We start from the raw sequence: 144,179 nt of genomic DNA, 5'->3' as shown, positions 1-144,179 counted from the left end.
TTTGTTTGTTTTCTCAAATGTTTGCTTTTAAAAAATGATACAGGCCAGATGCAGTGGCTCATGCCTGTAATCCCAGCACTTTGGGAAGCCAAGTTAGGTGAATCACCTGAGGTCAGGAGTTCCAGACCAGCCTGGCCAACAAGGTGAATTCGTGTCTTTACTAAAAATACAAAAGCCAGCTGTGGTGGCACATGCCTGTAATCCCAGCTACTCAGGAGGTTGAGGCAGGAGAATAGCTTGAAACCAAGATTACAGTGAGCCAAGATTGTGCCACTGCACTCTAGCCTGGGTAAAAGAGTGAGACTCCATCTCAAAAAAAAAAAAAAAAAAAAATAGAGAATACAATTCAGGTGCGGAGGCTCACCCCTGTAATCCCAACAGTTTGGGAGACCAAGATGGGCAGATCATCTGTGGTCAGGAGTTCGAGACCAGCCTGACCAACATGGAGAAACCCTGTCTCTACTAAAAATACAAAATTAGTTGGTCGTGATGGCGGGCACCTGTAATCCCAGCTACTCTGGAGGCTGAGGCAGAAGAATTACTTGAACCAGGGAGGCTGAGGTTGCACTGAGCTGAGATCGCAATCATTGCACTCCAGCCTGGGTGACAGAATGAAACTTCATCTCAGAAAAAAAAAACCAAAATGCTGGGCGTGATCGGCTCACGCCTGTAATTCAAGCACTTTGGAAGGTTGAGGCAGGTGGATCACAAGGTCAGGAGATCGAGACCATCCTGGCCAACATGGTGAAAACCCATCTCTACCCGGGCATGGTGACATGCAACTGTAGTCCCATCTACTCGGGAGGCTACTGTGGCAGGGGAATCACTTGAACCTGGAGGTGGAGGTTTCAGTGAACAGAGATTGCACCACTGCACTCCAGCCTGTGACAGAGCAAGCCTCCATCTCAAAAAAATAAAAAATAAGAAAAGAGATAGTATGGTGAATTTTGAAATGTTCTATTCAATCTATGTGTAAATGTAATTTGTTTTAATAAATGAAACTAAAAGTTTTTTTATATTTTTAAACATTGTTGTGTACTGAATAACATGTTACTCTACAAAATATTAACCTATTCACCTTGCTCAAAATCTTAAATAGTATATGGCAATGATGAATACTGGACAATGTAGGTTAGTACTGAGAGTGACAGGAGGCAGCCAAATGCCAAGGCGTTTGATTTTATCATACACAGTTTATATTACATGTATTGCTTTTTAAGATCTCCAACAAAATAAAGTATTAAAAAACCCAAATTTTAATTTCTGAAAGCTTTTCCATTAAAATTTGTAAAGTCAGAGGAGAAAATTTAAAACCTGGGTGTTCTTTATTTATTTGCATTATTGGTCTACTTTATTAAAATACAATCTTCAAAAGGCATTGTAGCCAGCTCTGCAGGCTGCTAGCTTTTTTCCAAGGTAAAGAATAGCATATAAGACTACCATAATAGCCGGGACATATTTTTCATACATGCCCTCAACATGACACATCTAAATATTGAAGAATTGTAAAAATTGGTACACATTGTCACTGCAACAAGAATTTTTTAAAACTTTGTACTGACTGTAGAGAATTGTTAATAGTTTTTTTCTTTCTTTTTTTTTTCTGAATCAAAGATTTAATAAAATAACTGGCTTATGAACTCTAAGAGGAGAGCACATATTTAGCCATAGATACCAGCTTCTCATGAAAAAGATTTCATCCTTCTCATTGAAATTTCTCTGAGGGTAGTTTACTGATTTCAGGTAGAATTTAACATTCTTCCTAAAAGCAGAAACAAACAAGACTAAACTGAACAAAACTAATAAAAGTGAACTCAAATTTACTGACAAAATCATGGGTACATCTAAATAGTTAGACTCTACCAGCTTTATGTAAATGAGCAAAAAGTATTACTACAAAGAAGTCTTTACTCTTAGGGAAATAAAAAGCCACTTTTGATCAATTGTTCCCACATACACTCACCCAGGTCCCCCAAGCACCCACCAGAAGGGTCCTGTCCCAGAGTGAAGCTATTGTGGCCTGGGCGGGGTGGGGCCGGGTTTCTGCAACCGCAGGGCCCTGTTGGGTGGCAGCCTGCACTGCGGGTTTCCCAGCCAAGGCCGGGGTGGGTACTGGGCTGGCGGGCATCAAGCCGGGAACCTGCAGCACAAGGTCAGAGATCGGAGAATGGTGAGGCGCACGGAGAGGCGGGGTGTCCGCCACCGGGATTCAGAGCGGTCGGTGCAGTGGGGCAGGGGCGGGTCTCTGGCTTCCCGCTCTGGGAACTTTGCCCTTGCTGCTCAGTCAGGAAGGGACAGCGGCGAGCAGGACGCCACAGCACCACGCTGGCCTGGAGCTCTGTAGCGCAGGCAGGGCAGCTCGAAGTCAGAGAATTCGGGGCGCAGAAGCCGGGCCGCGGCCACTTCCGCACTGAGCGCCCAGGTCAGGAGCCGCCGCCTCCTCCCGCATACTCAGGAGCCGCCACCTTCTCAGGGCGGTGCAGGAGGCAGACTAGGGGTCGCATGAAGACTCCCGGGCCCCGCCCTAGTCCTCAGCCTGGCCTTGGCCTCCTTGGAGCCCGCACTGCCACAGACCCGCCACCGCCGCCCCACCCTGCTTTTAAGCCTGGTGGACTAAGGGATCCAGCTGTCCCTACAGGTGCACATTCAAGGCCAGGCAGATGAGCTGGCAGGTGTGCCGGGGGTGTAGGGCCGCTGGTGGTCAACATCCTGCAAGAGAGAGTGTTCTGGGAGGGGGCCCGAGGCTAGAGAAGGGAAGGGTGCGCCGGGCCACCTTGCAAAGGCACCACGACCCGGAGGTGCAGCACCTGCGGTTTCCAGCCAAGTCTCCAAGCGCTCTGGGTGCTGCCCTCCCCTCACACGGGCTGCCAGACTCCTGGCAGCTACCAGAGCCGGTCTGCCTGGTGGTCGGCTGACAAGAGTTTGCTCCCTGAGAACAGGCAATTGCGATCCTGGACGAGGTGGGCACAAACTCCGCCATCCCCAGCCTGGCAGCATGCACACAGAGGCCTTCATCAGTGGGTGAGCAGGAAGGCTCGGGGAAGACAGGTGGCCCCGCGGGCCTGAGTGATTTACAAGCAAATGAGCTGGGAGTGGAGCCGCCTGGGGCGGGGTGAAGGGGGTTGCCCAGCCAGCCTCCAGGTGTCTTCCTGGAAAGTCAGTTTCCTCACCTATACCAGAGAACAAATATGTCATGGCTGTTTGAAAGATCAGGCCAGATTATTATGGTAAAAGTTTTTCACCTTGCCTAGTCTTCTGGATTTTTTTTTTTTATACTTTAAGATAATTTGCTGCCCAGTGTCTTTTTCCCAAGAGTGAGTTGAGGAGGCAGAAAGGCAGGACTGTCACCCTCCACTTCAGAGTCCCTTCTGGGTGCCCCCTCCCCTTAGGCTCAATTAAAGCACAAAGCTGACAAGAAATCCCTTACCCAAAACCGCTGCAGAGTCTAAAACCAGAAGGTTTTGTTTCCTGCCAGAGGTGGATGACAGTGTCTGTGCTCCTCCCCTCCCATGCTGAGAGTTGCCTGTTCTTGGGGCCTTGTCTCACCCCCAAATCCAAATTCCTTGGGGTGGTCAGCTTCAGACAGAAGTTTAAATTTGATTCTTGTTCTTTGGGATCGACCCAAGACTCTCATGATGGAGCACTGCTCCACCTCCATCCCACCTCTGTCCCTCCCCCAATGTATTGAGGGTCCTCAACTCTAGTGGCCTGGGATTGGAAACAAGGTTCCCCAGACAGGGGATGTGGCCCTTCCCATCAGGCTGGCCTGACTGTTGCCTGATGAACATCAGTCTTAGGGCAAGGAATCCAGGGCAGGGAATCTCTCACCCCTCACATTCACAAGCTGCAGCCATTTAATGAGGTGTAGTGGCCTCTCTTGGACCTCTGACCTGCAGGATGGGATTTTTACCTTGTGCCACAGTGTGGGAAACAAGGAACAGGGTCACAAAATAACAAAGTGAGAAAATCTCTGTGATGGAGAAACATCCCCCAGGCCCAACAAGATTCCTACAGTATTCAGCACCATTTGGGTTGTGCCAGGAATGTGTTTTTGGCATGTGGCACTCTATCCTCATTGACATCCATCAGGTGAGAGTGGGGCTCTGGCAGAAGGTGCTGTGGGAAACCTTGCCCCCTTTCTTTGACATTGAGAACAGTAAGAGTTTTGTTCTTTGGGCCAGGCATGGTGGCTCATACCTGTAATCTCAGCACTTTGGAAGGCCAAGGTGGTTGGATCTCTTGAGGTCAGGAGGTCAGGACCAGCGTGGTGCACATGGTAAGATCCCATCTATACTAAAAATACAAAAATTAGCCGGGCAGTGGTCTTGTGTGCCTGTAATACCAACTACTTGGGAAGCTGAGGCAGGAGAATGGCTTGAATCTGGGAGGTGGAGGTTGCAGTGAGCCCAGATCATGCCAATGTGCTCCAGTCTGGGTGACAGTGAGACCCTGTCTCAAAAACAACCTTTCTGTCGTATATGTGAGGAACAGTTCCCAATGCCTGCATGTGTGGAAGTGGGGTCCCTCTTTTCTTGATTAAGAACTTTTTCTGGGGCTGGTTGGGGGATTTTGGGCCATGTGTGTCTGACAGGTGAGTGGAGCATCTGGGGGCTTAGGTGGCTTGTGCCCCAATGCCCCTCCCCAGGGAGAGCCAGACCCTTCTCTCTTACTGCCCACTCATGCCCAGTGTCACATTGTTTCTCACTCAGGATCCCTCTGCATGACCCTTTTAATTCAGGTTCTGCTGAATCTCCCTGGGGACCCTCTGAGCCCTGGGATAAAACTGCAGAAGGTGGCAACTCTGCTGCCAACTTCTGCCTGAAGTCGGGGTCCCTGGACTATGCTGGCACCTAGTGAACAGGGTGGCTGACCTGATCAATCATTATCTCTTAGCCTAGCTTAGGGCCCTTTCCCACTCCCGGCCTTACACTGGTGGAGGCCTCAGTCATGGCTGGTGTGGGGAGGACTCTGTGTTTCCTCCCAGATTCCAGGGGAAGAGCAGATCCTGAAGAACAATCTAAATTGTTTAGCTCAGCTGACCCCTTGTTCCCTGCTGTTGAACACACACTTTGGTTTTTATGCCCTGAGTCCCTTGATTACCTCTGCTTACCTGGACATACCAGACAGGTGAGTTGTGTTTCTGTCCCAGGTGTGCTTGGACTGTGCTTGAGGGTCACTGGCAGGTACCATGTGGCAGTGGGTAGCATTAGGTCATGGTGCTCTCCCAATTCTAGAAAACAGCCCCTGAATAAATGAACTGTGGTACATTCATACGATAGAATTCTAGTGTGTGAACGAAGAGAAACAAACTACATCACACTATGGATGAGTCAGAAATGCATTTCTCTAAGTGAAGAAAGTCAGATCTAAAGGGCTACATATTATACACTGCAATTGAATGGCATAATAGAAAAAGAAAGTTATAGTGATAGACGAAGAAGAAGGAGGAGAAGGAGGAAGAGAAGGAAGAGTAGGAAGAAGGGGAGGAGGAGAAATGTAGTAGCAAATCAGTGCTGTATGATACAGTGAGGATGAGTATATGAATCTCAACAGTTGTTAAAACCAGTGGAACTATACATTAAAAGAATACATTTTCCTTCTGCATATTTATAAAGCCTAATTTTGAAGAAATTCAGATAAAGAGCAGGCAGTACAAAAAGAGTTTATGCTTACTAGAAATAGATTGCCTAATTCTACTGAAGAAGGTGAGGGCACAAGATTTTGGTGTTAATCACTTTGAAAAAATGGTGTTTTCAATAAATACTGTAAAATTCAAGAACTGAACACTGTGTTCTGGTTAGTGTTGTTTGTCCATAAGACTGTGGATTAGCAATTTTTAAAATTCTATTTGTTAGTATCTATCTAGATAGATACACAGAGGTAGAGATGGGTAATAAGAGAGAGAGAAAGAGAGGGAGGGAGGGAGAGAGAAGATAATTCATGCCTGTTTGTCACTGAAGTTGAAAAAAGAAAATTAAAGGCAGAATTCCAGAATAAGCCCTGTGGTACTGGACTGAAGTTGAAAATATTTGGATAAAGGCATGCCTCTTATATCCATCAATACAAAAAGAGACAAAGAGGGAAATAGAGACTGAAAGAGAGAAATGTGTGCATACATGAGTCTATATTTATACATGCATTTCTAAACTTTGCTGAGAGGGCTCAGAAGTAGTATATACTGATACTCCAGTATTAATGAGCACACCTATCTTTTATGTCATGGGTTCTAAGTACTATTCTACAATAAAAGAGAATGATTCTTCATAAAAATAGATTATTCTGGGACTGAACTGAAAAATACAACTTATGGAAGAGTATCTTGTGGAGCCAGAAAGTTAAAAAGTGCTTTACAAACATCAGAAGATGCCAGGAGTGGCGGTTCATGCTCGTAATCCCAGTACTTTTGGGAGGCTGAGGTGGGCAGATGACCTGATGTTGGGAATTTGAGACCAGCCTGACCAACATGAAGAAACCCTGTCTCTACTAAAAATTCAAAATTAGGCCAGGCGTGGTGGCTCAAGCCTGTAATCCCAGCACTTTGGGAGGCCGAGGCGGATAGATCACGAGGTCAAGAGATCTAGACCATCCTGGTCAACGTGGTGAAACCCCGTCTCTACTAAATATACAAAAAATTATCTGGGCGTGGTGGCACCTGCCTGTAATCCCAGCTGCTCAGGAGGCTGAGGCAGAAGAATTGCCTAAACCCAGGAGGCGGAGGTTGCAGTGAGCCAAGATCGCGCCATTGCACTCCAGCCTGGGTAACAAGAGCGAAACTCTGTCTCAAAAAAAAAAATTCAAAATTAGCCAGGCATGGTGGCACATGCCTGTAATCCCAGCTCTTCAGGAGGCTGAGGCAGGAGAATTACTTGAACCCAGGAGGCAGAGATTTCATTGAGCCGAGATTGTGCCATTGCACTCCAGCCTAGGTAACAAGCAAAACTCCATCTCAAGAAAAAAGAGAAGACATGGCAAAGGAAGTCAACCTCTAAGACCTCCCAGCAGTCAAAGCTGAACCAATGTGAGAAACAAAATAAATAATAACATTGAAGTATAACCCAGAGAATACAAGAAATATCTGAATTTATACAGATATAGAAAAGATTAAATAGGCTGGGTGCAGTGGCTCACTCCTGTAATCACAGCACTTTGGGAGGCCAAGGCAGGTGGATCACGAGGTCAGGAGTTTAAGACCAACCTGGCCAACATAGTAAAGCATCGTCTCTACTAAAAATACAAAAATTATCGAGGTGTAGTGGTGCACACCTGTAATCCCAGCTACCCAGGAGGCTGAGGAAGAAAAACCACTTGAAGCCAGGAGGTGGAGGTTGCAGTGAACAGAGATTCCGCCATAGAATTCCAGCCTGGGTGACAGAGCGAAACTCTGTCTCAAAAACAAAAAAAAAAAAAGAAAGAAAGAAAGAAAAGAAAAGATTAAATAAATAAGAAACAAACAAACAAACAAAAAACAGAGAAAGGAAATCTTATTTATGGAATTCCAAGTACTAATCAATGCAGATGGATAATGCAAAATAGAAAATTACATTAGAACATCACATTAAAAATTACTGTAGACAAGAATGTAGTAAGGAATGTAAAAATTGTGGGTGAAATTTAAAGAAAAAACCGGATATTCACATGGCCCCAAAGTACCTGCCTCCAAATAGTTAAAAATAGCATTTTTTCCCCCCTTTTCTTGTCTGCACTGGAGTGCAGTGGTGTAATCTCAGCTCACTGCAACTTCTATCTCCTGGGCTCAAGTGATTCCCCTGCCTCAGCCTCCCAAGTAACTGGGATTACAGGCACCTGCCACCACGCTTGGCTAATTTTTGTATTTTTTAGTAGACATGGGGTTTTACTATGTTGGCCAGGCTGGTTTTGAACTCCTGACCTTAGGAGATCCATCTATCTTAGCCTCCCAAATTGCTAGGATTACAGGCATAAGCCATCATGTCTGGCCCTATAAATAGCACTTTCTTTTAATTTCTCTATTACTTACAACTATTCTAAAGAAAGATTATACAGTATTGTGACATATGTAATCCTTAGATGTAAAATATATGAGTACCATAAAGAATAGAAAGGGGTAATTAAAACTTCACAGCAACCCCCACACCAGGTGATTTTTACAGGCAGACTGGCATGAAAACAATTGGATAAAGGTGAAGAATGCATTTGCTGTCTGATTTCCACGCGTGCTGCTGAGATTTTTTTCATGGCAGCTTCTGACTTTGGAAGTTAAAAATCAAAACACAACTTCTAGTGTACTCAGCTATTTTGCTAAATTGCAGCAGAAGAAAATGTTTTCTCTGCAGATCTAAATATGTCAGTTATTTTCAAGGTAAGAAGTTATGTTAGGAACAGTGTTTTAGTCAGTGTTGAAAATTATAAATAGCCTACAAATGTCATAAAGGGATGAAAAGTGTTTGCAGACATATGAAATATGTTTTGTTAAATTAAGTTGAGCCTAAATCTGCCTCCATGGTTTAAATTCAGCCTAAAGATTTGTTCATACATGGTAAACTGAAACCTAACTGGAGGTATAAACAGACTAACCTCCTTTTGTGCAAATAACTGAGATCTGGCCAATCAAAGGTGGCCAACTGTTACCCCCATGTTTAAATAAGAAAAATGTCAAGCTGTACTTACTCTAGCTGTTTGTGTACCTCACTTCTGCTCTCTGTACTTCACTTTTCTTTTTCAATACATAAATATTCTTTCATTATGTTGTTACCAGAAAAGGGTCCCAATCTGGACCTCAAAAGAGGGTTCTTGCATCTCACATAAGAATAGTTCAGGGTGACAGGCCAGGCACCGTGGCTCAGGCCTGGAATCTCAGCACTTTGGGAGGCCAAGGCAGGCGGATCACCCGAGGTCAGGAATTTGAGACCAGCCTGGCCAACATGGTGAAACTCCATCTCTACTAAAAATACAAAATTAGCCCAGTGTGGTGGCAGGCACCTGTAATCTCAGTTACTTGAGAGGCTGAGGTGGGATCACTTGAACCTGGGAGGCAGAGGTTGGAGTCAGCCAAGATTGCACCACTGCACTCCAGCCTGGGAGACAGAGCAAGACTCTGTCTCAAATGATAATAATAATAATAATAAATCAGGGTGATTCCATAAAGTAAAAGCAAGTGTATTAAGATAGTAAAAGAATTGGTGGGGCACAATGGCTCAAGCCTCTAATCCCAGAATTTTGGGAGGCTGAGGTGCACAGATCATGAGGTCAAGAGACCAAGACCAGCCTGGTCAACGTGATGAAACCCCATCTCTAATAAAAATACAAATATTAGCTGGGTGCTGTGGTGCACACCTGCAGTCCCAGGTACTCAGGAAGCTGAAGCAGGAGAATTGTTTGAACCCCAGAGGTGGAAGTCACGGTGAGCCAGGATTGGACCACTGCGCTCCAGCCTGGCAACAGAATGAGACCACATCTCAAAAAAAAAAAAAAAAAGCGAGAATGAATAAAGGAATTAAAGAAAGGATACTCTCTAGCCCAGCCCAGCAGCTCATGCCTGTAATCCCAAAACTTTCAGAGGTCGAGGCACGTGGATCATGAGGTCAGAAGTATGAGATCAGATTGACCAACATAGTGAACCATCGTCTCTACTGAACATAGAAAAATTTGCTGGGTGTGGTGGTGTGGGCCTGTAATCTCAGCTACTCAGGAGGCTGGGACAGGAGAATTGCTTGAACCCGGAGGTGGACCCAGGAGAATTGCTTAAACCCAGTGAGCCGAGATTGTGCCACTGTACTCCAGCCTGGTCAACATAGTGAGACTCTGTGAAAACAAAACGAAGGAAGGAAAAAAGAAAGGAAGGAAGAATGGAAGGAAGGAAGGGAAAAAGGAAGGAAAGAAGGAAGGAAGGAGGGAGGGAAGGATGGAGGGAGAAAGGGAGGGAGAATAGGAAGGGAGGGAGGGAGGAAGAAAAGGAAGGGAGGGAGGGAGGGAGGGAGGGAGTGAGGGAAGGAAGGAAGGAAGGAAGGAAGGAAGGAAGGAAGGAAGGAAGAAAGGAAGGAAGGAAGCAAAGAAAGAAAGGAAAAACAGAGCTACTCTTTGGACTGCTTGGGTGCATATACTTCTTTCTTAATTTCATGCTGATAAAAAAAGGATTATTCATGAGTTTTCCAGAAATGGGTAGGCAATTTTTGGGACTGTGGTTTTTCTCTGCCTTTTAGACTATATAAGGTAACTTCAGGACATTGTCCTGGCATTTGTAAACTGTCATGGTGCTCTGGGGAGTGTCTTTTTTCTTGCTTCTGCATTATAATTACCATATAATGTGCAGTGAAGATGACCAGAAGTCACTTTTATTGTCATCTTAGTTTTGAGGGATTTTGGACAGCCTCTTTACTACATTTTGTTTTATCAGCAGAGTCCTTATGCTCTGTATTGTGTAATATCGGTCCTGCCAACCTCTTATTTTTTCCTGTGATTGGGAATGCCTAACCTCCTGGGAATGCAACCCAGCAGGCCTCAGCCTTATTTTACCTCACCCGTATTCAAGATGGAGTTGCTCTGGTTTGGACATCTTTGTCAAAGTAGTTGCTTGAGAGTCTCTCTGACCCTATTCTGGCTCAAGAGACTGCCCTATTTTTTAATCACTCTTTGCTCAATTAAACACTGTTAAATTTAATTTGTCTAAGGTTTTCTAAAACTTTTTTTTCTTATTTTGAGACAGAGTCTTACTCTGCTACCCGGGCTGGAGTGCAGTAGCAAGATCTTGGCTCACTGCAACCTCCTCCTCCCAGGTTCAAGAGATTCTCCTGCTTCACAGACACCTGCCACCACACCCAGCTAGTTTGATTCTTGGCCTCCCAAGTGCTGGGGTTACAGGCATAAGCCATTGTGCCCAGCAGATTTTCTAGATTTTAACAGACTGCGTCAACAGTGGAATCTGAGATAGGGCCTCCAGTGACCACCACCAGGTGACTGAGCAATAACCTATTGTTTTCATGGCTCTTTTGCAGTACCTGGGAATTTTGGTAAGTTTCCTCTTGGATTCCCAAGTGTCACAAAATTTTGTTTTGAGCTCTCTGAGTTAGTGTAAGCAAGTTTCCAATTCAAACTTGATTTGAATGTTGGGACAAAACCTGGACTGGCTCCAGGATCAGATTGGATCTAATAATTAACTGATTGGAATCCAGTTAGAGGTCTCTCATTTTTTTAATCCAAAGTGTGTTTATTGAAACGGTTTTGCACCATCTTGATTCAGAGTGCTTTTAGTGCTCCTTCCCCCTGAAAGAACATCCTTCCGTAAGCCTTGTTTTTCCTCCTGTAGGCTGGTGGAGGACAGTGGAGCAGTCAACAAACAAAACTACTGTTTGTGCATGGCTAAAGACTGTGGTGATTTGATAGCAGCCTGGTCATTTCACGTTCATGAAGTAGGAATTGGGGCTCTGCACCAGGCATTTCTTTTTGTGTTTTCCCTTCTCCTCTTCTGGAGAAGGATGAAGGCATGTTCTCATGAGTAAGTCATCACTGCCAGAAAGGCCAGTTAGAAGTCTCTTATGTCTCACTGGGTCAGGCAGAAATCAGCTGTGATGTAACTATGCAATGGGTTCACCTTGTCCACTGACTACAGACAGCCAATTCATCGAGACAGGGAAATTACAATAGAGAAAGAGTAATTCATCCAGAGTCAGCTGTATGGGAGTCCAGAGTTTTATTATTACTCTAATCAATCTTCCCAGGCATTTGGGAATCTGAGTTCTTAAAGATAATTTGGTGCATAGGGGAAGGCCAGTGAGTGCTGAGCCGTTGGGTCAGAAATAAAATAATAGAAACTCAAAGCTGTTTCCTTGAACGGAGTCAGTTGCTGGGTGGGGGCCACAGATCAGTCGATCCAGTTTATCAATCTGGGTGATGCCAGCTGATCTATCAAGTTCAGAGTCTTAGAAATATTCCAAGCACTAATCTTAGATTTTACAACAGTGACGTTATCCCCAGGAGGAATTAGTGTAGGATCTGAATCTTGTAGCCTCCAGCTGCATGACTCCTAAACCATAATTTCTAATCTTGCGGCTAATTTGTTAGTCTTGCACAGGCAGTCTTGTCTCCGACAAAGAGGGAAGTTTGTGTTGGGAAAGGGCTGCTATTGTCTTCATTTTCAACTATGAACTATAAACTAAGTTTCTCCCACAGTTAGTTCAGCCTACACCCAGGAGTAAACAAGAACATCTTAAAAGGTAGAAGGAAGATGGAGTTGGTTACATTAGATTTATTTCCCCAACTCAAGTATAACTGTAATGGTGTGTGGGTAACCCTTCATAGGAAGGAGAACTAACCAAGGAAGGAGAACTAAGCAGAACCCTGGCACAATTAAGGCCTGAAGAATATCTCAGTTTATAGTGTCATTACTCAGTTATTTCCTTTTATATAATCCTTTATATAATCACATACAAGTTTATAGAATTAGGGCTTGAAGAATATCTCAGTTTATAGCATTACTGCTCAGTTATTTCCTTTTACATAATCCTTTATACAATCATATATTGGTTTACAGAATTAGGGCTTGAAGAATCCCTTTACATAATCCTCTATATATAATTATATAATAGTTCATAGTATGAGTGCCTAAAGAATATTTCCCTACATATATATATATAATTATATCTTAGTTCATAAGAGGAGGAATGCCTAGAGTAGACACAGTATAAAGCATGAATTAAGAAATAAGCAGCTTATAATGGGAGGAATGCCTAGAGCAGACACAGTGCAGAGCATGAATTAAGGAAAAAACAGTTATACCAGGACAAGAATCCATGGCCCAGGCAGCAGCGTTCAGTATCGTAAAGGTATCTGCTGCGTAGCAGGCTTGGGGCAAGAGCTACCCCTCCTGATAAAGGAGTTGTAGGACCTTGCTCCAGTTCTTGTGGAAGGCTGCCCAGACTGGCAATCGCACCTTGGTGACTGTGAACTTTATCAGCTCTTGCTACTGTGCTGCTCAAAAAGCATCTTCCTCTAGAACTCATTGGAAGCTGCCAGCAGGTGGCGGTAACCATGACAGCTCTGTCACTACAGTGTAACTTCAAGCATCATCCCCTCATAAATCTTAGAAGTAGTTTGCCCATAGATAGAGGTATTGCACACTGTACCCTCTTCACTGCGCACAGCCCATTTCCATGCCTCGGTGACCTAATGGGGGTGGACCCCCTTACTGCACACGGCCCTTGCCTTGATAGGAATGGGCCCCTTGCTGCACACTGTCCACCTCCTAGCTTAGGTGACCTAATGGGGGTGGACCCCTTGTTTTATTGCTCACGATCCTATCACTATCCTTAAAGATGATTTCACTCACTGACCTGCCCCCTAACTTATACACAATAAATACTCACTCATCTGGACATCCGAGGCCTCGCCTGACTCCGCTCATAGGTGGCGTGGCCCCTTGAGCCCAGCTGTGTTTTCCTTGTACTTCTGTGTCCTGTCTCTTTATTTCTCAGATCCTGTGCCTCAGCACAGCATAAGGGTTACCCCGCGTCCCTATGGGGCCATCAGTCCTCCAATGGTGGTTTCATAAACGGCAGTATTTGGAGGGATGTAAACACTGGCTTCTGAAAACGTGCAGGAATTTTTGTTTGTATTTTTTTTGTTTTTCCCTTCTTTGTTTCTTATTTTTGTTCTTTTAGGCAGAGAAACCTTATTGGCTAAGCTGATTAGAAAGATCTGAGTCAAAGCCAAGGTTCTAAAATTACCAATGCAAAAATCATATTAGTGAGAACAATTATAACAGGAAGCTGAGCTAACTCACCTCCATCTCAACTTTCCCTTAAGTATTCCTGGGCTATTGGGCCCAGCTAACTGGTGAAAACATTCAGGGTATCATTTAAATGATAATAGGCATTGGCCACAAATCCAACTTTTGTAAAGCTAATGGAAAGCCTTCAGGCTTGGTTGGGGAGAGGGAAGCTTGAGTCCTGCCAAAGTGCAGAACTGAAGGAAGCCAGCCATTATCCTGGAGGTTATAAAATTTGCAACATCTCCAATTGCTACTGCAACATTGTCACTGCTGTAGAACCTAGAATTGACCTTTTGAGATATTTCTACAAGTTTTACGCATGTCTTATCCCTATTTGAGATATTTCTACAAGTTTTATGCATGTCTTATCCCTATGGCTCCACCTGGACCTGATGCTTTCTCCTAGACTAACCAACCCAGCTCCTGTGGCCCCACACACAAGCTCTTCAACCTACAGAAAGGCAGCTTTGACTCCTTGTAATTTTTTTTTAACCTCCTATAATTTTATCTCCACTCCAACTAAAGAGCAGCCAGCTCCTGTTACCTGACCAACTCACTCCTTATCAAAACTGCCTTTGAAAGGCCCCTCATGGCCAGGCTCAGGCCTCTAATTCCAACATTTTGGGAGGCCAAGGTAGGTCAATCCCCTGAGGTCAGGAGTTGGAGAACAGCCTGGTCAACATGTGAAACTCTGTGTCTACGCAAAATAAAAAATCGGCCGGGCATGGTGGTAGGCACCTGTAATCCCAGCTACTCAGAAGGCTAAGGCAGGAAAATCACTTTAACCCAGGAGGTGAAGGTTCCAGTGAGCCGAGATCGCACCATTGCATTTCAGACTGGGAGTTATGAATGAAACTTTGTCTCCAAAGAGAGAGAGAGAGAGAGAGAGAGAGAGAGAGAGAGAGAGAGAGTGAGAGAGAGAGAGAGAGAGAGAGAAAGTGCAACAACCATCTCAACTCACTGCAACCCCACCTCCTGGGCTAAAGAGATTCTCCTGCCTTAGCCTTTCATTTAGCTGGGATTATAGGCAACAAAAACCACACCCATTTGATTTTTGTATTTTTAGTAGAGATGGGGTTTCCTCATGTGGGCCCAGCTGGTCTCGAACTCCTGACCTCAGGTGATCCACCCCCAAAGTTCTGGGATTACAGGTGTGAGACACCGCGCCCAGCCTCGATGAGATGATTTAAGTACAAAGTCTATCTCCCATGTAGGCTGGCTGCCTGGTGTCTAGTGAGCACTTTCTCTACTACAATCCAGTGGTCTTTATGAAGTAGGCAGAAAGAATCCCTTGGGCAGTTGCAATTCAAGGTAAAACAAAATTTTTAATTTTTCAAGAAGTGAGTAATTTACCTTTCAGCTATGACTACATTTACATGTATAACTATTAGGCCCTGGAAGATTTCCCAGACCGAACAGGGGTCTGGCTGTTTGTTCTCATGGTTAAACAATGAGATCCAAAAAAACTGAGAAAGAAGAGAGTTTATTTCTGCAACTGGCTACAGGGACACAGTCAGAATAACTCACTAGGCCCACTAGAAGTTGCAGGCTTCGTCGCCGGTGCTTATATACATTCAAACCATATGGCTACATGCAGGAGTGCACCTACAAGCTAAAGTGTTTCACTCTTTCTAATTTTTAAGTAGGATCTGGTCTGGAAAATGACTTCAGAGCCTAGAAACAATTACTTAACTTAAACTGGGTCCTGGTACAAGGTGTGCAAGAATGCCTCCATTATTTTAATTAATTATTAATAGACTTGTTTTTCATTCTAGTCTTTGAACTGAGGCACCCATTTCTCCAGTTATTTAATGCTTAACTCATGCATTCATCAGAGTTACAGTAAGGTGTTGGTGAAGGCTGACTGTTCTGGCTTTAGCAATCTGGAGACCTGGCCTGCCACAGAAGCAGCAAACATTTATAGAAATGGCACAGTCTTTCTAAAGGTAATTTAAAGTTTCAATGAAGTGTTCCACATAAACAACATTGTCCTGTAAGGAGTGCATTTAAAAATAAGGACTTTAAAATGATTAACCGTCGATGTGTGAAAGCTTGTAAAAATTTCAATAGTGTTATTGTTTTTCATTGTTTTTTTTTTGAGACGAAGTCTCACTCTGTTACTCAGGCTGGAGTGAGGTGGTACGATCTTGGTTGATATATTTATTTATAAGGTTTTATTAAAATTAGCTTTGGTACTGACAATACATTAATAGTACTGATAATACATTAACATAAAAGTAAAATTTGATTTTCTCTTCAACAAAATTTTATGTAGTATTAATAAACACCATAACATTTTTGTTCACCTATTGAGTAAATTTAAAGAATGAGAAAGTAGAGAGGATATATAATTTTACTCATGATTTCTTAGGCCTTTTGACTAGAAATCTAAGTCTTTTTTATACAAGAGTAAAAGAATTTTGTTTTAACAATTTTTGTAAATTATTACTTTGGCTAAGTGAATGACTTCCTCAGCTTCCAGTGCAGGTGGGATTACAGGCATGTGCCACCATTCCGGCAATTTTTGAATTTTTAGTAAAGACAGAGTTTCTCCATGTTGGTCAGGCTGTTCTCGAACTCCCAACCTGAGGTGATGGGCCCACCTCAGGCCTCCAAAAGTTCTGGGATTACAGGCGTGAGCCACCTCGTCGGGATGTGAACGACTATTATTTCATGATTACCCGTGATCCTATTTTGGTCAATTGTTGTAAACCTTTAGTTTTTGTTTGTTTATTTGTTTTTGCGACAGACTTGCTTTGTCACCCAGGCTGGAGTGCAGTGGCATGATCTTGGGTCACTGCAACCTCTGCCTTTTGGGTTCAAGTGATTCTCCTGTCTCAGCCTCTGGAGGAGTTGGGAGTACAGGCGTGCACCACCATGCCCAGTGATTTTTTGTATTTTTAGTAGAGACAGGGTTTTACCATGTTGGCCAGGCTGGTCTTGAGCTCCTGATCTCAGGTGATCTGCCCACCTCAGCCTCCCAAAGTGCTGGGATTACAGGTGTAAACCACTGCACCTGGCCCCACATTTGACATATTTGACAGGCTTCCCAAAATCCAAATTTTAGCTTCGAAATTGTGATTTTTGACAACAGAGGGTTCCTGAAACATCCAAGAGAGATAAACAAGATGATTTAATATGTTAAATTACATGGGTAAAATTGTCAAATAAAAAATAATGTTTTATGTTCTTTAACTTATATGATAACAAATAATTTATATATGTTTCAAAATTACATGAGATTTATAAAATTCTAATACATCTGAGTATGTGCTATTAATCATAACTATTATTATTTTTTTTTTTTTGGACACAGAATTTTTGTCTGTTTCCCAGGCTGGCAGCACGATCTCAGCTCACTGCCACCTCCGCCTGCCAGAGTCAAGCGATTCACCTGCCTCAGTCTCCTAAGTAGCTGGGATTGCAGGCATTCACTACCACACCCAGCTAATTTTTATATTTTTAGTAGAGACAAAGTTTTGCCATGTTGGTCAGCCTGGTCTCAAGCTCCTGACCTCAGGTGATCCATCAGGCTGGGTTCTCTCAAAGTGCTGGGATTACAGGCAGAAGCCACTGCACCAGACCCATAATTATAATTTTTATGATAAATTATTGTAGGCTGTAGTTATAAACTTTTTTTGTCGATTGTGCCTTTATAACCATTTTAAGACATTTCCACAGTTAATGCTTCATAAGCACACAAAATCCTGGAGTATTGTGTCTCAAAGGAGGTTCAAGAAAAGGATGAAAAGTGCCCAGACAAGTTGCATGCAGGTTTCTGATCATTTTAGAATTATATTGTTTGGACTGGGTGAGAATTCTCAGAAACTTAATGAAGCGACTGACTCTTATAAAACTGCTAGCCCAGGAGAAACAGAAATTAACTAAAGGCCAAAAAAGTACTTTGCCATATTTTTATGCTAAATCAACCAGTACTGAAATTCTTCAGATGTGCAATTTGAATAATCTGTATAGTCCAAGTATAATTACCTATGTACGATAACCCATTAGTTATTAGGGCTGTGCACCTAAATTGAAGAAACAAAGTTAATATGTAAGAGGACCGAAATTCTGGCCTGGTAAGGTGTTTCACACATGCAATTTCAGCACTTTTGGAGGCTAAGGCAGGGAAATCACTTGAGATCAGGAGTTTAAGACCAGCCTGACCAACATGGTGAAACCCCATCTCTTCTAAAAATACAAACATTAGCTGGGCATGATGGCTCAGGCCTGTAATCTAAGCTACTCCAGAGGCTGAGGCAGGAGAATGGCTTTAACCCAGAAAGCAGAAATTGCAGTGAGCTGAGATTGTGCCACTACACTTTACAGAGTAAAGACTGGGCCATAGAGTAAGACTCCATCTCAATCAATCAATCAATTAATTAATCAATCAAAGAAGAAATAAATCCAATGTTAAGTGTGGGCTCATGTAAAACCTAGAGAGTCACTTGGTCTTTCCTGAGTTCTTATAGCTTTCATTATTAAAAGCTCTACATTTTATTACTCAACACAGAAGAGAGAAAATAATCTAAATTAAATGTAAATTAAGTGTGTGTGTATATGTGTGTGTGTGTGTGTGTGTGTGTGTATGTGGTGACTATCTAAATTACCAAAGTATTTTATGACCAATGTTTTGTTTGCCAAACATCTAATCCTGAGAAGACAGTCAAAGCTTCAGGTACGTATACTACCTGATAGGTAGCATAAGCATTTATGCAGAAATTTTATTCAATTGTCATTTTAACATAAGTTTTCTAGCTGTATAAATGCTTTCTCATGCAAGAAGGCTGATGTTATGAAAGTAGCTAAAAAGATATTAGAAAATATGTTTTTCTAACGGGACATTTCTGTAAAAATCTCCAATGATAAAAATTCTTATTTTACTAGAGAAGTTTTAAAACTGTTAAGTAAGTTATCACAGGTACAATAGTACTAAGCAAATCTAATCAAATTGATTGGATGGCTGTTCCAATTTCAGATTAATGACAATCAGATCCACTTAGAGTAAAAAAAAAAAAAAAATGTCATTGGGAGGCCTATGCACGTAATAATAGAACCGCATGTATCTTCGGGTACCAAAATCTAATATGACTAAATGCAGCAAGACTTTAATGCATTATACCAAAGCTCATTTTTACCAAGTATAAAAATCTGTTGCTGATCCACTGACTGAGGACAATTAAACATTTTACTGTCTAGAAACCACCAATTGATCCCTCCCTTGCCATATGCCCTGAAGCAAGACTTCAGGACCTTGAACCCCGGATTTATAATTTCTCAACTCAGAAGTGTGCCTCCAAACTTTTGGAACTTTATAGCCATTGGAGAACTTAAGGCAAAGGCAAAGCCAACCAGGAAAGTTTCCCCTCAGAAGCAAATGGTAATCTTGACGTGGACAGCTTTTTTCACTAGATAAAAGATCAAGATATCTCTGCTTCTATGACACTCCTAGCTTACAGTTATTTTCTTCCTTATGGCTCTATAAAAATAGAAATAGAAAAGGGTTATCTTGTATTAATTCAGGGGGTATACTTGTATATTTAGAGCATTTTTGCAGCCAACCTTATATATGGATAAACTTATGTTTTGATAAATAAAAGATAAAGAAAAAAATGTGAAGGAGAAATTTTAATGGGATATTCATTGTCTCATAATATAAGAAACAGAACATTGGCCCACTGTTCTTAAACTACTTTATAAAGTAAGGAGAATTTTTTAAACAGCATTGCCAGAAGGCTTTGACTCTTCTGAGTGGGCATGACTTGCTAGGTCTCTTTTCTCATGGTTTAGAGTAAATTAGACAATAATTAGAATTTTATTTCCCATATTAGGCTCTATAGCACATTCTACAGTAAAGGCTGTGGATACAAAATGAATTTAAATTCTCTCTCTCTCTTTTTTTTTTTTGAGACCGAATCTCACTCTGTCACCAAGACTGGAGTGCAATGGTGTGATCCTGGCTCACTGAAAAGTCTGTTTCCTGGGTTCAAGCAATTTTCCTGCCTCAGCCTCCCCAATAGCTGGGAATACAGGCACCTGCCACTATGCCTGGCTAAGTTTTTTGTATTTTTAGTAAAGAAGGGGTTTTGCCATGTTGGCCAGGCTGGTCTCGAACTTCTGACCTCATGATCTGCCCATCTTGGCCTCCCAGAGTGCTGGGATTACAGGCATGATCCACTGCACCCAGAAAATTTAAATCCCCTAATAAAATTGTGCTAAATAATTTAATTTCTTTAGATTATTTATTGGATAAAGAAAAGTATCTGTTTAGTTGCTAACAATTTCTGTAATGTATCAGGTATTACAGATATTCTGTTGTAGGTTAATGAGCAGGCTGCTTGATTGAAATGAACAAACCATTTATCCAGGTAATTACTGTGATCTATTTTATTTTAGTTGGTTTGGTTCATGGGGGCCCTGGTTAAAAAGTATACTGCAACCAGGCCTGGTGGCTCATGCCTGTAATCCCAGTCTCCCAGTCTGGGAGGCTGAGGCAGGCAGATCACTTGAGGTCAGGAGTTTGAGACCGGCCTGGCCAACATGATGAAACTACGTCTCTACTAAAAATACAAAAATAAATTAGCGGGGCTTGGTGGCATGCACCTGTAATCACAGCTGCTGGGGAGGCTAAGGCAGGAGAAACACTTGAACCCAGAAGGCAGAGGTTGCAGTGACCCGAGATTGCACCACTGCACTCCAGCCTGGGGAAGAGAGAAAAACTGTGCCTTCTAAACAAAATAAAATAAAAGCATACTCCAAACTCTTGGTATTATCTTCCTGATAGTGAAAATAATGGTCCTGCTGGTTCAATAGATTCTCTCAAAAGTTATAAATGTTTGCAGACAGCAATCTCTAGAATTTCAAATTTTTCTTCTTTAACTGAAATGACAAAACTCAAAGACTTGAGACAGAGTCGCAATCTATCTCCCTGGCTAGAGTTCAGTGGTGTGACTTCTGCTCATCACAACCTCTGCCTCCCAGGTTCAAGAGATTCTCCTGTCTCAGCCTTTGAAGTCGCTGGAATTACAGGCATGCACCACTATACAAGGATAATTTTTGTATATTTACTAGAGACAAAATTTCACCATGTTGGCCAGGCGGGTCTAGAACTCCTGACCTCAACTGATCTGCCCCGCTAAGCCTCCCAAAGTGCTGGAATTACAGGCATGAGCCACGGTGCCTGGCCAATAGAATTATTTTTTTATTTTTTTAAAGATGGGGTTTCGCCATAATGGTCAGGCTGGTCTCGAACTTCTGACCTCAGGTGATCCACCTGCTTCAGCCTCCCAAAGTGCTGGGATTATAGGTGTGAGCCACCTCACCCAGCTAGAATAATTTTTTTTTTTTTTTTGTAGGTCACTCAAATTGTTTATTCACAGGGACAGTTAAAAAGGCTCAGTTCCAGGGGACAAATGTGTCACAAAGTCCTTGCTTACAAACTGCTAACTGAAGCTGCCTTGGGAAAGATCTGGGCAGTGCCATGTGACTACACTGGAGGTGCTTATTTTCAACTTCAATGTCTCTTGTAGCCAATGGCAGGCTGATGTTTCATCTTCCTCAGCAACCCTGAATCGTAACAGCCTTTAAGCTGTATGTTGCATGTCCCTCCTGATCTTTGTGAATTTACTGAAAGATGTGACTCTGAAGGCAAAATGAAGCCCACACCAATGACTGTGTAACTCAGAGGCTGGCAGTCGTGACTATTTAACTGTTCTTGGTTCTTTAAGACCTCAATTACGTAAACCAAGATACTTCCTGATTTTCAAGCCCTCCTAACCACAATAATAATGATGATGGCTGATTCCTTTAGGCCCTGGGGCTGCTAATTTTTCCAACTTCCTGCTATCCTCCCCTCCCCGCCACCAATCTCTAGGGCTCTCTAGTTTGCTCCTGTTTTTCAGAATTTCCAGAGTTTGAAAACTAATACCCCCATAAACATGACTGCCTTCACGGAACACCCAGATAAAGGAGTACTGACTGACATAAACATTATAGGCTACACCCCAGCAGCTGGGGCAATGGATCTATGTGAGTGGAGCTACAAATTCAAGTCCCAAGTTTTCCTGCTCCAGCAGGTTGACCTTCAAGGGCTGCATCAGTCTTCAGAAACAGGAGCTGCCAGCCTCAAGCTGTTTGTTGCCTGGGAAGGAAGGTGGGCCACTTTACACAAATGTTAAGGATTGGACACTTTTCTGCCGTTCTTTGTGTAACTGCTTGGCTTGAATTTTTAGCACCTCAGCCTTGGCCTCATCCTTTTCGATGCCATCCCCCAGCTTGTACATGTGACTGGCATTGGCACAGGCCCAGAAATGACCCAGGCCACAGGCTTTCATGGAATATTTACATTCCAGGTCCATGTCCTTGGGAAAGCCAGGGGCACCCTGCAGGAACATGGCACTGAGGTTGAAGCAGCTGGAGGCATAACCAGCATCACAGGCCCTTATGTAGTAGTCCCTGGCCTTCCCCAGGTCAGGCTGGCCATCCTCATTAACCCATCCATCATGTGCCAGGCAAGCAACGTTGTGACATGCTGCTAAAGACTTCTTTCTGGGCTTCTCACACACTATCAAAAAGCAACTGGCAGCAGCTTTCAGGTCCTGGGTCAGACCACCTTTTCCAGTCACATAGTAGGCCCCCAGTTTGTAGCAGCTATTGCTGTGCTGGTTGTCTTCACAGTTAAACTTCAACACCTTGGCAACCTCATCAAAATTCTTCTGGATCCCTTCCAAATAGTCCACCAGCCGATTGCAACTGTCCGGATCCTTCTCATGGTAGCAATGGTAGTTGCACTCCACCTCCATGTTCTCCAAAAAGGACTTCACCTCTTCCTCATTCTGGAAATCCACCAAGCCAGCCATGGTTCGCGCTGGCCCAGAGATGGTTACGTGAGCCGGTGGCTAGAATACTTTTTAAACAAAATTACCGAAAGCCATTATTTTGAACTGAGCTTGTACATTAGGCACAATGTACAACAGAGCAGACAAAACAAAACAAAACGGCCAGGCACGGTGACTCACGCCTGTAATACCAGCACTTTGGGAGGTCAAGGCAGGCAGATCAGAAGGTCAAAAGATCAAGACCATCCTGCCCAACGTGATGAAACCCCGCCTCTACTAAAAATACAAATACAAGGTGGGTTTGGTGGCATGTGCCTGTAGTCCCAGCTACTCTCTGGAGGCTGAGGCAAAAGAATTGCTTGAACCCGGGAGGCGAAGGGTGAAGTCAGCTGAAATTGCGCCACTGCACTCCAGCCTGGTGACAGAGCAAGACATCATCTCAAAAAACAAAAACAAAAACAAAGAGTCACTCGTGCTAAATGTGCCGTAATCGAACTGAAAATTTGAGAAAATAGGTAGATTCTAAAAACAACCAGGTTTTTTCCTTTTTTTTTTTTTCCTTTGGTAAACAGCAGATTTTAACACAAAAAGGTCTTCTCTGCTCTAATTTTTATTTCTTTAAAAATAACCTGAAGTTCTTTCATCTGTTTTTACAAAACCCACAGTTCTGCTGTTTCCCAGTGGAATTTGAGATGGAACAAGTACATTTATCCTAGTTATGGTCTGATATCGATGTCTAAAATTTTGGTCTATGTCAGACATGGATACTTTAGGATGACTGAAATAGGAAAATTGTTAAATTAAGTTTGGCCTAAGCTACCTCGTTTTAAGTTTAATTACTGTTAGTACTTTTTGTACACGGTAAACTGAAACCTAAATGGATGTGTAAACAGACTATAAACATTCTTGTTCTAATCATTTTTTGCCAGTCAGATGAATTCAACTATTCAAACTATATTCAAATAAAATAAAAACTCTGAGCTGTCATCAATCTGGCTGTTTCTGTGCTTCACCCCAGTTTCTGTATGTCACTTTGCTTTTTCTGTCCATACACCTTCCAACGTGTGGCCATACTGGAGTCTCTTTGAGCCTACTCTGGATTCAAAAGCTTCTAGATTGGCTAGTTACTCTTTGCTGAATTAAACTCTGCTAAATTTAATTTCTCTAACTTTTTAAATAAAAAAATAAAATAAAATAAATCTGAGCTGCCATCAATCTGGCTGTATAGTTTCTCTTTTTTAATAAAAAAATAAAATCTGAGCTGCCATCAATCTGGCTGTTTAGTTTCTCTAACCTTTTAAGTAAATAAAATAAAAAAAAAATCTCTGAGCTGTCATCAATCTGGCTGTTTCTGTGCTTCATCCCAGTTTCTGTATGTCACTTTGCTTTTTCTGTCCATACATCTTCCAACCTGTGGCCATGCTGGAGTCTCTTTGAGCCTACTCTGGATTCAAAAGCTGCTAGGTTAGCAAATTACTCTTTGGTCAATTAAACTCTGCTAAATTTAATTTCTCTCTCTCTCTTGTTCTTTAACAGTTTTAAATTATTTTATGATAAAAAATAAATAACATGTTGTTGGGCTTTGACTTTATAAACTCAGCCCCCAGCCATTTCCCCACATTATTTCATGTGCTTCCAAAATGCTTCTGCAATCTTTTTAAAGACAGGGTTTCACTCTATCACCCAGGCTAAAGTGCAGCAATATGATTGATCCCAGCTCGCTGCGGCCTCAACCTCTTGAACTCAAGTAATCTTTCGGTCTCACCTTGAGAAGCTGGGATTACAGGAATGTGCTGCCATGCCCAGCTGATTTATTTATTTATTGTGTGTGTGTGTGTGTGTGTGTGTGTGTGTGTATGTGTGTGTGTGTGTGTAAACAGTGTCTCATCATGTTGTACAGGTTACTCTTGAACTCTTCAGGTCAAGTGATTCCCTTGTCTCTGCCTTCCAAAGTGCCAGGATTACAGGTGTGAAGCACTTCCTGTCTCTTCTCTCCTTCTCCTTCTTCTTTTTTCTTTTTTCTTTTTGAGAGAGAGTCTCACTCTGTCTTCCAGGCTGGAGTGCAGTGTGACTATCTCAGCTCACTGCAACCTCTGCCTCCGGGTTTCCAGCAATTTTCCCACCTCAGCCTCCTAAGTGGCTGGAATTACAGGCATGCACCACTACAGCCAGCTAATTTTTTGTATGTTTAGTAGAGATGGGGTTTTACCATGTTGGCCAGGCTGGTCTCAATCTCTTCACTTCAAGTTATCTGCTGCCTCAGACTCCCAGGCTTACAGGTGTGAGCCACCACGCCCGGCCTGCTTCTGTGATTTTTAAAGGGAAATACTTTCAAGGCTAAATGGTACTATATAGTCCCAAATCTAGAAGGAATCTAATTTCTATTGTAAACGTGTCACTTTCCAAGACATCAGAGTTCTATGGCAGCTAATTGAGTGGTGCAATCATGAAGGTATGTGAGCTATAAAGTAAAAGAGAGATGATACTGAGTCTCAGGCTTCTCGTTGCAGAGAGCCTATAAACAGATGTGTAATAGAGAGGTTTATTACCTGGATTCCTTTCCAAGGAAAGGCATATTGATTACAGCCCTGGAAGGGGAATGCGACCCTTATGGAAAGCCTGTAAATGGACGCATGAGGGGTGTCTGTCTCTGTGGTTGAAATAAGGTTGTAAAAGTCTTTCTTCTCCCACTGCTCCTCCAGGCCTGCATGGAGGCCCCCACCTCTTGCAATTTTTGTGACCAGGCTGGTTGTTCTGTATCATATCCTGTTCCCTCTGTAGCTGTGAGCCCATTATGTTTTTGCTGATAATCACAAACTTATGATTAACCTACTATCTTGCTAAGGTGTATGATTTCTATGCTGACACACAGAAAGTTATCTTTACATTGTTCTGCTTTTATAATGCCACATTGTGATTTTTGTGCATCAGTTTTTGCAAATGTATTCTTTGTGTGTGTGTGTGTGTGTGTATGTGTATATATATATATATATATATATATATATATATATAAATAGAGATGGGGTTTCACCATGTTGGTCAGGAGGCTGGTCTCAAACTCCTGACCTCGTGATCCACCTGCCTCTGCCTCCCAAAGTGTCGAGATTACAGGCATGAGCCACAGTGTGGGGCTGGCTGCCCACTTCGATTAGTCTGTCTTCACAGTGCTATAAAAACTACCTGAGAATAGGTAATTTATTTAAAGAAATGTTTAATTAACTCTCAGTTCTGCATGGCTGAGGAGGCTTCAAGATACTTCCAATCATGGCAGAAGGTAAAGAGGAAGCAAGGCACATCTTACATGGTGATGTAAGAGAGAACGAGGGCAGAAGTGTCACACTTTTAAACCATTAGATCTCATGGGAACTTACTATCACAAGAACAGAATGAAGAAAATTTACCTGTATGGTACAGGTTTCTTCAATGACAAATGGGAATTACAATTCCAGATTCATTTTGGTTGGGAACACAGAGACAAACCATATCACCACTTAAAGGATCCACAGCCAGAAAGGTCAAAAAATTGAAAATTTAGAAGTAATTGTCATTGGCTGGGCACAGTGGCTAACGCCTTCAATCGCAGAACTTTGGGAGGCCAAGGTGGGCGGATCGCCCGCCATCCTGGCGAAACCTCATCTCTACTAAAAACAGCAACAACAAAAATTAGCCAAGCATTGTGGCAGGTGAATTCAGCTACTCGAAAGGCTGAAGCAGGAGAATTGCTTGCACCTGGGAGGCTGAGGTTGCAGTGAGCAGAGATTGTGCCACTGCACTCCAGCCTGGGTGACAGAGCAAGACTCCATCTCAGAAAAACAAAAACAAAAACAAACAAACAAATGAACAAACAAAAAAAAAACAGGAAAAAGTACAAAGTATAATATAATTAAAAATCTCAAAGTTTAGGCAAACAAAAACCTTCATTTACAAGAACAGTAAAGGTGATTAGAAAGAAGGTGGGAGAAGAATGATAAAATAGAGGGGTGCAAATTTAGATTCTAGATCAGAGAATGTTTTACCCTGAAGTCAGCATGTTCTTAAGAGAGACAGAAAATGGTGTTGTATGTTGGCTCAGACTGAGGGTAGCTCAAAGTTCAGGAGCCCTGAGGAAAGAGAGAAAATTAAGAAAAGTTTAGTTAAGAAATATTTAGTTTTGGGGCCGGGTGTGGTGACTTACATCTGTAATCCCTGGACTTTGGGAGGCTGAGGCAGGCAGATCATGAGGCAAAGAGATTGAGACCATCCTGTCTTATATGGTGAAACCCTGCCTCTACTAAAAATACAAAAATGAGCTGGGTGTGGTGGCACACACCTGTAGCCCCAACTACTCGGGAGGCTTAGCAGGGAGAATAACTTAAACCCGGGAGGCGGCAGTGGTTGCAGTGAGTTGAGATTGCACCACTGCACTCCAGCCTGGGCAACAAAGCAAGACTCCATTTCTAAAAAAAAAAAAAAAGAAGAAGGAGAAGAAGAAGTATTTGGTTTCGACCAATGAAGACAAATTATTCAGCTGATGTTTTGGAAAACAGAAATTTTTAGAGTCAGTGTCTGGCTGTGTGATAAGAAAATAGAGTATGTCTAAGACATAATGAGAAGTGTTTCTTTCCATTACGCTCTTCCTGGAGAACTCAAGGGATGGAGAATCTTGTTAATCACAGCTATTTAACAGAATTTTATCTATGTGCTCTATCTTTTTTCACCTTTTTCCTTTGTCCTATTCATCTCTTGCATTTGACTGTTTCTGGGTTGTATGTTTTATAATAAACTGTCCCCCCAGCCCACTTTCTGTTTCTATGAGTGTGACTACTTAATATAGTTCATATAACTGGAGTTCAATAGTATCCATCATTTTGTTACCAGCATATTTCAACAGGCATGATATTCTCATAGTTTGTCTTAGAATGTCACAAGACTTCTAAAAGCTGAGTAATATTTTTTTGTCTGTGTATGTCACATTTTTTTGATATATTCATTAATCAAGAAACATCTTGGCAACAAAAGCCAAAAGAGAAAACTGGGACCTAATCAAACTCCACAGCTTCTGCACAGCAAAAGAAACAGTCTTTAGGGTGAATCGGCAACCAACAGAAGGAGAAAACATTTTTGCAATCTACCCATCTGACAAACGGCTTATCAGGCGTTCTAACAAAAGAAGATATACATGAGGCCAACAAACATATGAAGAAATGCTCATCATCACTGGTCATTAGAGAAATGCAAATCAAAACTACATTGAGATACCACCTCACGCAAGTTAGAATGGCGATCATTAAAAAATCTGGAGCCAACAGATGCTGGAGAGGATGTGGAGAAACAGGAACACTTTTACACTGTTGGTGCGAGTGTATATTAGTTCAACCACTGTGGAAGACAGTGTGGCGATTCCTCAAGGACCTAGAAATAGAAATTCCATTTGACCCAGCAATCCCATTACTGGATCTATACCCAAAGGATTATAAATCATTCTACTACAAGGACACATGCACACGAATGTTCACTGCAGCACTGTTTACAATAGCAAAGACCTGGAACCAACCCAAATGCCCATCGATGATAGACTGGACAGGGAAAATGTGGCACATATACACCATGGAATACTACGCAGTCATAAAAAACGATGAGTTTGTGTCCTTTGTAGGGACATGGATGAACCTGGAAACCATCATTCTCAGCAAACTGACACAAGAACAGAAAATGAAATACCGCATGTTCTCACTCGTAGGTGGGAGTTGAACAATGAGAACACATGGACACAGGGAGGGGAGCATCACACACTGGGGTCTGGCAGGGGGGAAATAGGGGAGGGACAGTGGGCGGTGGGGAGTTGGGGAGAGATAGCATGGGGAGAAGTGCCAGATACAAGCGATGGGGTGGAAGGCAGCACATCACACTGCATGTGTGTACCTATGCAACAATCTTGCATGTTCTTCACATGTACCCCAAAACCTAAAATGCAATAAAAATATTTAAGAAAAAAAAAATAAGAGTAATAAATGATAGCCTCCCCGGCCCCCCAAAAAAGAAACATCTCCATTGGTTCAGCCATTTGGCTTTTGTGAGTATTGCTACAACAAATATATATGTTCAAATTTGTTTTCTGGGTTCTGCGTTGTATAATTTGGAGATAGATTGATAAATGGAATTGCTGTATTATGTGATAATTTTATTTTTAATTATTCAACAAACAATATTTTTCAATGTAGCTGCATGCTTTTTTTCTATTAACAATTTACATAGGTTTTAATATATTTACATCATCAATAAATTTTGTGTTGCTAAAAAAATACAGACTTTTAGTTTGTGTAAGGTAGTTTAGTTTTGAATTGTGATTTTGTTTTGCATTTTTCTACACATAAATAAGTTTGTGCAAACTTTCAAATGCTTTTTTCCATTTGCATATATAAAAATACATATATAGTGTGTGTATACACACACACACACACACACACACACACAAACACACACACACAATATCTCTTGCTCTGTCACCAGGCTGGGGTGCAATGTCTCTATCTTGGCTCACTGCAACCTCTGCCTCCAGGTTCAAGGGATTCTTTCTGCCTCAGCCTCCTGAGTAGTTGGGACTACAGGTGTGTTCCATCATGCTCAGCTAATATTTGTAGTTTTTGTTTGTTTTTCTTGAGAAGGAGTTTCACTCTTGTTGCCCAGACTACAGTGTAATGGCATGATCTCAACTCACCTCAACCTCCGCCTCCTGGGTTCAAGTGATTCTCCTGCCTAAGCCTCTCGAGTAGCTGGGATTACAAGCATGTACACCACGCCTGGATATAATATTTGTATTTTTAGTAGAGACAGGGTTTCATTATGTTGGCCAGAATGATCTCCATCTCTTGATCTCATAGATCCACCCCCTAGGTCTCCCAAAGCGCTGGGATTACAGGCGTGAGCCACAGTGCCCAATCTGTATATCTTTTGATGAAGATTCAGTTTCATCATTTGCTCATTTCTGAATCGAGTTATGGAATTATTGCTGTCCAGTTCTAGAAGTTGTTTGTGTATTCTCAATATTAACTCAACACATGTGATTTTCAAAATCATCATTCAGTTATTGGGGGGCATTGTCCCTCTAATAAATGTTTTTTTAGATGTGCAAAATACTTGAATTTCAGTGTAGTTAAATTTTTTTGTTCTTCTTTTGGTTGCTCATGCATTCAATGCTATGTCTGAGAAAGCTGTCGTAAACGTTTATTAGATATATTTTTTATGGCTAAGTATTTTATTTAAAATATTTTTTGCATATGGTGCAGGAAAATTATCCAGCTTCGTTTTTTCAGTGTAGATATTCAATTTTCAACATCATTTGATTAAGAGATAATATTTTCTTCATTGTGGGCTCATGGCAACCTTGTGAGAGATTATTTGCTTATACAGAGAAGGGCCCATTTCTCACCGCTCTATTCTGTTGCTTCATCCCTTTATCTGTCTGTTTCAGTACCACATAGTTTTTGTTACTGTAGCATTTTATTATATTTTGAAACCACATAGTATGTTCTTTCTCATTCATGTTTGGCCATAGTTCATGATAAAATTTGAAAATTTTAAATATTTTAGTTAAAACGTACCTTTAAAATATAATACAAATCATATTAAATTTGTTCACTACTCTGGTTATCGTCATCTTGACGAAATTAAATTATTTTACTTTTGAGCAAAAATATGTTGGAGAATGTGTTTATTTCCTTATATTGTTTTATTTGCCAGTTCTACTTTTGCTTTTTATTTTTAGTTTCATTCAGTTTTGATCAGAAAACATACAGTGAGGTCGGGCACGGTGGGTGTCTGCACTTTGGGAGGTGGAGGCAGCTGGATCACCTAAGGTTAAGAGTTTGACACCAGCCTGACCAACATGGAGAAACCCCACCTCTACTAAAAATACAAAATTAGCCAGGTATGGTGGCATACACCTGTAATCCCAGATACTCAGGAGGCTGAGGGAGGAGGATCACTTGAATGGAGAGAGATGTTGCAGTGAGCTGATATCATGCCATTGCACTCCAGCCTTGGCAACAAGAGAGAAACTCCATCTCCAAAAAAAAAAAAAAAGAAAAGAAAAAAAAAAAAGGTAAAGAAAACATGCACTGTATAATTTTGCTTTTCTTAAATTTATTTTTGTTTGTTTTATTTCAAGACAGGGTCTTAGAGCAGTGACACAGTTTTGACTCATTGCTGCCTTAAGCTTGTGGCCTCAAGTGATCCTTTCATCTTAGCTTCCTGAGTAGCCGGCACTACAGACATGCCCCACCATGCCCAGTTAAGTTTTAGTTATTTGTGTAGACAAGATCTCAATATGATGGACAGGCTTGTATCAAACTCCATACTCTAAATGAATCTGTGACCTTCACCATCTGAAGAGTCGAATAAACAGGTGTAAACCACTGCACCTAACTGGTCTTTTAAACATAATACTACTTGCTTTGTATTCCAACAGAATACACCAGATGCAAATAATAGTATTATATATCGTTTTGCTTTTGACTGGACAATTCTGTACACGTCTTTACAGGCGACTTGGTTTATGATATGGTGTAGGTGTTTGTGCCCTCCAAATCTCATGTTGAAATTTGATCTCCAGTGTTGGATATGGGGATGAGAGGTGTTTGAATCATGGGGACAGATCTCTCATGAATGACTTGGCATTATTACCTCGGTAATTGTAGAGTTCCTACTCTGTCAATTCACATGAGTGCTGATTGTTTAGAAGAACCAGGATTCTCTAATTCTCACTTGCTTCATCTCCCACCATGTGATATGTCTGGTTTTTCCTTTCCTTCCACTATGATTGTAAGCTTCCTGATATGCTCACTAGAAGCAGATGCTGGCATGTATGTCTTGTACAGTCCACTGAAGTGTAATCCAAATCAATCTTTTTCTTTATAAAATACCCTATCTCAGATTTTTTAAATAGCAGTGCAAAATGATTCTCTACAGTCCATAATGTTATTAAGGTTTTGTATTTTTCTTGATCTTTTATCTTCATTTTATTGTTCATTACTGAAAGTGAGATCCTGATGTCTACAATTTTATGTTTCTATGTTCTTTCTTTCTTTATTTCTATTAATATTTGCTTTACATATTTTGCAGCCCTGATATTATATATGCATACACATATAGATTTATATAATAGTTACAGATTCCTAGTGAACAGGCTCATTTTCACAGTACATAATATCAATCTTTGTCTTGTGCTGGTAGTTGACTCATTTGTGTGTGTGCATCTATACAGCTCTTTCCTTGTTCTGCATTGGAGATTTCATTAAACATCTTAATTAACTTCAGTGGCATACAAACATTTATTCTCATTATATCTATCCTCAACTTTTAATTGATGTTGCTTACTGCACCTTTTTATGTGGTATATTTATTAACAGATGTTTATGAATATTTTTGTTTTATTTTTTATTTTTTGAGACATCGCCTCACTCTGTTGCCCAGACTGGAGTGCAATGGTTTGATCTCCACTCACTGCAACCTTTGCCTTCTGGGTTCAAGCAATTCTCCTGCCTCAGCCTCCTGAGCAGCTGGGACCCCAGGCACTCATGCCCACCACTACACTGGGCTAATTTTTGTATTTTTGTAGAGATGGGTTTTCACCATGTTGGCCAGGTTGGTCTCAAACTTCTGACCTCAGGCGATCCACCCACCTTCACCTCCCAGTGTGCTGGGATTACAGATGTGAGCTACTGAGCCTGGCTCATTTATGCTTTTATCTTTCCATTTTTTTTCTTTTCTTTTTTTCTTTTTTTGAAAAGGAGCCTTACTCTGTTGCCCAGGATGAAGTGCAGTGGCACAATATTGGCTCTCTGCAACCTCTGCCTCCTGGGTTCAAGCAGTTCTTCTGTCTCAGCCTCCCAAGTAGCTGGGATTCGAAGCACACTCTACCACACCCGGCTAATTGTTCTGTATTTTTAGTAGAGATGGCATTTTATTACGTTGGCCAGGCTGGTTTTAGTTTTAAACTCCTGACCTCAGATGATCTTCGAAATCCCAAATTAGAGCAACTTCATTCTTTTCTACTAGCCTGTGGTCCCAATTCCAATGAATACCCTTCCCCTGGCGAAGAAAAGAGAAGGGGCTTTTGAGATGGTTTCACCTCCCAGTGTCAAGCAAGCACCTCCCCTAAGCAAGCACCATCGCTGGGGTCTCATCTCGCCTCATCTCTGGCACTCTGCTGGGACCTCCTGAAATGGAGCAGGGTCTAGATCCAACCAGTGGCCTGGCAACTGCCTCCCTATCCAGGCAAGCCCCCAACCCCTTGAAGTCTCAGCTTTGTGCCAGCCCAAAACTCTTTGGGAAAGAAAGAAATTCTGTTGATGAAAGTGACACTGCTGCATCTCTTATTGGTGATTAATAAGGGAAAACTTGGTGCTGTCTGCGTAATGAGCCCTTGATGGGTACTGGGGTCTCCAACTCAGCCAGGAATCAAGAAAGAAGAGAGACGTGGGGAAGTTTGATAGACATAAGTGAAAAAGACACACAAGAAATAGAAAAGAGGGGGTTCGACCTGGGGTGAAGAAAGAGGCAAGAAAACCAGAAAGAGACAGGCAGAAAAGGCAGACATATGAGAGACAAGGACAAAAAACAAAGAAATAGAAAAGGGGCAGAGGAGGGGCAGAAATCAGAGGGGCGGAGTAGCCAGGCAGGGGAAAGAGAAGAGAGCTCTGACTTACAAGCACCTGGGAGGCTTTCTGCTGACCTCCCTCTCTGCGCTGAGCCTTCAAGACCTGAAGGCCAGCAGAGCCTCAGAGTAGTACTGCTCTGAGTTTGGGAAAGGCTCCAACAAGGCCTTGGAGCGAGCTCAATCTCATGAGGTTCTTTTTTGACTCCCACCAGCCCTGCTTCAGTTCTGACCAGGGTCCTCTTCTTCCCAGACAATGTTCAATGTCACCATGCCCGCAGGGCCCCAGGCCACCCTGAGCTGGGAGCACTGGAAAGAGAGGTGGGTAAAGTTGGGCCCCAGGACAGGGTTGGGTGGAGGTCAGTCCAGGGCCAGCCATCCCAAGGAGAGTAGGAACACACACTGGTCCTGGTGTCCACAGAGTCCACACAGGCTCCACACCTTGCAGCTCCAGTGTCTGGAATTGCAACAGGAAGTGGAGAGGATCCCACCACACTCCAGGGCTCAAGATTGGAGCTAAGAGACCATGAGGACCCGAAGTTTTCATCTCTTCTCTTGTCTCTGGAGAAAAAACACCGCCCCCCCCCCCACACACACACCTGTGCCCCTGCCCTCGCCAGGCCACCTTATTGTGTGGGTTAGTTCTGCCACAGTGGAAAGGAGCTCCCCAGTTTCAGATTTTGCAAAGCGTGACAGATCAGGCCACTGGCTCTTCCCAAGGGCAGGAGACTTACTGTAGGGAAGGTTCTGAGCGCCAGGCTCCCCTTGCCTTTGCGCCTTAAACATTCCCTGCAGCCCACCTTCTCCACTTGTGTGCATCGCCATGCCTGGAGGCCCTTGCAGACCCCAAGGTTGTTTCTCTCTACCCCGTGCCTCATCCTTGCCCTCTGCTTACCGCCCATTGGTTTGAGCCTGAATCATCTCCCCAGGGGCTAGTCAGCGCTAGGAGCCCTGTGTTCTGACTCTATGGGTTTATTTAGTGCATGTCCATGCCACCGATGCCCAGTGGCTTCTGTCTTGGAGCTGGTGGTGCACGAGGACCAAGGAGAGACACCTGCTAGCTCTGACCATTCCTGCAGGTGATGCCTCGTTAGGGCTGCTGTGTGGTGGGTTCTCCACTTGTGTCCACCTGGCAACCCCGCAAACTGATCGTGCGCCCATTTGTCCCCTGGACCGTGGATGCTCCACCTTGGGTCAGCCTCATGCCACCAGCTGGCCTACCTGGTTGATCTTGCAGAGGTCTGCCCACATACTGGTGCTGTCACAGACCTCTTCAAACTTGAGCACCGCTTAACATTCGTGTGGGATTTCTTGAAGCTGGGGTAGAAGACGATGCGCAGCACCGTGATGCAGGTGGCCTTGCTGGTGGCGTCGCTACCCTCGCGTCCGCAGCCGCTGAGGGTCCGGCTTCCCTGACTTACCCTTCTTTATGAGCAGCCCCAAAGGACTGGGAGGACCGGGTCCCTGAAAGGTCGAAGCTGGGGAATCATTTTGTCGGTGAAGCCCGCCTTCCCCTGGGTGGGTGGGGGGGGGGGGGAGGGGGCCGCACCAGCGTGGAGGGCGGCGGCGCATTGCTCTGCTTGCTCAGCGCATCTGGCCACCCGCTGGCGACCGGCCCTGCACCCGGTAGGGGTCGCACACCACGCGGCAGGCGGCCCGCATCTCCTGGTGCGAAATCCTGGGGTGAAATGAAGGACTGCTGGGGCGCCCAGTAAAGCCTGCCTACTGAGAGCAGCCGTTTCCGCCTTTCTTGCTCTCGCGGTTTCAGAGACCCACCTTCCCCGAGGACGGGCGGGACCTTCGACCCCTTCACACCTCTGCCCCTTTCTCACGGAGCTCCCGGCAGGCTGCATTCTCCTGGGGCTCTTTTCCTCCACCTCCCTCTGATCCAGCCCCTTATCTCTGCCTCTAGACCAGGGAGAAACGGGGATCCTAATAAAGTGGGCAACATCGCGTTTTTTCTCCATGCTGACAGGTACAAATATGTCCCTGGATCCTGGTCCCCTTCTCCAGCCTCCAGGAGGAAGGGTGGATCTCATCCGGCCCCTCAGCTCCTTCTTCCTCATCCCTCAGACTCCTCAGCAGCCCCCTAACTCTTCTTTCCATCAGGCTGTGGGAGGATCTCCCTTTCCCCGGGTTCGGTAGAGTCTATAGGCTGCATAAACCGAAGCGTGCGTGCTTCCATCAAAGTATTTGTCGCATAATCTAAAGCCCAGCTCATGCTGCTCCACTGCTCCTCCTTCACCCTTTTTTATCCAGCCCACCAGGGAGCACTCTGCCATGGGAGACCTCTGGGTGACTGCTAAAGATGACACCCGAGCATGCCTTGGTGGCGCTCGCCTGTAATCCCAGCACTTTGGGAGGCCAAGACGAGAGGATTGCTTCATCCCAGGAGTTTGAGACCAGTCTGGGCAACATAGTGAGACCCCCTTCTCTACATAATATGAAAAAGTTGGTCAGATGTGGGGATATGTGCCTACAGTCCCAGCTACTCTGAAGCTGGGGTGGGAAGATTGCTTGAGCTCGGGAGGTCGAGACTGCAGTGAGCCGTGGTTGCTCCAATGCACTCCAGTCTGGGTGACAGAGCAAGACCCTGCATCCAAAACAGAATGACACCCAACCTCTCTTCTCCTGAAAAGCCCACCTCGGGGTCACGCTCACTCCCTATTGACCCATCAGGACGGTCCAAATGAAGCTCTGGCCTTCCACATGCAAGGCTGTGCACTTTGGGAGGCTGAGATGGGAGGATCCCTTGTACCCAGGAGTTCAAGTTCAGCCTGGGCAACAGCAGGAGGCCTTTGCTCTACAGAGTAATAGCCCATCGTGGTGGCACAGGCCTATAGTTCCACCTACTGGGGAGGCTGAAGTGGGAGGATCAATTGTGCTCAGCTCTAGGCTGCAGTGAGCTGTGATCACACCACTGCATTCCAGCCTGGAAAAAAGAGAAAGACTGTGTCGCTAAATAAATAAATAAAAATAAAGACCCTGCTTGCCAATTCTAACTGGTGGTTTTAGGTAAACTGCCTACCCTCAGAGCCTTGAGTACCCGACTGTGGGAAAAGCGTGGTTATGAGCATTAAGTGAGTTAAAATACATGCAAAGCTATGGGTTCAGTATTCAACCATTATTATGCACCTTGTGAATAGTAGCTGCTATACCTACACGAACACGATCCACTGGAGGGTTTGAGGCTCCCATGCATAACTCCAATCCATCATTGAGATTATGATTTGCACAGTTGGACCCAACCCACAGCAGGGCTTTACTCTCATACCTCGTGTTGGAGCATGTGCAGGATCGTGCATCTCATCCCGTGCTTCCTCAAGGGTATGATTGTGACATACACTTTGGCCGAATACCTGAGAAATTTTATTTCCCTGAATGGGCACAGACCACAAATGGGACTGTGAAATATACTTGGGCAAAATACCTCGGTGATGCCATGCTCCTTGCTTGGCTCTGCCCTCGGAGTGGATTATGACATATTTTCACCAATTACCTAGTTGGTGTGACCATCCTCTACTGCTTGGATCCTGCTTAAAGGGAGAACATATGTAATATATCTATGAGCCAATAAGTTGGACCCTGCTTAAAGGGAGAATATATGTGATATATCTATGAGCCAATAAGATTCAATAACATGAATCTCCTCTCCTACCTGGGTCCTGCTTCCAGGAAAGATTCTTACATATTGCTGGGCCCTGCACCCAAATGATGTGACTCCCCAGCTAAAGCCCTGCCCACAGAGGGCACTGTAACATATCTCTGGGCCCACCATTTAGGTGATGTGACTATTCTCTTTTGTCTGGACACTGCCCACATGGGTCATTGTGATGTATCATTAAGCACAGCACCCAGTTATGTGACTTTCCTGCCAGGGCCCTGCTGAAAAGATGGATGTTGGCATATCCTTTGCCCAGAGCCCAGGTGATGTGGCTCTCCTGCCTGGTCCCTGCCAACAGGTGAGATTTTACCATATACCTAAGCCCAGCTCACAGGTATAATAATTACTCTTGCACATGGACTCAGTAATAGAAGAGATTTGGACTCTTATAGATAGGCTTAGGACAACGGGTAAGGTCCTGTGTCTCCGACTTGTAGAAAAGTCACAGAAGATTATGACACTCATGCATGCAGTATAAAGCCCCTGAGTGACATAGTGTCATGACAGGCCCAGCACACAGATGAGATGGTGACTCTCATAAGCACATGCAGCTGACAATTAGAATTGTCACCCTCCCATATGTGCTCCGCCCACTTTTGAGGTTCTGAATCTCACACCCTGAGGCATTCAAAAGTTTACATTGCGAGTCTCATATGTGAAACTGAACCCAAGGTAGGGTGGTGAATCTCAAAACAAAATTCATCACACCTTTGATGCTGTGATTACTTACTGCCACGCTATTCACAAAAGCAGTGGCACTCTCATGCGTGGATCCTGTCCACCGCTGGGATTGTAATCTGAGGACGTGGAGGCAACTCACTTGAGGTGTTGACTTTTACTTTCCTGGAGCCAGGAAATATGCGGGATTATGGATCTCATCCCTGGACCGCTTTGCAAGTTTGATTGTTACGTATAATTCTGTCTAGCCACCTGATTGATTTTACTCTCTTGCCTGGGCCCAGTGAATTGTTGCTGTTGTGCCATCTATCTGAGCCAGGAAACTAGATCATGTGATATATCTGCCTGGGCCCTGCCCGCAGGGCACATTGGGCATATCAGTTGGCTCATCACCTAGGTGATGTGGACTTTCCAGCCCTGGCCCTGCCACCTGTGGGGATTGTGATATATCACTGGTCCATCATCTTGGTTACATGACGCTCCTCTCCTCCCTGGGCCTTGCCGCTATTTGGTATTGTGATGTATCCCTGAGCCCAGCACCCAGGCACAGTCTCCCTTGCTGCCTGGGCCTTGCCTACAGTGGGCATTGTGAGGCATCACTGGGCCTAGCATCCAGATGATGTGACTCTCCTTTAAGAACCCTGCTAGCAGAAGAAATCATGATATGTTTTAGACCTGACACCCATGTGATGTGACTCTACTGCCTGGTGCAGGCCCACAGGTGGGATTGTGACATTTAACTAATCACAACTTACGGGTATGCTGATGACTCTCACACATGAACCCAGCCAATGAAGGAGATTTTGACCTCCTAGACAAGCTTAGAAAAAACAGGTAATGTCCTCAGTAATGTGACTATGCTCTTCTTTCTCACCCATTGCCAGCCAACGGGATTGGGTCCATTTGCACAGTTGGACCCGACCCACAGCAGGAGTTTACTCTCATACCTCGTGTCATTATGACATTTCTTTGGGCCAGTTCCCTAGGTGATGTGACTCTCTTCTCCTGCCTAGGTTCATCCTCTTGGATGAATTTTACCATATCACTGAGTCACAAACCCAGGCGATATGGCTCTTCTGCCTGGGGCCTGCTTACAGAGGGCATTGTGACATATTTCTGAGGCCATTAACTACGTGATGCGACCCTCCTCTTTTGCGTTGGCCGTGTCCACAGAAAGAATTGTGACATACTGCTGAGGCCTGCACACAGGTTATTCGATTTTACTGTCAGGGTCCTGCCCACATAGAAGTTATTGACATTTTCCTGACCCAGCATTAATGTGATTTGACTCTTGCCTGGTTCCTGCCCACGGGTGACGTATACTTAGGCGCAGCTCAACTTATAATGGCTACCATACATGGACCAAACTAATAGGAAAGATTTTGACTCTGACCTAGGCTAAGGCAATGGGTAAAGTTCTAAGTCTCTTGCTGGTAAAAAGGTCAAATAGGATTAAGATACTTATACATATCATATGAATCCCTTGGGTAATACAGAGAATATAATAATGAAGACAAGCTCACAAGTAAAATTGTGATTGTATAGGAACACACAGCTGATAATTAACATTGTCACCCTCACACGTAGACAGAGCCCACTGTTGAGGTCCTGAATCTCAAATGCATATGCAGTCCACAGTTGGAATTGTGACTATCATACGTAAATCCAGGCACAGATGGGACGGTTACTCATTTCCAGACCAAGCTTACGGGCACCCTGATGACCCTGTACCTAGCCAATAGGAGAGATATTGGCTCTCATACCTAGGCCAAGATATTGGGTCTATATCAGCATGAAAGTCTCAGAGCAGACTGCGACTCTCACGCATACTGTATGAAGCTTCCAAGTGGTACAGAGAGTGTCATAACAGGGCCCAAGATTCAAGATTGCCAGGACACTGCTCACAGGTAGAGTTGAAGCTCTCATGCACGGATCCGGTCCAGCATTGAGTCACAGACTCGAACTCAACTTACAGAAAGAGTGGACTCATATGTGCAGCTGGAATGTGTACGGGAGTGTGAATCTCATTCCAGAACCACCCCCAGGGTGGTTAGGACTGTGACATATACCTGGACCAAGCACTTAGGTGATATGACTGTCTTTCTTGAGCCCTGCCCATAAGGGGGATTATGACATACCTCTGGGATAATCAATTAGGAATGAAGTTTACCTTTTCTTCCTGGGACATATCCACAGGCAGCATTGTAACATATTTTTGGGCCTTTCATGTGGGTAATGTGACTCTCCCTTTCTCTTTTTGCTGTGCCCCAAGTGGGAATTGTGACATATCACTGGGCCCATTATCTAGATGATAGAACTCTTTCCTCCTGACTGGGCTCTGCTTACACGGGGGACTGTGACAAACTGCTGGGCCCAGCACCCAGGTGATGTAACTCTCTCTTCCTGCTTGGGCCTTGCCCACAGAAAAGATTCAGACATATCAATGGGCCAAGCACCCACGTGATGCTACTCACCTGCCTGTGTTCTGCCTACAGTGGACGTGGAGACAAGACATAGCCCTGGTCCAGAACCAAGATGATGTGACTCACCTTCCTGCCTCCTGCCCACCGGTGGGATGGTCACATATACTTAGGCTCAGCTCCCAGGCATAATGGTAACTCTCATATGGGAACCCAGCCAACAAGAGAGATTTTTACTCTTGCAGTTAGGCTTATAACAACAGATACACTTCTGTTTATCCTGCTAGTAGAGAAGTCACAGAAAATTAGGGAACTCATGCATATCCTATAAAGCCCTGGGGTGGTACAGAGATGTTGTAACAGGCCAGGACACACGTGAGATTGTGACTCTCATAGCACACTCAGCCAACAGCTAGGACGGTTACCCTCACACATGAAGACAGCCCACTCCTGAGGTTCTGAATCTCATTCCTGGTGGCAGTCAAAAGTTGGAATGGTGATTCTGATACATGGATTTGATTGACAAGTAAAATAATAACTCCTGGACAAAACTTCAGCACTCCTGATAGGCTGCGACTGTGCTACCAAAACACTGTGTTCAGGTGGAGCTGAGGCTGTCATGTATGGATCCTGTCCACTGTTGAGATTGCGAGTTGCATGCACAGATGCTGCTCACAGGAGGTGTTGAGTCCCATATCTGAAGCTGGGACACGTGCAGGATTAGAGATTTTATTCCAGGATCTTCCTGCAGGTGCAATTTTGACATATACTTTTGTCTAGCATGTTACTAATTTTACTTTCCTGCCTGGGTCCAGTCTGCCATTGGGATTGTGACATATACTTGGGGTGAGTCCATAGGTGATGCAGTGCTTCTGCCTGGGCCCTGCTTACAGGAAAGATTGTGATATTTGGCTGGACTCATCATCTAGGTAACATGACTCTCCTTTTCTTCCTGTGCCCTGTCCCCAGTGAAGATTGTGACAAATCTCTGAGCCAGTCAGCTGTGTAATATGACTCTTCTTTCTTCTTTCTTTTTTGGCCCTGCTAACAGGGAACCAAGTATTCAGATGATGTGACTCCTGCCTGTCCCCTGCCTGCAGTGGGCATTGTGACATTTCACTGGGCCTAGCACCCAGGTGATGTTACTTCTGTCTTACCTCTGCTCACAGGTGAAACTGTGATACATAGCTAGGCCCAGCACACAGGAAAAATCGATGACTCTCATATCTAGCCACAGCCAGCAGGAGATATTTTGACTCTCATGGCCAGGCTTAGGGCAACGGGTAACATCCTGGACCTCCTAATTTTATAAAGTTTGCAAAACTCAGGCCTATTGTATAAAGCTCTAGAGTGATACAGAAAGTTTTATAACAAAGCCCAACTAACAGGTGAGATTGTGACACTCGTAGGCAGACTCAGCTGACATAATCTCTATTCTTACACACAACACAGCCTACTAATGAGTTACTAAGTCTCACACATAAGAACAGTTGCAAGTTGGAATTGTTACTCTCATATGCAGAACTGGTCTACAGGTGGCTTGGTGACTCTTGAACCATGAGTCAGCAGACCTGTGAGGCTGTGACTCCCCTACTGGAACACAATCTGCAGGTGGGATTGGGGTTCTTATGCACAGACCTCACCCATTGTTGAGACTGCGACTCCTGTACTTGAACCCAGCTCACAATAGGAGTTGCCTGTCACACCTAAGTCTGGAGCTTGTGTGGGTCTGTGAATCTCATTCCTGTACATTCCAAATTGTTTGATGGAGACATATACCTTTATCCAGAACCTGAGCGATTTGACTCTCTTTCCTAGGCCCAACCCACAGATAAAATGTGACATAGACCTGGACATCACCTAAGTAATGCGAAGCTCCTTCCTGGGCTGTCTACCAAGGGAATTTTTACATATTACTGGAATCAGCATCCACTGAGGTGACATGAGTCTACTCTGCCTGAGCCCTGCCTATAAAGGACACTGTGACTTTCTCTGGGTCTATCAAATAGGTGATGTGACTTTCTTCTACTGCCTTGACCCTGCACTTTCAGTACATTATGATGTATAACTGGCTAAGTACTATACCCAGGAATGTGACTCTCCTTCCTGATTCTTCCTACAGGAAGTATTGTAACATATCACTTAGCCCAGCACCTAGGTGATGTGATTCTCCTTGCTTGGTTGGTCCCTTTCTGCTGAGGAGATTGTGACCCATTGCTGGGTCCAGCACCAAGGTGATGATACCCTGTTGCCATGTTGAGGCCATTGTGACATATACCTAGGCCAATCACCTAGGTGAAGTGAGTCTCCTCTCCTGCCTGAGCTCTGCCTTCCAAGGGGATTTTGAGGTATCACTGGACCCAGCGTCCAGGTGATGTGACTCTTCAGCCAGGGTTCTATTCAGAAGAAGGATTGTGACATGTCCCTGGGCCAGCAACCAGGTGATGCACCTTTACTCTCCTCTCTCTGCCCACAGGTGGTATTGTGTCATTTACCCAGGACCAAATCATAGACACAATGATGACTCCTGTAACTGGAGCCAAGACATGTGTGGGATGGTGACTCTTATCACTTGTCCTTTCCACAAGTGTCATTGTGAAATATACCTTTGTCCAACATGTGAGCGATTTGACTCTCCAGACTTGACCCAGTTCACAAATAAAATTGTGACATACGGCTGGGCCAAGAACCCAGGAGATATAACTTGATGTCTAGGCCCTGCTCTCAAAAGGATGGTGATATCACACTGAACTCAGCACCTAGGGGATGCTATTTTCCTTTCCTACACGGGTCCTGCTTACAGTGGGACTTGTGACATATCGATAGGCTTAGCACCAAGGTGATGTGACTGTTTTTTTTTTTGCCTGGGCCCTGACCACATGGGTAATTGTGACACATCGCTGGCCCCAACACTCAGGTAATGTGACTCTCCTGTCTGGGATCTGCCAACAGAGGGCAATGTGACATATTTGTAAGCCCAGCACCCAAGTGCTGTAAGTCTCCTGACCGGGCTCTGCTGACAGGGAGAACTGTGATGTATTCCTGGGCTCAATATCTAGGTTATGTACTCTCCTTTTCACCTAGGCCAGCCTACAAGGGTAATTGTGACATATCACCAAGCCCAGCATCAAGGTGATGTTACTCTTCTGCATAGGCCCTGCCAACGGGGGAAGAAAAAAAAAAATTGACATATCCCTAGTTTGGCATCCAGGTGATGTAACATGTCTTTTGGTCCACACCCACAGGTGTGATTTTCACCTATGCATTTTCCTAGTGATTTGCCCCTTTAGCTTGGGAGAATCCCACAGACAGAATTGTAACATATACTTGGCACAAGCACCTAAGTGATGTAACTCTTCTGCCTTGGTGCTGTCTTCAAAGGGGATTGTAATATATCACTGGGCCAGCACCTAGTGATGTGACCCATCTCTTTTTCCTGGGCCCTGCCCCCAGTGGGGATTGTACATATCCCTGGGTCCTGGACCCACAAGCTGTTACCCTCCTACCTGGGCCCTGCCCACAGAAGACATTGTGACATATTTCTGGGCCCATCCGTCAGATGGTGTAACTCTCTTCTTGTGCCCAGGTGCTGCCCACGGGAGGCATTGTGACATAGGTCTGGACCAAGCACCTGAACGATGTGACACTCCTGACTGAGCCCTGCCACCCTAAGGGGAAAATTTTACATATTGTTGACCTCAGGCACCATGATGAAGTGTCTCTCCTATCTAAACTTTTTCCACAGTGGGTATTGTTACATATTCCTGACCCAGCACCCCGGCGATGTGAGTCTCTTATCTTGTCACTGCTCACAGGTGTGTTTGCACTCAGTTCACTGGCACAGTAATGACTCTCATACCTGGACCTAGCCACTTAAAAACTGTTGACTCTTGTGCCTCTAAATGGGAAAATCAGGTCAGATCATGCGTCCATGTAAGAATTAAAGTCTCAGAGCTGACTGCAACTGTCATGCAAATTATATAAAAACTTCCAGTGTTACAGAGAGTGTCATAACAGGACCCAGCACACAGGTGTGATTGTGACCCTCATATTTACACCCAGCTGACAATAAGGATTGTCACCTTTCCACATGTTCACAGCCCACTTTTGACGCTCTGAATCTCCAAACTGGAGACAGTCAAAACTTAGAATTGTGATTCTCATATGTGAATACAGTCCACATGTTGAATGGTGGTCCTCAGACCAGGATGAAGCACACCTGTTAGGCTGTGATTTTTCTACCAAGACACACCGTGTAGGTTGACTGGGCTCTCATATACAAATCAAGTCCACTGTTAAGACCGTGACGCATGTATTTGAGCTAAACTCACAGGAGATGTTGACTTTCATACCTGGAGCTGAGACGTGTGCTGGATTGTGAATCTCACTTTTGGATTTTCCCAAAGGTTTGATTGAGACACATACCTTGCCTAACATGTGAGTGATTTCACTCTCATGTGTGAGCCTAGCATACGTGCAGACAGGATTGCTACATCTCCCTGGGCCAGTCAGTTAGGTGATGTGACATTTCTGATAGGGTGAGGCCCTCCTCTGAGAAAGGATTTTTAACACACTGCTGGACTCAGCACTTAGGTGATGTGGCCCTTCTTCCTGGGTCCTGCCAAGAGTTCAAATTGTAACACATATCTGGGCCCAAAACACAGGTAAGGCAATGACTCTCATGCTTGGAACAAGACAAGAAGAGAGATATTTACTCTCGTAGCTCAGCCTAGAACAGCGGGTAAGTCCAGGGCCTTTTATGTGTACAAAATTTGGAGAAGATCATGACACTCACAGATATCACATGAAATGCTTGGGTTGTACAGGGAGTGTCATAACAGAACCCAACACAGAGATGAGATTATTACTCTCCTATGCACACCCAGCTGACAGAATTGTCACCTTCACACATGGACACACCTCACTGATGAGATCTTGAATCTCATTTGTAGGCACAGTCTACAGTTGGAATTTTGCTTATTATATGTAGACTCAGCCACGAATAAGATGGAGACTTGTTTATGAACCCAGCTTACAGGCAAGGTGAGGCTTTCATACCTGGACCCAGCCAATAGGAGAAATATTGACTCTTGTGCCTGGGCTTAAGGCAATGGGTAATATCATGCAATTATACCACCACAAAATCCTCCCAGCGGATTGCAACTCTCACAAATAACCTATTAACGTTTCTGCGGTGCAAAGAGTGTAATAACAGGGCCCAGCACAAAGGTGAGATTGTTATGCTTGTATGTACACTCAGCCAACCGTAAGGATTGGTGCCCTTTTACATAAACACCGTCCACTGCTGAGGTCCTGAATTTCACATCTGAAGGAAGTTGGAATGGGGAATTGTGACTCTCATTTGTGGATCTGGTCTGCAGGTAAGGATGGTAGCTATCAAACCCAGATTTAGTACAATTGTTGAGAATATGGCTGCCCTACTAGGACACTGTTCACAGGTGCAGTTGAGGCTCTTATTTATGGATCTTGTACACCATTACGATTCTGTCTCATGTACTTGGGTACAAATCACAGAAGGTTGTGACTCTCATACCTGAAGCCTGGAAGTGTGTGAGATTATGAATCCCATTCTTAGACCTTCCTGCAGGTGTAATAGTGACATATACTTTCACTCATTGAAAGTATATGATTTTACCCTCTTGTGGAAGCCTAACCAACAATTGGTAGTTGAGATTCTGAAATATACCTGGGCCAAGCCCTTGGGTGATGTGACTCTCCTGCCTGGGCTCTGCCCACAGGAGACATTGTGACATGTCTCTGGGCCCATCACTGAAGTGATGTGACTCTACTTTCCTGCCTATGACCTGCCTCCATTGGGGATTTTGACATATCACTGACCCGCTAGTGTGTGATATGACCCTCCTCTATTGACTACACCCTACTAACCAAAAACAATTGTCACATACAGTGGAACCCATCATCTAGGTAATGCAACTCACTTATGCTGCCTGTGCCCTCCCTACATATGGGACTGTGACATACTATAAGCCAAGCACCCAGGTGATGTGACTCTCCTGCTTGTGCCCTCCTACACTGGGCATTATGACATATCACCGAGCCTAGCACCCAGGTGATATAACTCCTTTTTTTGGACCTGTCAACAGGCGGGATTGGGATATATCTCTGACCCATCACGCAGGTGATGTGACTGTCTTGCCTTCTGTTTACCCACAGGTAGGATTGTGACCTCTGCCTAGGCCTAGCACAAGGCATCATGATGTCTCTCAGATATGGAACTACCCAATAGAAGAGATTTTGGCTCTCATAGATAGATTTAGGGAGAAGGGTAAGGTCCTGAGTCTCTTACTTGTAAAAAGTTACAGAAGATTCTGACACACACACACACACACACACACGCACACACACACACCACACACACACACAAACACACACATTATGAAGTCTTTGAATGGTACAGAGCTTTATAATACGAAGCAGAACACAGGTGATATTCTGACTCTCATAAGCACACCCTGCTGAAAATTAGAATTGCCACCCTTATACATGGGCAGAGCACACTGGTGAGCTCCTGAATCTCACATGCAGATGAAGTCCACAGTTGGAATTGTGATTGTTATATGCAAATCTGGCCACAGGTGGGGTGGTGGCTCATTTCTGGACCCAGCTTACAGGTCTAGTAATGACTCTAATAGCTGGACCTAGCCAATAAAATAGAAGTTTGCCTTAGTAACTAGGCTTAGGACAACAGGTAATGTCCTGGGTTTCCTACTTGTACAAAAGTCACAGAGCCCTACAACACTTGAGCATATCATACAATGCCCTCAGGTAGTAAAGAGAGTTTTATTTCACACAAATGAAATTATGACTCTTATCTGCACACTCAGCTAACAGTAAGGATAATCATCCACCTACATGGGAACAGCCCATTGCTGAGTTTCTGAATCTCACACCTGGAGCAATTTAAAGTTAGAAATGTGACCCTCATACATGGCTGCAGACCACAGGTAAGATGCTGACTTTGGGTTCAAGATTAAACACCTAGTGAGGCTGTGTCTCCTCTATTAGAACACTGTTTTCAGATGAGGTTTTAGCTCTCATGCACAGATACAGTCCGTTGTTGACTTTGTGACTCATGTTCTTGGACAGAACTCACAAAAGGTGTTGACTTCCGCTGGTTTTGTCTAAACACGGGATTATGACCTATGCCTAGGCCAAGCACATAGATGATATGACTCTCCTGCATGGGCTGTGCTCTCAGAGGAGATATTGAAATATTTATACGCCCATCGTCTAGGTGAGGTGACTCTCCTTTCGGGACTGCACTCAGCCCCCAAGGGGCATTGTGACATATAACTGGTTCCATCACCTAGGTGATGTGACTCTCCTCTCCTGCCTAGGCCATACCCCCATTTGGAATTCTGACATATCCCTGGGCCCATCACTTAGTTGCTATGAATCTCCTCTCTTGCCTTGGCCTGCTTACCTGGGGAATTGTGATGTATTACTGGGCCCAGCACCAAGTATGTTGTGTTCTTTTATTTTTTTGCCTGGACTATTACTACAGAAGGGAGTGTGACAAATCAATGAACAAGCACCCAGGTGATGTGGCTCTCCTGTCTAAGCAATGGCTATATTTGGAATTATGAAATATACCTGGGCCATATTTTCTAGGTGATGTAACTCTTCTGCCTGAGCCCTTCCTCAAAGGGCATTGTGAAATATCTCTGCACCCATCACTTAGGGCATATGACTCTTCTCTTTTTTTCTTGGGCTCTGTCCACAGGTTAATCTGTGACATATTGCTATACCCAGCACGCTGGTAATTTGATCCTTTGTCCCTGGCTCTGACACATCACTGACATATCAGTAGGCTCAGGAGTCAGGTGATATGACTTTGCTGCCAGGGATCTCCTCTTAGAATGGATACTGACATATTTTTGGCTCAGCATTCAGGTGATGTGGCTTTTATTACTGATCCCTGTCAAGAGGTGATATTGTCACATATTCCTGGGTCCAGTTCATAGGCATAATGATAATTATCCTACATGGACACAACCAATAGAAGAGATTTTTTACTCTTCTAGCTGGCTGACAGCAATGTATTGTGTCCTCAGTCTTCTGCTTTTGAAAAGATCACAAAGTATTACAAAGCTTATGCATATTATATAATGCCCTTTGATGGTAAAGAGACTGTCATTACAGGGCCCAGCACACAGCCAACAGTTAAAAGTTTTAATCTCACACATGGACAGAGCTCACTGTTATAGGCCCTGAATGTCACTCACAGACTAAGTCCACAGTTGAAATTTTGGCTATCACATATGGATCTGGCCATAGGGGAAACGGGTGACTCATTGCTGGACCAAGCTCACAGGTGTGATAATGACTCTTATATCTAAACCAGTCAATAGAATAGATGTTGAATCTCATCCTTAGGCTTGGAGCAACAGATAAGATCATGAGTTTATATTGGCACAAAGGCTATAGAGTGGATTGCAAGTCTCAAACATATTATAAAAAGCAGGATATGGTGCAAAGAACAAGGCCCAGTACAGTGTTGAGGGTTTGACTCTCATTGCATTCACTGACAACAGTAAAAATGTTCACACTCCCACATGGACACAGCCCACTGTTGAAGTTCTGAGTTTCACACCCAAAGGCAGTCCAAAGTTGGTATAATTACTCTTATATGTGGATCCAGCCTTCAGGTGGTGAATCTCTGATCGATATTTAGCAAATATGTTAGGCTCTAACTCTCCTAATGTGTGTTGTCTGAGCTTGAAGCTTTCATGAATGGATTCAATTTACTGTTGAAATCATGACTTTCATACTTGGACCCATGAGGTGTGTAAAAGTTTATGAGGTACATACTTTTATGCCTAGACCCAGAACATGTGCAGGAATGTCAACTCCATTCCTGGACCTTCCCACAGGTGTGAATGTGACATATAATTTTTCCCAGGCAGAACATGACTGATTTGAATATACTGCCTGAATAAAGCCCACAGTTTGGATTGTGACACATACCTAAGCCAATAACATTGGTAATGTGGCCCTCCTGCCTAGTCCCTTCTCACAGGTGTGACTGTGAGATACCTCTGGTCTCATTTCCAGGTGATGTGATTTTCCTCTCTTGCCTGGCACCCATTCCCAAAGGGGATTTTGATATATTGATGAGCCCAGCACTCAGGTGATGTAATCCTTCAGCCTAGATTCTGCTCATAGGGGACATTGTGACGTATCACTAGTCCCAGCACCATAGTGATGTGAATATCCTACAAGCACTCAACACACAGAGGGGATGCTAATACATCCTTGGCTCAGTATTCAGGTGATGTAACTCTCCTGCCTGGTTCTGCCCAGAGGCAGGATTGTTACATATACCTAGGTTCAGGTCACAGGAATAATGATGACTATCATATGAGTGCCCAGCTAAAAGAAGAGACTTGGACTCTCACAGCTAAAGTTATTTAGGACAATCAGTAATGTTCTGAATCTCCTCGTTGTATAAAGGTTACAGGTGATTATGACCCACATGAAGTTTGTATAAATTCTTTGGTCTTATCAGAGTCCATTACAGAGGCATAATTTTGCCTCTCATAGGCACACTACCCAACATTTGTGATGATTATTCTCACACACGGACAAAGCCCACAGCTGAGGTTCTGAATCTCACGTGTGCAAACAGTCCACAGTTAGAATTGGGACTGTCATCACATCTGGCAACAGGTTGGAAGGTGACTCATTTTTGGACCCAGCTATTAACACTTCAGTGTCTCCCATGCCTGGTTCCAGCTTATAGAAGAGATATTGACTCTTGCATCTAGGCTTCCAGCAACAGATAAGATGCTGGGCTTTCCACTTTTACAGAAACCTCAGAGAATTACAACTCATGCATATTGTATAATGCCCTAAGGTTGTACAGCAAGTGCTAAAACTGGGCGCAGCTCAGAATCTCAATTGTGACTCTTACATGCACACACAGCCCACAGTTAGGATTAAATGTGAAGAGACTCCACTCATGAGGTCCTGGATCTCACTCACAGAAACAGTTCACGGGTAGAGTTGCGACTGTCATATCTGCATCCGTACACAAATGGGATGGTGCCTCATTTCAGGACCCAGCTTACAGGCACACTGATGACTCTCATACCTGTACCCAGCAAATAGGACTGGTGTTGACTCTCATGCCTGAACCTGGGGCAACATGTAGGATTATCTGTTTAAATCATCATGAAGTTCTCAGAGCAGGTTTTATTGTCATGTAGGCCATGTGAAGCCCTTAAGTGGCCCTGAGTGTGTCTTATAAAGACTCAATGCGCAGGTGACATTGTGACCCTTCTATGCACGCATAACATACAGTGAGGAATGTCATCTCCTATATGGACGGAGCCAATTGTTGAGATTCTGAATATCACACCTAGACTAGCTGAAAGTTGACATTGTGACTCTCATACATGAATCCAGTTCACAAGGAGAATGGTGACTTTTATATCAAAACTCAGCACACCAGTTAGGCAGCGACTTCCCTAATTAGACAGTGTTTGCCAATGAGGTTAGAGCGTTCATGTATGAATTCCATCTACCATTGAGATTGTGATTTGTGTACTTTAACACAATTCACAGAAGGTGTTGTCTTTTCCTAACTTGAGCTAGGAAATATGTGAGACTGTGAATCTCATTCCTGAAGGTGTGACTTTGACATATAATAGTTTCTCAGCACCTGGTTGACTTTGCTCCCTTACAAGAGCCCCACCAACAGTTGGGATTGTGACCTCTACCTGGCTTAAACACCTAGGTGATGCTGCTGTCCTGCCTGGGTGGGGATCGTAATGTGCCTCTGAACCTGTCACCTCATTGATGAGACTCTACTTTCCTGCCTGTGCCATGCCTCCAATAACAGAAATCTGGGCATATTACCCAGGTGGTATGACTCTGCTCTTATGACTGGTGCCTGTGAACAGCGGGAAATGCAACAGATTGCTGGGCCCAGCACCTAGATGATGTGACTCTTTTTTTTTTTTTTTTTTTTTTTTGAGAAGGAGTCTTGCTCTGTCACCAGGCTGGAGTGCAGTGGCACAGTCTCGGCTCACTGAAACCTCTGCTTACCAGGTTCAAGTGATCCTTTCACCTCAGCTTCCTGAGTAGCTGGGACTACAGGTGCGTGCCACCATGCCCAGCTAATTTTTGTATCTTCGGTAGAGACTGGGTTTCACCATATTCACCAGGATGGTCTCGATCTCTTGACCTCGTGATCCGTCCACCTCAGCCTCCCAAAGTGCCGGGATTACAGGCGTGAGCCACCGTGCCCAGCTGATGTGACTCTTTTGACTGAGTTTTGCCTACAGTGGGCATTGTGACCTATCACTGAGCCTAGCACAGGGGTGATGTGACTTTCCTGTGTGAGTCCTGTTCACAGAGAGATATTGACATTTCCGTGGCCCAGCATTCAGGTGATGTGACTTATCTCTCTGATTCTGCTCACAGGTGGGGTTGTGACCTATACCTAGGCCCAGGCAGTAGTCATAATAATGGCTTTGTTACATGGACCCGGCCAATAAAAGAAATTTTGACTCTAACAGCTAGGCTTAGGGAAATAATTAAGGTCTTTGGCCTACTAATCGTAAAAATGTCACAGAAGATTATGATACTCACATGTATTTTATAAAGCCCTTGGGGTGTACAGAGAGTTACCTGACAGGGCCCAGGAAACAGTGAGCCTGTGTCTCTCATAAATTCATTTAGCCAACAATTAGGATCGTCACCGTCATACATAAACAGAGTCCACTACTGAGATTCTAAATCTCACACATGGATACAGTTCAAAGTTGAAACTGTGAATGTAATATGTGGATCTGGCCACAGACTGGATGATGTTTAAACTTTCACTTGTCACTTTTCTTACAGCCATGTAATTTTCCATTTTGGCCGAAGATTTTTTTTTTTTTTTTTTTTTTTTTTTTTTTCAGAAAAAGTGATTGTGGAGAAACATTTATTTGGACATATGAAATATATCTTCTTTTCAACAGAGAATGAACAAGTAGAGCATTATATATTTATTTTACCTAAGTTGTTCTCTTTCAAAAAGATTAATATAATGACAAATTTGAAATTTTCTTGATTTATCCAAAATAAATAAATATGCTCAATTTAAAATAATTTTCCAAAACAACTGGTTTTTGACCAATATTTAAAAGCCCCAGAATGTCTTATCCAAAGCATTCAAGTAAAGACTGACAGTTAAAAATTAAGCAATAGCACTTAAGTGTAATTTGTTTTGTTTTAGAGACGAGGTCTTACTACATTGCCCCAGCTGGAGTGCAGTAGCTAGTCACCAACACAATCATGTTGCATTACAGACTGGGCTCAAAGGGTCCTCCTGGCTTAGTCTCCTGGGTAGCTGGGACTAAAGGACATGTCACCATACCAAGCTATGTTTTTAAAAACCACCTTTACACTACTGCACAGTTTTGGACATCAGGAAACAAATACATTTTGACTCTCAACAAAAAAGTACTTGGTGGCACATTAAAGAATCAAAACACAAGAGGCCGATAGTTATCCAAAAATGATAGAAAATGACATTGTGCGTTTGCTTTTGTTTGAAGAGAAATAAAGTTTCCACTTACGTTTTAAGTGCCAAGATAGCTAATTCTGTTAAAATGTCACCAAAACGAGTAACATGACTCAGAAAATCAGCTGTCTCCAACAGAAACAATTTTGTTACCTTTTACAAGAACTAAGTTGCAACATTCATTTTTAAGTGTCTGATATAGCCTCAGTATTATCACAAACCACTTTGTTAGATTTTTAAATTAATTCTTACCCAACCTGAATTAAAAATTGCTCACATTCCAAAGCAAGAAATACTATTGCACACTGGACTCATATTTTAGGAATGGGCGCTTCCCCACATACCCCCAAACTGACAATGCATCTATGACGTATATTTCGTTATCTGAATGTATAACACTCAAAGTGCTCTTCCACTTAATAAGTACATTACTATACTTGTAGTCTCAAAATACTTCATGAACTCTGAAGTAATTCTCTATGAAGGGAGCTTCCTTTGTAAAATGAATTCGGCTAGTCTGGCATACCAATATTCCCAAATAGCTAAACAAATTGATTTTGCTCCTTGGATTTTCAATCCAAGATCTCATTGGATCATGTACTTGTAAAGTGTTGCATGGGTGTGAACAATATCCTTGTTTGTGCAAATTCTTTCAAGACCTGTGGATAAATAATCCAAGTATTGCTTTCTCCGGAATGACCACCATCCAGAAAATACATTGTCCTTGTGCTTTTAATGAAACCATCTATGTTCTTGTCTTTCTTGGCTTCTTTCAATTCAAAAAGAAACTGATTCAAAACAACACAACATTTATGGAATCCAGTCAAAGGAAAAGATGCATCGTTCAGTGATGGTGGATTAAAAAAAACTCACGGCAGACTCATCAGATTTTTCACAGGTCTTCTCTTCTTCTCCCTGGAAATGATTTGTAGTGTGAGAAGAATTGGACATTTATAATTAGATGATGTGGAGTCCTTATTCCAATCATTCAAATTTTTCTTTGATAAACTACTCTGACTTAAAAGCATTAACTAACAATATATAAAGGAGCTTAAAAGCTCCAGAGTCTGTATTGTGTTCTGGGGAACCAAACATGTCACTTTTCAGAAAATTGTCATGGCAGCTGAATCTGCAAATTCATTAGGGAGCACTTCATCACCCGAATATAGCTATTGGGGAACCGGTGGGCTAAAACTGCAGCAATAATTTCTAGACTCCAATTTTCCCATTGGTAATTCGCATAATTTCATAGTAATTCTGAACATCCCCGGGGAAAGTGAGGGCTGCGGTTCCTCCATAGTTGGCTTTCCGGAAACGTCCCGCAGCTCCAGTCTGTCCCTGGCAGCCGCCAGCAGGAGAATCCCGGGGCTGCTGAGCTGCGGGTCCTCTCCAGCATGGCTTTCGGCAGGGCGGCGCCAGGTGGCGGAGTGGGAGTATCTCGCACCGCCGCTGCTGCTGGGTTCCTGGTTCTGTCCTGAGAGAAGAAAGAGGTGTCTCCAACTCCAACCTGTGGCAGCAGGAACAACAGCAGCGGCGACCGCAAAAGCCTGTGCTATTTGGAGGCGGAGGGTGCGGGGTCCTGAGGAAGGGACTGCACAGGAAGCCCAACTGTCAGGGCCACCGGCAGGCCAGACGCCGGCGCAAGGCAACCACATCAGAGGCCAATGTCAGCGTGCAGAGCAGGATTTCTTTCTTTCTGTGGTTAAATAGTATTCCGTTGTGTGTGTACACCATATTCACTTTATCCATTTCTTCCAGATGAACACTAAGATTGATTCTACATCTTAGATATTGTCAATACAGCTATGACAAACATGGGAGTGCAGCTATCTCTTCAATATACTGATTTTATTTTCCTTTGATATATACTCAATCGTGGAATTGCTGGATTATATATGGTAGTTTTGTTTTTGTTTTGAGAAACCTGCATAGTTTTCCACGCAGATTTCTAATAAATAAATAAATCTAAAAATGTACTAAATTTACATTCACACCAACAGTGTACAAGTGTCCCCTTTCTCCACAGCCTCATCAAACTTTGTTATCTTTTGTCTTCTTGATAACGGCCATTCTAAATGGGATGAGGTACTATACCACGTGGTTTTGGATTGCATTTTCCAGATGATTAGTGATGTTGAGCATTTCTTTGTGTCTTCTTTGGAAAAATGTCTGTTCAGGTCTTTTGTTCACTTTTTAGTTGGGTTTATGTTTTTTATTGCTGTTGAATTAAGTCCTGTGTATATTTTGGATATTAACTCCTTGTCAGATGCACATATTTTCTTTTATTTAATAGGTTGTCTTTTTACTCTGTTAATAGATTTCTATGCTGTCCAGAAGCTTTTAATATTTTACTGATAATAATTTTTCTGTTTTCTGACTTGATACACAGATAAGAGTTTGCCCTCAGCTTCATAGGTTATCTGTCTTCTATCTCACTGATTTTAGGAGTTTTTCTTCTTTTTGATGTCGTGCAGTTTGATCATTATTCTTTTTAAGATTTATTTTATTTACAATTGACATAACAATTATACATATTATGGGGTACAATGAGATGTTTCAATGCATGTTTACACTGTACAATGACTCAATCAGGGTAATTTGCATATGTAACACTATAAACCTGTATTATTTCTTTGTGCTAATAAAATTAAAAATCCTCTCTTCTAGCTGTGTTAGAATAAGCAGTGCAATATATTAGCTATAGTCACCCTATTGTGTAATCAAACACCAGAATTTATTCTCCCTGTTTAACTGTAACACTGTAACTTTGACAAACCTCTCCCCGTTCCTTCGACCCTCCACTCTCCACAGCCTCTGATAATCACCATTCTACTCTCTACTTTTATGGGATCAACTGTTTTAGATTTCACATGAGTCACATCATGTGGTCTTTTACTTTCTGTGACTGACTTATTTCACTTAGCATAATGTCCTCTTGATTCATCAATGTTGACATAAACAGAAGTTCATTCTGTCATATGACTAAACATTCCTGTGTGTGTGTGTGTGTGTGTGCGCGCGTGCGCGCGCGTGCGCGCGCGTGCGTGTGTACATTTTCTTCATTCATCTGTTAATGGGCACTTATACACTGTTGGTGAGAATGTAAATTGGTACAACTAATAGGGAAAACAGCATGGAGGTTTTCCAAGAAATTATAACTAGAACTACCATATATATGACCCAGTAATCTCACCACTGGATATATTTTATTTTCAAAAGAAAATAAAATCAGTATGTCAAAAAGATAATTGCATTTCCATTTTTATTGAAGCAGTATTCACATTAACTGAAACCATTGTTTCTTTTAAGTATTTCCTTAATTTATCTTATTTGACACATTGCACTCTAAATTTTTTATAGGATTCTGCCTTGTTTTCAATTTCTAAAACTTATGTCACCAATTATTTGAATATTGCCTTCTTGTTTATATAGTCTAGTAAAGCAATCAAATGCTTTTTTATTTCTTTTCATCTAATCTTCATTTATATTTGCATTTTGTATTAATTTGCCTTCTAAAAAGTATATGACTACATTAATCGTGCTCAGCATTTCAGTTTACTAGTTCTCATATCAACTCAGTATATTTTAATGTATAATTTGTATGCTGTACATTAAATTACTACATTTTCAACAATTTACTTTCTCTTTACCTCTTTTCCAAATATGGCTTGACAAGCTCATAATTTTATTCCACATTATTGTGTTTTCTTGTTTTTTTTTTCATTACATTGGCAAACATTTAAATATAAACCTCATATTTGGGTTTTATGTGCCATATAATTTATCTAATGCTTCATGCCAGTAGCTGATCTTCTTCTGTGCAACATACTTTGTAGTTAAGTTCTCACATATGGGATACATCCCACTCTGGATGCCTCCAGGCAGTTTCTTTTTGTTTATTCCATTTGCCTTGTCAGAAGCTGAATGACCCACATGGATCTGACATCCTCGTGATCAGATGCATGTGAATGGAGCGATGGTCTCCTAGGTTGATATTTCTCTCAATGATTACCTTTATTCACTTCTGTTCCTGAGATGTTTCTATAATTTTCTTTCAACTATATTAGGCATTCTGTGAATTATTGTAGCTTCTTGGTGATTTTAGTTATCTGTATTGAGTTTTTAAAGCGTGTTATTTTCCTGAAAACAGAACTATCAACAGTTGCGTACGTGAGTAAAATATTTTACCTAGATTTTCTATGGCACAGATCACCAAAACTGCTGTCTTCAATAGACCGTGTTGCAATAATTTCTGGAATGTGATTACTTTTTTACCATTAGAAAATTAATCCTATATTATGCACAAATTTTTTGAAATACTTTACTGCAGTAAATAGTGTATGGTCAGAATTATTGTTTATTATTTTTTGCTTTAACATACATCTAATATGGGTCAAAGTATATACCTGAATTCAGATCTTTTGGCTTCAATCGCCATTTTACCTCATTAGCACTTCCCTAACTTCATAAAAGATATCAGTTGAATTTTTTAATTCAAAATGGATTAAAAAGATTTTTTTAACATTGTAATGTATTTATTGCAATCCAGGTATTGCATTTCAATAAATACCTTAAACTTGAGGCCCTGGCTAAGTATTCCTTCCTTACTAAAAATCAGATTTTTCTGGTGCAACTCCATTGCCTGCAGTAATATTTATAACTACAAATGCCAGCACAGTATTTCAATACTGTACTCAGTTCTTTCTAACTAAATATCACATTAGCTATGAAACAACACAAATATAAATGCTGAATTTATAGGACAAATAAACAAATTCTTCACAAAAAAAAAACAATGAAAGACTAATTTTCTACAAAACGTATTTATTAGTTCTTCAATCATATTATTTAGGCTATTTCAAATATAAAAGATTCTTTTATCTAGGTTTATTTGTTTGTTTGTTTGTTTTGAGATGGAGTCTCACACTGTCACCAGGCTAGAGTGCAGTGGCTCTCCTGCCTCATCCTCCCAAAGAGCTGGGATTGCAGGCATGAGCCAGCGCACCCAGCTTTTTTTCTTTTTTCTAAATATTTCACATACAAATGAGACTATGCAGCATTTGTCTTTCTGTATTTTCCTTATCTCGCTTAGTATAATTTCTTCAAAGTTCATCAATATTGTTTTAAATAAAATTATTTCATTTCTTATTAAAGCTGTAAAATTATCTCTCTCTTGAAATTTATTCATTTATTTGTATCAGAAAAGTGCAGATACCCTTGGCTATACTTATTTTATGTCCATTGGTTAAATACTCCGAATTGGAATTAATGATACTTCCAGTTTAAAAATTTTAAGAAAACTCCATATTGACTTTTTTTTTTTTTTTTTAATAACGGCTGCACCAATGGACATGCTCAGCAATGGTGTGCAAATATTCTCTTTTCCGTTCTTCTAACTTTTTGATAATAGCTATCCTAACACCATGATAAGGTGATATCTCATTGTGATTTTGATTGTAATTGCGCTGATAATTAGTCATGTTGAGAATCTTTTTATATACCCGCTGGCCATTTCTATGTCTTTGGAAAAATGGATATTTTGCCCAATTAATTAGGGAATTGTTTTTTATTTTGTTCTGTTGTGCTTTTCTGTATTGATTAGTATTATATATATATTTCGAATAGTAACATATTATCCTACATATGGTTTACAAATATTTTCTCCTATTCCATATATTGTCTTTGTATTTTGTTGGGTGTTTCCCTTTGTCATGCAGAAACTTCCTATTTTGATATAATTCCATGTTTTTACTTTTGCTTTGGTTGCTTGTGGTCCTTATGTAGAATCCAAAACATCATTGCCAGGACCAGGACCAAGGAGTTTTTCATATACAAATATATATATTAGATGATTCAAGATTTTAGTTCTTATGTTTAAGTCTTTATTTTAAACTCATTTTTGTGATGATCAAGAGAAGTGTTCTCTTTTTGTGCAGGCATATCCAGTGTTTTCTACAGCATTTCTTGATGTGTCTGTCTTTTCCTAATTCTGTGAGATCAGTTGACTGTATATGTGTGCGTTGATTTCTGCGTTCTCTATTTTGTTCCATTGGTTCTAATGTAAGTACTACAGTATTTTAATAACTATAGCATTGTAATATAGTTTGAAATCAGGAAGTTTGAGGCTCTCAGCCTTTTTGTTCTTCTTGGTACTTGGCTATTTGGGGTCTTTTGTGGCTCCATACTAATTTTACAATTGTTTGCTCTACATTTGTTTTAATGGCATTAAAATTTTGATAGAAATGTCTTTAACTCTGTTGACGACTTTGTTCACATAAATGTTTTAACAGTATTAATATGTAGAATCCACGGACACAAAATATAGTTTCCATTTTGTATTCTTCAATGTCTTTCATCAACATTTTATAGTTTTCAGCATGCAGATCCTTAATTGTCTTGGTTAAACTCATTCTATTTAATGAATTAAATATTTCTTTCTATTTGATGATATTGTAAATGAAATTGTTTTATTTCTTTTTCACATATTCTGTTATTACTGTAAGAAAATGCAACTGATTTTCATGTTACTATTGTATCCTACAACTTTACTGAACTAGTTCTTTAGCTATAACAGGGTTTCATTGTTGTCGCTGGTAAAATGGTGAATATTCTTAACCCTGGTTACACTTTAAATTGATAGTTGCTATTATTAACCAGATGGGTTTCTGTTGTCCTAAATTCAGTGAAATTCAAATATTCCCATTTAAAGTAGTTTTGTGGGTTTTGTCTGGGCCCCGGGATGGGGGACATCCCGTGGGAGCCGGGAGATTCAGGACGGAGAGGGAGAAGCATTCAGGGAGGAGGCTGATCAGGAGAAGCTGAGAGGGGCTCCGAACACTGTAAAATGTAGAAGGGGTCACGTCGAAGACCCAGTGGAGAGAAAGAATGAGCCAGAAAAGGGGCGAATGGTGGGAGTGGGCAACAGGACCGTTTCCCGGCACCAGCAGGGGGCAGGAAACTTTGCAAAATCTCCAGGCCCCAGGGAACAGTGCGGGCAGAATGGGAGGGAGTGGAGAGGACCAGGCGCACCCCACGATCAATTTGTAGAAAGGGACATGTCCCAGTTCCTTCACCTCTTCCCACCGTTCTGTGGGCATGTCCCTCAGGGGCAGGGCAGGGGAGGAGGCGGCTCCCGGTGGGCTCAGACAGCTTAGAGGAGCACACTCGCTTCACCAGGGACCGGGTGACAGCAGAGGCAAGCGACGGCTGCCGGTCCCGCTGGCCCCGTTTGTGGGCGTGGGGGTCGCCAGTGGGGCCGAGCTTACGGGGCCCAGTGAGGGGGCCTGTAGGTGGCCCGGGAGGAATTCATCTACCCATGCAGTGACCTTCCGGGAGACCAATGTGAACAGCACCCCTGACACGCCCTTTCTAGCTGGAACATTTTTGAGGCTGAAATTGAAGCTCAGGCAGACAGCGGACAGAAGAAGGACTGGAAGAAACCCCGAGGGTGAAGTCCAGCCCAAGGAGAGGAAGCGGAAATGCCCGGCCTGCGTCAAACAGGGCTCTAAGGAGAAGGTTCCGGGCTGGATGGCCACTGCCCTACAGAGACGCAGGCTCGGTGGGAGGCTGAGGAGCACCGGGAGACCCAGGACAGCAGGGCAGAGCGGGCGATGAGAACCCACAGCTACTGCTTCCCTGCACAGTTCGCCTTCTCCAAGGCCCAGCCCCCAGCTGAGCCCAGCACTGAATGTCATGGCGCCTCCTGGACCACTGCTGGGGGTGACCGGTAGGAGATCCCACCTCCCAGGGAGAGGACGCCACTATATCCCCGGGGAATAAAGCTGCTAGCCCAACCAAAAATAAAATAATTTTGTTTTGTCTCTGAAAATAATGTGTTTCTTTTGTTTACTGGTCAACAAGCTGCCTAGTCAAACGTTTCAATAAAGTCGTTTAACATTATAATCCTTTATTACGAAGCAAAACAGCAAATTTTACAATGGTTTTGATGTCATCTAATATGATTGAAAATATGTCAATTTGTCATTGCCAGTGAATCTTCATGTTATTTATTTTACACTGTTAGATATTCTGCCTACAAATGTCTAATGTCTTAGAATCTTGCCTGGCATATTGTCTGTGCTACATACTACTACTCTAATTCATCAAATTATCTTTTTATACCATTCTTAAAACACAATATTATTGGCTGTGTACAGTGGTTCATGCCTGTAATCCCTTTGAGAGATTGCATGCCTGTAATCACTTTGAGAGGTTAGGAGGTTGAGACCAGCCTGGCCAACATCGTGAAACCCTGTCTCTACTAAAAATACAAAAATTAGCCAGGCATGGTGGCGGCTGCCTTTAATTCCAGCTACTAGGGAGGCTGAGGCAGGAGAACTGCTTGAACCGGGGAGTCAGAGGTTGCAGTGAGCCAAGATCCCTGCCACTGCATTCCAGCCCGGGCAGGAGAGCGAGACTCCAGCTCAAAAAATATATATTTTTATTAAAATTATTTTACTGCCTAAATATTTATGAAAATTATGAGGTCTATTCAGTCTGCCCTCTTGATAAAAGCCAGATTTTTTTCTCTTTACTAATATGTTAGACAGTACAAATGCAGTTTTATTACATGGATACGTTGCATAGTGACGAAGTGTGGGCTTTCGGTGTAACAATCATCTGAACAGTCCTCATTGTCCCAGTTGGGTATTTTCTATTCCTAAACCCTCTACCACTTCCCATCTTTCTGAGTCTCCAATGTCTATTTTTCCAGTCTCTATATCAAAGCGTACGCATTATTGAGCTCCCATGTGTAAGTGAGAAAATGCAGTATTTGATTTTCTGTTTCTGAGTTATTTCACTTACAATAATGACCTCCAGTTCCATTTATATTGCTGCAAAAGATATTATTTTATATCTTTTTATGGCTGAGTAGTATTCCATGGTGTAAATGTATAGCACATTTTCTTTATTCAATCGTTGATTAATAAATTTAAATTGGCTCCGTATCTTTGCTATTGTGAATAATGCTGCAATAAATATATGAGTGTGGGTATCTTCTTTATGTAATAAATTATTTTCCTTTGGGTAAATACCCAGTGGTTGGAATGCTAAATCAAATAGAACTTGTATTTTTATTTTTCTGAGAGATCTTCATACCATTTTCCATAGAGATAGAATTTTACATTCTCACAAACAATGTATAAGTTTTCTTTTTTCCCTGTATCCTTGCCAATGTCTGTCATTTTTCTTCTTTTTATTAATTAGCCTTTATGAATGGTGTAAAATGGTATTCCATTGTGATTTTTAATTGGTATTTCTCTGATCATCTGCAATGTTGAGCATTTTTTACATGCTTTCTGGTCATCATTGTCTTTTTTTTTTTTTTTTTTTTTCCAATATCCGTTCCCAATATTTGCCTGCTTTTCGATAAGGTTACTTGTTTTATTCTTGCTGAGCTGTTGGATTTTCTTATACATTCCAGACATTAGTTGCACCTAAAGCTGTGGCACCATCAACAGAGCCTGGCCATGAAGTGTGGGGCCCTCAGACTGCTGTCACTTCATCTCTGTGATGGAGAGCAGTGCAGCAGCCTTCAGCAGACATGCACACTGGACAGCTGGGTGAGTGCTGTTGCCTGTGGGCAGGGGGGCGGGAAAGTGGGCAGCCTCTGAGCTTTCATCTGTTCTCTCAATGTGCTCTCCTCACCATCCCATTCTACCTGCAGGGCTTCTGGCCAACCAGATGCAGCCAGGTGGAATTCCACTGCAAAGCGTACAGCAACTTTGTATGTGGAAGTGAACAGCAGCAAGGTGGGGTCAATTGCATACCCTATGCCGCTGTGTTTAAGGGAGATGCTGTTGCTGGACAGGAGCATGGGGATGGCAGGCCTGGGGCTCCACTTTACTAAACTCTACCATTATTATAGAAAGTTTAGAGTAGCATATGAAAGACAGAATAGTGTCATCAGCCAGGAGACAAAATCCTCTAGAGTGAGCACTTCTCCTGGATACGAACTTGGTGGTGGTTCATTTAGCGTCTGTCTAAAATCAGAGGTAGTTTTTTGTACAGTAAGATTACATGAGTCAATCGGTAAAAGTGGGAATCACGCCTGTGAGTAATGTCCCTCATAATTCATTCAAAAACATTTGCTTCTGTCTTTGCAACTTTATGCTTTCTGAATTCCCACATCGAGTAAACACCTCTGTGGTGACCTTATAATCAATCTTGCATATTTAACAATTTGGATTTTAACTCAAGATCTGTTAAAACAAAATCTGTTTGACTTATATTGGATGTAAAATAGAAAAGTTAGGATGGGCTATTCCAGACATGTAGAATTAGTTTCTTTTATAATAAGCAGTGTTCCACCAACCTATGATTATTACACTAAAAATAATGCTAACGTATATTTTATTTCATTGTGTGGATTTTCAAGAGATACACAGGATAATGAAATAATATTAACTAGCTGAATGCTGATGCCTATTTTTTCAGTTTTTTTAACTGAATTATTTTAAAAAAGCTTGTATTTTTACTGTAAAATTGCGCTTAATTAGAACCACTCCTAAATATTTATCTCTTTTCTTTTTTTTTTTAAATTTTTAATTGGATTTTAGGTTTTGGGGTACATGAGCAGAGCGTGCAAGACCGTTGCGTAGGTACGCACATGGCAGTGTGCTTTGCTTTGCTTCTCCCCTTCACCCACATTTGGCATTTCTCCCCAGGCTATCCCTCCCCACCTCCCCCTCCCACTGGCCCTCCCCTTCCCCCCCAATAGACCCCAGTGTTTAGTACTCCCCTTTCTGTGTGCATGTGTTCTCATTTTTCATCACCCGCCTATGAGTGAGAATATGCGGTGCTTCATTTTCTGTTCTTGTGTCAGTTTGCTGAGGATGACGTTCTCCAGATTCATCCATGTCCCTACAAACGACACAAACTCATCATTTCTGATTGCTGCATAATATTCCATGGTGTATATGTGCCACATCTTTCCAATCCAGTCTATTATCAATGGGCATTTTGGTTGATTCCAGGTCTTTGCTATTGTAAACAGTGCTGCAATGAACATTCGTGTACCTGTGTCCTTATAGTAGAACGATCCATAGTCTTTTGGATATATACCCAGTAATGGGATTGCTGGGTCAAATGGAATTTCTATTTCTAAGGCCTTGAGGAGTCGCCACACTGTCTTCCACAATGGTTGAACTAATTTACACTCCCACCAACAGTGTAAAAGTGTTCCTTTTTCTCCACATCCTCTCCAGCATCTGTTGTCTCCAGATTTTTTAATGATCGCCATTCTAACTGGCGTGAGATGGTATCTCAATGTGGTTTTGATTTGCATCTCTCTGATGACCAGTGACGATGAGCATTTTTTCATATGATTGTTGGCCTCATATATGTCTTCTTTCGTGAAGTGTCTGTTCATATCCTTTGCCCACGTTTGAATGGGCTTGTTTGTTTTTTTCCTGTAAATCTGTTTGAGTTCTCTGTAAATTCTGGATATCAGCCCTTTGTCAGATGGGTAAACTGCAAACATTTTTTCCCATTCTGTTGGTTGCCGATTCACTCTAGTGACTGTTTCTTTTGCCGTGCAGAAGCTGTGGAGTTTCATTAGGTCCCATTTGTCTATTTTGGCTTTTGTTGCCAATGCTTTTGGTGTTTTGTTCATGAAGTCTTTGCCTACTCCTGTGTCCTGGATAGTTTTGCCTAGATTTCCTTCTAGGGTTTTTATGGTGCCAGGTCTTATGTTTAAGTCTTTAATCCATCTGGAGTTAATTTTAGTGTGAGGTGTCAGGAAGGGGTCCAGTTTCTGCTTTCTGCACATGGCTAGCCAGTTTTCCCAACACCATTTGTTAAACAGGGAATCCTTTCCCCATTGCTGGTTTTTGTCAGGTTTATCAAAGATTGTATAGTTGTAGATATGTTGTGTTGCCTCCGGTGTCTCTGTTTTATTCCATTGGTCTATATCTCTGTTTTGGTACCAGTACCATGCTGTTTTGATTACTGTAGCCTTGTAGTATAGTTTGAAATCCAGTAGTGTGATGCCCCCCGCTGTGTTCTTTTTGCTTAGAATTGACTTGGCTATGCGGGCTCTCTTTTGGTTCCATATGAAGTTCATGGTGGTTTTTTCCAGTTCTGTGAAGAAAGTCAATGGTAGCTTGATGGGGATAGCGTTGATTCTGTAAATTACTTTGGGCAGTATAGCCATTTTCACAATATTAATTCTTCCTAACCGTGAACATGGAATGTTTCTCCATCTGTTTGTGTCCTCTCTGATTTCGTTGAGCAGTGGTTTGTAGTTCTCCTTGAAGAGGTCGCTTAACGTTCCTTGTGAGTTTTATTCCAAGGTATTGTATTCTTTTTGTAGCAATTGTGAGTGGCAGTTCGTTCTTGATTTGGCTTTCTTTAAGTCTGTTATTGGTGTAGACGAATGCTTGTGATTTTTGCACATTGATTTTATATCCGGAGACTTGGCTGTAGCTGCTTATCAGTTTCCCGAGTTTTTGGGCTGAGGCGATGGGGTCTTCAAGGTATACTATCATGTCGTCTGCAAATAGAGACCATTTGGCTTCCACCTTTCCTATTTGAATACGCTTTATTTCTTTTTCTTGCCTGATTGCTCTGGCTAGACCTTCCAGTACTATATGGAATAGGAGTGGTGAAAGAGGGCATCCTTGTCTAGTGCCAGATTTCGAAGGGAATGCTTCCAGTTTTTGCCCATTCAGTATGATATTGGCTGTTGGTTTGTCATAAATAGCTTTTATTACTTTGAGATACGTTCCATCGATACCGAGTTTATTGAGGGTTTTTAGCATAATGCGCTGTTGAAATTTGTCAAATGCCTTCTCTGCATCAATTGAGATAATCATGTGGTTTTGTTTTTGGTTCTGTTTATGTGGTGAATTACGCTTAAAGACTTGCGTATGTTGAACCAGCCTTGCATCCCCGGGATGAATCCTACTTGATCATGATGAATAAGTGTTTTGATTTGCTGTTGCAATCGGCTTGCCAATATTTTATTGAAGATTTTTGCATCTATGTTCATCATGGATATTGGCCTGAAGTTTTCTTTTCTCGTTGGGTCTCTGCCGGGTTTCGGTATCAGAACGATGTTGGTCTCGTAAAATGATTTGGGAAGGATTCCCTCATTTTGGATTGTTTGAAATAGTTTTAGAAGGAATGGTACCAGCTCCTCTTTGTGTGTCTGGTAGAATTCGGCTGTGAATCCGTCTGGACCTGGGCTTTTTTTGAGTGGTAGGCTCTTAATAGCTGCCTCGACTTCTGACCTTGTTATTGGTCTATTCATACCTTCAGCATCCTCCTGGTTTAGGCTTGGGAGGACACAGGAGTCCAGGAATTTATCCATTTCTTCCAGGTTTACTAGTTTATGTGCATAGAGTTGTTTGTAATATTCTCTGATGATGGTTTGAATTTCTGTGGAGTCTGTGGTGGTTTCCCCTTTATCATTTTTTATTGCATCTATTTGGTTGTTCTCTCTTTTCTTTTTAATCAGTCTGGCTAGTGGTCTGTGTATTTTGCTGATCTTTTCAAAAAACCAGCTCTTGGATTTATTGATTTTTTGAAGGGTTTTTCGTGTCTCTATCTCCTTCAGTTCAGCTCTGATCTTAGTTATTTCTTGTCTTCTGCTGGGTTTTGAGTTTTTTTGATCTTGCTCCTCTAGCTCTTTCAATTTTGACGATAGGGTGTCAATTTTGGATCTCTCCATTCTCCTCATATGGGCACTTATTGCTATATACTTTCCTCTAGAGACTGCTTTGAATGTGTCCCAGAGGTTCTGGCATGTTGTGTCTTCATTCTCATTGGTTTCAAAGAACTTCTTTATTTCTGCCTTCATTTCATTGTTTACCCAGTCAACATTCATGAGCCAGTTGTTCAGTTTCCATGAAGCTGTGCGGTTCTGGGTCGGTTTCTGAATTCTGAGTTCTAACTTGATTGCACTATGGTCTGAGAGGCTGTTTGTTATGATTTCAGTTGTTTTGCATTTGTTGAGCAGTGCTTTACTTCCAATTATGTGGTCAATTTTTGAGTAGGTGTGATGTGGTGCTGAGAAGAATGTGTATTCTGTGGATTTGGGGTGGAGAGTTCTGTAAATGTCTATCAGGTTTACTTGCTCCAGGTCTGAGTTCAAGCCCTGGATATCCTTGTTGATTTTCTGTCTGGTTGATCTGTCTAATATTGACAGTGGAGTGTTAAAGTCTCCCACTATTATTGCGTGGGAGCCTAAGTCTCTTTGTAAGTCATTAAGAACTTGCCTTATGTATCTGGGTGCTCCTGCATTGGGTCCATATATGTTCAGGATCATTAGCTCTTCTTGTTGTATCGATCCTTTTACCATTATGTAATGGCCTTCTTTGTCTCTTTTGATCTTTGTTGCTTTAAAGTCTATTTTATCAGAGATGAGAATTGCAACTACTGCTTTTTTTTTTTTTTTTTGCTCTCCATTTGCTTGGTAAATCTTCCTCCATTCCTTTATTTTGAGCCTTTGTGTATCCTTGCATGTGAGATGGGTTTCCTGGATACAGCACACTGATGGGTATTAGATTTTTATCCAATTTGCCAGTCTGTGTCTTTTGATTGGTGCATTTAGTCCATTTACATTTAGGGTTAATATTGTTATGTGTGAATTTGATACTGCCATTTTGATGCTAAGTGGCTGTTTTTCCTGTTAGTTGTTGTAGATTCTTCATTATGTTGATGCTCTTTAGCATTTAGTGTGATTTTGGAATGGCTGGTACTGGTTGTTTCTCTCTATGTGTAGTGCCTCTTTCAGGAGCTCTTGTAAAGCAGGCCTGGTGGTGACAAAATCTCTGAGTACTTGCATGTTCGCAAAGGATTTTATTCTTCCTTCACTTCTGAAGCTCAGTTTGGCTGGATATGAGATTCTGGGTTGAAAGTTCTTTTCTTTAAGAATGTTGAATATTGGCCCCCACTCTCTTCTGGCTTGTAGTGTTTCTGCCGAGAGATCTGCTGTGAGTCCGATGGGCTTCCGTTTGTGGGTGACCCGACCTTTTTCTCTGGCTGCCTTTAGTATTTTCTCCTTTATTTCAACCTTGTTGAATCTGACGATTATGTGCCTTGGGATTGCTATTCTTGCGGAATATCTTTGTGGTGTTCTCTGTATTTCCTGTATTTGAGTGTTGGCCTGTCTTGCTAGGTGGGGGAAATTTTCCTGGATGATGTCCTGAAGAGTATTTTCCAGCTTGGATTCATTCTCTTCGTCCTCTTCTGGTACACCTATCAAACGTAAGTTAGGTCTTTTCACATAGTCCCACATTTATTGGAGGCTTTCTTCATTCCTTTTTGCGCTTTTTTCTCTAATCTTGGTTTCTCGTTTTATTTCATTGAGTTGGTCTTCGACTTCAGATATTTTTTCTTCTGCTTGGTCAATTTGGCTATTGAAACTTGTGCATGCTTCGCGAAGTTCTCGTATTGTGTTTTTCATCTCCGTTAATTCATTCATATTCCTCTAAGTTATCCATTCTTGTTATCATTTCTTTATATCTTTTTTCAAGTTCCTTAGTTTCTTTGCATTGATTTAATACATGTTCTTTTAGCTCACAAAAGTTTCTCACTATCCACCTTCTGAAGTCTAATTCCGTCATTTCGTCACGGTCATTCTCCATCCAGCTTTGTTCCCTTGCTGGTGAGGAGTTTTGGTCCTTTCTAGGAAGCGAGGTGTTCTGGTTTCGGGTGTTTTCCTCCTTTTTTCGCTGGTTTCTTTTCATCTTTGTGGATTTATCCACTTGTCGTCTGCGTAGTTGCTGACTTTTCGATTGGGTCTCTGAGTGGACACCCAGATTGTTGATGATGAAGTATTTCTGTTACTTGGTTTTCCTTCTACCAGTCTAGCCCCTTCGCTGTACGACTGCTGAGGTCCACTCCAGGCCCTGCTTGTCTGGGGTGCACCTCTAGCAGCTGTGGCACAGTGAGGGATGCTACCCCTTTCTTTTTCTGCTATCTTTGTCCCAGGATGATACCTGCCAAATGTCAGTCTTTTGGATATAGAGGGGTCAGGGAACTGCTTAAGGAGACAGTCTGTACTTTATAGGAGCTCAGTTGCTGAGCTGTGATCTCTGTTGTTCATTCAGGGCTGTTAGGCTGCTATGTTTGATTCTGCTGCAACAGAGCTCATTAAAAAAACCCTTTTTTTCTCAAATGCTCTGTGTTGGGGGGTTCGGGCTTTATTTTTGGATGTTCATTGAGGTGTCCTGCCCAGCTAGGAGGCAGACTAGCCACTGTTTGCCTGCCGAGGCTCCGCCCTGCTGTTGTGAGGCCCGCCCTGTTGGGGCAGGTTCTGCTGTTCTGCTGTGGGTCCGCCACGCCCTGAGGCGGAGTCTCTCTGTTGTAGCGGGTTGCCTCGGCAATGGCAGGCTGCCTCAGCAGTGGGCGTGTATCTCAGTTGGGGCGGGTTGCCTCGGTAATGGTGGACACCCCTCCCCCACAGAGCCTCTCAGACCGACTGCATGGGGATCACTTGAAATCGCGGTCTTGTTCGTCCCACTGGGCTAGCCCAAACGCTCTGTCCCTGCAATCCCCTGGGCGGGCCCACTGTCCAAGTCTCGCTCAGTCTCAAGTCCAGCCCTCTCAAGTCTCAGGTTGCCGGCTCAACAGGGCACCCGGACAAGCGCGCCCTGTGGGGAGTGATGGGCAGGGCCGGCCGCCACCATCCCGGCTGCCGGCTTCGCCAGGCAGAGGCACTGCCAGGCGTCCAGCATCTCCCCTATACTTGGGAATCTCCCCGTTCCCTGGGCAACAAAGATCAGTCTGGAAATGCAGCTCCGACTCACCTCTCCGCAGACTCAAAGAGAGCTCCAATCCTGGGTTGTTCTCACAGCGCCATCTTGAGTCCTCTCTATTTCTTTTCCATACATATACAAATGGAATTGTTTTCCTATTTTTATTTTAAGGTTGATCATTGTTAGTACATAAAAGTAGTATTGAACTTTGTATATTGATTTTGTATCTTGAGACTTTGCGTAACTCATTTATTGGTTTTTGTGAGTTTTAATGAATTTCTTATAAACTTTTTTATTCGAGTTTACATCATCTGCAGTGATAGACAATTTCAACCTCTTACTTTCCCTCAAGAATGATTTGTTTATTTTCTTACGTAATTTTTTTGGATGTTAACATTTTTGTCTTGTCCTAAAATATCAAGACACAACAACCAGTATTGTATTGTTATGGGGTTAGTCATAAGATTTTCATTGATGCCCTTTAGCAGATCTAGAAAGTCTGCTTATAGTCCTCCTTTCCAGGGAGATTAATCATGAATGAATATTGAATTGGTCAAATGCTCTCTGTGTCTGTTGATGGGATCTTTCTGTTACCTTCCTTTATCCTATTTGTGTAAGACTGATTAATTATTGGAGAGGTCAATATTGCATTTGTGAAATAATTCCATTTGTTCATGGTGTACAATCATTTTGACATGTTCTTCATTCATTTCACTCTTTTCATGAGAATTTCTATGTGTGTATTCATCACAATTTTATTTATATCCACATTTATTTGTGATGCTTTTGTCTGGCTTTCATATCAGAGTAATACTGGCCTCATAGAACAAATTGGAAAGTGTTCCCAATAACTGTCTTCTATTTTCCGAAAGGGATTGTGAAGAGTTGGCATAAATTTAGTAGAATTTACCAGTTAAGTCACATGATTCTGGGCTTCTCTTTTGTAAAAAAGAATTTTAATTAATCGAACCTCTTTATTTGGTGTATGTGTATTCATATATTTGGTTCCTTCTGGTATTTACCTTAATAATTGGTGTCCAGTGAGGTATTTATATTTTATTTGCAGTGTTTCATGTTTTGAAATGTTGATGTAGAAAATTCAAGAAGTTTAATGTAGGAGAATGTTTAATATAGGAGAATGAGGCTTTGGTTTTATCTATGAATGACTCGAGGTTTTCTCTGTTGTAAAAAATGATATGACCGTTCCTGCCGTAGTCAATACTTATTGTATGAGTCAAATAAGAAGGCAGAAGTAAATGAACATCCATCATTTAATCACAAATCAGTGTATTCATTGAAGACTTTGAAAAGAATTATCAAAAATTTCCAGGAGAATTCCTTTCCTGGAATCACCATTAGAGAGAAACTGGCTAAACAAACAGGCATTCCAGAGTCTGAAATTTAAATTTTATTTCAGAACCAAAGACCTCAGTTCCCAGGCCACAGCACAAGGAGGCTTGAGAATTACCTGTCACCAGGTCCGAGACCATGACTTCATGTGACTGTTTGGCTGGAACAAAACATGTGCCCTTCCCCAGGCAGGCCTTGTCCTCTTCCTGCCTCCTATTCTTTGACCAGCCGCCTGCTATTTTTGCCAGCTTCTTTTCCACCTCCCACATCCTATAATTTTTTGGATCCCTCTGCGGTCTGCACGATGCTCAGCCCACATTGGCCATGCAGATGGAAGAGATCTCTCAACCTCTTCTGGCACTTAGGAGTCACGTGTCGATGCTACCAACTCTAGGATAAAAGGTTCTCCCGTACACAGACTTGTTTCTGGCCTCTGTCAAAAGAAAAATTTTAGGATGACAACAAAAATGAGATGTTGGCCTGAAAGTTCTACCTTAAAGGTGTTGTACTGGAGTGAGCATAGAAAGTCAACACCAAGACAAAAGCATGCCAAATTGCAGGGTCTTTATTGCCGACGGCCACGGAGGACTCGAGTCTCTCTAACCCATGGCCCCGAAAGGAGGGTGTCAAGACCTTTTATGCTCATAAACCACCTCAGGGGTGAGGGTGAGGGGAGGGGATGGGGGTGAGGGGCTTCAGACAAGGCCAGTGGATTCCATAAATTACCTCCTGGGTGGAGATGAGGGTGAGGGGCTCTGGACATTCCGAGGGCCAGGGGACTTTGGATATTCTGATTGTTACTTAAGTGGTTTACAGAAGTCAAGATAAGCATTTGTTTACAGATTGTCTGGGTATGGGTGGAAATCACACATCTTAGTTACTTATTACAAGTTGCAGGGGCCAAGATAGCGTGGGTTTGGACTGCTTGCCTGTCACATTAGGGTTATAGAGAGCAGTTTCAACAGAAAGCCGAGGTATGGTTGAGGTATGCAGTTTTATGGGGATTTTTACCATGTCACAAAAGGGGACACCCTCAGCCTGGTCATCCTTAGTCACCATTTCAGGATCTTGGTCAACAAGACACATCTCACCTTTAGCACTGGTGGGTCTTGGGCAAGAACTCCCAGGATGTCATGATTCAATGGCATCCTGGAGCAGGAACACCTTAGCAGCCCACGTACACTGAGTCTCCCCTGTGGCAGAAACAGACACAAGCCACAAAGAAGCTATCTCATTGGCTGGAGTAACTACACCAGACCTCCTCTCAATCCCAGGAATTCAGGAAAAGGCACAATTATTTCTGAACTCAGAACCACAGCAAAAGAACCTTCCATGGTCTGAATCACCACGCAGTGAGCAAGAATTTTAGGCTCTGCTAAACAGGCTGCAGGGCTCACCAGCAGATCATCTTTAGCAGGCACGCATCCTTCTCGCCACTGCCATCCAGGACTTTTTTCTTGGACACAAACAGCAAAATGCCAAGAAAGAAGGACCGGGAACACATTGTGGTCAGAAGCAACACTGATGTAAGAAGCAGCAGCAATCACTTAGAAATCCAAAGGGAGCATTTTTGTGCTCACTCCTGTGGGCACCCCTTAACTTCTGTCCTCACTTCCAAACCTCAGCGATGGTTTCTGAGCTTCATGTTGTCCCTGGGGGCTTCATGGGCTCCAGGCGGTGAACAGCTTCGCTGAATCTTGATGCAGCAAAGCATTCTCCTGACAAACACGACCTCTTCCCTTTGATCACTGGCTCCTGGGTTATCTAGACAATGCACAAACTGGAAACTCACCAAAGGGAAGAGAGTAGCTATAAGGGGGACACATTCCCACTTCTTTCTCTTTTAGCACATTTGAAAGGCATCTGCAAATGCAGGTGGATATGTAGAAAATGAGGGCATGCTGTGACTTCTCATCACATGAGTTTATGACCAGGAGTTTTTGAGACAGAGTTTCGCTCTTGTTACCCAGGCTGGAGTGCAATGGCGCCATCTCGGCTCACCGCAACCTCCGCCTCCTGGGTTCAGGCAATTCTCCTGCCTCAGCCTCCTGAGTAGCTGGGATTACAAGCACGCGCCACCATGCCCAGCTAATTTTTTGTACTTTTAGTAGAGACGGGGTTTCACCATGTTGACCAGGATGGTCTCGATCTCTTGACCTCATGATCCATCCGCCTCGGCCTCCCAAAGTGCTGGGATTACAGGTGTGAGCCAACGCGCCCGGCCCTAATCCTAGTTCTAAGAGCTGCAAATTGGAAATGGAAAACTTTCCACTCTGCATTTATTAAGAATTGATTGTGCAAGCTTATCTCCACCATACTGAGATGTCTTGACTGAGAATTTTCCTATTGAACAAATAAACATAGAGATAGTGACAGGCAGGGCATGGTGGCTCATGCCAGTAATTCCAGCATTTTATAAAGCCAAGTCAGGCAGATCAGTTTAGGCCAGAAGTTTGAGGCCAGCCTGGGCAACATGGTGAAGCCCCATCTCTACTAAAAGCACAAAAAAGAGCTGGGTGTGGTGATGCATGCCTGTAATTCCAGCTACTCGGGTGGCTAAAGCTTGAGAATCTCCTGAACCCAGGAGGTGGAGGCTGCAGTGTGCTGAGATTTTGCTACTGTGCTCCAGCCTGAGCAACAGAGCAAGACTCCGTCAAAAAAAAGAGGAGCAAGTGAGAGAGGAAAACTGTAAAATAACTGAACAAAGTAAGTGTAAGAATGTTAATCTCCCTTTTACCGGAAGATAAAAGGAAGAATTTTTGAACTTATTTACATGCATGTCTGTGCATAAAGCTAACCTCCTTATATGTTAAATTGTTACATGTTCAGTGAAAAAAATATATTTTCCAAGCTTTAACACTGAAGAGGGGTGCACATGGTCCAGACATTTTCTGTTGGTGTTGAATGGGGCCTGTTGTGGGAAAGTGGGAAAGGCAGGGTGAGGCCCTAGTGCCTTTAAGTGGTGTAAATGCAGAGGGACCCTAGTAGAGCGTCAGTCAGGGCTGAGGCCTGGAAACACTGAGGCTCACAGGGGGCTTCCAGACTGAGGAAAATGGGCCAGGTTGCTGAAGGCTAAAACGTCCTGTAACAGGCGAAGATCTGGCTAGATTGTGCTGCACCTCAGCATCAGTGGCAGCCAGATCTACCTAGACACTATATTAATGACACCTGGGGTGGACAGGTGTGAGCCGCCAGGCTGCAAAGAGACCCCAAAGGAGAGAAGGAGGTCTGCCCTGGGGCAAGGGTCCAGACCATTATGACCAGACCAATTTAAAAGCGCCCCATCTCCTCTGTTCTCAGAGGCTCAAGCAGGTGAACAGATAACAATTTAACCGAAGTCTCACTGAAAAGACAGGGTCCTATGGGGTTTGTCACCCCATATCTACAACTGGAAACAGCCACCTCTCTCTCCTCTATATGCCAAGAACCTCTGTTCAGGGCTCCTGACAAACCCCTCCTCCCTTCTGCCTCCCCGCCACAGTACACTTGCCAAGAATGCCGGAGATCTGGCACCTGAGCATTTTGCACAGCAGGCAGAGGAGCAAGCGGAACAAGGCTGGCCGTGTGTCCTGCACACGGGCAGATGTTCACGGGCCCAGGCTGCGGACCAGCTCGCCCAGTAGCCGGTGGCAGCTGTGTGCTCCCTGCCAGGCCATTCCACCTTCTGGAGCAGCAGCTCCCACTGCCGCTTCCGTTTCTTGAGCGCAGAATGTATGAATGCGGCTAGGGGGTCAAACGTGGGGACTGTGGCGACCTCTGGTACTTCTGACCATCCGGCCCAGGCAGCAGCCAGCCCTGCTCGCGCCTCCGCCATCGGCCGCATCAGCCCGGCGTTCCTGTCGCCTCTTCTCCCCGCAGCTCGCCTCTCAGTTCTCACAGTCCGGCACCTGGCTGCTCAGAGCCGCAGGACCAGCTCAGATCTCAGGTTCTGTACCTGCTGGGTGAACAAGCGAGGAGGCCGGGAGAAAAGCTGTCTGTCGCTCCAGAAGGAACAGGGTCTTCTTCGCATTCCAGGACGGAGTGGGTGCCCAGGGGTGGATGTAGGTGCAGAGAATAGCAGCGGCGGCAGCAGCAGCGGCAGGAGGAGGAGCAGTGGCTTCTTTGGACGTGGCACTGTCTGCCCCCTGAGTGTCTCCCTAACGCAGTCATGATTCAAAATCCCTGTTCAGCACAGTTGCACAGTCACAGCTGAAAACTAGTTATCTAAGAGGACTATTTCTTAATTGTATATCTGTTTTATATAGAAGTGTTTTGGTTAATGTTTCTCTCATTCTTGTTTTGCAATTTTCGTATTACTGGGTTTCTTTTTTAGAGTAGGTTCTTTGACATTTGTGTTTTGTGAGTTTGGTTTTACCTACCTATTATGATTTTGGATGTAAATCTACAACTTTATGTACACTTTAAGTCGACGTGGGGTTTAATTAAAACATGAATCAGCCATACCTGTTACCAATAAAATCATGTCTGTTTGCTTCTATTTGTTTATAACTTATCTTGCATATTTCTTTTCTTGGCTGGTGTCAAACGTTGTTTTATCTTGTTCAGGAGAGTAGTCATGTAAATAGTCTTAATTCACATGTATTTATTAATGAATCTTTATTATCTCTGTATGAGAAAAATACATTTATAATTTGAAGGTAATTTTATAACACTGTATCTCTTTTATGTATCACATTACGCACTCTGTTTATCTCTCTCTATATATATACATATATGCATATATATACATACATGCATATATATATATGTATATGTATTTTTCTTTTTTTGAGACGGAGTTTAACTCTGTTGCCAGGCTGGAGCGCAGTGGCACAATCTCAGATTACTGCAACCTCCGCCTCCCAGGTTCAAGTGATTCTCCTGCCTCAGTCTCCTAGGTAGCTGGGACTACAGGTGTGTACCACCATGCCCAGATACCCTTTGTACTTTTAGTAGAGACGAGGCTTCTCCACGTTGGCCAGGATGGTCTCTATCTCCTGATCTCGCCATCAGCCCACCTAGGCCTCCAAAACTGCTGGGACTACAGTGCTGAGCCACCATACCAGGCGACTTATATTTTAATTATAATAAAAACACAACAGCATTTACCATTCTGTGTCTTTTTAATTGCATAATTTAGTATTACATATACCCACTTTGTTATGCAACAGACATATAGAGCTTTTCCATTGCAAACCTAAAACTCAGTACCCATAAACGACAACTGCTCATTTTACCCTCTCCCGAGCTCTTGACAAACACATTCTACCCTCGGTTTCTATGATTGGATTACTTAAGATATCTCATAGGTGGCATTTTTACTCCACTAAATATTTTCTTTGATGTCCAAAAAGCTTCTTAGATTTAAGGTAGTCCCATTTTTCTGCTTTTTCCTTGTTACTTCTGCTTTTAATGTGATATTTTAAAAATTACCAAGACACATTTCTACCATATGTATGTATACACACACACACACACACACACACACACATATATATATTTGATCACTCTGTCACCCAGGCTGGAGTGCAATGGCACCATCTCGGCTCACCACAACCTATGCTTCCTGGGTTCAAGTAATTCTCCTGCCTCAGCTTCTTGAGTAGCTGGAATTACAGGCATGCACCACCACGCCTGGCTCATTTTGTATTTTTGGTAGAGATGGGGTTTTTCCATGTTGGTCAGGATAATCTCGAACTCCTGACCTCAGGTGATCCACCCACCTCAGCCTGCCAAAGTGCTGGGATTGTAGGCATGAGCTACTGTGCGTGGCCTAAATGTTTAATTTGTTTAAGATATTTTTGTATATGGTGCAAGAGAAAAGTCCAGTTTCATTTTCTTCCAATTAATATTTAGTTTTGTAACCTTATTTGTTGAAGAGTCTGTTTGTTCCCCTGCTTCACGGTGAATGAAAGAGTTTCAACATATCTCTAGAATGTTTGTATGTTGCAAAACTAAAATTCAGTGTCCATGAAAGAACAACTACCCCTTTATCTCCTCCTCTAAGGCTCTGATGGATACTAGTCTACTTTCTGTTTCTAGGAGTTTAACTACTTTAGATGTCTTATTTAACTGGAATCACACAGTGAGTGTACTTTTGTGACTGGTTTATTTTATTTACATAATGTCTTCAAGATTTATTTTTAGTGTAAAAATAATCAGATCTCCTGCTTTAAAAAAACTGAATATTCCATTCTTCGTATATTCCAAATCGTCTTTATCGACTCATTCATTCAGGGACATTTGGGTTGCTCCCACATATTAGCTGTTGTGAATAATGCCGCAATGAATATGGATACACAAATAACTCTTCATTTGGCCGTATATTTGTGAGTTTATTTCTGTGGTCTAGTCTGTTCCATTGGTCTGTCTGCCTGCCTTTATGTCAGTATCAAGTAGTTTGGTTACTATAGTTTCGTAATATATTATGAAGTCAAGTGTTGTGATGCCTCCAATTTTATTTTATTATTGAAGGTTGTTTGGCTCCTTATACTCCCTTTAGATCCATGTAAATTTAATTACTTTTTGTATTTCTGCAAAATGAAATGACAGTTAAAATTTGATAGAGAGTACAAGAATCTGCACTTGAGTTTGGGGAGTGTGGATGTCTTCACAATATTGTCTTCTAATCCTTGAACAAGAGCATCCTCAAGAGTGTGTTAATTTCCAGCTATTTGTAGATTTTTCAGTATTTCTTCAGCTTTTGATTTCTACTTTTATTCCCTTTTAACAAAAAATGATAGTTTGTAATATTTTAATTTTTTTTTTTTTTTTTGAGACAGGGTTTTGCTCTGTTGCTCAGGCTGGAGCACAGTGGTTCAATCATGGCTAACCAATCATGGCCAGCCTCAATCTCACAGACTCAAGCAATCCTCCCACCTCAGCCTCCTGAGTAGCTAGACACACAGGCATGTGCCATCATGCTCAGCTATTTTTGTTGTTGTTGTTGTTGTTGTTGTTGTTAATTTTATATTTTGTAGAGACAGGGTCTCCCTATGTTGTCCAAGCTGGCCTTGAACTCATAAACTCACTTAATTCTCTCACCTCAGCTTCCCAAAATGCTAGAATTATAGGCATGAGCCACCATGCCTGGCCCATATTTTAATATTTTAAAATTTAGTAAAACTTGTCTTCTGCCCTAATAGTTCATTCACCTAGGAGAATGTTTCATGTTCCATTGAAAAGATTGTATATTCTGATGTTGTTGTGTGGAGTGTCTTTTGTTTTGTTTTGTTTTTCACTTCTATTCACTGTGACTAGTGTTTTCTACGTCTTTTACAATCACGCAGTTTGCAGTGTTATTCAAATCCTCTGTTCTCATGTTAGCATTCGGTCTAGCTTGATTATTCTTAACTATTAGTGGAGTAATTATGTGGCTTACTATTTTTGCATAGCTATTTCTTTCTTCATCTGTGTCAATGTTATCTTTATACGTTTGGGAACCCTGTTGTGAAATGTGCATGTTTTTACTATTAATACAGCTTCCCCAGTGAATCAACACTTTTGTCATTATATCAGAGCTTTCTTTGTCTCTTGTTTCAGTTTTGACTTAGTGTGTATTTTGCATAATTATGACCACTCTTGCTGTCATTTGATTGCAATTCCCCTACAAGGTATTTTTTTGATATTGCCACTTTTAACCTGTTTGTGTGTTAGATCTGAAGTGAGCTTCTTATAGGCGAAGAAAATAAATCTTGTTGTTTTTTTTAAATCTCTTTAGCCAATTTACATGTTTGTATTGGAAATTTTACTTCATGTATATGCTCATTTTAATTCTGAAAATAATGAACTATTTCCATTTTATTAATGATTCTGTTTGTTTCTTGTAGCTATTTTCTCCTCTTTTCTGTTATTAATGACTCTCTTGGTGTTTACATTATTTGTATGGTGACATGCTTTTATTTCTTTCTACTTTGATTTGTCAAGGCCAAATTATAAGCTAAAAGCTTTTTCTTTAATCCAATCCTGTGACATCTAAACTCTGAAAGTCAAGGCTATGAAAAAATCTAAAACCATGAGGTTTCCCCCTTCTGGGGCCCTGTCTTTTTTGACTACTGTCTGACCTCTTGAGGAGTGATGAGTCCACACCAAGCAGCAGTGGACAGCAGTGGTCCACCTGTGAACAGTTGTTTCTTATAAGTTCCTCTTGTCTCTCAGGGCGCCACCTCTCTTACTCTTGAAACAGGAGACATATTGGCAGAGAAAGGGTATTTACCGCCATCTGGTGGGAAGGGAGGATTCAGGCCCTTCACCTCCCTAAGGTCAAAAAAGTCAGAGCCCTCAGAGATGCACTTGCAATGTGGCAGCCACTGGCCACAGGGGCTGCTGAGCACCTGCATTGTTCACAGTATGATCTGAGATATGCTAAGAAAAAATACAAGAAAGTATTTCAAAGATTTAGTTTTACATATATATAAATACATGTATATATATATATATATATCTTTAAGAATTTAATTCTGATTATATGTTAAAACATTTTGGATAGATTGGGTTTTATTTTTTAATTTTTTATTTTTATTTTTTATTGCATTTTAGGTTTTGGGGTACATGAGCAGAACATGCATGACAGTTGCGTAGGTACACACATGGCAGTGTGCTTTGCTTCCTTCCTCCCCTTCACCCATATTTGGCATTTCTCCCCAGGCTATCCCTCCCCACCTCCCCCTCACACTGGCCCTCCCCTTTTCCCCACAGTAGACCCCAGTGTTTAGTACTCCCCTCCCTGTGTTCCTGTGTTCATGTATTCTTATTTTTCTTTTTTTTTTCTTTTTTTTTAATTTTTTATTGGATTATAGGTTTTGGGGTACATGAGCAGAGCATGCAAGACAGTTGCGTAGGTACACACATGGCAGTGTGCTTTGCTTTTCTTCTCCCCTTCACCCACATTTGGCATTTCTCCCCAGGCTATCCCTCCCCACCTCCCCCTCCCACGGGCCCTCCCCTTTTCCCCCCAATAGACCCCAGTGTTTAGTACTCCCCTTTCTGTGTCCATGTGTTCTCATTTTTCATCACCCACCTATGAGTGAGAATATGCGGTGTTTCATTTTCTGTTCTTGTGTCAGTTTGCTGAGGATGATGTTTTCCAGATTCATCCATGTCCCTACAAACGACACGAACTCATCATTTCTGATTGCTGCATAATATTCCATGGTGTATATGTGCCACATTTTTCCAATCCAGTCTATTATCAATGGGCATTTGGGTTGATTCCAGGTCTTTGCTATTGTAAACAGTGCTGCAATGAACATTCGTGTACATGTGTCCTTATAGTAGAACGATTTATAGTCTTTTGGATATATACCCAGTAATGGGATTTCTGGGTCAAATGGAATTTCTATTTCTAAGGCCTTGAGGAATCGCCACACTGTCTTCCACAATGGTTGAACTAATTTACACTCCCACCAACAGTGTAAAAGTGTTCCTTTTTCTCCACATCCTCTCCAGCATCTGTTGTCTCCAGATTTTTTAATGATCGCCATTCTAACTGGCGTGAGATGGTATCTCAATGTGGTTTTGATTTGCATCTCTCTGATGACCAGTGACGATGAGCATTTTTTCATATGATTGTTGGCCTCATATATGTCTTCTTTCGAAAAGTATCTGTTCATATCCTTTGCCCACTTTTGAATGGGCTTGTTTGTTTTTTTCCTGTAAATCTGCTTGAGTTGTTTGTAAATTCTGGATATCAGCCCTTTGTCAGATGGGTAGACTGCGAAAATTTTTTCCCATTCTGTTGGTTGCCGATCCACTCTAGTGACTGTTTCTTTTGCCGTGCAGAAGCTGTGGAGTTTCATTAGGTCCCATTTGTCTATTTTGGCTTTTGTTGCCAATGCTCTTGGTGTTTTGTTCATGAAGTCCTTGCCTACTCCTATGTCCTGGATAGTTTTGCCTAGATTTCCTTCTAGGGTTTTTATGGTGCCAGGTCTTATGTTTACGTCTTTAATCCATCTGGAGTTAATTTTAGTGTAAGGTGTCAGGAAGGGGTCCAGTTTCTGCTTTCTGCACATGGCTAGCCAGTTTTCCCAACACCATTTGTTAAACATGGAATCCTTGCCCCATTGCTTGTTTTTGTCAGGTTTATCAAAGATTGTATAGTTGTATGTATGTTGTGTTGCCTCCGGTGCCTCTGTTTTGTTCCATTGGTCTATATCTCTGTTTTGGTACCAGTACCATGCTGTTTTGATTACTGTAGCCTTGTAGTATAGTTTGAAATCCGGTAGTGTGATGCCCCCGGCTGTGTTCTTTTTGCTTAGAATTGACTTGGCTATGCGGGCTCTCTTTTGGTTCCATATGAAGTTCATGGTGGTTTTTTCCAGTTCTGTGAAGAAAGTCAATGGTAGCTTGATGGGGATAGCGTTGATTCTGTAAATTACTTTGGGCAGTATAGCCATTTTCACGATATTAATTCTTCCTAACCATGAACATGGAATGTTTCTCCATCTGTTTGTGTCCTCTCTGATTTCGTTGAGCAGTGGTTTGTAGTTCTCCTTGAAGAGGTCATTACGTTCCTTGTGAGTTGTATTCCAAGGTATTTTATTCTTTTTGTAGCAATTGCGAATGGCAGTTCGCTCTTGATTTGGCTTTCTTTAAGTCTGTTATTGGTGTAGACGAATGCTTGTGATTTTTGCACATTGATTTTATATCCTGAGACTTTGCTGAAGTTGTTTATCAGTTTCAGGAGTTTTTGGGCTGAGGCGATGGGGTCTTCTAGGTATACTCTCATGTCGTCTGCAAATAGAGACAATTTGGCTTCCACCTTTCCTATTTGAATACGCTTTATTTCTTTTTCTTGCCTGATTGCTCTGGCTAGAACTTCCAGTACTATATTGAATAGGAGTGGTGAGAGAGGGCATCTTTGTCTAGTACCAGATTTCAAAGGGAATGCTTCCAGTTTTTGCCCATTCAGTATGATATTGGCTGTTGGTTTGTCATAAATAGCTTTTACTACTTTGAGATACATTCCATCGATACCGAGTTTATTGAGGGTTTTTAGCATAAAGGGCTGTTGAATTTTGTCAAATGCCTTCTCTGCGTCAATTGAGATAATCATGTGGTTTTTGTTTTTGGTTCTGTTTATGTGGTGAATTACGTTGATAGACTTGCGTATGTTGAACCAGCCTTGCATCCCTGGGTTGAATCCTACTTGATCATGATGAATAAGTTTTTTGATTTGCTGTTGCAATCGGCTTGCCAATATTTTATTGAAGATTTTTGCATCTATGTTCATCATGGATATTGGCCTGAAGTTTTCTTTTCTCGTTGGGTCTCTGCCGGGTTTTGGTATCAGGATGATGTTGGTCTCATAAAATGATTTGGGAAGGATTCCCTCTTTTTGGATTGTTTGAAATAGTTTTAGAAGGAATGGTACCAGCTCCTCCTTGTGTGTCTGGTAGAATTCGGCTGTGAACCCATCTGGACCTGGGCTTTTTTTGTGAGGTAGGCTCTTAATTGCTGCCTCAACTTCATACCTTGTTATTGGTCTAATCATAGTTTCAGCTTCCTCCTGGTTTAGGCTTGGGAGGACACAGGAGTCCAGGAATTTATCCATTTCTTCCAGGTTTACTAGTTCATGTGCATAGAGTTGTTTGTAATATTCTCTGATGATGGTTTGAATTTCTGTGGAATCTGTGGTGATTTCCCCTTTATCATTTTTTATTGCATCTATTTGGTTGTTCTCTCTTTTATTTTTAATCAATCTGGCTAGTGGTCTGTCTATTTTGTTGATCTTTTCAAAAAACCAGCTCTTGGATTTATTGATTTTTTGAAGGGTTTTTCGTGTCTCAATCTCCTTCAGCTCAGCTCTGATCTTAGTAATTTCTTGTCTTCTGCTGGGTTTTGAGTTTTTTTGATCTTGCTTCTCTAGCTCTTTCAATTTTGACGATAGGGTGTCAATTTTGGATCTCTCCATTCTCCTCATATGGGCACTTATTGCTATATACTTTCCTCTAGAGACTGCTTTAAATGTGTCCCAGAGGTTCTGGCACGTTGTGTCTTCATTCTCATTGGTTTCGAAGAACTTCTTTATTTCTGCCTTCATTTCGTTGTTTACCCAGTCAACATTCAAGAGCCAGTTGTTCAGTTTCCATGAAGCTGTGCGGTTCTGGGTCGGTTTCTGAATTCTGAGTTCTAACTTGATTGCACTATGGTCTGAGAGGCTGTTTGTTATGATTTCAGTTGTTTTGCATTTGTTGAGCAGTGCTTTACTTCCAATTATGTGGTCAATTTTAGAGTAGGTGTGATGTGGTGCTGAGAAGAATGTGTATTCTGTGGATTTGGGGTGGAGAGTTCTGTAAATGTCCACCAGGTTTGCTTGCTCCAGGTCTGAGTTCAAGCCCTGGGTATCCTTGTTGATTTTCTGTCTGGTTGATCTGTCTAGTATTGACAGTGGAGTGTTAAAGTCTCCCACTATTATTGTGTGGGAGTCTAAGTCCTTCTGTAAGTCATTAAGAACTTGCCTTATGTATCTGGGTGCTCCTGTATTGGGTCCATATATGTTTAGGATCGTTAGCTCTTCTTGTTGTGTCGATCCTTTTACCATTATGTAATGGCCTTCTTTGTCTCTTTTGATCTTTGTTGCTTTAAAGTCTATTTTATCAGAGATGAGAATTGCAACTCCTGCTTTTTTTTTGCTTTCCATTAGCTTGGTAAATCTTCCTCCATCCCTTTATTTTGAGCCTTTGTGTATCCTTGCATGTGAGATGGGTTTCCTGGATACAGCACACTGATGGGTTTTGGATTTTTATCCAATTTGCCAGTCTGTGTCTTTTGATTGGTGCATTTAGTCCATTTACATTTAGGGTTAATATTGTTATGTGTGAATTTGATACTGCCATTTTGATTCTAAGTGGCTGTTTTTCCTGTTAGTTGTTGTAGATTCTTCATTATGTTGAAGCTCTTTAGCATTCAGTGTGATTTTGGAATGGCTGGTACTGATTGATCCTTTCTATGTGTAGTGCCTCTTTTAGGAGCTCTTGTAAAGCAGGCCTGGTGGTGACAAAATCTCTGAGTACTTGCTTGTTCGCAAAGGATTTTATTCTTCCTTCACTTCTGAAGCTCAGTTTGGCTGGATATGAGATTCTGGGTTGAAAGTTCTTTTCTTTAAGAATGTTGAATATTGGCCCCCACTCTCTTCTGGCTTGTAGTGTTTCTGCCGAGAGATCTGCTGTGAGTCCGATGGGCTTCCCTTTGTGGGTGACCCGACCTTTCTCTCTGGCTGCCCTTAGTATTCTCTCCTTTATTTCAACCCTGTTGAATCTGACAATTATGTGCCTTGGGGTTGCTCTTCTTGCGGAATATCTTTGTGGTGTTCTCTGTATTTCCTGCAATTGAGTGTTGGCTTGTCTTGCTAGGTGGGGGAAATTTTCCTGGATGATGTCCTGAAGAGTATTTTCCAGCTGGGATTCATTCTCTTCGTCCCCTTCTGGTACACCTATCAAACGTAGGTTAGGTCTTTTCACATAGTCCCACATTTCTTGGAGACTTTGTTCATTCCTTTTTGTGCTTTTTTCTCTAATCTTGGTTTCTCGTTTTATTTCATTGAGTTGGTCTTCGACTTCAGATATTCTTTCTTCTGCTTGGTCAATTCGGCTATTGAAACTTGCGTTTGCTTCGCGTAGTTCTCGTATTGTGTTTTTCAGCTCCTTTAATTCATTCATATTCCTCTCTAAGGTATCCATTCTTGTTATCATTTCCTCGAATCTTTTTTTAAATCTTTTTTCAAGGTTCTTAGTTTCTTTGCATTGATTTAATACATGATCTTTTAGCTCACAAAAGTTTCTCATTATCCATCTTCTGAAGTCTAATTCCGTCATTTCGTCACAGTCATTCTCCGTCCAGCTTTGTTCCCTTGCTGGTGAGGAGTTTTGGTCCTTTCTAGGAGGCGATGTGTTCTGGTTTCGGGTGTTTTCCTCCTTTTTGCGCTGGTTTCTTCCCATCTTTGTGGATTTGTCCGCTGGTCGTCTGCGTAGTTGCTGACTTTTCGTTTGGGTCTCTGAGTGGACACCCAGAATGTTGATGATGAAGTATTTCTGTTGCTTGGTTTTCCTTCTACCAGTCTAGCCCCTTCGCTGTACGACTGTTGAGGTCCGCTCCAGACCCTGCTTGTCTGGGGTGCACCTCTAGTAGCCGTGGCACAGCGAGGGAAGCTACCAGTTTCTTTTTCTGCTCTCTTTGTCCCAGGATGATGCCTGCCTAATGACAGTCTTTTGGATATAGAGGGGTCAGGGAGCTGCTTGAGGAGACAGTTTGTACTTTATAGGGGTTTAATTGCTGAGCTGTGCACTCTGTTGTTTATTCAGGGCTGTTAGGCTGCTATGTTTGATTCTGCTGCAACAAAGCTCATTAAACAACCCTTTTTTTTTTTCTCAAATGCTCTGTGTTGAGGGGTTTGGGCTTTATTTTTGGATGTCCGATCAGGTGTCCTGCCCAGCTCAAAGGCAGACTAGCCACTGTTTGGCTGCCGAGGCTCCGCCCTGCTGTTGTGTGATTCGCGCTGTTCCTGCCGGCTCTGCTGTGGGCTCCGCCACGCCCTGCGGCGGAGTCTCTTCGTTGTAGCGTGTTGCCTCAGCAACGGCAGGCTGCGTCAGCAGTGGGCGTGTGTCTCAGTAGGGACGGGTTGCCTCGGCAACGGCTGGCTGCGTCAGCAGTGGGCGTGTATCTCAGTAGGGACGGGTTGCCTCGGCAACGGCTGGCTGCGTCAGCAGTGGGCGTGTATCTCAGTTGGGGCGGGTTGCCTCGGCAACAGCTGGCTGCCTCAGCAGTGGGCGTGTATATCAGTTGGGGCAGGTTGCCTCCGTAGTGGTGGACGCCCCTCCCCCACAGAGCGTCTCGGACCGTCTGCCCAGGATAGTTTGAAATCGCGGTTTTGTTCGTCCCACTGGGTATCCCAAGCGATCTGTCCCTGCAATCCCCTGGGCTGGGCTACTGTGCAAGTCTCGTTCAGTCTCAAGTCCAGCCCTCTCAAGTCTCAGGTTGCCGGTTCAACAAGGCACCCGGACAAGCGCGCCCTGTGGGGATTGCTGGGTAGGGCCGGCCGCCGCCGCCCCGGCTGCCGGCTTCGCCAGGCAGACCTACTGCCTGGCGTCCCGTGTCTTTTTATACTTGGGAGTTTCCCCATTCTGTGGGCAACAAAGATCAGTCTGGAAATGCAGCACTGACTCACCGTTTGCGAATTCAACGCGGGCTCCAATCCTGGGTTGTTCTCACAGCGCCATCTTGAGTCCCCTCTCGCTACACAAATTTTAACACAGCTCCTTGATTGCCCCAGTCACAGCTCAAGTCGTATTCTTATTTTTCATCACCCGCCTATAAGTGAGAATATGCGGTGTTTCATTTTCTGTTCTTGTGTCAGTTTGCTGAGGATGATGTTCTCCAGCTTCATCCATGCCCCTACAAACGACACAAACTCATCATTTCTGATTGCTGCAAAATATTCCATGGTGTATATCTGCCACATTTTTCCAATCCAGTCTATCGTCAATGGGCATTTGGGTTGATTCCAGGCCTTTGCTATTGTAAACAGTGCTGCAATGAACATTCGTGTGCATGTGTCCTTATAGTAGAACGATTTATAGTCCTTTGGATATATACCCAGTAATGGGATTGCTGGGTCAAATGGAATTTCTATTTCTAAGGCCTTGAGGAATCGCCACACTGTCTTCCACAATGGTTGAACTAATGTACACTCTCACCAACAGTGTAAAAGTGTTTCTTTTTCTCCACATCCTCTCCAGCATCTATTGTCTCCAGATTTTTTAATGATCGCCATTCTAACTGGTGTGAGATGGTATCTCAGTGTGGTTTTGATTTGTATCTCTCTGATGACCAGTGACGATGAGCATTTTTTCATATGATTGTTGGCCTCATATATGTCTTCTTTCGTGAAGTGTCTATTCATATCCTTTGCCCACGTTTGAATGGGCTTGTTTGTTTTTTTCCTGTAAATCTGTTTGAGTTCTCTGTAAATTCTGGATATCAGCCCTTTGTCAGATGGGTAAACTGCAAAAATTATTTCCCATTCTGTTGGTTGCCAATTCACTCTAGTGACTGTTTCTTTTGCCGTGCAGAAGCTGTGGAGTTTCATTAGGTCCCATTTGTCTATTTTGGCTTTTGTTGCCAATGCTTTTGGTGTTTTGTTCATGAAGTCCTTGCCTACTCCTATGTCCTGGATAGTTTTGCCTAGATTTCCTTCTAGGGTTTTTATGGTGCCAGGTCTTATGTTTAAGTCTTTAATCCATCTGGAGTTAATTTTAGTGTAAGGTGTCAGGAAGGGGTCCAGTTTCTGCTTTCTGCACATGGCTAGCCAGTTTTCCCAACACCATTTGTTAAACAGGGAATCCTTTCCCCATTGCTTGTTTTTGTCAGGTTTATCAAAGACTGTATAGTTGTAGATATGTTGTGTTGCCTCCGGTGCCTCTGTTTTGTTCCATTGGTCTATATTTCTGTTTTGGTACCAGTACCATGCTGTTTTCATTACTGTAGCCTTGCAGTATAGTTTGAAACCCGGTAGTGTGATGCCCCCCGCTGTGATCTCTTTGCTTAGAATTGACATGGCTATGTGGGCTCTCTTTTGGTTCCATATGAAGTTCATGGTGATTCTTTCCAGTTCTGTGAAGAAAGTCAATGGTAGCTTGATGGGGATAGCGTTGATTCTGTAAATTACTTTGGGCAGTATAGCCATTTTCACGATATTAATTCTTCCTAACCATGAACATGGAATGTTTCTCCATCTGTTTGTGTCCTCTCTGATTTCGTTGAGCAGTGGTTTGTAGTTCTCCTTGAAGAGGTCTCTTAACGTTCCTTGTGAGTTGTATTCCAAGGTATTTTATTCTTTTTGTAGCAATTGTGAATGGCAGTTCGTTCTTGATTTGGCTTTCTTTAAGTCTGTTATTGGTGTAGACAAATGCTTGTGATTTTTGCACATTGATTTTATATCCTGAGACTTTGCTGAAGTTGCTTATCAGTTTCAGGAGTTTTTGGGCTGAGGCGATGGGGTCTTCAAGGTATACTCTCATGTCGTCTGCAAATAGAGACAATTTGGTTTCCACCTTTCCTATTTGAATACCCTTTATTTCGTTTTCTTGCCTGATTGCTCTGGCTAGAACTTCCAGTACTATATTGAATAGGAGTGGTGAGAGAGGGCATCCTTGTCTAGTGCCGGATTTCAAAGGGAATGCTTCCAGTTTTTGCACATTTAGTATGATATTGGCTGTTGGTGTGCCGTAAATAGCTTTTATTACTTTGAGATACATTCCATCGATACCGAGTGTATTGAGGGTTTTTAGCATAAAGGGCTGTTGAATTTTGTCAAATGCCTTCTCTGTGTCAATTGAGATAATCGTGTGGTTTTTGTTTACGGTTCCGTTTATGTAGTGAATTACGTTTATAGACTTGTGTATGTTGAATCAGCCTTGCATCCCCGGGATGAATCCTACTTGATCATGATGAATACGTTTTTTGATGTGCTGTTGCAATCGGCTTGCCAATGTTTTATTGAAGATTTTTGCATCTATGTTCATCATGGATATTGGCCTGAAGCTTTCTTTTCTTGTTGGGTCTCTGCCGGGTTTCGGTATCAGGATGATGTTGGTCTCATAAAATGATTTGGGAAGGATTCCCTCTTTTTGGATTGTTTGAAATAGTTTTAGAAGGAATGGTACCAGCTCCTCTTTGTGTGTCTGGTAGAATTCGGCTGTGAACCCATCTGGACCTGGGCTTTTTTTGAGTGGTAGGCTCTTAATTGCTGCCTCGACTTCTGACCTTGTTATTCTTCTATTCATAGTTTCAGCTTCCTCCTGGTTTAGGCTTGGGAGGACACAGGAGTCCAGGAATTTATCCATTTCTTCCAGGTTTACTAGTTTATGTGTATAGAGTTGTTTGTAATATTCTCTGATGATGGTTTGAATTTCTGTGGAATCTGTGGTGATTTCCCCTTTATCATTTTTTATTGCATCTATTTGGTTGTTCTCTCTTTTCTTTTTAATCAGTCTGGCTAGTGGTCTGTCTATTTTGTTGATCTTTTCAAAAAAACAGCTCTTGGATTTATTGATTTTTTGAAGGGTTTTCGTGTCTCTATCTCCTTCAGTTCAGCTCTGATCTTAGTTATTTCTTGTCTTCTGCTGGGTTTTGAGTTTTTTTTATCTTGCTCCTCTAGCTCTTTCAATTTTGACGATAGGGTGTCAATTTTGGATCTCTCCATTCTCCTCATATGGGCACTTATTGCTATATACTTTCCTCTAGAGACTGCTTTCAGTGTTTCCCAGAGATTCTGGCATGTTTTGTCTTCATTCTCATTGGTTTCGAAGAACTTCTTTATTTCTGCCATCATTTCATTTTTTACCCAGTCAACATTCAAGAGCCAGTTGTTCATTTTCCATGAAGCTGTGTAGTTCTGGGTTGGTTTCTGAATTCTGAGTTCTAACTTGATTGCACTATGGTCTGAGAGGCTGTTTGTTATGATTTCAGTTGTTTTGCATTTGCTGAGCAGTGCTTTACTTTCAATTATGTGGTCAATTTTAGAGTAGGTGTGATGTGGTGCTGAGAAGAATGTATATTCTGTGGATTTGGGGTGGAGAGTTCTGTAAATGTCTATCAGGTTTGCTTGCTCCAGGTGTGAGTTCAAGCCCTGGATGTCCTTGTTGATTTTCTGTCTGGTTGATCTGTCTAATATTGACAGTGGAGTGTTAAAGTCTCCCACTATTATTGTGTGGGAGTCTAAGTCTCTTTGCATGTCATTAAGAACTTGCCTTATGTATCTGGTTGCTCCTGTATGGGGTCCATATATGTTTAGGATGGTTAGCTCTTCTTGTTGTATCGATCCTTTTACCATTATGTAATGGCCTTCTTTGTCTCTTTTGATCTTTGTTGCTTTAAAGTCTATTTTATCAGAGATGAGAATTGCAACTCCTGCTTTTTTTTGCTCTCCATTTGCTTGGTAAATCTTCCTCCATCCCTTTATTTTGAGCCTTTGTGTACCCTTGCATGTGAGATGGGTTTTCTGGATATAGCACACTGATGGGTTTTCAATTGTTATCCAAATTGCCAGTCTGTGTCTTTTGATTGGTGCATTTAGTCCATTTACATTTAGGGTTAATATTGTTATGTGTGAATTTGATACTGCCATTTTGATGCTAAGTGTCTGTTTTGCCCGTTAGTTTTTGTAGATTCTTCATTATGTTGATGCTCTTTAGCATTTAGTGTGATTTTGGAATGGCTGGTACTGGTTGTTCCTTTCTATGTGTAGTGCCTCTTTCAGGAGCTCTTGTGAAGCAGGCCTGGTGGTGACAAAATCTCTGAGTACTTGCTTGTTCGCAAAGGATTTTATTTTTCCTTCACTTCTGAAGCGCAGTTTGGCTGGATATGAAATTCTGGGTTGAAAGCTCTTTTTTTTAAGAATGTTGAATATTGGCCCCCACTCTCTTCTGGCTTGTAGTGTTTCTGCCGAGAGATCTGCTGTGAGTCCGATGGGCTTCCCTTTGTGGGTGAGCCGACCTTTCTCTGGCTGCCCTTAGTATTTTCTCCTTTATTTCCACCTTGTTGAATCTGACGATTATGTTCCTCGGGGTTGCTCTTCTTGCGTAATATCTTTGTGGTGTTCTCTGTATTTCCTGCATTTGAGTGCTGGCCTGTCTTGCTAGGTGGGGGAAATTTTCCTGGATGATGTCCTGAAGAGTATTTTCCAGCTTGGATTCATTCCCTTCGTCCCCTTCTGGTACACCTATCAAACGTAGGTTAGGTCTTTTCACATAGTCCCACATTTCTTGGAGACTTTGTTCGTTCCTTTTTGTGCTTTTTTCTCTGATCTTGGTTTCTCGTTCTATTTCATTGAGTTGATCTTTGACTTCAGATATTCTTTCTTCTGCTTGGTCAATTCGGCTATTGAAACTTGTGCATGCTTCGCGAAGTGCTCGTATTGTGTCTTTCAGCTCCTTTCATTTATTCATTTTCCTCTCTAAGTTATTCATTCTTGTTATTTCCTCGAATCTTTTTTCAAGGTTCTTAGTTTCTTTGCATTGATTTAATACATGTTCGTTTAGCTCACAAAAGTTTCTCATTATCCACCTTCTGAAGTCTAATTCTGTCATTTCATCACAGTCATTGTCCGTCCAGCTTTGTTCCCTTGCTGGTGAGGAGTTTTGGTCCTTTCTAGGAGGTGAGGTGTTCTGGTTTCAGGTGTTTTCCTCCTTTTTGCGCTGGTTTCTTGCCATCTTTGTGAATTTATCCACCTGTCGTCTGTGTAGTTGCTGACTTTTCAATTGGGTCTCTGAGTGGACACCGAGATTGTTGGTGATGAAGTATTTCTGTTACTTGGTTTTCCTTCTACCAGTCTAGCCCCTTCGCTGTACGACTGCTGAGGTCCACTCCAGGCCCTGCTTGTCTGGGGTGCACCTATAGCAGCTGCGGAACAGTGAGGGATGCTACCAGTTTCTTTTTTTGCTGTCTTTGTCCCAGGATGATGCCTGCCAAATGTCAGTCTTTTGGATATAGAGGGGTCAGGGAGCTGCTTAAGGAGACAGTCTGTACTTTTTAGGAGCTCAATTGCTGAGCTGTGAGCTCTGTTGTTCGTTCAGGGCTGTTAGGCTGCTACATTTATTTCTGCTGCAACAGAGCTCATTAGAAAACCCTTTTTTTCTCAGGTGCTCTGTCTTGGGGGGTTGGGGCTTTATTTTTGGATGTCCATTGAGGTGTCCTGCCCCGCTAGGAGGCAGTCTAGTCACTATTTGCCTGCCGAGGCTGTGCCCTGCTGTTGTGAGGTTCACCCTGTTGCTGCAGGCTCTGTTCTTCTGCTGCGGTCTCCGCCCTGCTGCCATGGGCTATGCCCTGCGGCAGAGTCTGTTGTATCGGGTTGTCTCGGCAACGGCCGGCTGTGTCAGCAGTGGGCGTGTATCTCAGTACGGGCGGATTGCCTCTGTAATGGTGGTCGCCCCTCCCCCACGGAGCGTCTCAGGGAACATCTTTACTGGGAGTGTTTGGAATTGCCGTTTTGCCCGTCCCACTGCGCTACCCCAAACGCTGTGTCCCTGCAATCCCCTGGGCTGGCCCACTGTCCAAGTCCCGTTCAGTCTCAAGTTCAGCCCTCTGAAGTCTCAGGTTGCTGGTTCAACAGGGCACCCGGACAAATGAGCCCTGTGCGGAGAGCTGTGTAGGACCGGCTGCCGCCACCCCAGATGCTGGCTCCACCAGACAAAACCTCTGCCTGGCGTCCCGCGTCTCCTCTATACCTGGGAATTTCCCCGTTCTGTGGGCAACAAAGATCAGTCTGGAAATGCAGCTCTGACCCACCTCTCCACGCATTCACTGAGAGCTTCAATCCTGGGGTGTTCTCACAGCGCCATCTTGAGTCCTCTCCCTCAGTCTCTTTTATTATGTAATTTGTATGATGCAGATTAAATTCTTTTACTACATTTTTAATAGTTTATTTTATATTTGCCTCTTTTCCAAATATAACTTAAGCTCGTAGATTTTCTTCACATTATTTTCATTTTTTTGTTTTTCACTATATTGCAAACATTTAAATATAAAACCTCATATCTGAGTTTTATGTGCCTTGTTGTTTAATCTAATGGTTCACACTTGTAGCTTATCTCTTTTTGTGCAACATAATTTACAATTTAGTTATCACATATGGAAGACAGCATACTCTGGATTTAGCAGGCGGTTTATCTATGTATATTCCATGTGCCTTTTCAGAAGCTGAACAACCTAAAAAGATCTGACATTTTTGTGACCAGATGCATCTGAATGGAGCACTGGCCACCTAGGTTAATACTTCTTTGGATCAATACCTTTATTTACTTCCGGTCCTGAGAAGATTCCATAGTTTTCTTTTACCTATGCTAGGCATTTTGTGAATTTTTGTCACTTATTTATTTATTTTTGAGATGGAGTCTCACTCTGTTGCCCAGGCTAGAGTGCAATGGCGCAATCTCGGCTCACTGCAACCTCCACCTCCCAGGTTCAAGCCATTCTTGAACCTCAGCCTCCCCAGTAGCTGGGATTACAGGTGCCTGACAATGTGCTCGGCTAATTTTCATATTTTTAGTAGAGAAAGGATTTCACCATTTTGGCCAGGCTATTCTTGAACTCTTGACTTCGTGATCCACCTGCCTCAGCTTCCCAAGGTGCTGATCTTACAGGTGTGAGCCACCAAACCCGGCTGAATTCCTGTAACTTCTTGATAATTTTAGCTATCTGCATTAAGTTTTTAAAGCATGTTATTTTCCTGCAAAGCAGAAATATCAACAGCTGCATACATAAATAAAACATTTTACAGAGATTTTCTATGGCATAGATCACCTCCTCATGAGAAATTGCAAAATGAGTACAATACCGTCTATATAAGAGAGCGGTATTTCTACAAATTTCTTCATTTCAAATACCGCTCTCTTATATAGACAGTATTGTACTAATTTGTAGAATGTGATTAACTTTTTACCATTAGAAAATTAATGATAAATTATGCACACATTTCTGAAATATTTTGCTGCAGGTAGTAGGATGGTCAGAATCATTGTTTCTTTTAACCTAATACTAATGTGGTAAAAATATTTACCTGAATTCAGAACTTTCTGCTTCAATTGCCATTCTATCTCATTAGCACTTCCCTAACTCCATATAAGATATCATTTGAATTTTTTAATTCAGAATTTTTTTAAAGAATGTTTTTAAAAATGTTATAATGGTTTCTTTGTTTGTTTGTTTTTGAGACAGAGTTTCGCTCTTGTTACCCAGGCTGGAGTGCAATGGCGTGATCTTGGCTCACTGCAACCTCCACCTCCTGGGTTCAGGCAATTCTCCTGCCTCAGTCTCCTGAGTAGCTGGGATTACAGGCATGCGTCACCATGCCCAGCTAATTTTTTTGTAGTTTTAGTAGAGACAGGGTTTCACCATGTTGACTAGGATGGTATCGATCTCTTGACCTTGTGATCCACCCGCCTCAGCCTCCCAAAGTGCTGGGATTACGGGCTTGAGCCACCGCGCCTGGCCAAAATGTTATAATTTTTTATTGCAATTGAGGACATTTGCAATGAATATCTTGAGTTTGAGGTCCTGGCTAAGTATTTCTTTTGTACTAGAAATCAGATTTCTCTGATCTACCTCAATTGCCTGCAATAATAATTAGGAAAACCACAAATGCCAGCACACTATTTCAATACTGTATACAGTTGTTCATATGTAACTATCTCATTAGGTATGAAACAAACCAAATATAAAAGTTGAACAAATAGTACGAATCAACAGATTATTCACAGAAAACAACAACAACAATAAAAGACTAATTTTCAACAATATGTCACCTTGTCATTAGTTCTTTAATAATATTTGTAGGCTATTACAAATAGAAGAAATTGTTTAGGTTCTAAAAGGCATAAACAAGGATGAATATAGTCAGATTGGTTTTTATAAATTTTTGATGTTTTTTTTTTGCTGTGTGTTTTACTGTGACTATATAGAGACAAAGACAAACATAGCATACATTTTTTTAAATTTTTTATTGCATTTTAGGTTTTGGGGTACATGTGCATGACAAACATACATTTAAGTCATCAGTGGTTACATGAGTTTTGCTCATATGGCTTTTTGCTTATATGGATATTGTAAATGACAAGATAAAATCATGAAGTTTGATAAACTCACCTGTGCCCTGTAAACTTTAGTCCACTTACTGCATAACTTTATTCAGTCATTACTTATTAGTTTAAAATATGGTTTTAAAAAGTTGCAACCCAAACTTTATTTGACATTTCTGAATCAGAAATGGGTAAATTGTGACACAGTTCCTCTGTGCCACAGACTCTTTGGGGGAGAAAAGTTATGCAATAAAATAAAATAAGAGTTTCCAAACTCTGTTTCTAAAAAAGCTTGAGTTTTCTTCTGCGATTAACATTCACTCTGTAGTCCCTTTTACCCAAGGCATGGTTTCTAAGTCATCTTTGAAAGTTTCATTTCTGGGAAGTTTTCAGCAAACCTATCTTATGCTTTGTCACAGTTGATTTGTTTTTGTTTTGGAAAAGGTGAACATCTTGAATTGGGTATGGATTGCCTCTTTTCAAGCCTATGCATGTTCACTGAAGCTAAAGCTGAAGCCGAATCAGAGTTTTCATCCTTCACCATCCTTCCCCAGACCCTCTCTTTTTTTTCCCCAATGTATCTTGTCCAACATCTTTTGACTTTTCTTGCTGTCAGTAATTTCAGAATAAACAGATGCAGAAGCATCATCTTTTTAAAAATTCCTTCACTGCCAATATTCTCTGTATGTTTCCAGCTCTATCTTTACATTTTAGATTATTCAATGTCTAATCATCTTCATAGTCTATATTCTCTAAACTATATTTTACTCATGTTTTCTTTAATTCTTTTTTTAACTTTTCTTTTCTCCTTACTTAGTGTTGAACCAGTAAACAATTCATCTTTTTTTCTTTCCTTTTTTTTTTTTTTTGAGATGGAGTTTTGCTCTTGTTACCCAGGCTGGAGTGCAATGGCGCGATCTCGGCTCACCGCAATCTTTGTCTCCTGGGTTCAGGCAATTCTCCTGAGTAGCTGGGATTACAAGCATGCACCACCATGCCCAGCTAATTTTTTGTATTTTTCATAGAGACGGGGTTTCACCATGTTGATCAAGATGGTCTCAATCTCTTGACCTCGTGATCCACCCGCCTCGGCCTCCCAAAGAACAATTCATCTTTCTTAGCAAGGCAAAGGTAAGCTCAAACTTGCTGTGGCTCACAGCCATCACAGGTATCACTGCCAGGGTGAATGAATGTGAAAGGGTAAAACCAGTCTCTCCAATTTTCACTTTATATCTATGCTCATGGTCACATTTAGTTTTCAGCTGAACTACCAGTTTTCCATGAAGAAAATTCCACGTTGGCTGCCTTGATCTACAATGACATAACTTGGTAAGTCATGATCAAAGTAAATTTCTGCATGAAACTGACACCAACTTCATGGATTCAAAGTCTATGCCCTATATCATTTTCTTATCCAATTGTAGCAGGTTTTGCAATAGTAATAATAAAGAGTGATCCTGTATGCAACACAGATGATCTAATGACAATTACTCTACTATATGAGGGCCAATTTGTTTTCTCGTTGTCCTCTTCAGTATCTTCTGCACTGACATAGTGCTGGTAATGTGAGATCCCCCAGCAATGCATTGCCTGGAGCCAAGCAGGGCTGTGGGCCACTAGCAAGGGAAGGGGTAATAGCCTTGCCCAATCTGCAGGGTCTGGAAACCAGAAAACTCCTGGGAATTATTACATCTTCCCCAGCTACAGAAACAGCAGGAGGAGTGTTGAAGAAGTCAAGAAGCCAGATGTGTTCTGGCCTTTCACAGGTTAAACCAGAAAGAGTAGCCAAGAGAGTTAAATTTACATATGGCTAGATATGACCTGCTGATTACTCTTAATTTTTTCCCACATTTGTTGAGTTATGATTTACACATTGAAAAGTGCATATATTTAGGGTGTACAATAGAGTGCTTTGAGATGTGTATACATCTTTAAATTATCTCAGTTAAGCTAGTTTACACATGTATCTCCTCGCATAGGTCCATTATACATTTCTGTGTGTATGGCGAAACATTTCTTGTATGTTTTTGGAAATACGGCTATTCAGATATTTTGCCCAGTTAATCAGAGAATTGTTTTTTGTTTTGTTCTGCTGTGAGGTTTTTTTTTTTTTTTGATTATTATTACATATATATTGTATAGCAATATATTGTCCTACATATGGTTTACAAGTGTTTTCTCATCCCATATATTGCCTTTATATTTTGTTGTTTCCTTTATTGTGCAGAAACTTGTTACTTTGACACAGTTCCACATTTTTATTTTTTGCTTTTGTTGCTTGTGTTTTCTATGTCAAATCCAAAATATCGCTGCCACAACCACAAAGAGCTTTTCATATATATATGTAATACAAGATCCATAATTTCAGTTTTTATGTCTAAGTCTTTATTTTAAACTTATTTTTGTGTCGCTCTAAGAGATGAGTTTGCTTTTTGTATGTGAATATCTAGTTTTTTCTACACTATTTTTTGATGTATTTATCATTTGCTAATTATGTGGGATCAGTTGACTGTATGTGTATGAGTTCATTTCTAGTTCTTCTGTTCCACTGAGTTTTATGTAGATAGTATACTATTTTGATGACTATAGCTTTGTAATGTAGTTTGAAATCAGAAGGTTTTAGGATTTTAGCCTTTTTGTTCTTCTCAGTATTTGTCTATGTGGGGTCTTTTGTGGCTCCATACTAATTTTACAATTATTTTTTCTACATTTATTTTAATGGCATTAAAGTTTTGACAGAAATGTCTTTAACTCTGTAGATGACTTTGTGTAGCTTAGAGATTTCAACAGTATTACTTTTTATAATCCATGAACAGAGGATATATTTCCTATTTTCTGAAATTATTTTCCTTATCTATTTTAAAGATGTTTCGTTGTTGATGTATAAAAATACAACTGATTTTCATGTTAATATTGTATTCTGCAACTTTACTGAATTAGTTTGTTAGCTATAGCAGGGTGTAGTTGCTGCTGTTGTTTTTGGTAAAACGGTGGGTATTTTTAACCCTAGTCATGCTTTCGATCTGTAGTTGTTATTATAATTTTATAATTCTTTAAAATATAAGATGGGTTTCTGTTGTCATGAATTCAGTGGAATTAAAATGTTCCCATTTAAAATAGTTTGTCGGGTTTCTCTGGGCCCCGGGATGGTGCGGGGCACTCCCTGGGAGCCAGGAGATTCCGGTTAGGAAGGGAGAAGTGGCTGGAGAGGAGGCTGGCCGGGAGAAGAAGAGAGGGGCTCCAGGGACATTAGGGAGGAGAGGCCTCCTGACAGAGACCCAGCGGGGAGAGAGAAAAGGCCAGAAAAAAGGTGAAGGGTGGCAGTGAGCAACAGGATTGCTTTCCGGTTGGGGCAGGAGGCATCGAACTTTGCTAAAACTGGTAGCCCCAGGAACAGTGCAGGCAGAGTGGGAGGGAGTAGAGAGGACCAGGTGGATCCCAAGGTCAATTTGGAGAAAAGGACATTTCCCAGGGTTCCTTCTCCTTTGCCCAGAGTTCTGCGCGCATGGCCCCCCAAGGGCAGGGCAGGGGAGGAGGAGGCTCCTGGCCAGCTGGGAGAGCTGAGGGGCGCACACCAGCTTCACAGGTCTGGGGTGACGGTGGAAGCAAGCGACAGCTGCGGATCCTGCTGATCCCGTGGGTGGGCGCGGGGGGCTGGGCGGGGCCAAACACTGGTGGCAGAGCGCAGGGAACGCGGGTGGCCCTGGAAGAATCCACGCTCCCATGCAGTCACCTTTTGGGAGACCAGTGTGGATAGCGCCCGTGGACATGCCCTCCAAGTTGGAACACTTGTGAGGCTGGAATTTAAACTCCAGAAGACAAGGGGTCATAAGAAGGACTGAAAGGAACCCGAGTGTAAAGTAAAGCTCAAAGGGAAGAAGCGGAAATGCCTGGCCCGTGTCAAACCGGGCTCTGAACAGAAGGTTCTGAGCTGGATGGGTCAATGCCCTATAGAGGTGCAGGCTCTGCAGGAGTCTGAGGAGCACCAGGGACCCGGTGTAGCCACAGTTCGCCTTCTCCAAGGCCCGTCCCCCAGCTGAGCCCTGCACTGAATTGCATGGCGTCTCCTAGACCACTGCAGGGGGTGACCAGTGGAAGACCCAACCTCCCAGGGAGAGAACCCCACAACATTCTCAGCTAATAAAGCTGCTCCCCAAACCTAAATAAATACACAGAAATTAAATAATTTTGTTTTGTCTTTTCAATTAATGTGTGCATTCTGTTTACTGGTCAACATGCTGCCATTTATCTATATGCCTAAGTAATCAGACTTTTTAATCAAGTTATTTAACATTATGATCCTTTATTATAAAACAAAACAGTAAATTTTATAAAGGTCTTAATATCATCTAATATGTCAATTCATCATTGCTAATGAATCTTTTTGTTATTTCTTTGGTACCGTATGATATTCTGTCTCAAAATGTCTAATGGCTTAGAATCTTGCCTAACATATTGTATGTGCTTAGTACTAATTCATCAAATTATCTTTTTACACCATTCTTAAAATACAACATAATTTTAAATTTATTTTTATTAATATTATTTTTACCACCTAATTGAAATACGAAAATTATAAGGTCTATTCAGTCTGCCCTTTTGATAAAAGTCAGGTTAGTACAAGTGCAAATTTCACTACATAGACGTGTTGCATAGTGATGAAATATGAGCTTTGGTGTGACAGTCATCTGAACAGCACACGTTGTCACAATTAGGTATTTCCTCATTCCTAAACCCTCTACCAACCTTCCATCTTTCTGAGTCTCCAGTGTCTATGTTTTTAGTCTCTATAGTATATGCATTATTCAGCTCTCAATTATAAGTGAGAAAATATAGTATTTGATTTTCCAAGTTATTTTATTTACAGTAATGCCCCTCAGTTCTATTCATGTTGCTGCAAAAGACATGATTTTATTCTTCTTTATGTCTGAGTAGTATTCCGTGGTATAAATGTATAGCCAATTTTTAATTCAGTCATTGATTGATAAATTTAAATTGACTCCATATCTTTGTTATTGTGAATAGTGCTGCAATAAACGTGACTGTGGGTATCTTCTTTATGTAATAAATCATTTTTCTTTGGATAGATAGCCAGGAATGGGAATGCTGGATCAAATGGAAGTGCTATTTCTAATTTTTAAAAAGATCTCCATACTTTTTACCATAGAGGTTGTAAAACTTTACATTCCTAGAAACCATGTCTGAGTATTCACTTTTCTCTGTATTCTTGCAAATATCTGTCATTTTTTCGCTTTTTAGTAATTAGCCATTATGAATGGTGTAAAATGGTATTTCATTGTGGGTTTCAGTTGGCATTTTTCTGACCATTGGCAATGTTGAGTACTTTTTACAAGCTTGTTGATCATCATTGTCTTCTTTTTGAAAAATATTTGTTTTCATTCTTTGCCTACTTTTTAATGAGGTGTCTTGTTTTATTATTGTTGAGCTGTTTGATTTCCTTGTATATTCCAGACATTTTTTCTTTGTCACGTGCATAGTTCACAAACAATTTTTATATTCTATAAGTTGTCTGCTCTCCTGTTAATTAAGTTTCTTTTCAGGAGCTTTTTTGTTTAAGTTCCAGTTGTCTATTGTTGTTATTGCTGCATCTGCTTTTGTGATTGTAGTTATACATTTTTTTGTCCAGGCCAATGTGCAGAAGAGTTTATCACAGGGTTTCTTCTAGAATTTTTATCATTTCAGGTTTTACACTTTAGTCTTTTAATCCATATTGAGTTGATTTCTGTGTATGGTGAGAGTTGGGGGTTCCATTTCATACTTCCGCATATAGCAATATAAGTTTTCTTGCACAATATGTTAAATAGAATGTCATTTTTTTCAGTGTATGTTTTTGTTGACTTTGTAAAGAATCAGTTGTGTGTAGGTATGTGGGTTTATTTCTAGATTCTCTATTCTGTTTCACTAATCTATGCCTCTATTTACAACAGTACCACACTGTTTTGAATATTAAAGCCTCCTACTATAATTTTAAGTCAGGTAACATAATATCTTCAACTTTCCCCTCTTTGCTTAAATTTGCTTTGGCTATTCAGGCTTTTCTATGGTTCCACATAAATTTAATTTTTTTTTTTTTTTTTGCTAATTCCATTAAAAATAACATTGGCACTTTGGTAAAAATTCCATTTAGTATGTAGATTGTTTGTGGCAGTGTGGTCATCTTAATGATAATAATTCTTTCAATTCATGAGCATGGGATGTTTTTCTCATTGGTTTGTGTTATATAAAATTTATTGTATAAGTGTTTTGTAGTTTTCCTTGTAGAGAGAGGTTTTGCCTATTTGATTAATTATATTCCTAGGAATTTTACATTTTGTGTAGTTACTGTAAAAGAAGTTGACTTTTTAATTTGGTTATCAGCTTATTTTTTGTGTATAAAAATGCTATTAATTCTAGTGCACTGATTTTTGTATCTTGAAAGATTATTAAGTTCATTTATCAAATTTAAATGTATTTTGGTGGTCTTTAGATTTTCTAGATGTAATATTATATAATACCATATAAAGACAATTTGACTTCCTAATAAAAACCATATGGATGTTCCCACCAAGATTAACAACAGAATCTGTGAGACTAGAGGTTCTAATCTATTGGATCTATTTACTGGCCAGGCACGTTGACTCTTGCCTGTAATTCCAGCACTTTAGCAGACCAAGGTGGGTAAATCAGGAGGTCAGGAGCTTGAGACCGTACTGGCCAACATGGTGAAACCCAGTATCTACTAAAAATGCAAAAATTATCTGTGCATGGTGGTGTGTGCCTGTAATCCCAGGTACTCCACAGGCTGCAGGAGGAGAATCGCTTGAATCAGGGAGTTGGAGATTGCAGTGAGTTGAGATTGTGCCACTGCACACCAGCCTGGTGACAGGGCAAGACTCCCTCTCAAGAAAAAAAAAAATATATATATATATATATATATATGTATTCTTTATATATATTTATATACATAAAATAATATTTTATAAATATATATAAAACAATATATTGTTATATCTATATATGCATATATAGATTTTTTTTTCTATAAATAGCAGACTTTCAAATTGCCAGACTTTCAAATCAAGGTGACTGAATTACATGAATATATCTTTATACTACTAGTAAATTATCGTGAATACTTTAACTTTGTCATGAGAATTATTACTGAAAAGTGTAAAATATCAAATTATAGGTTTTTTTCAGTATTGTTTTTGCTATTGTTTCCTTTGTATTTTCATTTAAATTTGATGTGAAATGGTCAGTTTTTATAAAAATTCAGAATTTGAAGGAATTGCATTAAATTTCTAGGTCAATTTGAGAAGCAATGAGAAATTATCAACATTATATTTTTGAACATCAAATGTTATTTTTAATTTCAGGTTTTCTTGGCTTTTTCATTAATTTTTTTTCAGTGTAAAAAACTTGCACTTTTTTGTTAACTTTATTCCTATGTATTATCTTCTGAAAATATTATGAGTGGAATTTTTAAATTTTTAGATTACATATAGCTGGCATGTGAAAATGCAATTTAATTTTGTATTTTAATCTTGTATCTATCTACCTCACTGAACTCATTTATTTGTTCTACTGGATTTTAGTTAATTTCTTACAGATTTTTTTATATAGAAGCTTATGAAATTTGCAATAAAAAGGAGTTTATCTTTCTTTTCCAATTAGAAATATTTTATTTATTTATTTTTGTATAATTTTTCTGGGTAACACTACCAGTTTGAGTTGAATAAAGTAGTCAAAGTGAACATTCTTGTCTCATTTGCAGAGTTATACATAAACATCCAGTCTTTCAATATTAAGTATAACATTAGCTGTAGATTTTTCAACAGGTGCTCGTTAGCAGGTCTGGAAAGTTTCTTAGTTTCTAAGGGTTTTATAATGCATGAGTGCTTCCCCATGTCTATGTAAAGATAGTTTTGTATTCTTTTTTTTTTATTTTAAAGACCGGTTTACCAACATGGTTGCACCATGCTGGTCAGGCTGGTCTTGAACTCCCGACCTCAGGTCATCCAAAGTACTTGGATTACAGGTGTGAGCCACCATGCCCGGCCCAGTTTTGCATTCTTTATTCTATTGTGTATTGCGCTGATTTATCTTTGAATGTTAAGTAAACATGGCATTTGTGAAATAGTTTCTTCAGTTGTAGTATATAATTATTGTTGTATATTGCTGGATTTAATTTGCTAGTACATTTTTAGTATTCATCAGAGATAATTGTTGAGATAATTCTTTGCATATGATGCCTTATTCTGATTTTGGTGTAATAATACTGGCCTCCATCTCCTCCCCCTTGGTCTACTTCAGACAGTGATAGTTGCAAGGGATACATGAAAAAGAATTTCCTGGAGGACACAGTGGCTCAGGCCTGTAATCCCAGCACTTTGGGAGGCTAAGGCGGGTGAATCACCTGAGGTCAGGTGTTCGACACCAGTCTGAACAATATGGAGAAACCCCTTGTCTACTATAAACACAAAATTATTTGTGTCCGGGCATGATGACACATGCCTGTAATCCCAGCTACTCGGGAGGCTGAGGTAGGAGAATCATTGAACCTGGAAAGCAGAGGTTGTGCCATTGCACTCCAGCCTGGGCAACAAGAGCAAAACTTTGTCTCAAAACATAAAAAATAAAAATAAAAAAATTAATGATAACAAAGGCCTAATAAAAGTGATCAAAAAATCTGTTATTTTTTTTCTTTTGTTTTGTTTTTTGCTGGTTTACAAAATCTTGCTCTGTCACCAAGGCTATAATGCACTGGTGTGATCTTGGCTCACTGCAACCTCCACCTCCCAGGTCAAGCAAGTCTCTTTCCTCAGCCTCTTGAGCACCTAGAATTATAGGCACACACAGCTAATTTTTGTAATTTTAGTAGAGATGAGTTTTCACAATGCTGATCAGGCTGATCTTGAACCCCTGGCCTCAAGTGACCTGCCCATTTCAGCCTACCAAAGTGCTGGGATTACAGGCATGGGTCATCACCTGCCATGATTTGCTTCTTTTTAATGTTTGGGGAAGGCTTGTAAAAATTGGTATGAATTTTCTGTTAAGTGTTTGGCAGAATTTACCATTAAGCATTTTCACTTTCAGCGTTTGTTTGCTCTTTTGTAACAAGATTTTCTTAATTAATGTCGTGGGCTGGGTGCAGTGGCTCACGCCTTTAACAGGCTGAGGCGAGTGGATCACCTGAGGTTGGGAGTTTGAGATCAGCCTAGCCAACATGGAGAAAACCAGTCTCTACTTAAAATTCAAAATTAGCTGGGCATGGTAGCTCATGCCTTTAATCTCAGCTACTCCACAGACTGAGGTAGAAGAATTGTTTGGACCCAGGAGGTGGAGGTGCAGTGAGCCGAAATCGTGCCATTGCTTTCCAGCCTGGTCAACAAGAGCAAAACTCCATCTCAAATAATAATAATAATAATAATAATAATAATAATAATAATAAAATATTGTGCTATAGGTCTACTCACATATTCCATTTGTCTTGAGTTTCCTTTGTTATTTTGAGCCTGTCAAGGTATTTATTTTGATTTGTAATATTCTATGTTTCTAGATTTTCTAGGCAGTTGCAATGAAAGATTAAGAAAGATTAACATATGAAAATAAAGCTTTTGGAAAATCAATAAATTATCCAAAGCTTCAGGTGTTACAGAATTGAGAAAATGACTATAACTGCTGTACTTATCACTTGCATTTTTTGCCTGAGTCAGAAAAGCTATCTCTCTAAAAGAAAACAGTTAAGCATGCCACATGAGATTAAATTTTATGGCACATTAGCCTATCTCATCTTTTACAGATAGATAAAATAGAAAGTAAAATTTTAATAAGAACAAATAAAAATAATTTACTGAATGAAAAATGATATAAACAAGTAGAAATTTAATGAATCAGAGAAGTTAGTACGTAGTACCCTCTACAAAGTATTAGGGATTATTCTAAGTAATTCACACACATAAACAATACCTAAGGGTTCAACATGTATAAAACAGAAATACATAAAAAAGATAGATTAACACATTTACAATAATATTAGGTAACATTAAGAACAAACTCAATGTTTTGATATCAATAACTAAATAAACATACAAATGTTACATAACATTATTAGAAAGTTTGACTAATTAGGCACAGAGACAGATGGATAGCATTCTTCATTAGGAAACAGAAGATATAGATTATATAACAATACCAGAGGGTAAATAATAAATGCTAAGATTTTAATTTTAACAATGTCATTGACTTTATAAGTAGAAATCCAAAAGGTTATATTTTCTAGGCAACTGAATGACACTGGAAATATCTAGCCACACACAAATTATATGTGTCTTTTTCATTAATTTATAAAATAGAAAATGCAAGCAAATTACTATTATTATTATTATTATTTGAGACTCAGTCTCACTCTGTGGCCAGGCTGTAATGGTGCAATCTCAGCTCACTGCAACGTTCGCCTCCTGGGTTCAAGCGATTATCCTGCCTCAGCCTCCAGTAGCTGGGACTACAGGCGGCTGCCACCGGGACTACAGGTGCCCAATACTGCACCCAGCTAATTTTTGTATTTGTATTAGAGATGCGGTTTCACCATTTTGGCCAGGTTGGTCTCAATCTCTTGACCTCATGATCTGCCCACCTCGGACTACCAAAGTGCTGGGATTAAAGGTGTGAGCCACTGTGTCCGGACACAAATTATTTTTATAAAGTCAGGCTCTGAAGTCAACATGGCAGAGTAAAAAAAAAAAAAAAAAATTCAATAATACGCTACAAAGGCATCATGGTTACTGGAGTGAAAAGATCTGAATTCAAGTGAATATTTCTATCCATGATAACTTGATTTTTTTAAAAACAGAAACAAACAACAACAACAAAACAGTAATTTTGGCTGTATCCAGTTCAATTTAGTTCACTGCAGTAAGTTATATTTTCAGAAATACATGTAAAACATAAGATGAACTTGTTTTTTTTTTTTTTTTTTGAGATAGAGTCTCACTCCATCACCAGGCGCCAGGCTGGAGTGCAGTGGCACGACCTCAGCTCACTGCAATCTCTACCTCCTGGGTTCAAGCAATTCTCCTGCCTCAGACTTCCAGTAGCCGGGACTACAGGTGCACGCCACCACGCCCAGCTAAGTTTTATATTTATTAGTAGAGACAGTGTTTCACCATGTTGGCCAGGATGGTCTCGATCTCTTGCCCTGTGATCCACCCACCTCAGCCTTCCAAAGTTCTGGGCTTACAGGTGTGAGCCACCATGCCTGGCCAGGATAAACTTTAAAGTATCAAATAAATTAACCTTTACAGTTACTATTAGCACATGGCATATTTGAGAGAGATGCATATTCTGGGTGAAGAAGCTTGGGATATCTCATAAAGTGTTGTGGATATTCGCAACTTTAGAAAAAATGCTACATATTCTTAAATATTTTAATGTAGACAATTCAAAATTCTCAAGAATTTACAAAAACACTTAAAGTGCAAAACAGAGTTAAAGGAAAATACAAGAACCTCACAGAACAGAAGTAAATCAAGAGAACAATCCAGAGGAGTAGTAGACCTAAGAAGCATGTGCCTAATTCGGATAGTGACTGTTCACAAGGATATCAGATCTATGCGGTTGTTCATCTTGCTCCCAGGGAAAATAAAATAAACACAAAAATAACAGAACCACGAAAATCCAAACTGTAATATTTTCCAAAAGTAAGAAGCAAATTAGAAACCGATGGACAAAAAGAAATGAGGAAGTATGCAGAAAAAAAAAATTCAATAACTTTTCTTATTGAAATTATGTTTAAAATATTTACATAAATAGATTACAAAATTAATATTATTTTTGTGAAAAGAACAAGAAGCGATAAAATTTAAGGCCAGGTGTAGTGGTTCATGCACTTTGGAAGGCTGAGGAAGGCGAATTGCTTTAGCTCAGGAGTTGGAGAAGAGCCTGGGCTACAGCTCTATAAAAAATGTGAAAACTGGGGCCGGGCGCGGTGGCTCAAGCCTGTAATCCCAGCACTTTGGGAGGCCGAGGCGGGTGGATCACGAGGTCAAGAGATCGAGACCATCCTGGTCAACATGGTGAAACCCCGTCTCTACTAACAAAATACGAAAAATTAGCTGGGCATGGTGGCATGTGCCTGTAATCCCAGCTACTCAGGAGGCTGAGGCAGGAGAATTGCCTGAACCTAGGAGGTGGCGGTGAGCCGAGATGGCGCCATTGCACTCCAGCCCGGGTAACAAGAGCAAAACTCTGTCTCAAAAAGAAAAAAAAGAAAAAAAAAGCGAAAATTAGCCAGGCATGGTGGTATGCACCTGTAGTTCCAGCAACTTGAGAGGGTGAGGTGGGAGGATCCCTTGAGCCTGGGAGGTGGGAGTTGTAGTGAGCCAATATCACGTCACTGCACTCCAGCCTGGGTAACAGAGTGAGACTGTCTCAAGTTAAAAGCATATTTGAACAACAGCAAAAAAGAATATCAAGTTAATACACAGTGTGTGAGTGTGAGTTAACCTATAAATTGAAATGATAAGAAAACTAATGAACTGGAATATTGAGTGTAATATATACAGCCAACTACTATAAAAAAAGACAAAATTTTGTAAAATATAAATATAGTTTTAACTAGATGAAAACTATAAGGAGGATTAAATAATGCCTATTTTTTTCACTACAATAAAAAATATAAGTAAAAATATTAATGGTAATTTACAAATTTCTAGGTTCAAACTAAACATAAGCCCTTGAATTCAAAATCGCAGTGTTTCAAAAAAAGATAAAAAAAATACTTAATAGAAATAACATTCAAACTTCCTAACAGCAAGAGAAAGAGGAAATCTAAAAGTGAGCAAGAGAGATAACTTAGAAAGGTAAAATCAAAACACCCACAGTCTGTAGAGCCAGAAATCAAAATAAACATGAAAAGTGCTGAGAGAATTTGCTACTGTGAATAGCAATCGCAATGAACGTGCCAGTGCATGTTCCTTTTTGGTAGAATAATTTAATTTTCTTTGAATATATACCCAGTAATGAGATTGCCGAATCAAATAGTAGTTCTGTTTTAAGTTCTTTGGGACATCTTCAAACTGCTTTCAATAGTGACTGAACTAATTTACATTCTCATCTGCAGTATGTAAGCATTCCTTTTTCTCCACAACCTTACCAACATCTGTTAGATTTTGGCATTTTAATAATAGACCTTCTGACTGTTGTAGGACAGTATCTCATTGCTTCTACTGTCTTTAATTGTAATAATTTTCGCTATCTCTAACCAACTCTAATCTATTACCAGCCATCATTACTATGACCGTGTTGCTTAATCCAGTCAGTATTCTTAGGTCTTGATTTGCTTGTCCTCTTGGAAACTTTCCACTCCCTTTATAACTTCTTTGTCCAATGTACAAAGGAAAAAAGCTACTCACCAGAATCTTATGCCCAAAAGAGTATCTTTTAGAAATAAAGGAGAAATAAAGACATTTCAGATAAATAAAAACTGATGCAATTTGTTGCCAGCAGACAGACATTATACAGAAAACACTAAAAGCAGTTCTTAGACTGTATGTGGTGGTTCACACCGGTAATCTTAGCGCTTAGAGACCCTGCGTAGTACCCTGAAAGTCTCCACCACCCGGAATTCCCTCAACACATCCCCTGCAAGGTCCTGTGATGACCTCCCTCACTTGTGCACAGTTCCCCACTCCCAGATCCATGTCCGATTTGCCAGTGCCCTTTAGACTCCTTTTCCCAAGGCCCCAAGATCCCATGCAATCGGTGAGGCATCAGGATTTAAGGCGAAGGAGAAAACTGCCCAGGGGATGAGCGCAAGTGCCTCCTGTGAAGGTATTTGGAGGTGGAGATGCGGCACAGTTGGTGAGTCGAGAAGGCGCTGGGATGACCATATTGCCACCCTTAGTCATTTGAGAGTTTGGGCAGGACGGGCTGCACTCCCAGGCAGGGCTGTTCCCTGCTCAAAGGCCTTGTGAAGGCCTCAAAGAAAGCTAAGTGCTCTCAACCTGGGGAAAAAAAAAATTGAGAAGACTTCCTGAAAGAGGCTGCAATCCCAGGTGAATTGCGGGTGCAGAGAAGAGACTGAAAAGTGCTGCAGGCAGGGGGCACGGCTTGTATAAAAGTGTGGATGTGAGACTGTCCTGGGCAAAAGAAAAGGTGCCCCAGAGTTCCTTTCTCGTCCCCTCTGTATGTGATGCTTTCTGACTGCCCATGGGAGCCTTCCAAAGTGGCATAGTGCTTCCCACTGAAGACAGGACTCCCGGGGCCCCAAGAGGGGAGCAATAGCCTGTAAGTCACACAGTAGTAGAGCTGGAAGGCTCGAGGCTCCATTCTGATAGGCTGGGCAGGAGCAGCATTGTTCTAGGTCGGTGTCGAGTGTGGGAAGCAGTGCGCATCCGCCAGGCAGGCCAGTGTTCCCTGACCACCTGGGACCCAAAACCCTGGAGTGACATCTAGGCTCCTCAGAGGCGGGAGAGGTGCCTTCCAAAAGTGCGCCCTACTCCCTCCTGTTCCTTTAGCCAGCACCCAGGTCCCCGGCTCACAGCTCTCCCTCCTCCAGCCCAGACAACCTTGGGTCCCTAATCACCAGTAGCATCAGCCTTTCTGCAGGTGCGGGCGCACGATCGAGTGGTTGTCCAGCCTCCGCGTGGTAGTAGAAGGCGCGCTCCCGGGAGCTCCTGCTCAGGCCGCCTGCTGGGCGCGTAGGTAGCAGAGCTTTTCTTGCGGCCGCATGGTTAGCGGCGCCAGCTGTGCCTCATCCGCCAGATTCACTTTGATATGGAAGTGCTTCCAGCGTGCCAGCACAGGACACAGCCCCTCCACTGTGCCCAACCGGCTTAGTCTCTGTCTCCGGTCCCGCAGCCCTGTGCGCCGTCCTAATCTGGCCCGCCGCCCGCCCCCACATCCCATTGCCACCTTTTTTAAAGCTCAGGCTTCCCGCTCAGAAGACCAGAGGTCAGGATGGTTGTAAAATCTGAAACTTTCTTTTTTTTTTTTTTTTTTTTTTTTTTGAGACGGAGTTTCGCTGTTGTTACCCAGACTGGAGTGCAATGGCACGATCTCGGCTCACCGCAACCTCTGCCTTTTGGGTTCAAGCAGTTCTCCTGCCTCACCCTCCCAAGTAGCTGGGATTACAGGCACGCGCCACCATGCCCAGCTAATTTTTGTATTTTTAGTAGTGACGGGGTTTCACCTCGTTGACCAGGATGGTCTCGATCTCTTGACCTCCTGATCCACCTGCCTCGGCTTCCCAAAGTGCTGGGATTATAGGCGTGAGCCACGACGCCAGGCCTGAAACTTTCAAATAGTTGCCATTGTATTATTTTAATTTGAGAGTAACATATGTGTACTCTGTAAGTGTATACATACACACACAAATATAATTCAAAAGTGACATAATCATACGTGCAAGGTTAAATGCAAATGTTCCTCAGGCAGGGCCAGGTCCCAGCACCAGGAGGAAGCTCTGAAAACGCTGCAGCCAAAAACCTGCCTCTCTCCGCTCATTCAGCGCACGTTCTGGTTACATCGCCTGTCACTCAGGGCCTGAAGGGGTGGAGCCTGGTGCCCCAGCTAATCCGTGATGGCAGCATGAAAACTGTTCAATCAGGTTCACAGACAGAGAGGAAGGGGCGGCCTTGCAATCTGGAAGGGTGTGGTCCCCTGGGTTCAGTTCTTGTGTCCATTGTTCGTTCTTCTCTGCTCCAGAACTCCTAAGTGAGGCTACCACGGACCCTGTTATCCTGTGACCTTGTAGGTACTGGGAGATCCCTAGGGAGGACCCTGGAACCTTCAGAGGCTGGAAAACGGTCAGTACACAGGGTGGACATCCTGAGAAGGGGGGGAGGCTGTTTGAATCTGGCGGGAACCGGCTGCGGTGAAATCTGGGCCTCTTGGTCAGCTCTGGAGTCTGCAGACCCGAGTTGCCGCTGGCATAGCTTGGCCCTCCGTTCCCTCCGTGCCCTCCGTTCCCTCCGTCCCCTCCGTCGCAGATTCGGGGCTAAAACAGCAGCCAAAACCCCGAGCGTCTTGCCCGCTTCCTTAAACGCAAAGTACTCCCCAGCCTAGAGCGCTTTCTGAGTAGCTCTGTGCCACCGCAAGTCTCTTTCAGATTGTGTGGGGACGATTGGAGGGAATAAGGGGAAAGGAGTTCCCACATGGAGTCCGGAGTTTTACCGGAGAAGAAGTAGTGGTCCGTGGGGCCCCAGTCCCACATTTCTCCTCTTAAAAATTAAATTGAGGATTTTTTCTTTTGAGACAGTGTCTCACGCTGTCACACAGACTGGAGTGCAGTAGCATAATCAGGGCTCACTGCAGCCTCCACCTCCTGGGCCCAGGTGATTCTTCTATCCCAGACCCTAAGTAGCTGGGACTGCAAGCGTGCGCCACCACACTTGGCTAAGCTTAGTAATTTTTATAGAGATGGAGTTTTGCTATGTTGCTCAGGCTCTGGAACTCCTGAGCCTAAGTGATCCACCCACATTGGGCCTTCCTTAGTGCTGGGATTACAGGCCTGAGCCATTGCCCCGGCCTAAGTGGAGGCATCTTTAGAAAGTTAAGCAGTGATATAATTTGAATGTGTTTCCCAGCCAAAATCTCAAATTAAAATGTAATCCTCAATGTTGGAGGTTGGACCTGGTGGGAGGTGAATGGATAATGGGAGTGGATTTATCATGAATAGTTTAGCACCACTTCTCTTGGTATTGTCTCTTCAATAAAGTTTTCGGGATATTTTGTCATTGAAAGTGTATATCACCCCTATCACAAAGTCAGGAGAGCGAAAGCATCCTGGCCAACATGATGAAACCCGGTCTCTATTAGAAATACAAAAATTAGCCGTGCATGGTGGTATGCACCTATAGTTCCAGCTTCTCAAGAGGCTGAGGTAGGAGAATCACTTGAACCTGGGAGGTGGAGGTTGCAGTGAGCCGACATCAGGCCACTGCACTCCAACCTGGGCAAACCAGAGCCAGACTCCATTTCAAACCAAAAAAAGCTGTATACCACTGCTCATCCCCCTTGCCCTAGTTGGAAGCTCCTGCTTTGCCTTCCACCATGATTTTAAGCTTCCTGTGGCCTTCCCAGAAGCACATGCTGGTGTTTTTTTTTTTTTCCTGTACAGGCTGTGGAAACATGAACCAGTTAAAGCAATGTTCTTATAAATTATCCAGTCTGATGTATTTCCTTATAGCAATGCTGGAATGAATTAATACAAAACATTTATTTGCCCAAACAGCAATTTATGAATCAGAGAGCACTCAGCTGTGGTTTGTTGTTGGTGGGCCCAAAGGTGGGCCTGGAAGAAAAGGCATGAGGAAGAAAGAAGCATGAGGAAGCAAACCAGAGTCAATGTTGGTTTGGGTACAGTTATATATTGCCTTTGCACGCATCAGGTGGAAATGTCCTGGTTATGTAGTCAGAGCTTTATTGGCAGGTTGTGATTGGTTAAGCGTAAGTTTTGTTTTTCTCTAAGTTAATAATTCACGGGAAATTTCTTTTTCCTCAGGTAGAATCCCAGGGCACTATGGCCATTTTAGTCAAATTGTGAGCCATTTAATTGTTTTAATGCTTCACAGCGGGGCTGGTTTTCCCTGCGTTTTTCAAATGTATGGCAAGCAGGGTCTCCAAGTCCATACTTGTTCTCCTAGCCTAGCTGTTCTAGGGCCTCTAGAAAATTCTGAATTTCCAGCCAGGTGAGGTGGCTCATGCCTATAATCCCAGCGCTTTGGGAGACTGAGTCGGGTAGATCATGAGGTCAGGAGAATGAGATCATCCTGGTCAGGAGAATGAGACCTCTTGAACCCAGGAGGTGGAGATTGCATTAAACCAAGTTGGCTCTACTAGAGCGAGACTCTGTCTCAAAAAAAAAAAAAAAGGAAACTAAATCTCCAATTTATGACTCACTTTCCCAAATGCCAATTATCCCTCTCCAAGTCGAAACATTATTAACTATTAATTCTTTATTTGGTTTTAAAACAAACACAAAATTTTAATTGTTTATTTTTGTTTTATAGGGTGGTGGTTGTCTCTTACTTTTCTGTTTGTGAACATTTCACATGACAGAAAAGTAAAGAATAATTACCTGACAATACTGTAACAAATCTTTGCACCTCTCTGTTTATCTTGCTTAGGCACACACCTTAACAAAATTTCTTTTGGTTGAGGTTGCTTTTTGGTATCTTTGCAGGGTGATGTGTCCTCAGCCACTCTTCTGTATTTTCCTGGTTCTGGGTGTTACAACTGTCTGGGGGTGACCCAAGATGCTCACAGTGGCCCTGTCTTTTGGAGTGTCTGGTGAGTATCAGCTCTCTCCCAGTAGAGAGCCTGAGGTGTGGGGCGGGGCATCTTAGGGAAACAGCTAGATGCCCTTTTGCAGAGAGCAGTTTTCTGATATACATTTTCTCTAAAAAGCTAACTGTTTTGAATATTAAGATTTTTTTTTCTCTCAGTCCCAGCTTCCTTTCCTGGCAGACACTTTGGTGCTGGTACTAAGGAGAAAAGGCACACATGCATCTTGTCCTCTGGTTTCTCTCAGGCTTGTGAAGGGAGAATAACTCTCCCAAAGTGCAAGAAAAACCCACCTTAATGAGATAGTGTATGAACTTGCAAAGGAAATACACATCAGGCACACAGGAGGCAAGTGCAGTGCCTTCTGAGAGCGTGGTGTTCAAGTACCTTAGCAGGATGTGGGTTGGAGAATCTCTCAACTGATTGACACATGAGTCCAATATGTTTGTGTTCCACTCAGCACCACCTCTCCCTGTGTTTGTCATCTTTAATATATTTGTTCACTTATTTCCATTTTTATTAACTGTATAATGTATTTTGTCATTAGAGCTTAAAAGATAAAAAAACACAAAGAGGAAAGAAAGGGATAGATTTCAGAGAGAATATCTTGTTTGATATTCCATCGGATAAAAATTTTCATTTACGCTCTTTGATTTCGCGGAGAGGTGAGTCGGAGCTGCATTTCCAGACTGATCTTTGTTGCCCACGGAATGGGGAGATTCACAAATATAGGGGAGACGCTGGATGCCTGGCAGTGCCTCTGCCTGGCGAAGCCAGCAGCCGGGGTGGTGGCGGCTGGCCCTGCCCATCGCTCCCACAGGACGTGCTTGTCCGGGTGCCCTGTTGAGCCGGCAACCTGAGACTTGAGAAGGCTGGACTTGAGACTGAGGAAGACTTGGACAGTGGGCCTGCCCAGGGGATTGCAGGGACAGAGCGTTCGGGCTCGCCCGGTGGGACGAACAAGACCGCAATTTCAAGCGATCCCCGTGCAGTCAGTCAGAGACGCTCTGTGGGGGAGGGGCATCCACCATTACCGAGGCAACCCACCACAACTACACGCCCACTGTTGAGGCAGCCTGCCATTGCCGAGGCAACCTGTCCCTACTGAGATACACGCCCACTGCTTATGCAGCCTGCCATTGCCGAGGCAACCCGCTACAACAGAGAGACTCCGCCTCAGGGTGTGGCGGAGACCACAGCAGAACAGCAGAGCCTGACCTAACAGGGCGAGCCTCACAACAGCAGGGCAGAGCCTCGGCAGGCAAACAGTGGCTAGTCTGCCTCCTAGCTGGGCAGGACATCTCAAAGAACATCCAAAAATAAAGCCCAAACCCCCCAACACAGAGCATATGAGAAAGAAAGGGTTTTTTTAAATGAGCTCTGTTGCAGCACAATTAAACATAGCAGCCTAACAGCCCTGAATGAACAACAGAGATCACAGCTCAGCAATTGAGCTCCTATAAAGTACAGACTGTCTCCTCAAGCAGCTCCCTGACCCCTCTATATCCAAAAGACTGACATTTGGCAGGCATCATTCTGGGACAAAGATAGCAGAAAAAGAAACCGGTAGCATCCCTCACTGTGCCACAGCTGCTAGAGGTGCACCCCAGAGAAGCAGGGCCTGAAGTGGACCTCAGAAGTTGTACAGCAAAGGGGCTAGACTGGTAGAACGAAAACCAAGTACAGAAATACTTCATCATCAACAATCTGGGTGTCCACTCAGAGACCCAATCGAAAGGTCAGCAACTACGCAGACAACAAGCAGATAAATCCACCAAGATGGGAAGAAACCAGCGAAAAAAGGAGGAAAACACCCGAAATCATAACACCTCACCTCCTAGAAAGGACCAAAACTCCTCACCAGCAAGGGAACAAAGCTGGATGGAGAATGACTGTGAAGAAATGACGGAATTAGACTTCAGAAGGTGGATAGTGAGAAACTTTTGTGAGCTAAAAGAACATGTTTCAAATCAATGCAAAGAAACTAAGGAACTTAAAAAAATATATGAGGAAATGATAACAAGAATGGATAACTTAGAGAGGAATATGAATGAATTAAAGGAGCTGAAAAACACAATATGAAAACTTCATGAAGCATGCACAAGTTTCAATAGCCGAATTGACCAAGCAGAAGAAAGAATATCTGAAGTCGAAGACCAACTCAATGAAATAAAATGAGAAACCAAGATTAGAGAAAAAAGCGCAAAAAGGAATGAACAAAGTCTCCAAGAAATGTGGGACTATGTGAAAAGACCTAACCTATGTTTGATAGGTGTACCAGAAGAGGACAAAGAGAATGAATCCAAGCTGGAAAATACTCTTCAGGACATCATCCAGGAGAATTTCCCCCACCTAGCAAGACAGGCCAGCACTCAAATACAGGAAATACAGAGAACACCACAAAGATATTCCGCAGGAATAGCAACCCCAAGTCACATATTCGTCAGATTCAACAAGGTTGAAATAAAGGAGAAGATACTAAAGGCAGCCAGAGAGAAAGGTCGGCTCACCCACAAAGGGAAGCCCATCAGACTCACAGCAGATCTCTCGGCAGAAACACTACAAGCCAGAAGAGAGTGGGGGCCAATATTCAACATTCTTAAAGAAAAGAACTTTCAACCCAGAGTTTCATATCCAGCCAAACTGAGCTTCAGAAGTGAAGGAAAAATAAAATCCTTTGCGAACAAGCAAGTACTCAGAGATTTTGTCACCACCAGGCCTGCTTTACAAGAGCTCCTAAAAGAGGCACTACACATAGAAAGAAACAACCAGTACCAGCCATTCCAAAATCACACTAAATGCTAAAAAGCATCAACATAATGAAGAATCTACAAAAACTAATGGGCAAAACAGCCACTTAGCATCAAAATGGCAGTATCAAATTCACACATAACAATATTAACCTTAAATATAAATGGACTAAATGTACCAATCAAAAGACAAAGACTGGCAAATTGGATAAAAATCCAAAACCGATCAGTGTGCTATATCCAGGAAACCCATCTCACATGCAAGGATACACAAAGGCTCAAAATAAAGGGATGGAGAAAGATTTACCAAGCAAATGCAGAGCAAAAAAAAGCAGGAGTTGCAATTCTCATCTCTGATAAAATAGACTTTAAAGCAACAAAGATCAAAAGAGACAAAGAAGGCCATTACATAATGGTAAAAGGATCGATACAATAAGAAGAGCTAAGGATCCTAAACATATATGGACCCAATGCAGGAGCATCCAGATACATAAGGCAAGTTCTTAATGACTTACAAAGAGACTTAGACTCCCACACAATAATAGTGGTAGACTTTAACACTCCACTGTCGATATTAGACAGATCAACCAGACAGAAAATCAACAAGGATATCCAGGGCTTGAACTCAGACATGGAGCAAGCAAACCTGATAGACATTTACAGAACTCTCCACCCCAAATCCACAGAATACACATTCTTCTCAGCACCACATCACACCTACTCAACAATTGACCACATAATTGGAAGTAAAGCACTGCTCAACAAATACAAGGCAACTGAAATCATAACAAACAGCCTCTCAGACCATAGTGCAATCAAGATAGAACTCAGAATACAGAAACCAACTCAGAACCGCACAGCTTCATGGAAACTGAACAACTGGCTCTTGAATGTTGACTGGGTAAACAATGAAATGAAGGCAGAAATAAAGAAGTTCTTCGAAACCAATGAGAACAAAGACACAACATGCCAGAACCTCTGGGACACATGGAAAGCAGTCTCTAGAGGAAAGTATATAGCAATAAGTACCCATATGAGGAGAATGGAGAGATCCAAAATTGACACCCTATCGTCAAAATTGAAAGAGCTAGAGGAGCAAGATCAACAAAACTCAAAACCCAGCAGAAGAAAAGAAATAACTAAGATCAGAGCTGAACTGAAGGAGATAGAGACACGAAAAACCCTTCAAAAAATCAATAAATCCAAGAGCTGGTTTTTTGAAAAGATCAACAAAATAGACAGACCACTAGCCAGATTGATTAAAAAGAAAAGAGAACAACCAAATAGATGCAATAAAAAATGATAAAGGCGAAATCACCACAGACTCCACAGAAATTCAAACCATCATCAGAGAATATTATAAACAACTCTATACACATAAACTAGTAAACCTGGAAGAAATGGATAAATTCCTGGACTCCTGTGTCCTCCCAAGCCTAAACCAGGAGGAAGCTGAAACTATGAATAGACCAATAACAAGGTCAGAAGTCGAGGCAGCAATTAAGAGCCTACCACTCAAAAAAAGCCCAGGTCCAGACGGATTCACAGCCGAATTCTACCAGACACAAAAAGAGGAGCTGGTACCATTCCTTCTAAAACTATTTTAACCAATCCAAAAAGAGGGAAGCCTTCCCAAATCATTTTACAAGACCAACATCATTCTGATACCAAAACCTGGCAGAGACCCAAGAAGAAAAGAAAACTTCAGGCCAATATCCATGATGAACATAGATGCAAAAATCTTCAATAAAATATTGGCAAGCCGATTGCAACAGCAAATCAAAAAACGTATTCATCATGATCAAGTAGGATTCATCGCGGGGATGCAAGGCTGGTTCAACATACGCAAGTCTATCAATGTAATTCACCACATAAACAGAACCAAGGGCAAAAACCACATGATTATCTCAATTGACGCAGAGAAGGCATTTGACAAAATTCAACAGCGCTTTATGCTAAAAACTCTCAATAAACTTGGTATCGATGGAACGTATCTCAAAGTAATAATCCAAGATCTTGGAGATCGATCCAATATGGCCGACCACTAACAGCTCAGGATTGTAGCTCCCAGTGAAAGCCCAGAGAACGAGACGACGCCACACTTTTAGACGAATTTTCATCACTCACCGATCAGCCGATTCCCAGTGGAGGAGCCCCACGGTCGCCAGCACGACTCTTGTGGCTGCCGCAGCGGTTTTGCCGGCATCTCGGCGCAGCAGCTCTTCATGCAGAGCCAACGGGACTGCTTCCCCTACTGACTGGAGTTTGGAGCTCCGGGAACTCAGAGCCGCTTGTTGTGGACTCGAGAGGGAAGCCAGACCAGAGATTCCCGGGCAGAAGAGCACCATCAGTCTTACCGGTGCTATTTGGGCTGCCACAGTGGGTTGCTCTGATCCCAGCACTGGGAATCAATAAGTCGGATGTCGACTCAGAAAACTAATTAGAAAGGTGGGTCATCTACAATGAAGGGAAAAAAACAGCTTAAGAAGGCCGAGTATACTCAAAATCAGAACCCATCAGCAACGGAATAAGCCCTGATGGAAAAGGACTCATTAGCAACCGAACAAGCCCTGATGGAAAAGGACTCATCAGTAATGGAACAAGCCCTGATGGAAAAGCACTGTGTTCCATTATCTGAAGTAGGCTTTAAAAGGTGGATGATAAGAAATTTCTGGGAGTTAAAGGAACTTGTTCTAACCCAATGTAAAGAAACTAAGAACTTGGAAAAAGGTTAGATGAAATGTTGAAAAGAATAGACAATATAAAGAGGAATATAAATGAACTTATGGAGTTGAAAAATACAACACGAGAACTTAGTGAAATATGTACAAGCTTAAACAGCCGAATGGATCAAGCAGAAGAAAGGGTATCAGAGGTCGAAGATCAACTTAATGAAACAAAACGACAAGACAAGAATAGAGCAAAAAGGATAAAAAGGAATGAGCAAAATCTCCAAGCAATATGGGACTATGTGAAAAGACCTAATATACGCTTGATTGGTATACCTGAATGTGACGGAGAGAATGAATTCAAGCTGGAAAATACTCTCCAGGATATTATCCAGGAAAATTTCCTAATTTAGCAAAACAGGACACTATTCAACCCCAGGCAATACAGAGAACACCACAAAGATATTCCTCAAGAAGACCAACCCCAAGGCACATAATCGTTAGATTCACCAAGATCGAAATGAAGGAGAAAATATTAAGGGCAGCCAGAGAGAAAGATCAAGTTACCCATAAAGGTACGCCTATTAGGCTTACAGCAGATCTCTCAACGGAAACCCTACAAGCTAGAAGAGAGTGGGGGCCAATATTCAATATACTTAATCAACAGAACTTTCAGCCCAGAATTTCATATCCTGCCAATTTAAGCTTTACATCTGAAGGAACAATAAAATTTTTTAGGAACAAGCAAGTACTCAGAGATTTTATTACCACCAGGCCTGCTTTACGAGAACTTCTAAAAGAAGCACTATACACAGAAAGGAACAACCAGTATGACCCTTTCTAAAAATACACCAAAAAGTAAAGAGCATTAACATAAAGAAGAATTTTTATCAATGAAAGGACAAAATAGCCAGTTAATATCAAACGGCAGCAACCCTAAATTTAAATCAACCAAATCTCCCAATCAAAAGAGACAGACAAAATCTAACGGTATATCCAAAGATATACATAGACTCAAAATAAAGGGTTGGAAAAAAAAACGTACCAACCAAATGGAGAGCAAAATAAATAAATAAAAAGCAGGAGTTGCAATTTTCACATTTGACAGAATAGATTTCAAAGCTACAAGGATACAAGGATAAAAGGATTAATGTAATAATAAGAGATCTTAACACTCAGATACGTAAGACCCATAATGAGATTTAGATTCAACAAGACAGAAAATTGATAACAATATCCAGGACTGGAACTAAGATCCAGAACAAATAAACTCAATAGCGCTCTCCATTTTAAACACACAAAATATACATTATCCACAAAATCTAACGATATATCTAAAGATATACAAAGACTCAAAACAAGGGGATGGAAAAAAACTCACCAACCAAATGGAGAGCAAAAATAAATAAATAAAAAGCAGGAGTTGCAATTCTCACACTTAATAAAATAGATTTCAAAGCTACAAGGATGCAAGGGTAAAAGGATTAATGTAACAATAAGAGATCTTAACACCCAGATACACAAGACACATAATGAGATTTACATTCAATGAGACAACAAATTGATAACGATATCCAGGACTTGAACTCAGAGCCAGAACAAATAAACACAATAGAGGTCTCCATTTTAAACACATAAAATATGCATTAACCACTTTAAAAACTCAAAATATTGATCGGCCATTATTGAAACCCATTTTAGGAATGAAGTAATATTCCTCTTTGCCTCTTTTTCTTTTTTTCCCCTTCTTTTTCTCTTTTAAAAAAAAATAAATAAATAAAAGCTATTTATGACGAACCAACAGCCAACATCATACTGAATGGGCAAAAACTGAAAGCATTCCCTTAGAAATCTGGCACTAGACAAGGATGCCCTCTTTCACCACTCCTATTCAATATAATACTGGAAGTTCTAGCCAGAGCAATCAGGCAAGTAAAAGAAATAAAGGGTATTCAAATAGGAAAGGTGGAAGCCAAATGGTCTCTATTTGCAGACGACATGATAGTATACCTAGAAGACCCCATCGCCTCAGCCCAAAAACTCAGCCCAAAAGCAGCTTCAGCAAAGTATCAGGATACAAAATCAATGTACAAAAATCACAAGCATTCGTCTACACCAATAACAGACTTAAAGAAAGCCAAATCAAGAATGAACTGCCATTCACAATTGCTACAAAAGGAATAAAATACCTTGGAATAAAACTCACAAGGAACGTTAAGAGACCTCTTCAAGGAGAACTACAAACCACTGCTCAACGAAATCAGAGAGGACACAAACAGATGGAGAAACATTCCATGTTCATGGTTAGGAAGAATTAATATTGTGAAAATGGCTATACTGCCCAAAGTAATTTACAGAATCAACGCTATCCCCATCAAGCTACCATTGACTTTCTTCACAGAACTGGAAAAAACCACCATGAACTTCATATGGAACCAAAAGAAAGCCCGCATAGCCAAGTCAATTCTAAGCAAAAAGAACACAGCGGGGGGCATCACACTACCGGATTTCAAACTATACTACAAGGCTACGGTAATCAAAACAGCATGGTACTGGTACCAAAACAGCGATATAGACCAATGGAACAAAACAGAGGCACCGGAGGCAACACAACATATCTACAACTATACAATCTTTGATAAACCTGACAAAAACCAGCAATGGGGAAAGGATTCCCTGTTTAACAAATGGTGTTGGGAAAACTGGCTAGCCATGTGCAGAAAGCAGAAACTGGACCCCTTCCTGACACAGCAGGTACACAGCAGACATTTATTTGTCTTTTTCTTTCTAAAATGTACATCAAAAAGAAATTTTGAAGATGGGAGGTTTTTGTTTACTGGAGGTGAGGGTAATCACTATTTAAAGCTTTTTGTTTTTGAAATTTTTTAGTAAATTTTTTTTTTCCAAACCACAGTATATGGTTTTACTTAGTTCAGAAGAGAAGGCTAAACAAACAAAATGGAACAAAAATTTTCATCACACTCTAAATATAACCAAAATTTTAAATTAAAGGCATACCTGAACAAGTAACCCAAACCAATACAGATAAACACGCTTGAGGCCAAAGCAAAGAAATCCTGTTTGTCTTTAAGTAAAGCTTTGAAGAGAGAGAGAGAGAGAGAGAGAGGAGAGAGGAGAGAGAGAGAGAGAGAGAAACAACAACAACAACAAACCGAAGCTCTTTTTAATACTATTGTTTTCCAAAAACAGCTTACTGCAAATGAAGTGCAGTCTGTATTTTCAGGCCGTATTTTCTAGTGTCTCAGTTTCTCAGCTTACCATTTACCTTGAAAGGCCGGTCAGAAAATTAAAAGAAACGGTGATAAAACAGGAGAACAAAAGCTGGCAATGGACATACAAAGGGTCATGATGGGAGCAGGGGAACTGAGACCTGTCTACTGTCCTCTACACAGGCCTTGGCTTTAACGCCATTCCAGTGGTGACCTCGAAGGTCACACTCCACATGGAGTTTCTACCATTAGCTCTTAAAGCCTATTTGGGCTTTTCCCTTTATAGGAGTTTCAGCTCTTTATACCACAAGCTGTTGGCTGGAAGTAGAGGTTACAGATAACCACAGACATTTGTCTCTGATTTCCACCTGCACTGCCTGTGGCATGAAATGTAGATTTCATAGCAGATTCTGTTTACTGATTGTGTGTAGGTCAGGCTAACATAAAGTCACTTCTCTTGTGCACTCTGATAGGAAGCCAGGATGGATCAGGTGTTGCTCCTGGCAGCTGACAGCACACCTACTCCCTGTGTCTCCCAGGCCTGCACTCCCCATTCCCTCTGCCTGGTGGCCCCTTGGCTCTTCTTTCTGTCTTCTGTGCAAACAATACTTTATCTTTCCTCAGGGCCTTTGCATCTGCTGTTCCCTCTCTCTGGAATGCTTTTTCCAAAACCCTTCATCCTCTGGTGAATTCCTGTACCTTTTCATATCTCAGCTTTGGCATTGCTTACTCAAAGAAGTCTTCGTGACAGACTGGCTCAACCTCTCCGTTACCGCTGTCAGGGATGGACACCTCTTCCACTTAGCCTTTGGTAATTTTTTCTATGTGGGGTTATTTGATTGGTAGTCTGTCTTTCCTAACCACCTATAGTAGGTCCACAAGGGCAGAGACTGTGCCTGTTTTATTCATCCTTGTTTCCCAGGTGGCAACTGACAGGCAGGTCTTGAGTAATCACTGTTGAAGGTAGATTAGGTGGGCTATGTTATGAGAGACTGTAAGAAGCTATGGCAGGTTTTTGGGGAAAGACACCTTTAGATGGTCTTGCTGCTTACACAGAGAGTGTTTGGAGCTGGTTCCTAGCTCAGAGATGGTCTCTGTGATACGGAAATGAAGTAATCAAGAGAAACCTGGCCTGAGATTGTTTCAGGATGAGCAGAAGGGGCTGATGGAAGAATATAGAATAGCTGTTTGAACAGGTGAGGGTCTAGGTGAGGGAGGGAACAGGGGGAAAAAGCAGGCATGATGTGTGTAGCCAGCAGGATGAGGCCGCTTTCAGAGAGCCAGGACAGCAGCAGTGAGAGTGCCAAACGGGTGAAGCATAATGAGCCGTGGCTGTGTCAGTTGAGGCAAAATACATCACTTTGCATGAGACCCTCCAGACCACGTGAAACCCCAAAATTAGGTAGTTGAAAAGAAGTCCAGCTTTGGGGCTGCGGCACCATTAGATTTTTTTCTGCTGAGCTAATGTTTATTGTCTTTGGATTGAGATGAATAAAACTGAGTACGACCCTCCAGGTCAGCTCAACTGCAGCTGAGCACCCAGGCACACAGAAAACTAGGACACAGTGTGACAAACTCATGAAAGTCAGGAGGCACCCACAGCGGTGGATGAATTACCTCCAGTTGGCTGGAAATAAAGGACTGGAGGAAGAGGACTTCTATATCTTTTTCCCCCTGCTCTGTTTCAGCAGGACTGGAGGAAGCAATTGGGTGCAGCTTCTCACACAGGCCTCACACTGTTCAAACCAGCATCCTTCCTCAACCCTCTTCATGGGTCCTTCTTCCCAGCACCATCTTTACAGTTTCCTGTCCCCTACTCTGTCCACTCAGAGCCCCACTTCCCTGATTCTGATAACCTAGTCTCACAGAACAGGCGGCACTGGGACCCTAGTCCTGACCACCATCACCAGCGAGTGGGCCCGGCCAGGTGACTCTGGGCCATTAGGAGAGATTTGGGGTGCAGATCTTATGCAGCAGGAAGGGGGTGTTGTAGAACCACCAGTGGCATCTTTGTTTTGTTCTTGTTTCTAGATTTGAAAAATGTGGAAAAATATGTAAAATTATTGGGCAGGCCACCAGAGAGAACAGGCACCTGGATCAGATTCAAAGCCAGTATTGTGTTCTGTGGATGGCACACCCTGGGCTCCTGGGAGGCAAGAGGAGCTCTGCCTGTCCCACTTCCTGCTGTGTCCCTAGTACCTGAAATCTGGTCTCCTGGCACATAGTGGACCTGTGATAACCATCTGTCGGTTGGAGGCTGGGTACTTGGAACAGCAGCCAGGAACACAGTCTACCTTTCCAGCTGCCTTTGAGGGTAGCTGGCAGATAGAAATCTTGTCTCCTGGGCAGAGGAACACGCCTAGGGCCCAGAGCCACCATCCCAGGACACTGGTTGATGACAGCAGTTAGGGCACCACCAAGGCTGGGGTTCCACTGCTTCCTCATCTCCGCTCATCCTCCTGAGGAAAGGGCTTTTCTCATATATGAGTGACATCAACAAGGTTGTCTCCATTATTATGCAGATCCATGGAAAACTGGCTTTTCTTATTTTGTTTTTCTTTCTTTCTTTCTTTCTTTTTTTTTTTTAGAGACTGGGTCTCGGTCTTTTGCCCAGGCTGGCATGCAGTGGTGTGAACTCTGCTCACTGCAAACTCTGCCTCCCGGGTTCAAGCGGTTTTACAGCCTCAGTCTCTCAAGTAGCTGGGACCACAGATGTACACTACCATGGTCAGTAGTGTGTTTTTAGTAGACATGGAGTTTTGCCATTTTGCCCAGGCTGGTTTCTAACTTCTGAGCTCAAAGCAGTCCACCAGTCTCAATCTCTTAAAGTGTTGGGATTGCAGGTGTAACCACCATGCCCAGCCAACTTTTATTAATCTGAAGAGGATGTGCTTTTGAATTTTATGTTTTTAGTGGAAGAGAAAATTCTCCTATTTTAGACTCTTTTCCAAGGAGAAAGATGAAACAGGAAAATCCTTGACGATGAGGTATTCACATTAAGAATATTTAACCAGGACTGTACAGTTTTGGGGACGGACTGGCTTTTAAATTTTTTCCCGCACCCTCCAAATGGCAGTGTTGTGGTCAGATGGTCCTAGACATGATTGACCTGGGTGAGTGTTCTTGCAGACGTTCCTTCTTTGAGTGTGTTTTTTTTTTTTTTCCCTAAGAACCAGAATGCATTGTGCCTGTAGCACACCCCTTTGCTGGCTTTGAAGGCTTCATCTATGCAGTAGAGAATTCTAGACTGGAGAAGCAGGCTCCACAATTGCTGAATGGGGCCGGTGAGGTAGTTAATCACCAGGGTGCAACTTATTTTATTATTTTACTTGCTCATACCAGGCCATGGGTTGGCATTTTCTTTTAGGCCAGTCTCTGAATTGACATTCAGTCAGTTAATTTTATTGATTTAATTTATTGTTGTTGACATTTAGTCACTAGAAAGTGTCCTTTAATTCACAATTACATAAGTGGGTTTTTACAGGTGTGTACCTACCTGCCGGTGTAAAATTGTACATTGAGATTAAGAGAATTGTTAAAATACTCTTTTTATTCTTAGAGACAGTGTCTCACTGCCACCCAGGCTGAAGTACAGTGGCACCATGTCTCACTGCAGCCTTGAACTCCTGGATTCAAGCCATCCTTCCTGTCTCAGCCTCCTGAGTAGCTGGGACTATAGGTTCACACCACCATGCCCAACTAATTTCTTTTTGTGGTTTTGTTTCTTAAACAGAGTTTCACTCTTGTTGACCAGGCTGGAGTGCAGTGGCATGGTTTTGACTCACTGTAACCTCTGCCTTCTGGGTGCAAGTGATTCTCCTGCCTCAGCCTCCTAGCTATAGCTGGGACTACAGGCACACACCACCATGCCCAGCTAATTTCTTGTATATTTTGTAGAAACGAGGTTTTACCATGTTGCCCAGGCTGGTCTTAAACTCCTGACTTCAGGTAATCCTCCCCCTTTAGCCTCCCAAAGTGCGGAGATTACAGGCACGAGACACCATGCCTGGCCTACTTTTTAAATTTTTAAGCTTTGTAGAGATCGGGTCTTGCTATGTTGTCCAGGCTGGTCTTGAATTCCTGACTTCAAGGGACCCTCCTGCCTCGGTCTCCCAAAGTGTTGGGATTATGGGCATGAGCCACTGTTTCTGGCCTGAAATACTGTTCTATTCTAGATGTTGGAAGCTGCTTAGCTGAGTAGTTGATAGAGAAAATAAGTAGCATATGTTCTGTGGTATAGCCAATATTTGATGAAATACTTTCTTGTTTGACAAAGATCATCTGACAGAGTAGGATATATAAGGACTGTGATTTTACACCTGTAACACACTTACTGATTCACAGCCTTGCCTAACTTCCCTCCTCAGCCACCACAATTCCTTGGAAATACAGCCAGCCCCTCTGTCTCAGGAATAATGGTAAAATAATACTCATAATAAGAGATGCAGTAATGGCTTCCCATTCAGAGTGTGTTCACCTGCATATTCTCATTTGTGACTTACAGGAATTCTCAGGCCAGGTGCTCTTATTCCAACTTTACAGATGGAAACACTGAGGCACAGGGAGGCTTGCTAGCTTGTTCTCAGTGCTGCTGAGCTGTGTAACTGTGTCTGTCTGCTCTCCCCTGCTGATGACACCTCTCTGCATTCAGCTACCACATGCCTCCCTCAACTCCTGAATTCTGCCCATCCCCTCAACAGACATTTCCCGAAGGCCTGCTTCCAGGAGGGCACCACATAACCCTTCCACCTTCCAGGCATTAAGAATGTAGTGAGAGGTGAGCGGCCAGTCATTTCAGCAGTCTTTTTTTTTTTTTTTTTTGTCCATCAGATGGACTTCAAGGAATGTGACTTGTCTGAGCTCAGGGCTGTGAGAGTGTGGGGACAGGAGAAAGTTGCTTCAGTATGGAGAGTGCTTTGTGAGTGTATTGTGAGGCTTGAGTGTGGTATGTGTGAGCGTGAGCACATGTGGGTGACCCTGAATGTACCTGTGTGTGAGTGTGTATGTGTGTGTGGCTGAGTGTGTGTGTCAAGTAAAATCAGCCCGGCAAGAGAGGAGATGGCCAGGGAGCACTTTCAAGACTTGACCACAAGCTTGGACCTTAGCTTTCATTGCACACCCCAAAGTGTTTTTCTGCGCTGAGGAGTGAGTTGTGTGAGGTGCAGTAGGGAGGCAGGTGAAGGCAGGGCCATGGCAAGGAAGCTGGGCCAGGTTCTGCAGAGGCATGTATGGGGTGAGCAGGGAACTGGGAGCCTCAGGTGGAAGTCTGCTCTCCCATCAGAACAGATCTTCAATCCTTGTTTTTGTCCTCACCACCTCTGCCCATGTGTTTGCTCTTCTGTGCTGGTACATGTGCCAGCTCACCAGTGTTGGTGCTCAGACAAAACTGTGATGCTCCGTGGTAGCAGCGACCATCTTTCTGCTCACTGTGGGATCCGGGAGCCTCGACGAATGCCTTATGTTCGAAGGGCCAGAAAAATAATGTGGACTGAAAGGCTGACACTGCCACCCGCAGCAATGAGAAGGAAGATGGCGTGGCACCGACCTGGCCCAGTGTGAGAGATACTGGAATCCTTGGCAAGGAGCCACCACCTATGGCCAGGAACAGGAGGCCAGACCCGTGTAGACCTGAGTCCCAGCCAGTGTGCTCTGTCGGGGTATGGTGGGTCAGACAACAGAAGATGGCAGGCACATTGAAGCCTAAGAGTAGCTGATACAGAAAAGAAATGTTGAAAAGGCCCAGGGTACACTTTGGAAAGTTTGGAGACTCTGGGGGAAAAAGAAAAAAAAGGGAAAGGAAAAAAAGCCACACATGGAGGTGTATGCCCATTGTCCCAGCTACTCAGGAGGCTGAGGCAGGAGGATTGATTGAGCCCAGGAGTCTGAGGCTACAGTGAGCTATTATTGTGTCACTTCATTCCAGTCTGGGAAACAGCTGTTTCTTTGAAAAAAATAAAATTAAATTTAAAAAGGGTTTCAAACCTTGATTCTGTGCTCTGACGTTTCCCCGGTTCATGTCATTCACCTTGCTGCTTTGTTGTATGTCTGCACTCTGAGGGGTGGTTCTCTTGCTTCTTGGTTCCTCTCCAGGGCAGGGACTGCAGGCCTTACCCTTGTGCCATGCCCCACTGCCGTCCCTGAGTTCTGTCTGGACCAGAGGGAGGCCCTAAGCCCTCAGAGTGTCCATCTTCTGCTGGTCTTTTAAGAAGGTCATTTGGATCCCTGGGAAGATTCAATGAAAATTCCTTGGATTCTGCTTTTCCATGTACAAATTTTTGTGATTGTCTGATTTATAAAAGCAGCTCATGCTAACGTAGAACACCAGAGAGCCAGGAAGTCAGGAAACAAACTAGTTGACTTGTAGAAATCCTGGCTAGTGTGACCCTTGTCCCGTCCGGTTCCAATCGATATTGGGGCAAAAGGATGCTGTGTGCTTATAAGCCACGTCACCCTGTACCTGCTAGATTGTACCCTTGTCACTTTGCAAACTGATAAAGATTGTACCCCATTTCTAAACATTCTGCTGTTTTTATGTCTAGAAGTTATTTATCCTGTTTTTTGGAGACACAGCAATTTATTAGTAGCTTAACCAGTACTCTGCTGTTTCCAACATTCACAGTATGCATTTATGCCCTCAAGAAGGGAAAACTGAACAAACCCTTTTGTCCTTCCCACATTCTGCATAATTATCAGTCTCCCAGGAGCAGATTTTGTCACCATGATAGGGCACACTTGCATTTATTTATTTTAGATGGAGCCTCACTCTGTCACCCAGGCTGGAGTGAAGTGGCTCAATCTCTGCTAACTGCAACCTCTTCCTTCTGGGTTCAAGCAATTCTCCTGCCTCAGACTCTTGAGTAGCTGAGATTAAAGGCACCTGCCACCACCCCTGGCTATTTTTTGTATTTTTAGTAGTGAGAGGGTTTCACCATGTTGGCCAGCAGGTCTTGAACTCCTGACCTCAAGTAATCTGCCCACCTCAGCCTCCCAAAGTGCTGGGGTTACAGGTATGAGCCATTGTGCCCAGCCACTTGTATGTCTTTTAGAGAAATGCTAGTTTTTATTAGACAAAAGCACAATCCTGTCTGTGAGAAAGGGTCACACTAGCCAGGATTTCTACAAGTCAATGTTGCATAGCTTGTGCCATTATGGTCCTTGTCAAGGCAGAAACACATCAAATGGTGGCTTTAATTTAAACACATTAAAAGTTGATGGCTGGACACACTCATTTTAGGGGGATAAATGCCTAGGACAGTGGCTGAGTCATGTGGTAGTTTTGTATTTAGTTTAGTTTGTGTGTATGTTGAAGAAACTGCCAAGCTATTTTCTAGAGTCTCTGTATCTTCCTTTACATTCCCACCAGCAGTGTATGAGTGGTCTAGTGTCTCTGCATCCTCACCCGCATTTCATGTTGCTACAGTTTGTTATTTTAGCCACTCTGATAGGCATGTAGTAGAATTTTTTTTTAATTTTTTATTGGATTTTAGGTTTTGGGGTACATGAGCAGAGCATGCAAGACAGTTGCGTAGGAACACACATGGCAGTGTGCTTTTCTTTCCTTCTCCCCTTCACCCACATTTGGCATTTCTCCCCAGGCTATCCCTCCCCACCTCCCCCTCACACTGGCCCTCCCCTTTTCCCCCCAATAGACCCCAGTGTTTAGTACTCCCCTCTCTGTGTCCATGTGTTCTCAATTTTTCATCACCCGCCTATGAGTGAGAATATGCGGTGTTTCATTTTCTGTTCTTGTGTCAGTTTGCTGAGGATGACGTTCTCCAGATTCATCCATGTCCCTACAAACGACACAAACTCATCATTTCTGATTGCTGCATAATATTCCATGGTGTATATGTGCCACATTTTTCCAATCCAGTCTATTATCAATGGGCATTTGGGTTGATTCCAGGTCTTTGCTATTGTAAACAGTGCTGCAATGAACATTCGTGTACATGTGTCCTTAGAGTAGAACGATTTATAGCTCTTTGGATATATATCCAGTAATGGGATTGCTGGGTCAAATGGAATTTCTATTTCTTTTTTTTTTTTTTTAATTTTTTGTTGGATTTTAGGTTTTGGGGTACATGAGCAGAGCATGCAAGACAGTTGCGTAGGAACACACATGGCAGTGTGCTTTTCTTTCCTTCTCCCCTTCACCCACATTTGTCATTTCTCCCTAGGCTATCCCTCCCCACCTCCCCCTCCCACTGGCCCTCCCCTTTTCCCCCCAATAGACCCCAGTGTTTAGTACTCCCCTTTCTGTGTCCATGTGTTCTCATTTTTCATCACCCGCCTATGAGTGAGAATATGCGGTGTTTCATTTTCTGTTCTTGTGTCAGTTTGCTGAGGATGACATTCTCCAGATTCATCCATGTCCCTGCATGTAGTAGAATTACTGTGGTTTTCATTTGCATTTTCCTATTGGGCAATGATGTACATCTTTTCATAGTTTCTTTTTTGCCATCTGCTGTATATTCTCTTTGGTAAAATATCTTTCTGCCTTTAGATCTCTTGCCTATGTTCTTTTTCTTGTCTGTTGGTTAGTTAACTGTTTTTTAGACAGGGCCTTGCTCTGTTGCCATGCTGGAGTGCAGTGGTGTAGTCTCGGCTCCCTGCAATCTTTGCCTCCCAGGTTCAAGTGATTCTATTGCCTCAGCCTCCTGAGTAGCTGGGTCTACAGGCAGGCACCACCACACCCAGCTAATTTTTGTATTTTTAGTAGAGACAGGGTTTCACAGTGTTGGCCAGGATGGTCTCGATCTCTTGACCTTGTGATACGCTCACCTCAGCCTCCTAAAGTGCTGGGATTACAGGTGTGTGACACCGTGCCCAGCCTTTTTTTAATTCTTTACAGAAATCAGATCTCATTATGTTGCCCAGGCTGGTCTCAAACTCCTGAACTCAAGTGATCCTCTTGCTCAGTCTCCTGTGTAGCTTTGAGATGGCAGGTGTGTGCCACTATGACTGGCTAATTTTAATTTTTTTTGGTAGAGATGGGATCTCACTATTTTGCCCAGGCTAGCCTAGAACTCCTGGGCTCAATCAATTCTACCACTTTGACCTCCCAAACTGCTGGAACTCCAGGCATGCACCAGGGCACCTGGCTTGCCTATGTTCTAATTTGATTGTTTTTTTTTTTTTTATGCTGTTAAATTTTGAGAGGTCTCTATTACATATTTTAGATAGCAGTGCTTTCTTGAATATGTACTTTGCAAACATGTCCTTCCAGTCTGTAGCTTGTGTTTTTATCTTTCTATCTGGCTCTTTCACAGGAGAAATATTTTTAATTTTAATGAGGTCCAGTTTGTCTGCCAGTTTTTGCTTTCATGATTCAGTCTTTGGGGTCAAGTCTAAGAGCTCTGCCTTGTTCTAGATCCTGAGGATTATGTTTTATATTTGAATTCATGATCTATTACGAGTTTTATTTTGTATGAAGCATAAAAGACATATAGATAGAGGCCCATTTTTTCCTCTGAATGCTGATTGCTCCAGCACCATTTGTGGAAAAGCTGTCCTTACTCCTGAAGTGCTTTTGCACTTTGTCAGAAAATCCACTGGGCATATCTGTGTGGGTCTTTTTCTTGGATTCTCCATTCGGTTCTGTGCTTTGCTGTCTGTGCCTGCTGCCTGCCAGTACTCTCTTAATTACCCTAGCTATAGAGAAAGTCTTTAAATCTGGTTGACTGATTCCTTCTACTTCTTCTTTTTTGAAACTGTTTTAGCTATTTTTGTTTCCCTGCCTTAATTTTTTTTAACTAAGTATGTTTAATTTTTCTTTTAAAAATACACACTTTTCTCCTCCGCCAGCCGGGTCCCCTCCCCACAGAACCACGGCTTCTCTTCCTCAGCAAGGCGACAGGGGCTTCCCCTTAGCCGCCGCCGCCGGCCAAGCTCCGCCGCGCCCGCGGCCCACGGCCGCCATGCAGTTTATGTTGCTTTTTAGTCGTCAGGGAAAGCTTCGACTGCAAAAATGGTATGTCCCACTATCAGACAAAGAGAAGAAAAAGATCACCAGAGAACTTGTTCAGACCGTTTTAGCACGGAAACCTAAAATGTGCAGCTTCCTTGAGTGGCGAGATCTGAAGATTGTTTACAAAAGATGTGCTAGTCTGTATTTTTGCTGTGCTATTGAGGATCAGGACAATGAACTAATTACCCTGGAAATAATTCATCGTTATGTGAAATTACTTGACAAGTATTTTGGCAGTACCTGTGAACTAGATATCATCTTTAATTTTGAGAAGGCTTATTTTATTTTGGATGAGTTTCTTTTGGGAGGGGAAGTTCAGGAAACATCCAAGAAAAATGTCCTTAAAGCAATTGAGCAGGCCGATCTACTGCAGGAGGAAGCTGAAACCCCACGTAGTGTTCTTGAAGAAATTGGACTGACGTAACTCTCCTCCCTTGATGACTTCTTGTGGCATTTCACACACTGTAGATGGTCACTCCCTTCATGTCCATGTTAGTTAATGGTGTAAGATGATGTCTTGTCAGTGTTACTGTTTTGCTAAGCTGCTTCATTCATGCCTACACAATTTTTTTTAAAGGGAACTTTAGTTGATCAAGTGATAAGGGACTTAAATATGAATTAGAATGGTAGCAGAAAAAGGTACCTTTTCTGGATATTTTAAAGTTTAGAGGTCAGTTTCTCTTAATCTGATTATGTGCACATATGAAAATGGCACATATACATGTAAAACCAGGCAGTATATATTAATTACTGTATTTGACAAAGGAAACAAATTATAATGTGAAACCTGGTTTTATGAAACCAAAGATTAGTGCAGCATTTCGGTATATATATATAAAAAAAAAAAGGGAATTACATGTCACATATCAAATGAATGGAGACTTAACTTTGTTGAACTTTAAAAAGCAAATTTACTCCAAAAACTCCTATTGGAAATCACATACCTTTCAAAAATAAAAGGGAATATTTTCAAAAATAAAGGGAATTATTTTTAATGACTTAATTGGAATGATACTTTTACACTAAAATTATTTCTTAGGCATTCTGAATCTGGGATGAGAAACAGGATTGTTTCATAATAGTAAGCACATAATTTTTAAGGCCAAGGCACATATGACTCCTGAGATGAAATTTTTTGTGGTCATAATGACATATGTAGTTGTTTTTGATGCCCAAAATAAAGTGAGAATGTTAATTTGCCAGGAATTCTTCTTAACAGTGTCTTACAGAAAACATGTTGCTCTCTTCACAGTGTTATGTGTAAAGTCATTGTTTAAAGCACGAATGTTCCTTCTGGGATGCTTGTTAATGCCAAATTTATTTTGCTTCCCTATTTGCTTCCCTCCACTTGGAAGTGCTGCAAACTTTACAGCAGCTTCCTTTCTTTCTGGCACTGCCTAGTTAACAGAAGTCTTATAAAAATTTAAAGACACGTTTCATATAAAAAAGTGAGAGTTGAATGAGGTAAAATGGCATTAGTTGGCCCTATATTTTTTAAAGCTATATAATTGTTCAGCGTCACTTTTCTAAGTACTTATACATATCTAAACATGTCTTCATGGTTTATACTTTCACTTGTATATGCTGGGCTGGATTAAGCTTTGTTGTGATTGTGACCAATATTCAGGCCACGTGAGCACTGTCTTATCACTTTGCCAATTAGTTGTAATAAACGTTCAATGTACAAATAAAAAAAAAATACACACTTTTTTTTTTTTTTGCTGTTCTTATTTAAAAAAAATTAGGCTGTCCATGGTGGCTGACACCTGTAATCCCAGCACTTTTAGAGACTGAGGTGGGTGTATCATGAGATCAGGACTTGAAGACCAGCCAGGCCAATATGGTGAAACCCCGTGTCTACTAAAAAAAAATTACAAAATTAGCCATGTGTGGTGGCATATGCCTGTAGTCTCAGCTATTAGGGAGGCTGAGGCAGAAGAATCACCTGAACCTGCAAGGCAGACGTTACAGTCCACCGAGATCAGGCTACTGCACTCCAGCCTAAGTGGCAGAATGAGACTCCATATCAACAACAAAAAAACTTCACATAAGCATTTTAATGTAACTTTATAGAAGCCATAAATTCAAGTAATGTGTGGCTTTTGCCCTTTAAAATTGAGAGCAGGACTTTATAGCAATTCCCTTCTGAGATGAAGAGAGTTTCTGTAAGGGATATCATATAAAAACTAAGCTGAGAGACTGTGTCTCAACAAATAATTTATTTTGTGTTTTAAAGTATACAATTATTATTTACTATAGTCACCGTATTGTGCTATCAAATCATAGATTTTTTTTCACTGCAAAATGGCAACAATGAATAGTAGGCCTTTTACAATTTTTATTTCATTTTATTTTCTTACTTTCCAAACTTACCAGAATAGTAGCCTTTATTCATTCTATTTTTTTTGTACACTCTCTGCTTTCTATATGAATTTTAGAATAATCTCATCTATATTTGCCAAACATCTTGCTGGAGTTTTTTTTTTTTTTTTTTTTGAATTACGCTAAACCTATGTACAAGGGTTGCACACATTTTAACTCATGTTGTCCCATTTCTTTCCAGAAGGGCTGGACAGGTTGATGTTTTCACCAGCAGGGCCCAGGATGTGTGTGTCCACCTTTGCAAACTCACACAGTGGCTGTCTTTATTTGGCTTTGCCAAGCTGATTGCAGAACACAGCACATTATTTTGTTTTGCCATGCTTAAATTACCGTCGAGGCAGAATGTTTTTCCTCTAACTTTGCTGCAGCTCTTTTTTCTGAATTGCGTTTCGCTTTTTGCTCATTTTTAATTTAGATGTCTTTTTCCTTGTGATTTGTAAAATCTTTTTCTCACTTGCCAAGTCTTCTCCTTCTGTTGGAAACATTTACCCTAGCTCTGGATAAGGAACATCTCATGGCGCTGTTGGAGAGAGCAAACTATCCAGTTCAGGGAGGTAAGACATGTCCCAGAGTTTCCCTGATGCCTTTTTTTTTTTTTTTTTGCTGAAGTGCAATGGTGCAATCTTGGTTCACTGCAAGCTTTGCCCCCCATGTTCAAATGATTCTCCTGCCTTTGCCTACTGAGTAGGTGGGAGTACAGGCATGCATCACCATGCCCGGCTAATTTTTGTATTTTCAGTAGAGACGGTTTCACCATGTTGGCCAGATTGGTCTTGAACTCCTGAACTCAGGTGATCCAACTGCCTCCACCTTCCAAAGTGCTGGGATTACAGGTGTGAGCCACCGTGCCAGGCTTCTGATGCCTTTTGAGTGCTACCAAGTCAATCCCAGTTCTGCCACATCCTTTCCACATGACCAAGCCAGGTTACCTTACCTTCAGCATACGGGCTGGCCTGTCAGGAGGCCTGGGGTACATGTAGGATAATGGTTGTGAAAAGCCTGTGCGGAATCTCTGAGAGGAAGGCAAAAATGCGAGGATTATCAAACGGTCTCTACTTCAGACTATGCTATTGTATCAGCTTGGCTAACATAGTCAAACCCCTGCTCTACTAAAAATAAAAATTGGGCTGATGTGTGGTGGTATGTTCCTGCAATCCCAGCTACTTGGGAGGTTAGGCAAAAGAAGAACTGAGGATGCAGAGGTTGCAGAGAGCTGAGATTGTGCCATTGCCTTACAACCTAGGTGGCAGAGCAAGACTCTGTCTCAAAAAAAAACCTGAACCGAAAACGTATTTCAGATCTGGACCTTTTTGATCATTGGCAGGGAAGGCACCTTTGTCATCCAAAGCAAGGGCCTCTGGAGTCTGTGAACCTGTGGAGGTGATGTGCTGTTTACTGTCTGGACCTGACCACTGTCACCTTTACTGATAGGTGACAAACAGCCTGCCTGACTTGGCCTTGTTTCTGTGGGTCTACTTGGTCTGGGAAAACATATTGTGGAAGCAAGCTAGAGCTTGAACCCAGAAATTGACACAGTTGTGATGGCTGGACACCATCATCTAATGAGATTGTAAGAAGCTAAGAGTAATGGCCCCTCTGGGTACTTCCTGTACCATTCCCATGGAGACAGTGTCACAGACCTCTCAGCATGAGTGGGACAGCCAGTTGGGGGCCGCTGTCGCTATACAGTTACTTCCTAATTCCTTTCTTGTTGTTTTTGTCTTTTTAAAAATGATGACTCCTTAATCTCTGGATTTTCTTTCTTTTTCAAATTATTCTAGTGTTTTTTTTTCTGTCTTTCTGATATTTCCCTTTTTTGCTTTTTCTTTTCGTTCTGACTTTCTCCTCTCCCCTTTCAGATCTTTATTCTATTTTTCTTCTATTTTCACTCTGTCTTAGTATTGATCTCTGTTCTTTTAGTTCTTTATATGTTCACAGGTGTCAGCACCCCCTCACAGAGAAGCTGACTGTAATCTGGGCCTAGTGACTATAACTGGAAGGAGGCTATGCCCCCCAATTTTATTCAGTGTGAGAAATCATACAACAGCAGCCCAGGAATTTGTTGAAAATATACTGTAATTTTGCCCCTCAGACAGTACTGTTTTTCCTCACCAATTGTATTTTATTCAGCTGTTTACACACCGATTCTGTATAACTAGGAGTAGTTGTGCATTCTTCACTTTTATCACTTATTTTTTTTAATATTTATTTTTTTGAAACTGAGTCTCACTCTATCACCCAGGCTGGAATGCAGTGGCACAATCTTAGCTCACTGCAACCTCCGCCTCCTGGGTTCAAGTGATTCTCCTGCCTCACACTCCCAAGCAGCCTGGACTACAGAAGCATGCCACTATGGCCGGCTAATTGTTTGTATTTTTAGTAGAGAGGGGGTTTCACTATGTTATTCAGGAGGGTCTCGATCTCCTGACCTTGTGATCTGCCCACTTTGGCCTTCCAAAATGCTGGGATTATAGGTGTGAGCCACCGTGCCTGGCTTTTGTCACTTCTTAAGTCGGCAGAGGCTCTCTTTGTCTCCCATGCTGGAATGCAGTGGCATGATCTTGCCTCACTGCAACCACTGCCTCCTGGGTCCAAGACATTCTCCTGCCTTAGCCTCCCAAGTAGCTGAAATTACAGGCACATATCACCACACCTGGATAATTTTTGTATCTTTGGTAGAGATGTAGTTTCACCAAGTTGGCCAGGCTGGTCTCAAATTACAGACCTCAGGTGATCCATCTGCCTTGGCCTTCCAAAGCACTGGGATTACAGGTGTAAGCCACCATGCCTGGTCATGTGCTAATTTTTTTTTTTTAACCTCAGTAAAACACCAACACATTTAAGCCTTTAGAGTCAGCATTTTAGTAGCTGCTTAATTGCCCGCTGGGTTGACACACTTATCTGGATACCTCTTCTTTCCCCTAGGAGATGCCTGATTGAGGTCAGGACATGATGAGAGGTGTGTAGACTTGGCCGCTGGCCAGATTGGATCCAGGTATGGCCTCTTGTGGCCCTAATTAGCTGTGTCATCCTAGATGAGTCATTGACCTTCTCTAAACAGTGATGTTTGGGGGCTTTGAGGAAGCCAGAAAGTGGAATGTCTTTAGTACCGAGCTCAGGACTTCACACTTTCTTCTTGCCATGGTGGGAGTAATCATTGGCCAGCTCTCTCTGTGGGGGGGCTTGTATGCATGTCTAACCACTCGGGTAGCTAGAGAAGGATGGATGAGAAGGGTAAGAACCAGACCCAGGGCAAAGAAAACAGTCGCAAGCTTGTGTGCCCAATGATTCATGATGAAGCGTGGAAACTCCTCTTCTGATTCTGAAACCAGGGACCAATCTCAGAGGATAGAGTGTCTTTTCTCTCTGAGCTCTCCAAGGAGTTGCAATCCCTTTGTTCACTTCTTGGAAATTGACACTGGGCTTCTGCTGTGGCTGTTTTCTGGGTGACTGTATTGTTTGCCCTAGAATTATGATTCACTAAAGAAGATTAAGTTTACTTTTTCTAAATCAACTAATCTTAATAATATCTGTGTCTGAATTCTCTGTTCAGAGTTCTGAACAGAGTTCAGAGAATGTTTAAGATACATACTTTTTGACTCTTAACTGTCGTCATATATGTTGGTCATGACAAAATTGAGGGGTTAACCTTTTTTCTCTCAACTGGATGTGTTTGGTTTTGATCAATATCTGTGTTTTTATTTACAGATTCCCACTGAAAAATTATTGTGTGAACATATTACAAGCAGGTAAGTTTAGCCGAAGTCTTTTATATTGAACCAGAGAGTGACCTGGAAAGCACAGCACAGAGTAGAAGCTCCGCTGAGTGGCCTTTGTCCTTTTCTGTTCTTTATCACCAGCCACTCAGCATGGCAGGTTCTGCTTCACTGCTGCTGCACCCAGGTGAAGCCCCTCTCTTCACCCAGGAGCTCTGGAAGACCCCTGCTTGGGTGGGGTGAGCCAGGTGGGAAGGCGCCTGTGCTGGCCAGGTTGCTGTGTGAGGTAGTGAGTTCCCTGTCGTCAGCGGCTGTGAATCCCTGTTGTGGATGGGGCAAGGCAGGATTTCAGACACTAACTGGTTATCTTTTGCTTCCTTCATTTTTCTCTTTTGAGCCAAAAGAAGTTGGGGGAAAGCAGGGAAGGGGTTTTGGGCAGAAAGAGAGTTCAAGGCTCTGGGGGCTTTCTGGTTGAGGACCCCAGAAGGAACTGCAGCCAGACAGGGTAGCTATCTCGGGTCAGAAGACGGAGTGCCCTCAACACTTACCCTGGGCTCCACTGGAAGATGGTTTCTTCTAGAAACTTCCCTGACCCTTCTTGCGGGGGTCACTCTTTAAATGCCTCTTCCACAAGGACTGGGTTCTTGAGGTGAAAACTTTCAATTGGCTCAGTGCGGTGGTGCACACCTGTAATCTTGGCACTTTGGGAGGCTGAGATGGGAGGATCAGCTGGGCTGAGGAGTTGAAGGTTGCACCGAGCTATGATTGCATCACTGCACTCTAACCTGGGTGACAGAATGAGACCCTGACTCTAAATAAAATAAAATAAACCAAGAAAACAACTTATAGTCATTTTCCCCCCAGCTCCTCAGGCTAAAAGAAAGACGTAAGGGCTTTGTTTATTAAGTAATTAGGTCCAACAACTGAAGGATTAGTAGCGATTTGAAATTTTTTACAGTAGTTAAAATAAATGAATTATATTTTTATTTCATCTTCACATAACTGCAGTCACTCACTTTGTGTTCCAGGTGATGTGACACAGGGCAGCTGACCTGTGAACAACACAGGTGTGCACTGTGTGGGTCACTCACACAGGGATTTCTCCCACCTCCGCCACCCTGTTACCGAGGGACCAAGTCTGCTCCATCTTCCCCCGCAGCCACTCCACAGAGCACCTTCGTGAGGACCCACTGCCGCCTCGTGAACTGTGAATCTGCTTTCTTTTCTGGGTTTTTCTGAGCAGGAGTTTCCTTTCTTCAGCTGAGTGTGTGGAAGGAACACAGTGGATGGCACACGTGGCTTGCATCATATGTCCTGACGGTGCGTGGACTTGGCAAGGCTTCTGGTCAACAGGAAGCTGTTAGTAGTTTCGTTTTCGGGGAGTCAAAAGTTACACTCAAGTTTCTGATTTTGAAGGGGATTGGTACCCCTAACTCCATGTTGTTCAAGACTCAATTGCACTTTCTTTAAAAATATATACATTTTTTGGTAGGGACGGGGGTCTCACTATGGTGCCCAGGCTGGTGGTCTTGAACCTCTGGGCTCCAGTGATCCTCCACCTTCGGCTCCCCAAGAGCTAGGATTACAGGTATGATATTCGGCAACACCCTGGGAATTTGCTGTGGCAACCCAGGGTACCTTAGCACACAGTTTCGGAACTGCAGCTGTAAAGAGAGCAGCCAGGGCTGGGCCTGAGACTTGCAAGTCAGCAGAACAGAGACAAGGAAAATGGCCCGGCCACTCATTTCCCGGAGCTGCTGTGGGCTCCCTGGGACCTGTCTGCCTCCCGTTGTCTGTCTATGTCTGTCCTGTCTTTCTGTTTGTCTCCGTGTGTCTTCTGTGACAGCTGCTGAACCCCGCTGCACAGCTGTGAGCTGTTCTTCCTGTCTGCAGCCCTTCTCTATGTAAGGTCGGTTGCCTTGGTGGGAGCTTGGACATGCCCATCCCTCTCCACGCCTGAAAACTACATCACCAGAATCTGCACTCAACACATTCCCACTTCTGCACTCTCCACCAGAATCTGCACTCAACACTAAACTCTGTACTCGGCACCTAACCCGACATTGGAAAACCCTACCAAAATTTGAAAGAAGCCCTGCCAAAACCTGCCCAATAGCACAGCCTGCTCACCGGAAATCTCACCTACCTTCCAATAGCAGCTAGCCCCGTCCATGTCCTCTCTCTCCACAGCCAATCAAACGCCTTCTCTCCCTATGAAACCCCCACAGGACTTCTCTGGTCCCTTCCTTGGGACCACAGAACCTCGCCTGGGAGTTAAATAAATTGGCATTTAATTGTTCTTATACTGGCCTCAGTTTCCTCATTTTAAACTCAGCAATAACTCTTAATACGCTACACTCCCATTTCTGTTCCTCCACCCTGTCTCCACCTTTGTTGGCGTTGTTCAGCTTGGGCACTGTGGGAGTTACACGTTAACTTCGCCACGAGAGCCCCCATGGACATTCCTGATGCGGGTATGTCCTGGTGGATCTTGGCAGGCGTGGCTGTGAGCTCAGGGCTGTCTGTCTTCCTGCGGGTCACCTGCCCCCTGCGGGAGGCTGTGTGTGGGGTCTGTGTATCTGTGGCTCTGGGTCCCTGCTGTGCATTTATCTGGACAGGGCTCCCCGTGGCCGCTGTCTAGCCTGCAGAGGTTGTTGCTCTGCCCCCATGCTGTGCATACCAGTTGCGGGGGGGCTTCCGGGTTTCCCCCTCACAGCGGCACACCCCTGCACTGCTTGTCTCCTTGAGTGCCTCCCAGCAGCCCAATCTAATTACCTGTCTGCTTCTTACCATTGGCTGTATCTGTCTTTCTGAGCCTGCCATTATATTTATACTTTCAAAACCTCTTCTTTCCAGCCCAGATCTCTTATCAAATTTCCACTTTCCTTCAGTTCTCCAGAAGGTTCTTTTTTGTTTGTTTCTTTGAAACAGGGTCTCACTCTATCACCTAGGCTGGAGTGCAGTGGTGCAATCATAGCTCACTGCAGTTTTTAACCCCTGGGCTCAAACGATCTTCCCGCCTTGGCCTCCCAAAGTGTGGGGTTGCAGAGGTGAGCTCCTGTTCCCGGCCTCCAAAAGGTCCTTATGGTAAAAGTGGGTTGTCGGATAAGATGATTTCTTGAAGGCTCCTGGAGCCGAGCGGCGACAGTGGCTACCATGCCCACTTTACCCAGTGCTGCACCAAGCACCCTCTGGTCAGAGGGGAGGGAATTTCACCATTTTCCAGGAGTGGAAAGGCTGAATGAGGCTGAGTGAGGAGGTACAGCTGCCTGGGCCTCCTGGAGGCAGCACAGCAGGGCTGGGCTCTCTCTGAGGCTCACCATGTGTAGAGTATGTGTTTCTCTCCAAGATTGGAAGACTGACTGCAAGACCCCCAACTCAGAAGGCCATCCCTTCCTTGCTCCAGGGCAGAAGATCATGTCAGGATGGGCAACGTGCTTGGGAGTCCTTTTGGGCAATGAGAGGGTGGATGGATGTGAGCCGGTCTTCATGAACTGGTCTCTGAGCTGCCCTGTGGGATGAGGCCCATCAGCCAGGCTCCCTGGAGTGCATATGTAGGGGCTTGGGGCACCTCTTTGAGAAAAAAATTCAGTCCGTTTCAAGACATCACTCTCTTCCCAGGTGTCACCCCTTCAATACCCCCCTGAGGTTCCATTTTGACCCTTCACCAGATACCACCTGATGAAAGCAACTACAGCCTTAGGTCAGCCCCTCCTTGGACAGAAAGACTGGGCTCAAGGCAAGTGGAAGGGGCGATGGGCCCTCAGGCCAGACCCTGGTCTCCGGGGTCCCAGCCTCCCTGGACCCTTCTGCAAACTCACACTGCTTTTCTTCCAGGAATGTCTTTTGACTCAGAGCCCTTCACACGCTGCGCCATGGATGCCACCTTTGAGAAAAGTGACCCATGATGGTTGCGTGATCATCCCTTACCAAATCAAGCCGTGTGTGTTTTCATGGCAGCTCCTGGAATCCATGGAAGTCAACTCTGGGATCCAGCAAGCATGTCTTTCTCAGTTGACACCCCCAGCCATCCATCTCTCTTAGGGCATGATGTAGGAGACACGTAGCAATCTCGTTCTCATTGCAAGTTGACTTCTGTCCTTGCAGGTGGCCTGGTGATGTGTGCAGAATTGTGGACCTTCCCATGGGGAAGAGACAATGGAATCTGGAAATCATGGAAGTAGGGCCATCGGCCTCTTTCTTTAGCCATGGGGTAAATCCTGACTGATCCCATGAAATGTCCGTGAAGTGCTGGAATTGCCCAAACACAGAATCATAGGACAGAGAAACTGGGTCAGTAGAACTCAAAAAAATCGTGAGATCTTGGAATCTTATGATTCTTCAAGCACAGATCCATAGATGGAGAGTCGTAGAACCATAAGAAAATCAAATTTGGTAATGAAAAGAAAGTCACAGTGGGCCAGATAGGTAGCTCACACCTGTAATTCTAGTGCTTTGGGAGGCAGAGGCCAACAGATCTCTTGAACCCAGGAGTTTTTTTGACCAGCCTGGGCAACATGGTGAGACACCATCTCTATAAAAAATTAGCTGAGTACAGTGGCATGCACCTGCAGTCACAGCTACTCAGGAGGCTGAGGTGGGAGGATAGGTTGAGGTCACAAGTTTGAGGCTGCAGTGAGCCATGACTGTGTCACCGAACTCCAGCCCGGGTGACTGATTGAGACCATGTCTCAAAAAAAAAAAAAAAAAAATCACAGTATCATGGAGTTCTGGAATCCTACAGATTAATTGTCCAGAATCCTGGCTCCCAGGCCTACCTTACTTTCTTGTGAAATGAGGGCATTAGGCTCCCCAGACTTTCCTGTGGGAGGAGTTACCTGTTGCTGCCACAGCGGCTTCTAGGGGCCAGTTGGCTGCCTGCTGGAGTTCGGCTTCTCGGCCAATACTGCCACCAAGTGGAGATGCCAGAGAAGGGCGGCGCTGGAGGGGTGCCTGGGTCCAATTTTTCCCTGGAGGCAGGGCCCCTTCTGGGCAAGGTTTTGGGTGGCATGAGCAGCGCCTCCTCCCCAGCCCTTGGCTGTCCTGCAGCCTGAAGGGATTTTACATTGCAGGTGTGACCTATTTCACGGGAACGGTGGTGACCACAACCCCTGCTTGCTACCTATATACTGAAGCCTGCATGACCCAGCGGATCCCTGAGATCACGGGAGATGTGATGGCAGCATCTTTGGAGCATAAGCCAGAGCCGAGGCTCAGAGGCCAAGAGCAAGAATCGCAGGGCAGCTGTTCACACATGGACCTGGGCCTGGCGGCTTGACAGTCACGGTTTTGCTGTCCACCCCATCACCCAGGCTCACGGGCCTCAGATCCCTCATGACTGGAAACACGCTCCTCCACTCTGATTCACCCCCAGCTTCACCTTTAGTACCTCCCCTTGGCCTTGAAGGTCCTGAGCTCCCGGAATGTGGCGGAAGTTTTAGAACCTGATGCAAGTGCTCTGTGCAGGTGGTTTATGTTGGAACATGTGAAGAGAGTGGGGGAACAGGTGAAGGCAGAAAGCCATTGGGGTATCCATTGGCTGCCATCTTCCCTAGGTCAAACAGGCTGGGGCATCGTGACTGTAAATCCTAAGGTTCATCTGCGGGCCTGCTCTGCCTGGCCAGGCAAGGTGAGATGAAGTGAGATGTGCTGCTGTGAGTGCACAAAGCAGGGCCAGGGTGCCAGGTGGGCTAGGATGCCAGGGTTTCCTCTTTCCATTTCCTTCCACTGTCACCATTCTTTGGGTCAAAGGAGACATAATGGTTTTTTTTTTCCTATAAGGGCATCAACTGCTTTGTGGGCTTCCTCCCTAGCATCCATCTCCTGCTCACCCTTTCCCTCTATCAGTGGCACCCTACTCTCCCATTCTATGAGGGGAAATAGAGATCACCAGCTTCTGTTTATAACCTGCAGTCTTTGCAGAGAGTTTCTGTCTCTCCCTCCACAGAGATGAAATTTCCTAGCTGGTTGTCCTCCAGACCAATGGGTCCAGAAGCTTCGGCAAACTGTTCGTTCCTGTTCTCTCCAGGCTCTTAGACCAGGCTCAGCAGCCACCTTCATCCTCTCCTAACTCTTCCACCTGCCCTCTCCACCTGCAGCTTCCTCTTAGTCCAGAATTGTTAAACTGTTTAAGGTGGTGTTACTTCTTTCCATTTTTGTTTTCGTATTTTGTTGCTAGTGCTGACTTTTAGTACATTGATGTTTCCTGCAACTGTCCTAAGCTCACCAATTAGTTCCCGAGATTTATTCTTTTTTGTAGATTTGTTAGCATTTTCCATATAAACAATTGTGTTACCTGTGAAGAAAGACAGATTACCTCTTCCTTTAAATTCTAGATGACTTCCATTTCTTTTTCTTGCCTTATTGCACTGGCTAGAAACTCCAGGTTACTGTCAAATAAAAGTGGTGAGAATAGATGTGCTTGTTTTGTTCTTGATGTTTAGAGAAGAAACATGCAGTGTTTTATTTATTTAAGTGTGATGTGAGCTGAGGTTTTTCATTTATCAGATTTCAGAAGTTCCCAGCTAGTTCCAATCTGCTGAGAGATTTTATATAAATATTGGAATTTATTGAATGATATTTCTGTGTCTATTGAGACAAATATGTTTTATTTAGCTAACTAATATAGTGAATTACATTAATTCATATTCAAATATTAAATTAACCTTGCATTCCTGGGATAAATCCCATTCGGTTATGGTGTATCCTCTTCTTTATATATTGTTGGGCTGCATATGCTAAAACTTTGTTAAGAAGTTTTGCATATATGTTCCTGAGAAGTACTGATCTAGAATTCTTTTTCCTTATAGCATCTTTATCTGATTTGGGCATTAGGGTAATTCTGGCCTCATAGAGTACTCATGAGTATTTCCAACTCTTTTTTTTTTCTCTCTCTCTCTCTTTTTTTTCTGACCACACCAAAATAGAAGAGTATTTCCAACTCTTTAATTTTCTGAAAGAGTTTGCGAAAATTGTTATTATTTCTTGCTTAAATGTTTGGTAGAATTCACCAATGGAGCCATCTGGCCTTTAAGTTTTCTTTGTAGGAA

At 42.5% G+C, this 144,179-nt stretch overlaps 2 long non-coding RNA genes and 3 pseudogenes across 7 annotated transcripts; 3 read left to right on the top strand and 2 right to left on the bottom strand.

The window, feature by feature from the left end:
* Positions 1-20,973: 20,973 nt before the first annotated feature.
* LOC103796617 (cytochrome c oxidase assembly factor 7 pseudogene) lies at positions 20,974-23,717 on the bottom strand (annotated as a pseudogene). The gene has a single exon (XR_013532506.1). The product of XR_013532506.1 is annotated as a cytochrome c oxidase assembly factor 7 pseudogene (transcript).
* Positions 23,718-37,087: 13,370 nt separating this feature from the next.
* Positions 37,088-96,248, top strand: LOC118151167 (uncharacterized). Of its 3 annotated transcripts, XR_004739301.3 has the most exons (7): positions 37,088-38,387; positions 41,792-41,982; positions 42,096-42,414; positions 43,560-46,168; positions 61,954-62,092; positions 95,157-95,262; positions 95,387-96,248. It is a non-coding gene; the product is annotated as an uncharacterized LOC118151167 (long non-coding RNA). The 3 variants fall into 3 exon arrangements; XR_013532505.1 differs by lacking the exon at positions 43,560-46,168 and having other exon boundaries at positions 95,387-96,242; XR_004739299.3 differs by lacking the exons at positions 43,560-46,168; positions 61,954-62,092; positions 95,157-95,262; positions 95,387-96,248 and having other exon boundaries at positions 42,096-43,533.
* LOC100398042 (mitochondrial protein C2orf69 pseudogene) lies at positions 52,793-57,168 on the bottom strand (annotated as a pseudogene).
* Positions 96,249-106,811: 10,563 nt separating the features above from the next.
* LOC144581550 (uncharacterized) lies at positions 106,812-143,306 on the top strand. Of its 2 annotated transcripts, XR_013532504.1 has the most exons (6): positions 106,812-109,937; positions 112,316-112,422; positions 133,909-133,968; positions 136,340-136,409; positions 137,123-137,163; positions 138,159-143,306. It is a non-coding gene; the product is annotated as an uncharacterized LOC144581550 (long non-coding RNA). The 2 variants fall into 2 exon arrangements; XR_013532503.1 differs by lacking the exons at positions 133,909-133,968; positions 136,340-136,409.
* On the top strand, positions 130,893-132,731 carry LOC144581549 (AP-1 complex subunit sigma-2 pseudogene; annotated as a pseudogene). The gene has a single exon (XR_013532502.1). The product of XR_013532502.1 is annotated as an AP-1 complex subunit sigma-2 pseudogene (transcript).
* Positions 143,307-144,179: the final 873 nt, after the last annotated feature.

The sequence above is a fragment of the Callithrix jacchus genome, chromosome 2 (genome assembly GCF_049354715.1).
Source record: "Callithrix jacchus isolate 240 chromosome 2, calJac240_pri, whole genome shotgun sequence".
Lineage (NCBI taxonomy): Eukaryota > Metazoa > Chordata > Mammalia > Primates > Cebidae > Callithrix > Callithrix jacchus.
The sequence above is the reverse complement of the archived record's forward strand: the minus strand, read 5'-3'. Positions and strand labels throughout refer to the sequence as shown.